The sequence below is a fragment of the Watersipora subatra genome, chromosome 9, assembly GCF_963576615.1.
Source record: "Watersipora subatra chromosome 9, tzWatSuba1.1, whole genome shotgun sequence".
In the NCBI taxonomy this organism is placed as follows: Eukaryota; Metazoa; Bryozoa; class Gymnolaemata; order Cheilostomatida; family Watersiporidae; genus Watersipora; species Watersipora subatra.
In genome coordinates this window covers 21,372,599-21,475,623 of record NC_088716.1, presented here as the reverse complement: position 1 = coordinate 21,475,623, position 103,025 = coordinate 21,372,599, and the positions used below count along the sequence as shown (strand labels likewise).

At 36.3% G+C, this 103,025-nt stretch overlaps 4 protein-coding genes across 5 annotated transcripts; 3 read left to right on the top strand and 1 right to left on the bottom strand.

The window, feature by feature from the left end:
• The first annotated feature begins 39,831 nt into the window (after nucleotides 1-39,831).
• LOC137404660 (uncharacterized) lies at nucleotides 39,832-50,477 on the top strand. Its single transcript, XM_068090884.1, has 8 exons — nucleotides 39,832-39,906; nucleotides 41,411-41,540; nucleotides 41,679-41,785; nucleotides 44,598-44,689; nucleotides 45,525-45,634; nucleotides 48,366-48,465; nucleotides 49,389-49,493; nucleotides 50,349-50,477. The coding sequence occupies exons 1-8, from the start codon at nucleotides 39,864-39,866 to the stop codon at nucleotides 50,379-50,381; spliced, it is 720 nt and encodes a 239-aa protein (XP_067946985.1). The 5' UTR covers nucleotides 39,832-39,863; the 3' UTR covers nucleotides 50,382-50,477.
• Nucleotides 50,478-54,410: 3,933 nt separating this feature from the next.
• On the top strand, nucleotides 54,411-62,609 carry LOC137404893 (fibroleukin-like). The gene is made up of 5 exons (XM_068091119.1): nucleotides 54,411-54,678; nucleotides 56,910-57,143; nucleotides 59,074-59,210; nucleotides 61,185-61,305; nucleotides 62,458-62,609. Exons 1-5 carry the CDS (start codon nucleotides 54,411-54,413, stop codon nucleotides 62,577-62,579), a joined length of 882 nt encoding a protein of 293 aa, XP_067947220.1. The 3' UTR covers nucleotides 62,580-62,609.
• Nucleotides 62,610-75,546: 12,937 nt separating this feature from the next.
• LOC137404892 (uncharacterized) lies at nucleotides 75,547-75,867 on the bottom strand. Its single transcript, XM_068091117.1, has one exon. The coding sequence runs from the start codon at nucleotides 75,865-75,867 to the stop codon at nucleotides 75,547-75,549; it is 321 nt and encodes a 106-aa protein (XP_067947218.1).
• Nucleotides 75,868-80,851: 4,984 nt separating this feature from the next.
• Nucleotides 80,852-102,072, top strand: LOC137404187 (uncharacterized). Of its 2 annotated transcripts, XM_068090348.1 has the most exons (11): nucleotides 80,852-80,920; nucleotides 81,020-81,166; nucleotides 81,277-82,485; nucleotides 82,883-83,065; nucleotides 83,932-84,144; nucleotides 91,518-91,748; nucleotides 93,004-93,154; nucleotides 95,258-95,397; nucleotides 97,430-97,622; nucleotides 97,750-97,771; nucleotides 101,451-101,519. In XM_068090348.1, exons 1-10 carry the CDS (start codon nucleotides 80,903-80,905, stop codon nucleotides 97,755-97,757), a joined length of 2,493 nt encoding a protein of 830 aa, XP_067946449.1. In that variant the 5' UTR covers nucleotides 80,852-80,902; the 3' UTR covers nucleotides 97,758-97,771; nucleotides 101,451-101,519. The 2 variants fall into 2 exon arrangements, with proteins under 2 accessions (XP_067946449.1, XP_067946448.1); XM_068090347.1 differs by lacking the exon at nucleotides 97,750-97,771 and having other exon boundaries at nucleotides 101,451-102,072.
• The last annotated feature ends 953 nt before the right edge of the window (nucleotides 102,073-103,025 follow it).

Here is a 103,025-nt window from a genome sequence, read left to right as displayed (position 1 = left end):
TGTTAAAATTTCAGCGGTATTATTTATATCAATACTAAGATCGTTTTTTGTCAAGCCATCTGGGCCCGGAGCTTTGCCATCTTTAAGACCTTTCAACATTACTATGACACCATCTTTAGAAACAACTATCTGACTTTTTGCTACCCCATCACTATAAAAAGTAGGCCTGTGGTCTGTTTTTGAAAATACGCTTTGGAAAAATGTGTTAAAAATCTCAGCTGTCTCTGAGCAAGACTTGTCCTTAAAAGCTGACGTACCGCTACCACCACTCCGGCCACACTTTCTTCGGTAAAAAGAATAAAAAGGCTTACTGTCCCCCTTGCTTAGCGGTTCAAAAAGAGTTCTAATATAATGCTCATGTTCCATTTTTCTGAAAACCTTTTTGTTTGTTCGTCTGAGTATCTTGTACTCTTCAAGGTCCTCTGGCAAGCCCAATCTTTTAGCTTTGTTATACATCTTTTTTTGTTGCGTAACAGCTGTTTTGGCCTCTTTATTAAACCACATAGGCTCATTTGGTTTCGAATTTTTGATCTGGTATTTGGGAACAAACCTTTCAATTGCCATCTGTAAATCACTCTGAAAACAGTTCCAAATCACATTTATATTTGCATTATCCCTAATTAGATCTTTAACTTTCACCAGTGTATTATCCAGATGTTTTATGACAGCTGGGGTATTAGCCTTTTTGTACAAATTTAAAAACTTTTTTGAGGTAGCAAGATGGCTTTGGACTGACTGGAGCTGTAACTCCACCATGAAATGGTCACTCAGGCCAGGCTCAACAATATTCAGATTGTCAACCAGCTTCTCATTATTAGTAAGAACAAGGTCCAAGATATTCCCTCTAACGTGAGTCGGCTGTGTCACCAATTGGTGGAGCCCATAAAATAAAACTAAGTTTAAAAAACATTTGTGTACCTCTCTTTGATTTGAACCGGGCCTAACGGCCATATGCTCCCAATCTACATCTGGAAAATTAAAATCTCCAACTATCATCACAAGGTCACCAGCAAACTTCTTGAATATAAAATCTAACAAATCACTCAAAGGAACGATCGAGTCTTTTACCATGATAGGTGGAATATATACGCAAAGTATAATTAATCTAGAATTATTATGTGAGTCCAGTTCTACTTGGACACAAACGGCTTCCACTGGGAAAATCTCGAAATCAATACTGAAATATTGGTGAGGCAATGAGGGCTCAACCGCAATCAAAACTCCACCCCCGTGTATACTTTTATCCTTTCTATAAATTGTTTTGTTTGATGAGAATATAATTTCATCATTTGTAAATGTACTATCAATGTGCGTCTCCGTGAGACAAAGTATATTAAATTGATAAGAAAGGATATGCAGTTCGTTTAACTTGCCCTTAATGGATCTAGCATTTGCCAGCACCAAATTTAGATGTTTGTTTGCACAATTTTCTTTTTTACTATCTTGTATGTGTTTTCGGGATTTTCTTCTCGAGTCTTCATCAATGTCTTGTATAATTGAAAATCCTCGGCCCTTTCCTCCTTGGTCATGTCAAGCTTAGCAAAAACACCCCCCTTTTTAAGACCATTGTAAATACTATGTTGAGAATACTCAGAATGCACAATGCATCATTTTTATTCCTAATTGACAGCGGTCTAATGTTAACTTTTAGTTGTGCATTGTTGACATAGAGTGGAGTTTTGTTGACATAGAGTGATGTATTGTTGACATAGAGTGATGTATTGCTGACCTAGAGTGGTGTACTGTTGACATAGAGTGGTGTATTGTTAACTTTTAGCGGTATATTGTCAAATAAAAAATTTTCTACCGTATACCGCGACCGCAGGACTTTTTTGACAGGAACTAGATTTTATCTAAGCAAACAGGGAGAAGTAAATCTATAGCAAAACCCTAACATAAGTCGCACTCTGTATTCATCTTTATGTTTTATGAAAGACAACTCCAAATTTCAAAGTGGATTATCTTATTTACGGAGTTTGATTTACCAACGATTTGCTAAATGTGCAAAAAGTAAAGTTTGATTAGGAAAAAAATATTTCACTATATCTCACTTGACACTTGATAATAGCGCATCTAGTACTGTTACTTCGTTCAAATAATGCTCGCGCAGGTAGCTCAAACTTGAGAGCGGTCGCTACCGAAATTTAAGACTGTTCTGCGTACTTTTTAAAAACTTCGAGTTAAACATAATAAATAACGGTACTATTTACGAGAGCTTAAAACGGAAATTACTATTGAGAATTGTCAACAAATACGAGTATACATTGAACTATTGACGCCCATTTAGGCTCTGCCTAGTTACAGTTACCAGTTGCAGTTGACTAGTGAAAATCGCTAAACGGCTTTGCAATTGCTAGTTTTTTATTAATATTCTAGTTGCCACAGTGTATTTTCGTGTCACCTTTTTACAGACGAAGCAGGACCATGAGATATAACGGTTCTTAGGTTTAACAGGTAGATTGGAGCGCTCCTTACATTTTTAAACACAGGTAGTGGTGAGGTTAATCAGCGATAACTAGCCATTTAAAAAGGTGAGTATAATTACAAAATCTTTTTACGCCATGTGTAATTAACCAAATCAGCCAATAAGCTTCAAAAAGAGTAACACATCCTAGTGTGACAGTTAAATAAGAATGCGATCATGTATATCTTTTTCACTACTGCTCAAATTCCTAGACACCGTTATCGCATAACGTTCTGCTATTCAAACGAACTAACAATAACCTACTAGAGAAAAAAAATAACACAAGTAACTTAACCATGAAAATAGTAAAAAACCAGAGTTTACAAATAATATAATGAATGTTATATAAGAAAGACATAAACCATAACCCAATCTAGCAAGCTTATAAGCTTTCCTAAGGGAAACAAACCGGTAATCGAATGTTTTGTGAGCTATTGGGCAGTGCCTACAAAGAGCCTGAGATATCTATTAGAAAATAGCTAAAGCCACCTTAACAACACAGACTGTTTGTCTACTGTAAATGCCATACTAAATTACTGAATAGCGAATGCTGGGTGACATTTACTTGTGAGTCAAAATATCAAAAAACTTCTCAAGCTGCCAGGACTGTCAAATCTGAAGAACCTAAGGTGAGAAACCAGCAAAACTCATCTACTACATCCTTTAATAAATAATCGAATGATTAATCAACCAAGAAGTAAATTCTTTAGCTTTGCAAACTTTCCATGCTCTTCACTTACTCACACTTCTGCAAAAACAAGGTGGTTTATTGTTGGTTGGTGTGTACAGTAATCTACTGGATTAAGGATGTAATTCTACTTAATTTCATATCATACGTAAAGATAATAAAATATACATTAAGCTACTGTCTACTTTCAATTAGGTGTTGTTGCTGTACCAATATAATTTATATATCTGCAACTACAAATGCCTTATTAACCTTGTTGCAGTCTCATAATCAAGCCAAGGTCCTTCCGCATTTTAGACAGATCTCACAACGCGCAGCTGTTAACCCAAATGTGTTTGGCGGAAAACCCTTTCCTAAGCACATATTTCAGAACTCTGTGTGAAATGCATCAACTAATGAGTTGTCTAAGCAGTGTTGAATGGACTACGGGCTACATATCCCTTAGATTAGTTGCACTGTTCAAACCTTTACAAAGTTTATATTAAGAGTGTAAAAGAGAAAACCACACATAAAGAACTATTTGTGACTCAGTAAATCTCTGTAATTAAAAAACTGAAAAGCAAACCAGCAGTTATTATGGAGTGAATGGCAGTTGAAGGATACACGCAAAACCGTTGGTCAAGCGGTTAGAATAGTTGTATGATATTCTAACCATTGTGTCTAGATGCAGCCATGGCTACACACTACATTTGCAACCTACCTGTGATCAATGATCGCAGCTGTCTGTATGAGATAGAAATTGAGCTCTTATGGTAACCCTTTATGTTTCTATCTTTCTTCCCCACTGATGTCTTTTATTTATAACAAACAACGGTCATGACATCTTGCTATTTGAAAATAATTTGAATCTACAACAAACTTATGGCTATTGCACGATATTTATTTTGCTCAAAGGTTTATTGCAACAAAGTTCACATTACAGTTATTTGGTATCAAAAGGTTCACCATGTCTTTCTCCGCTGTGTTATTGGTGCAAAATTTGTGGAAATGTGATTACAAGTTCTTAAAAGCTCAAAAATGAACAATTAATCGCAGCCATCACGAAAACGTCGTATTTTGGAATCTCTTTATTTCGATAACGTACTCAAACATTGTGGTTACTGTTTTGATGCGTAATGTTATCACGTGAAATAAAAGGCCAGTAAATGGCTCGATATACAATGTTTTGTAGCACTAGTTTATGACAAACACTTCGGGTTTCACCCGAAAGCCTTTATCTCATATAGATGCTCGGTACTTTACAGTTTCGTTTCAGCTTGGTCTAATCATTTAGTCTTAATCTGATCATGTGACCCATACTTCCTGCCAAATGGCGCGAACAATTTCTGCAGCATTTTTCGACTATCACAGGTGAACAACAAGCTCTTCATGTTTCTCAAAGGATGATTTGCACTTCTTCGAGCTAAGGTTAAAAAATTAATCAAATTTTTGTGGTAGGTTTTAAGATATCAGTGCTCAAAGTGACAGTATTACAATGATGATGAAACAGACGCGTAAGGACAATAGACATGGTTTTATTGAATGCGTGAAGTATAATTGCAAAAATATTTCGACGAATGAGATTGCATGAAATTATAAACAGAAGCCATTTTGTTCAACTACGTCGTATTTGAGCCGTTATGGAAAGGAATTCCAACGTATGGCGTTTTTGTGATGGCTACGATTAACTGTTCGTTTATGAGCTTTCAAGAGCTTGTAATCACATTTCCACATATTTTGCACCTACAACACAGCAGTGTAAGACATGGTGAATCTTTTGGTATCAAATAACTGTAATGTGAATTTTGTTGCAAGTCAACCTTTAGCGTAAAATAAACATTTAACATAGGTAAAGTAAGAAGGTGCAAAGATATAAAACGATCATCCGTTGGAATAAAATACCTTAAAATATATTATTCCAATGTTTTTGGGAGGATGATAAGAAATTAAAAAAAATCACTCTCAGAGTTGTATAGATCCAATAAGTGCAACACAGCAGTGTAAGACATGGTGAATCTTTTGGTACCAAATAACTGTAATGTGAATTTTATTACAAGTCAACCTTTAGCGTAAAATAAACATTTAACATAGGTAAAGTAAGAAGGTGCAAAGATATAAAACGATCATCCGTTGGAATAAAATACCTTAAAATATATTATTCCAATGTTTTTGGGAGGATGATAAGAAATTGAAAAAAATCACTCTCAGAGTTGTATAGATCCAATAAGTGGGAAACTTTATTGCTTTTTCTCTAAAAACCTTTTTTTTAAAATGAGTTGAATTAATGCTACATTCTCAGCCCAAAACCCAGCTGATGTAAACCTAAATTGCTTATGGCTGTTTTAACCATTTTACTCTAAATCTACACTGGGCATTGTTTTCAGCACCAAACTCATACATTTTTGGGTTTTAAATTGTACTGAAAACTGGCTGCTTAATTTCACTGGTAATCATTAAATTTTTTGAGATAAAATGATAGTCTTCTATAAAATACAGATTCATGCTATATAATCAAACAAATATCATTTTAAAAGTTTTTGATAGCCTCAAAACTAAAATTCTTTGATAGCCCTTTGGTTTAGCAAAAATTAGAGTGGCAAATGGTCATGAAATGAGAGGTAAAGTATTAGATCTGTCAAACAAAGAGTCCGAGAATAACTCATGTATGGAAATTAGAAATAAAATGAATGTTGAATGTCACATCACTAAACAAAATGTCTACAGTTGTAATCAACCTTCTAAAGATGATATATCAGTAAAAACAAGTCTTTGCACTGACGGTCACAAAACCAGAACAAAAATGTTAGACACATCAAATTTAAAGTCTGGTGATCATTCGTGTAAATTCTAAAATTCTAAAATATAAAAAATGTTAACTGAAGCTTCACGCTTTGAGAATATAATAAACCTGACTGACTCATTTTCATTTGAAAATCCCTGATTTTCATTCACTCGCGCCAGCTTGGCTCCATCCATTCCATCAAAACTTACTTTTTATCTTTTGTCCCATTATTAGACACTAAACAACACACATAACTGAATGCTGTCTTCTCAGCAGAATAAGCCAATTAGCTAGTAATAAAATCAGAAAAAACTACAAAACTTATTATACAAACTGCCATGGATCATCTCGAACTCCTCATATTTGTTAATTATGTGAGTATCTAATATCAAACTATAAAATGTGCCATAAGATTTTTCCTTGTACCAGGTAAAACATGAATTTCTCAAAAAGCTGACTTAGTTGATAAGGAAAGTGAGTCTTTTGTTTTACATCACCTTCTATAATTGTTTTCAAAGGTATGCAACAGAAATAATTGATATAGAACTTATTTGCCTTATTATCATGAGCACTCCTTATATCAAACTTACTCTTAAAATTGCACTTAGGTTCATACGAAGTCTCAGATGTAAAAGCATTAGTAGGCTTTTTGAGTGTCTTCCATAAGAACGCGAGAAACCTGTTTGTTTTTCAAATTTTGTCCTTTAAGTAATTGATGATCACAACATATTGTCAATTAGCAGTAAACCCGGCATTGCCCAAGATTTTTTTAGTTTTAATCAGCGAGCTCGTCGCAGGCATGGAGATTTTCAAAATGGCTTGCTATACCGCTTTTACGAAAACAATCCAATAACACGTTCATTGAGGGTAGTTGTTCTTAATGAATTTGAAGGGACATGCTTGAGCTTTTCATCAGGCAGGTTTTTAAAAGGATGACTTTCAGGAACCAGATAGATTTTTGTAATCAGTATGCATGTGAAGTTGGCATGAAATATACTAAAAATGTAGAAACGCATAGCAGGCTGTTCACACACACACAATGACAAAGTGGGATTAACTAGTGTAGGTAAAACTAAAGTAACTAAAGTAGTCCTAACGACTTGAACAGAAATATTCCAAAATGGTCTGTTGAAAATGGAATATTCTTCACATGAGTTGTTGATGTTTTGAAATGTTGCTAGGCACTGAGAACCCGACTGTGCAGCCTCAGGGTGTGGTGAAGTTACTATATTTTGGAACTTAGCTTTCAATCTGAATAAAGCTTTTTAACATTTTAGTTCTTTACCAGGATGTGTAATCACGGAAGGCTTTTGACCTCCACTACCGGAGGCTAAAGTTATATTGTCGAAGAAACTGTTCAAGGAGGCGTCCAAGTAGACATAATGGCATCAAAGTCTAAGGTAATATTTAATAGCTCATATTGCTGCAAAAAAACTTGCCATTTCACAGTCCAATTTTTTTTTATTTTGTCAATTAAAGAGAAATTTCAGCGTTTTTTGTTTTCAGGATGTGTATGTGAAGCAACTGAGTGCATCAACTACTGCAGCAGATCTAAAGGAGATATTCAGGAAAGCCGGGAAGGTTCAAAATGCTTTAAAACTTTCTCCTCGCACTGCACTTATATTCTTCTATGGAATCAAACAAGCTCAAAAGGTAGTTCATTTCAGTTCATTTTTTTTGGCATGAAATGTACCCTTTTTCTAATCATATGAGTAGTTGCCATGTGCTTGCTTTTAAGATGCTGCTTACCCTATCGTTACAGGCCATCGACCTCTTTCACGACTCTAGTATAGATGGTAGTAAGATCCATGTTGAGTACAAGTCCAGCAAGACGGAACATCGAACACAACCTCAAACTTGCTCAACCAGATCACGAAGCTCTAGCAGATCACGAAGCCCTAGCAGAAGCTCTTACTACTCCAGCTTTGGTGAGCCATCAGACCCGTCTGATTACATATCTGATGATGATTTAGCTGCTTCCACCAACCCGCCTCTGTCCAATTTTCAGAGTTCAACTAGAGGAAGAGGAAGAGGAGTAAGGGTATATCGAGGACGTGGTAGTCATCGAACTTTTGAGCACAGTAAATCGGAAGAAAATTTTACACAAGTTCATGGGGATGCTGCCCTTTTTGGAAGGGAGTTGGAAAGAAAAAGTGACCAGCTAAGTTGCTCTCGGATATCAGTTTCACACAGATACAGAGGAACTGCTCGATCGCGACGGAGGCAACAGTCATATCATGAAAAGAATAATTCTGAAACGGAAGCTGTACAAAATATCTCATTGCCTGCCAACAACCAGCTCACATCCACAGGTCGTCAACGCAGAAGAGGCTTTCGTGGTAGAGGTGGGCATCATGTGTGTCAGAACTACACAGATGATAATCATATGCCCAATTCCAAAAGTGCAGTTTCTGAGAATCTAGCAGAGAAGGCTAAAAGTGTAGATTGGCTAAAGAATTCCTCTTTCAGCCAATCATCAATCGAGTCTGAAAGTGCCGACGAAAGTAGTACCACTGAAATTCTGTCAATGGATATTGCTAAATTGAGATACATAGTTGCTCGTAAACTCACAACTCAATTAATGAAACAAGTTGATGCAACTATTCGCATTGACCTAAAAACGTCAGAAGTGGCCGTTGAAGGAAGCAAAGATAATATTCAGAATATACTTTTTAAAATCAATCAACTTTCAGGACAGCTAGCTAACATAATTTCACCAGTATCTGAAGCGTTTGCACAATCCTTCTGCACAATCGATGCTAGGGAAATCATTAATGAGTTTAAAAAAAACAAAGTTTACGCTGGCTGGGGTTTTTGCAATGGTAATCTTCATGTTTGCAGTGATAACAGACAAAATGCTAGCTTAGCTTTAGAGATGGTTTGTAAGTTAATCACCGAGTGGAATTATCCTCCAACCGGTCACTTGTCTGACGGCGAGATTCGGTGTGTTACACTTAACCCTGAGTGGACTGGTTTCCTTAAAACATTGAGAAAAGAATGTGGGTCGCATGGTCCATGGGTTCACTATTGTAAGTCGTTGAAACAGTTGGTTATTGCACAAAGAACAAGCAAAGACAAATCTAATGTGATGAAGGAGTTGGAGAGGTTTTTAGAACCATTTAAATGTATCCAGGAACGCTTTGAATTGAACGCAGAAATTAAATCTCTAATCTTGAAAAACAGAGAATATTACGCAAACTTAGTCAATCAAGATGGCGTTACATCGGAATGGGATTGTCTCTCATCAGAGGGTTACTGCATTCTTAAATCACATTCCGCAGAATCTATAATCACCTCCACGGAAAAACTGGCTGAATCAATTAAGAGTATATCTACTAAAACATGTCAATATCGAAAGCCTGGTGAAATAGCCTGGTTCAAATCACCCATTGGAAAAGCAAAGTTAGAAGACATTAGCACACTCTCACATACAGTTTTCTCTACCATTTCTCATCATCTTAGAAGGCGCGATGTGAAACGGCCATCTCCTCAAACACTGTACACTCGAACGGCATCACCTAGTCCACCTCGAACACCTGTATCGCTGAGTCCACGTCAAAGACCCGTATTGCAAAGCCGGTTTCATAGACCTGTAACACGGAGCCCACCTCGAAGAACTGTATCGCCGCATCCACGTCGAGGATTCGCATCGCGAAGCCGGTTTCATAGACCTGCATCACAGAGCCCACCTCGAAGAACTGTATCGCCAAGTCCCCGTCAAATACCTGTATTACCAAGCCCGCCTCAAACACCTGTATCACCAAGCCCACCTCAAACACTTATATCACCAAGCCCATCTCAAACACATTTACCACCAAGCTCATCTCAAACACATTTACCACCAAGCCCACCTCAACCAGCATCACCTCTTCCATCCTCTTCTAAGACCTCTTCAAACTCGGGCAAAAGTTTATCTGGATTTATATCTTTTGTTAAGGGAATATTTGCGTCACCATCAACTACAAGAGGAACTTCTTCTCAATCACCTACACAACCTAAACCAATATTGGCAACTACCCAACCTAAACCAACATTGGTGACTACACAACCTGGACCAACATTGGTGACTACCCAACCTCAACCAATATTGGTGACTACCCAACCTAAACCAATATTGGCAACTACCCAACCTAAACCAACATTGGTGACTACACAACCTGGACCAACATTGGTGACTACCCAACCTCAACCAATATTGGTGACTACCCAACCTCAACCAACATTGGCGACTACCCAACCTCAACCAATATTGGTGACTACCCAACCTCAACCAACATTGGCGACTACCCAACCTCAACCAATATTGGTGACTACCCAACCTAAACCAGTATTGGTGACTACCCAACCTAAATCAGTATTGGTGACTACCCAACCTCAACCAATATTGGTGACTACCCAACCTAAACCAATATTGGCGACTACCCAACCTCAACCGGTATTGGTGACTACCCGACCTAAGCCAGCATTGGTGCCTAAACAACCTAAGCCAGCATCTGATTTTACATTCACAGTTTCTTCACCGTCAGTCAATCAACAATTGCTCAACAGCTTAAATATTGTTACCGGCGATATATCTACAATAGAGGTGAGATATCTTTCCTAACCAGTATTCTAAATCATCATTTTATATGTGACGATTGCCAAATTCACATTATTAGCTATGACAGAACTCCATTTGTGTGAGTTTTTGTGACAAATTATTAATACTAGTGCGCTGTGAGAGATCACCATGTGGAATAAGTATGTGCATAATTATTCTTATATACGGCAAAGTGGTGTAAGGGTTAGTGTGTCGATCCATCAAGGTGAATATGTGAGTTCCATTCCTTTTTGAAGCTTTTCTTTCAAACGCTTTAAGTTTGGTTTCCGACAGGTGGACACGGCTCTTATTATAGTAAAGATTTCACACAATTGTTTAAACAGTTTAAAACTTTAAATTTAATTAAAGTTTGATTTTTAAACTCGGTTAAAAATTATCAAATGTGGCTTTAGTGTAGAGTAAACTAAACAAGCTAATCTAAATTCTTTTTAAAAAGTGCAGCATTTTTCAACCTTTGGATATCATATTTAAAATTTCACAGTCAAAAATGTCATTGAATCTACCTTCAGACATGTGTGTGGATTACTAAAAGCAACATAATACAGTTCATTGCACAGTTTGACCAATTGACACTTAAAACATGGTTATATTGTAAATTTATAGTATTTGAAATTTATCATTTCATTTGTTTGACATTAACACGGTGATTAAGGTAGCCAATTAAAGCTACGGATGAAAGATAACCGGTCATTACACTGGAAAATGTGTAAGGCAATTTTTCTCATCAATTTATGACTAACAGTAAACTCATTGATGCCCAAAATGCCTTTCATTTTTAATTTTTGGTTCTCAGGATCAGACAAAGTTTTGCAGCCAACTCTTTGAATAAGCACAGAGCATATGTGTGTCACGTTTGGACAAAATCAGCTAAAAACTTTGGAAACCAGTTTTTCCTTATGACCGTCCATTACTAAATACAGTTCTAAATAAGCCATGTCTTGTTTATGTTTAGGCAGACGGACTCGTAAGCAGCCAAGGAGTAATAGCAAGGAGTATTGGTCGCCAATCTCTTACAGGAGATAGTCTTCAACAGGGTCTGCAGCGAGTCCTAATGGCTCAACAGAGATGGGTATCAGTCTTTCATCTGCAAACACCTTCATGGAACAATACCGGTGCCAGACTCAAGGCAAGTTCATTAAATGATTTATTACTCTTGTTAATTTTATGGAGCAATCTTTTTCGGAGCAGTTTGCATGAAAGCTGGAAAGTTTTTCATATTTTAGCTACTGTTGTTAATGTATAGCAAGTGGAGATTACATCAAAGTTTGATTGTATCGGCCATCTTTCTTATGGGTTACTTAGTCAGCAAATCTTATTTTGTTTAAATACACTACAGGGTGATATTATTTGATAGATTCAAAAATGCGTGGGTAGACAATTCCGTGAATGGTTAAAATTTGTTAATTAGAGTTGTTGACTTTCGAAAAGGGAGAATAACTACTACTTAAAATTAAAAATCAGTTGCCAGCATATTCAGTAAACATAGCTGAGTTCCAACCTTTTTTGTAAACAGGGTTAGATATGCGGCCATTGCCAATGCATCACAATTTACAAAATTGTTCAGGGTTGTCACAATTTTTTCAGAATTCAGCATGACATCGTCAACTCAAAAGTCTCTCTTGCAGTTTTTCACTGTGAAATCACAAGCCTAAAATCATCTGAAGCCTGCAAGCGGGGCTTAGGACAGGCGCGCCGCAAGAGATCATCAGGTGTAATAACTTACTGCATGATTAATTGCCACTGTGTCAAGGCAGTTGGTTAGTGCAGGTAGTAGAGTGTCGGTTTACCAGGTCAAAAGTTGGGAGATCTAATCCTGTAACATGCGAGTGTTTTTTAACCTCTAATTCGGAATTTGGACAGCTTTTAACATAGCAATGATTAATCATTCTAATGCCTTGCTCATTATAATTGTTGTTACTAGGAGCCTAGAAAAGCTATTAGCTCTTTCTATCGCTCTCCATCTGTGGAAATTGCTAGAGGTGGTTGATTGGTGCAGTTGTATGAGTGTTGGTCTTGCAAGCTGAATGTCATTAATTCAAATCTATGACATTCAGCAATCACTCAGAAATTCTTTTATCTCTACATTTAACTGTGGTTTGGAACAAATGGATGAACCTGACTCTTCCTATAATAAACAATATTAATAATAATGTTTTCTTCATTATTAAAAGAAGAGTAACAACAAAACTAACAACTACAAAGCTGTTTGATTTGCAAAGATTATAGAAGTTAGTTTTAGCAGCTGATAATGAAGTAGAAAATCTCATTACATCGTAACATTTAACTACTAGCTAAATGTTCGGCATTGCACGGGTATTAGAAACAGCTTATAAACAGTGACAGGTAATGTGGTTGCTTGCCATTAGCCTGGCACATTGCCAATGACTAATTTGAGCAAAGTAGTATTCGTATTGCTAAACTTACTAATAAGAGCTGTGAGAGCAAGCTTCAATGCTAACATAGACTGTTACATGTATTTTAACCAACATAATGACTCGTATTGCCTAACAAGTCAATTGCATCTTGCGTAGCTTAATTGGTTGGATTATTGCATGGTGAAAGGGAGGTACGAGATCAAATCTAGCACAAAGTGGGTCTTTCGTAGCTAGGAAGGCCGAACGATGGACTTTGAGAATTATATATATAGACTACTGAATGCCCGGCATTGCCCAGGTTATAAAAAAACTGCACAAAAAATTTATTTTTATTTAACATATAACGACAGTCACCGTTCTAACTTTCAAACTTCATATCATGAGAAAAGTGTTCTGTGCAGTTCAAATAAATTAAGAGACAAAATAAAACAACTGTAAAGATTTTCAAATTTTTTTAAACACCTGAAACTTTTAAACTTCATATCATAAAAAGTATGTTTTTTGTGCAGTTGAAATGAATTGAGAGAAAAAATAAAACAACTGTTAAGGTAAGGTGTTTATGGATGTTTGTTGCGGAGATCAAAGAGAAAGTCTTAAAAGTCTATGATAGTTCCATGGACAAACTATCTCAGAAAGTTCGACCTGCACGTTTTGATGCCTAATCGTGAACTGTCTTATTCTTTGATCGTGCGAAATGTATTTTATTGAGCAACAAAGTAACAAGTCGTTTGAAATAGTCTTTCAATTTTTTAAGTTTAAATGAATAAAATATATGAATAAATACATTGTATGTATGGATGTATAAGGGGTGTATAAGTATCTCTTAACAATGGCATGCAGGTGTATCACCACGAGTCATGTAGCGTTATTTCTTTTTTAACCCATTCATGAGATCTCTTGGTTAAAAGGTAAGGTTTTTAGTTGTTGTACTACATGTAGTTTACTTGATTTCGATGTTGTCAATAATAATCTTTGATCTGATCGCAAAGGTTTTTGATCAAGTGCTTGCAACAAACAAATATATGAGTGCGTTTACTTGACTCTGTGAATTCTAACATCCCTGCAATTGATGCAGGATTACAAAACAAGCTGATTTACTTGCACTTTAAGTAGGATGACTTATATGACTTTATTTGGGAGGGTACTCTTTTTAAGAACACAGTATTTAGTTTCTTGTAGAATGGCTCATGTGTTCTTTAAAACTCAGGCCTGAGCTACCCTTTTAGTGTGCAACTTTTGTTTTTAATATGCGTTTTAGGTTCTGCAAGACAACTTAGCAAAAGCATTTAATGCGTTGGTTTCATGCCAAAGCATTGCTGTTCCAGTCATTGGTACGGGACGCCTTGGTTATCCTCCCGAGGAAGTGGCTAAAGTTATGATTGCCACTTTGCTAGAATGCATGAATCATACTGATGCCAAATATAAATCAGTCACAATTGTGATTCATCCCACAGCAACCACCGTTCAAGAGGTTAGTGTAAATATCACTACTACTAGGTCTCTATTCAGGTGGTTTGTATGAATATCACTACTACTAGGTCTCTATTTAGGTGTTTAGTATGAATATCACTGCTACTAGGTCTCTATTCAGGTGGTTAGTATGAATATCACTACTACTAGATCTCTATTCAGGTGATTAGTAGGAATATCACTACTACTAGGTCTCTATTCAGGTGGTTAGTATAAATATCACTACTGCTAGGTCTTTATTCAGGTGGTTAGTATGAATATCACTACTACTAGGTCTCTATTCAGGTGGTTAGTATGAATATCACTACTACTAGGTCTCTATTCAGGTGGTTAGTATGAATATCACTACTACTAGGTCTATGTTCAGGTGGTTAGTATGAATATCACTACTACTAGGTCTCTATTCAGGTGGTTAGTATGAATATCACTACTACTAGGTCTCTATTCAGGTGGTTAGTATGAATATCACTACTCCTAGGTTTCTATTCAAGTGGTTAGTATTAATATCACTACTACTAGGTCTCTATTCAAGGGGTTAGTATTAATATCACTACTACTAGGTCTCTATTCAGGTGGTTAGTATGAATATTACTACTACTAGGTCTCTATTCAAGTGTTTAGTATGAATATCATTAGTACTAGGTCTCTATTCAAGTGGTTAGTATGAATATCACTACTACTAGGTCTCTATTCAGGTGGTTAGTATGAATATCACTACTACTAGGTCTCTATTCAGGTGGTTAGTATGAATATCACTACTACTAGGTCTCTATTCAGGTAGTTAGTATGAATATCACTACTACTAGGTCTCTATTCAAGTGGTTAGTATTAATATCACTACTACTAGGTCTCTATTCAGGTGGTTAGTATGAATATTACTACTACTAGGTCTCTATTCAAGGGGTTAGTATGAATATCACTACTACTAGGTCTCTATTCAGGTGGTTAGTATGAATATCACTACTACTAGGTCTCTATTCAAGTGGTTAGTATTAATATCATTACTCCTAGGTCTCTATTCAAGTGGTTAGTATGAATATCACTACTACTAGGTCTCTATTCAGATGGTTAGTATGAATATCACTAGTACTAGGTCTCTATTCAGGTGGTTAGTATGAATATCACTACTACTAGGTCTCTATTCAGGTGGTTAGTATAAATATCACTACTACTAGGTCTTTATTCAGGTAGTTAGTATGAATATTACTAGTACTAGGTCTCTATTCAAGTGGTTAGTATTAATATCACTACTCCTAGGTCTCTATTCAAGTGGTTAGTATGAATATCACTACTACTAGGTCTCTATTCAAGTGGTTAGTATTAATATCATTACTCCTAGGTCTCTATTCAAGTGGTTAGTATGAATATCACTACTACTAGGTCTCTATTCAGATGGTTAGTATGAATATCACTAGTACTAGGTCTCTATTCAGGTGGTTAGTATGAATATCACTACTACTAGGTCTCTATTCAGGTGGTTAGTATAAATATCACTACTACTAGGTCTCTATTCAGGTAGTTAGTATGAATATTACTAGTACTAGGTCTCTATTCAAGTGGTTAGTATTAATATCACTACTCCTAGGTCTCTATTCAAGTGGTTAGTATGAATATCACTACTACTAGGTCTCTATTCAGATGGTTAGTATGAATATCACTAGTACTAGGTCTCTATTCAGGTGGTTAGTATGAATATCACTAGTACTAGGTCTCTATTCAGGAGGTTAGTATGAATATCACTACTACTAGGTCTCTATTCAGATGGTTAGTATGAATATCACTAGTACTAGGTCTCTATTCAGGTGGTTAGTATGAATATCAATAGTACTAGGTCTCTATTCAGGAGGTTAGTATGAATATCACTACTACTAGGTCTCTATTCAGGTGGTTAGTATGAATATCACTAGTACTAGGTCTCTATTCAGGTGGTTAGTATGAATATCACTACTACTAGGTCTCTGTTCAGGTGGTTAGTATGAATATCACTAGTACTAGGTCTCTATTCAGGAGGTTAGTATGAATATCACTACTACTAGGTCTCTATTCAGATGGTTAGTATGAATATCACTAGTACTAGGTCTCTATTCAGGTGGTTAGTATGAATATCAATAGTACTAGGTCTCTATTCAGGTGGTTAGTATGAATATCACTACTACTAGGTCAATATTCAGGAGGTTAATTTGAATATCATTGTTTGTAGTGGACTGGCGATACTATGCAAAGCATTTTAGCCTGAGTTCTGGTGCAAGGCCCTTCTCATTTTCTTATCAGGAGTTTTTTTGTCAGGCTTTCCAAAAGGAGTACTCTCGATACAAGCCTACATCAAGTGCCCCTCTTGTCATCGCCCCTGTATTCCAGCCAGCTGAATTCATAAAATTGACCTTCAAAGGTGTCAGTGCCGCTGATGTACAGAATGCTTTTCAGAGAGTTGAGACAGACCTTCAGCATAGCATAAGCTCTACAGATTGGCTGAATTACCCACAGAAAGGCGCTATAGAGAAGCTCACTCAAGAAGAGGTAAGTTTAGAGCTTTCATATCGACTGCTGTGTTAAATCTGGGGTGCTTGTCTGAGGGACAATACTTCAATTCAGTTTAGACCAACTCGGCGTGGCTCAGAGCAGCTTGGCTCGAGCCAGCTCGGCACAACTCAGTTTAGCCTGTGACAGCTCAGACCTACATAAAGAGGTGGGCCTTCTAGCCAAGATTTATATAAAAGACACAGGCAAGATAAAAAGGCTTAGAGCCCATTTGCGCTTGTTTATAAACTTGTTTTCAGGCTTTTATCTGTAATCATATGTCCAGCAATTACATGTATTAAACTTAAAGCCTACTGAGTTATTCATTTATGTGGAGCTTGTAAAAGTGGGCAACACAAATCCTTTACACTTGGACATCTTTATATAACTAAAGCAGTATCAACGTTTTCCTATTTTGATAGGCTCAAAAAAAATTAATCATTTTGTTTTCTCCTCCTGATGCTAGTACAATTCTAGTTTTTTGTATAAAATAACAAAATTTCAAATGTTTACATGTAGGTATCTAATTAGGAAAAAGTCTATATAATTAACCTGAAAAATTAAGAAACGTACAAAGCCAGGTTATTATTAACCGTGGTCTTATATCTTTTAACTATTTAGGTAGTTGCCTGAAATGTCTCTTTTTAAGAAATTTCATTCACACAATATTTTTTACAAATCTCATTAGTTTTTATAATCATTTAGCGTTTAAATACTCTACCGTGTGGCTGAATCTTACCGCATTTTTTGGAATTCAAATAATTCTGCATTGTTTTTACATACAGTGCACCCTCAGGGTGCAGTTTTAATCCATTCCAGGGTTGGCATTGTAAGGTGAAAAAGTCATATTGAGAGTATATAACCCATAGTAGTTATATAATGCAAAATCTCCTGGTAAAAATCATCAAAGTTTTATATAGTGTAAGTAATGTGCATGTTAAAAATTAGTAACAAAATAGTATGTTAACATTAGTAACCATAGTTACCCGCAGTAACTTGAGTATATATAGTGTATTTATTAGTTATGATCTGTATTAAAATGAAACATTACAATGTGCAGTATGTACCATAGAGACCTTCAAGACAGGCATATGTAAAACATAAACCTTGACTTCACTTTAAATAAGTTTAGATTAATAAACACAGACCTAAAGTTAAGTTTTAGTATTTTTAATTATTTTAATGAATTTCGACTTCAATATTATATAGTCATATGATACAGGGAGATGATATATACTCCAAGTTTGTTGGTTGTTGTGTCATATATTATATATATAATATATATATAATATATATATATATATTATATGTATTTCTCAAAGTGTGCCGTATGTTCGTGTATTCGTCGTTGTGTTTGTCCAGCTTTAGCTATTATTTTAGTATTGTGCCCACGCGTTACGATGCTCCTGTTTTTTGGACCTTCAAATATTTTTGGGAAAAAAATTATTTTTATACCCAAGTATATGCAACACGATTCTTCTTCATCTTTTTTCGCTAAAGCTAGTTTGTACCGCCCCATGATATCGACAAAGATTTATTTACGAACTTAAAATTTGGCGATTTGTGTACCGATTATATGTCTTAGTAAAAGATATACGTCGCTGAACTCGCCATGGCGAGTTATCCATATTCGTTATTCAGCATATTCTGTAACGTCATAATAAAAACGGTTCGTGAAATTTTTGTTGAAAGTTTGAAGTTCAGTAAAATACGTACTAAAACTTCCTTCAAGTAGGTGTTTAGTAAACTGAATTAATTTAAGTTAATTTTAGCGTTTATGTTACACGTCTGCCTCGAATGTAAGAACCCTCTTTGTAGTAAGGGTAACGGGGGCACAGTGAACATAGGGGCACAGTGAACACCCCCTCCTTTTTTCAGAGATACAATTAGTTGAGTGTTGTCACACCAGTTATAGTTCATAGGAAATGATGGCAGGGGTTTACTTTTATTATTTGGTAATAAATAGCTAAACGAGGAAAAGCTCAGGTGAATAAAATGTAATTTTTCATGGTAAAAGTAATGTATGATATGCAAGCTAAAAATGAACATTTCCATTACACTTTCATTTCTAAATGTGAATAAAGATAGGCATAAATGTTCTTTTCTTTTTTCAATATTCAACATAAACAATGGATGGAAGCTGTGAAAAATTCAGCTCAATTTTTTTCACATGACATGGTCGGGGCACAGTGAACACTTTGAAATGGGGCACAGTGAACATGGTCCACTATACCCCGCTTTATTATCAGTGTGCCCACACTAAAACCTGGGTAATAATAAGGCAATTTTAAGCTAAAATACAAATAGGCTAACTTTGTTTGTACCAATAATAATCTCTTCAACCCACTCAGTTTAGTTGCTCTGACTTACTTTCCTTCATATCTGAGACAGGTTTTAAAAGGCATTTGTTTATACATATTATTAAAAAAAAATATCAAGATTGAGACCGCTATTAAAAAAAGAGAGAGATGGTGCGTACATAAAAGGAAATGGCTGATGGCCATAAGAAAAATCGAACTCTGCTGCTGAAATTAGGACTGCCGTAAACATGGTGAGGAATGCCTAGCAGTGTGCAGAGTCACTGAGAACCTGAAGATCTTGAGAATTATTACTACTCATTACGTAAATAAGGCAAAAGACAAAGGAATAAATAATGTTGAGTCCTTTTCCAAAAAAAGCAAATAGAACAGTTTTTACTGTTCATCAAGAACTGTTACTGAAAGAATGCCTGCTCACAGCTTTAAGGCGTCATCACGGGCTGACAGAGAAACAACTAAGAAAGCTAGCACGGGACTATGCTAAACAAAACCATTGTAGCTATCCTCCCAGATGAGATGAGAATGAATGTGCACTGTACCCCAGCCATGGGGCACAGTGGTCAAAAATTTTCATCTCAAGTAACACGCAATATTTTTTACAAGGATTGGCATAGAGCCAGAAGGCTTTCAGATAATTATGTTAGAGAACATATTTCTTTTGCTTTCGTATTAATTTAAACTTAGTTAATCGACGATGAACCAAGGAATCTTGAATAAGGTCAAAAACAGCCCACTGTGCCCCCGTTACCCCTACATTGTAATGTTATCTTATCTTGGAGATCATAACTACGAAATGCACTGAAGTCATTGTAGGTGCCTATAGTTATTAAGATTAACATAGTATTTTGGTACTATTTTTAATGATGATGATTTTTACCACAAGGTGATTGCATTAGATAATCACTATGGGTTTTTACACCACTATATGTACACCTACAGCCTATATTTTCACATGTCAACACTGAAACGAACTAAAATCATCTAATTGTATACAAAATAATTTTTTATTGTGATAGAAGCAAAACAGACTATATTTAGCCATTACTTGCTAATGATTTCACATTTACATTTGAACGCCTTTACATTTTTATTTTTCCTTCTAATTTATTTCAACGAAACACTTCTTTCAAATTATGAAATTTTAAACTTACAGTTGTTTGAAATCCTTTACAGTTGTTTTATTTATTTTTAATTTTGTTGTCCTGCACAAAACCGTTTCTTCTTGATACAAAGTTTGAAAGTTACAGCTGTTTGACAAAGTGTGAAAACCTTTACAGTTGTTTCTATTTTCTCTCATAACTTATTTCAACTACACAAAACACTTCTCTTATGATATGCAGTTTCAAAGTTAGAATGGCAAACGTTGTTACATGTTACATACAAATCAATTTTCTGTCCAAAGACTTTTTTGTTAGCCAGGCAACGCTGGGTGGCACAGCTATTTCAACCATATGATACAGGAAGATGATATCTACTCAAAGATTGTTGGTTGTTCTGTCATATATTATATAACCATATGATACAGGTGGATGATATCTACTCAAAGGTTGTTGGTTGTTATGTCGTATATTATATAATCATATGGTACAGGTGGATGATATCTACTCAAAGATTGTTGGTTGTTCTGTCATATATTATATAACCATATGATACAGTTGGATGATATCTACTCAAAGGTTGTTGGTTGTTATGTCGTATATTATATAATCATATGGTACAGGTGGATGATATCTACTCAAAGGTTGTTGGTTGTTATGTCATATATTATATAACCATATGATACAGGTGGATGATATCTACTCAAAGATTGTTGGTTGTTCTGTCATATATTATATAACCATATGGTACAGGTGGATGATATCTACTCAAAGGTTGTTGGGTTGTTATGTCATATATTATATAACCATATGATACAGGTGGATGATATCTACTCAAAGGTTGTTGGGTTATTATGTCATATATTATATAACCATATGATACAAGTGGATGATATATACTCAAAGGTTGTTGGGTTATTATGTCATATATTATATAACCATATGATACAGGTGGATGATATCTACTCAAAGGTTGTTGGTTGTTATGTCATATATTATATAACCATATGATACAGGTGGATGACATCTACTCAAAGGTTGTTGGGTTGTTATGTCATATATTATATAACCATATGGTACAGGTGGATGATATCTACTCAAAGGTTGTTGGTTGTTATGTCATATATTATATAACCATATGATACAGGTGGATGATATCTACTCAAAGGTTGTTGGGTTATTATGTCATATATTATATAACCATATGATACAAGTGGATGATATATACTCAAAGGTTGTTGGGTTATTATGTCATATATTATATAACCATATGATACAGGTGGATGATATATACTCAAAGGTTGTTGGTTGTTATGTCATATATTATATAACCATATGATACAGGTGGATGATATCTACTCAAAGGTTGTTGGTTGTTATGTCATATATTATATAACCATATGATACAGGTGGATGATATATACTCAAAGGTTGTTGGTTGTTATGTCATATGTTATATAACCATATGGTACAGGTAGATGATATATACGAGAAGGCAGTCAACAAGAACTTAGAAATTGTGTTTCAACTTGACAAGACAAACATCTGGTTGGAAGGTTTAAAGGATGATGTGAACAGCATGAAAGAGGAGATAAACCTCATCCTTCACAAGAAATCCGTTTCTAGTAAGATCATCATATTGACCTCTCTTTTCATTTGCTGCAAGACCTTCCTAGTTTTATGAATTTCCTGTTTTTCTTGCTTTGTTGGTAGTTCAACTGCCTCCAGTAGCGGGTAAAATTTGCTGATATACGAAGAAGTAGAATGCACCATATTAGACGGTTTGCATTGTGTTAGTAAATGAGTTGAGGAAAGATAAATTAGCAGTGCCATAAATATAAGTGCAGTTGTTTTTCACATCTCTCATTCTCGGAGTTGTCGGCTCTTGTGAGTATTCAATTTTGTAAATTGTTACCAAGCAAAACTCTAGTTAGGATTACAGTTTAATTATATTTTCAACAAAAATTATTCCTTATTATAATTTAATCTGTATTTTTACGGTTACAGGTGAGCTTAGAAACAACAATGAAATGTTATATCACACTATTTCTGGACAACACGGGCAGACAATTTCAACTTATGAACATATCTTCAAATAAATCTTTCGATACTTGATGTAATATTTTACCAAATAATTCACTCTACATTTGACAAACTCTTTCCAAACATTACAGTTTCATAAATTAAATTGTAACCTAGTACAAGCTGTGAACAAAGTGTAAAAACAATTGAATATAATATAAACTGAGGTACTCTTAGTTAGAGTTATCTGCTCGTTGCTGAGTATAAACCTTGCATGGGTCTCTAGCAATATAAACTTCCTTTTGTTGATTAATACCTATCTATATTATTTTGTATAGTTTAGTTTGTTACATTGTATTATATAATATGTACATCTTAATGCTTTGTATATTCATCTAGTGTATCTATCGCTATCATCGCTTTTCTGCTGTCAAGTGACTTAAACAGGATGTAACCATATAAAGATATAAAAATATGTCCATAGGTGTGACTAATTTAGCATACATAAAAATGGTTTGAAAGGATTTTTTTCATATGACTATAGGGAACCATGGTTGTGCTGAACCATGGCTATGGTGAACTGTGGCTATATTGAACCAAGACTAGAGTGAACTATGGCTATATTGAACTATAATTATAGTTAACCATGGCTACAGGGAACCATGACTATAGTTATGGCTACAGGGAAACATGGCTATAGTTATCCATGGCTATTAGGTACTATGGCTACAGGGAACCATGGCTATAGTGAACAATGGCTATATTGAACTATAGTTATAGTGAACCATTTCTACAGATAACCATGGCTATAGTTACCCATGGTTTTATGGAATTATGGCTACAGGGAATCATGGCTATAGTTATCCATGGCTATAGAGAATTATGGTTATAGCAAACCATGGCATGGATTCACACATAGGCAGAACGAACATGCTGCACAAAGACCACTGAAAGGCATTGACAGGTATTGGTAGGTGTTCCACAAAACCTCTTGAAGAGTTCAAGGCTGAGGTCATTATATTCAGTGTTGTCTGTTCTTAGCTCTGCCTGTTTACTGGGACCAGACAGCGACAGCGAGAGACAGAGGACACGTTAATTTGAAGACAGGCTGTGAAGAGTATAGAAAGGTCATGAGAAAGTTTGAAGAGACGTCTGGTGGCACAGATATATCTGTTATGAAGGTATGACTTGTTGGCCTTTCAATTGCTTTTCTATGGAAAGACTGTGGGTCAATATGTACCAACTAGTTATCAACCATTGGTAATTGTTCTCTCTTGTGTATAATTGAGCACTGTAGGTGCTACTAGAAGGTTTTTTATGCATTGTATTTTTGAATGTTTACATATTTTTCAACCATTTTGCAATGGTGAGTTGTACCAAATCACTCAATCTTGTGATGTTATATATACATCATTAGATCAATGCCCTGCACTGCACAGGTAATAAAAAAGCAGTGTATAAACATTGGCAGGTAATGTAGTTTCTGTTGGCCAAGTTTCTGTACCCAATGAATTTTAATAACTTAAGCTAGTAACTTGAGCTAGTCTAAATATTTGCTATAATAAGAGCCATGCTTATAATTGTGTTTTTATTATGCCTCATGATCTCTCACTCAATCATAATCTTCAAGCATGCTAGTAGTAACCAATAGTATTTTTGCAAGCGCTTTAAGCATGCGTATTTCAACTTATGAAATGAATATGTGCACAAATATTCCATAGTTTGGCAAGTAGGCAATAGGGCGTAGTGAATAGCAGTCCTGTTTGCAGAACAGGAGTTCCAGGTTCAATTTCGAAAGGAAGTGGTTTTTTCATTCCTAAAATTCTAGCGCTACAACTAAACAAACAAACACTGAGATGTATATATACCTCTACATACGAGTGCTTCAACATACGAGAAACTTGAGATACGAGCTGACTCTAGAAAGTTTCTTCCTTGAGATATAAGTAATATTTGAGATACGAGTGTACGAGTTGGTTTTTGATGGCCACCAGACTAAATGACCAAGTATGCGAAAGACCTGTTTTAAGAACAACATCGCTCGGCCTATCTCCTTGATTCAGTTTGAAAAATCTTTCCCACAGGCTTGCTAAAACTTATAGTGAATGCGAAGCAAAAACGCATAACTGGAGACAGACACTAAAGGATATGACGACAGAATTAAATTAAGTTAAGTAAAAGATTAAAACTTAGCTTCGATTGTGTGTTTAGTAAGCTAAATTCATTAAAATTAAATTTTAGGTTTCTATTACGCAAGGTGACAACATTTTAGTGTAACAAATGTTTGGCTTTCAAACCTCTCTCAAGCCGCCGTTGTCAATGATGTCTATCTCGAAGGTGAAAGCTCCGTTCAATAGTGTACATGGTGATTTTACATTTTATTGCAGATCATAACAACTAAATAGGTATTTATTACTTTGTTAGAGTAAGTACTGAATTATAACAATTAAAAACAATTTTTCCACCAAAATATCGTTTTCCAGTGGTTTTTCATGATATGGTAACAGATTAATTTTTACTTAGTTATTTTATATTAGAAATAGCTCTTTGAGATACGCGTAAATTAGAACGCAGAACGCATTAAACTCGTATTAACACCTTAATACTTTCATGCCTAGTCTTGTATCTGTAGCCTCCTTGTATTTGTAGCTCCTTGTATCTGTAGCCTCCTTGTATCTGGAGCCCTTTGTATCTGTAGCCCCTTGTATCTGTAGCCTCCTTGTATTTGTAGCCCCTTGTGTCTGTAGCCCCTGTGTCTGTAGCCCCTTGTATCTGTAGCCCCCTGTATCTGTAGCCCCTTGTATCTGTAGCCCCTTGTATCTGTAGCCTCCTTGTATCAGTAGCCTCCTTGTGTGTGTAGCCTCTTGTATCTGTAGCCTCCTTGTATCTGTAGCCCCTTGTATCTGTACCCCCTTGTATCTGTAGCCTCCTTGTATCTGTAGCCCCTTGTATCTGTAGCCCCTTGTATCTGTAGCCTCCTTGTATCAGTAGCCTCCTTGTGTGTGTAGCCTCTTGTATCTGTAGCCTCCTTGTATCTGTAGCCCCCTGTGTCTGTAGCCCCTTGTATCTGTAGTTCCTTGTATCTGTAGCCTCCTTGTATCTGTAGCCCCCTGTGTCTGTAGCCCCTTGTATCTGTAGTTCCTTGTATCTGTACCCTCCTTGTATCTGTAGCCCCTTGTAGTTGTAACCCCTTGTATCTGTACCCTCCTTGTATCTGTAGCCCCTTGTATTTGTAGCTCCTTGTATCTGTAACCCCTTGTATCTGTAGCCCCTTGTATTTGTAACCCCTTGTATCTGTACCCTCCTTGTATCTGTAGCCCCTTGTATTTGTAGCCCCTTGTATCTGTAACCCCTTGTATCTGTAGCCTCTTGTATCTGTAGCCTCTTGTATCTGTAGCCTCCTTGTATCTGTAGCCCCTTGTATCTGTAGCCCCTTCTATCTGTAGCCTCCTTGTATCAGTAGCCTCCTTGTGTGTGTAGCCTCTTGTATCTGTAGCCTCCTTGTATCTGTAGCCCCCTGTGTCTGTAGCCCCTTGTATCTGTAGTTCCTTGTATCTGTAGCCTCCTTGTATCTGTAGCCCCCTGTGTCTGTAGCCCCTTGTATCTGTAGCCCCTTGTATCTGTAGCCCCTTGTATCTGTAGCCCCTTGTGTCTGTAGCTCCTTGTATCTGTAGCCCCTTGTGTCTTTAGCCCCTTGTATTTGTAGCCCCTGGTATCTGTAGCCCCTTGTGTCTGTAGCCCCTGGTATCTGTAGCCCCTTGTGTCTGTAGCCCCTTGTATCTGTAGCCCCTTGTATCGGTAGCCCCTTGTATCTGTAGCCCCTTGTGTCTGTAGCTCCTTGTATCTGTAGCCCCTTGTGTCTGTAGCCCCTTGTATTTGTAGCCCCTGGTATCTGTAGCCCCTTGTGTCTGTAGCCCCTGGTATCTGTAGCCCCTTGTGTCTGTAGCCCCTGGTATCTGTAGCCCCTTGTGTCTGTAGCCCCTTGTATCTGTAGCCCCTTGTGTCTGTAGCCCCTTGTGTCTGTAGCTCCTTGTATCTGTAGCCCCTTGTGTCTGTAGCCCCTGGTATCTGTAGCCCCTTGTGTCTGTAGCCCCTGGTATCTGTAGCCCCTTGTGTCTGTAGCCCCTTGTGTCTGTAGCCCCTTGTATCTGTAGCCCCTTGTGTCTGTAGCCCCTGGTATCTGTAGCCCCTTGTGTCTGTAGCCCCTTGTATCTGTAGCCCCTTGTGTCTGTAGTCCCTGGTATCTGTAGCCCCTTGTGTCTGTAGCCCCTTGTATCTGTAGCCCCTTGTGTCTGTAGCCCCTTGTATCTGTAGCCCCTTGTATCTGTAGCCCCTTGTGTCTGTAGCCCCTTGTGTCTGTAGCCCCTTGTATCTGTAGCCCCTTGTATCTGTAGCCCCTTGTGTCTGTAGCCCCTTGTGTCTGTAGCCCCTTGTATCTGTAGCCCCTTGTATCTGTAGCCCCTTGTGTCTGTAGCCCCTTGTGTCTGTAGCCCCTTGTATCTGTAGCCTCCTTGTATCTGTAGCCCCTTGTATCTGTACCCTCTTGTATCTGTAGCCCCTTGTGTCTGTAGCCCCTTGTATCTGTAGCCCCTTGTGTCTGTAGCCCCTGGTATCTGTAGCCCCTTGTGTCTGTAGCCCCTTGTATCTGTAGCCCCTTGTGTCTGTAGCCCCTGGTATCTGTAGCCCCTTGTGTCTGTAGCCCCTTGTATCTGTAGCCCCTTGTGTCTGTAGCCCCTTGTATCTGTAGCCCCTTGTATCTGTAGCCCCTTGTGTCTGTAGCCCCTTGTGTCTGTAGCCCCTTGTATCTGTAGCCCCTTGTATCTGTAGCCCCTTGTGTCTGTAGCCCCTTGTGTCTGTAGCCCCTTGTATCTGTAGCCTCCTTGTATCTGTAGCCCCTTGTATCTGTACCCTCTTGTATCTGTAGCCCCTTGTGTCTGTAGCCCCTTGTATCTGTAGCCCCTTGTATCTGTAGCCCCTTGTGTCTGTAGCCCCTTGTGTCTGTAGCCCCTTGTATCTGTAGCCTCCTTGTATCTGTAGCCCCTTGTATCTGTACCCTCTTGTATCTGTAGCCCCTTGTGTCTGTAGCCCCTTGTATCTGTAGCCTCTTGTATTTGTAGCTCCTTGTGTCTGTAGCCCCTTGTATCTGTAGCCCCTTGTGTCTGTAGCCCCTTGTATCTGTAGCCCCTTGTATCTGTAGCCCCTTGTGTCTGTAGCCCCTTGTGTCTGTAGCCCCTTGTATCTGTAGCCTCTTGTATTTGTAGCTCCTTGTGTCTGTAGCCCCTTGTATTTGTAGCTCCTTGTGTCTGTAGCCCCTTGTATCTGTAGCCCCTTGTGTCTGTAGCCCCTTGTATCTGTAGCCTCCTTGTATCTGTAGCCCCTTGTATCTGTACCCTCTTGTATCTGTACCCTCTTGTATCTGTAGCCCCTTGTGTCTGTAGCCCCTTGTATCTGTAGCCCCTTGTATCTGTAGCCCCTTGTGTCTGTAGCCCCTTGTGTCTGTAGCCCCTTGTATCTGTAGCCTCCTTGTATCTGTAGCCCCTTGTATCTGTACCCTCTTGTATCTGTAGCCCCTTGTGTCTGTAGCCCCTTGTATCTGTAGCCTCTTGTATTTGTAGCTCCTTGTGTCTGTAGCCCCTTGTATCTGTAGCCCCTTGTGTCTGTAGCCCCTTGTATCTGTAGCCCCTTGTATCTGTAGCCCCTTGTATCTGTAGCCCCTTGTATCTGTAGCCCCTTGTATCTGTACCCTCTTGTATCTGTAGCCCCTTGTGTCTGTAGCCCCTTGTATCTGTAGCCTCTTGTATTTGTAGCTCCTTGTGTCTGTAGCCCCTTGTATCTGTAGCCCCTTGTGTCTGTAGCCCCTTGTATCTGTAGCCCCTTGTATCTGTAGCCCCTTGCATCTGTAGCCCCTTGTATCTGTAGCCCCTTGTGTCTGTAGCCCCTTGTATCTGTAGCCCCTTGTATCTGTAGCCCCTTGTATCTGTAGCCCCTTGTATCTGTAGCCCCTTGTGTCTGTACCCCCTTGTACCTGATCCTAGACTATATTAACAACTTTCCATTGACTTTGAAAGCATCTAGGGGAGCACAACTCCGGTTGAACTGAATGCTTGTTGAAGCTTATAGAACTCAAAGAAAAAAACATCTTTTTTACATTTTCTGTGAAATTTAGGCATAGCATCGGTTGAAAAACAATTCCCCGAATTACCGTACGCCCAGGCTTCAATGTGGTAATTTTACTGCTCAAACTAGTGTTTACTCGGATGTTTTTGAAAATATATTTGCTAGAATAGTTTAGTTCCTGGCGTGAGATCTAAAACTAGACAGCAACAAACAACTCAAACAATACTCTGATATTACAAACCATTTTTTTCTTTATGATATTCTGTACATATCAATTAGGGCCTTTACCTCCATGGCATCGTCCAATCACTGATTTATATATAGTAGTACCCTGGCACTGCTGTGAGAGAGTGTCATGAGTAGCAAGTGTGTGCATAATTGTTTCATGATACAGCAAGATGGTTGAGTGACGCAGATTTTAGCATGCTTGGCTGAAAGCCAAATATCCGTGTTCAATTCCCGTACTGGGCAATCTTTTTTCTTAATGCTCTTAACATGGCTTTTACAAATGAACGAATGGACATGGTTATTATTTAGCAGAGGCTAATGTGAGAGCTCATCATTTAGAATAGATATCAGCACAATTATTCCAAAATGCAACAAGGTGGTTAAACCGAACATAGTGTCCCTGGCTGCTAAGCTGAATGTCCAAGTTCGAATTTCATGTGAAACAATCTTTTTTCGAATATTCAAACGTGGCTTCGGATTTTATGCTGTGAAAAGATGTTTTTTGTAGAATTCATCATTCATTCCCAGATTCTGTGAATTTTTCATGCTTGTTTGTCATGAAGGATGCTACACATGACCCGTGTTCAAATTTTAAAATTCTAGTCATTTTAATTTGTACCGATGTAGATGCTATACTTTTGACACCTTTTTACTTGCCAAACCGATTTAAGAAATTTTTAAAAAATTGTTAAAGTGAAAAAGATTAGGCATCACCTGGTCTTGAACCTGTAATGCCGAGATATCACTTTGAATAATAAGCTTTTTTAGTACCAGAAGATTCTGTTCTTGTAGATTCTGCGCATACAGAATGAGGAGTTGTATACCCAGTATGAAGCACAGAAAAACAAGGTGAAGAAGGAACTGAGAGATGATAACTCATACTCCATAGAGACTCAGCTCTGGCATGGAACGTCAGTGGAAAGTACAAAGCAGATATGTGCACACGGGTTCAATAGAAGCTTTGCTGGCAAGAATGGTAAGAGATTATTTTATGTGAATATTTGTGATAATCATTAATATAAAGAGAACAAGTTTTACAAAGGTCAGTATATAGAACATTTGTGTACAATTATTAGTCACCAAAAGAGTAGAAATATGAGCAGTTAACTTGACAAATCCTAAACATCATTCTACATTTAATTATTAAATAGTCGAAGTTGCTTCATCATTAAAAGTTAGAAATACATTTATAATATAATATTGTATGGAATAATATATTACACTATATTGTATTATAACATAACGCAAAATAATTCAACAGACTATATACTATTACCTTATTTTAGATTACATCATATATGATGTATTTATATATTATAAATGATACCATGATATATGATGTAATTATATATTTAATATGACAATATCAATATAATGCTGTAATTATTATATAATATGATTAATATAATATATTATATGATATTTATCATATAATATCATATAATATATGATATTATATGATTAATATAATATCATATGTTATATTATAGTTAAAACTTTTGACAACAAAACTATTTATTTATTTGTATGAGTACATTTATTTCCGTTAAACTTGGTGATATTGCGTGAACTTATACCCCAAATATTTCTGCACAATGATGTTAGTTAGTGCACTAGGTAGGCTAGTGTACTGTGATTGTTTACCAAGTTGGATGTCAGGAGTTAAAGTCCTTCACAAAGCCATGTTTTATCCTCTTTACCCTCACTTCGAACAGACAGATAGACGTGGCTCTTATTATAGTAAAGGCTAGCGGTAAGCTTGTTTTTAATCAGATAGCTCTTTGGTTTTTAAGAAGTGCTCAGGAATCAGACATATTTTTTAAACCAAGTATTTTAGCATTTTGGTTGGAGGCAAGAAACATACCTATGTTTCTTAACCTACCTAGACAAAGCATATGTTTCGAATATGTGAGACATAGTCACTTCTTGTAGTCTCATCTATATCATGTGCAGCGCCTAGTAACTATTCAGGTAGCTTACACTCTTGTCCCAGCATCAAATAGTCTAGTTTCCTCTGCTGCTGTAGGTGGGGTTGCTCTGAAGGCCCTCATGATCTGTGGTGGCATAAAGTCCCTATTGGCTTGAGCTTATGACAGCCAATGGAATTGCTGAAAGTTCTATTGCCACGCTTTACCGTGCTATTAGGTTGGGGATAATATGCCGTTGTGTGAGTTATGATGATTCTCTGCATAGTGCAGTGTTCTGTCAAAAGATCTTCAAATTGTGTTCCTCGGTCACTGTGTATCGCTTCTAGAAAGTCAATGTAACAGAGGCCAGTTTGTACACAAACTAGCTTGTACACAAACCAGCTTGTACACAAACCAGCTTGTACACAAACCAGCTGGTACACAAATCAGCCTGTACACAAACCAGCTCATACACAAACCAGTTCGTACACAAACCGGCTTGTATACAAACCAGCCTGTACACAAACCAGCTTGTACACAAACCAGCTGGTACACAAACCAGCTTGTACACAAACCAGCTGGTACACAAACCAGCCTGTACACAAACCAGTTTGTACACAAACCAGCTTGTACACAAACCAGCTTGTACACAAACCAGCTTGTACACAAACCAGCTTGTACACAAACCAGCTGGTACACAAATCAGCCTGTACACAAACCAACCTGTACACAAACCAGTTTGTACACAAAACAGCTTGTACACAAACCAGCTCATACACAAACCAGTTCGTACACAAACCGGCTTGTATACAAACCAGCCTGTACACAAACCAGCTTGTACACAAACCAGCTGGTACACAAACCAGCCTGTACACAAACCGACCTGTACACAAACCAGTTTGTACACAAACCAGCTTGTACACAAACCAGCTCATACACAGACCAGTTCGTACATAAACCGGCTTGTATACAAACCAGCTTGTACACAAACCAGCCTGCACACAAACTAGCTTGTACACAAACCAGCCTGTACACAAACCGACCTGTACACAAACCAGTTTGTACACAAACCAGCTTGTACACAAACCAGCTCATACACAGACCAGTTCGTACATAAACCAGCTTGTACACAAACATTCTAAAGAAGAATCTATAAACAGTTCTATTTCTCTGATCCAATGATTTGATTGTAAAGAGTTCACTGGTGATGCGAACCAACCAATCATCTCAACCGTTAGTGTTTGTTTGCTGTCAGTTGTGCATCATGTGAACAGGTTTGACTATTATAGCAGACACCATTATCTGTTCATATATTTTACTTCACTTACATGCTGCTATTTAAAGTGGAATGTGGATCAATTATAATAGCGTATAATAAACTTTGTAGCACCGTTTGATTATTCTCAAGTTTCATAGTAAAAATAATACTTTGATTGACCAATCAATGTTCACAATGGCATCATCATGCATTGTGATTGGTCCATTATACTTTCTTTTTAATACACCACATGAACCTTTGCCACATATTTAGTGATGATGGGTAACTAGGCTAATCATATACTAACTCCGCAAGCCAATGATTCAGCAATTTTAGGCCTGAGTTCTCTTGGTTTAAATACGGATAGATGCTCCCAATTATTCTTAACTTTACAATATTTCTTCATAGTTAATTTGTTTAAAATCACTGTTTTAGGCGTAGCATATGGACAGGGCACTTACTTCTCTACTCGATCCGAGTACTCCACTAGATATTGCTCAGGTCAAGGTGAGAGGTGCATCATCCTCGCTAAGGTCGTAACTGGTCGATACAAACTAGGCAACAGCTCCACCACTACAACAAATTTACCCACACAGTATCACTCCACTGTAAACAGTGAGCTAAATCCTTCTATATTTGTTGTCTATCATGATGCAGCAGCTTACCCTGAGTACGTCATCCATTTTTGAAAACATTGACATCAATGGAGTTATCTGCTCCTATACCTTGGACTACTTTTATCTCTATTTTTATTGATTTGTAAGTTTATTGGGTACCATGCTACAGTAGCCTATTTATAGTATGTCAACTTTTTCTGGTCATAGATGTAACAAAGATAATATAGACATTGATGGAGTTTTCTGATCTTGTACTATGGAATGCTGGTGACCCACTTTTTGATGTTTAATGTGACATACCAACAGACCTTATGAGTTCCTTGCATATTGTTGTTTGTAACTTGCTCAATGAATCATATTCACAATTGTATTTGCACTTTTACAGGGTTTATCAAAAATGAAGGATTTTGGTAGTGGCTTGTTTGCTAGTGACTACACAGAGCTACATGTAGCTCGTTGTTAGTAACTAGTTATACATTACTTATTAGTCTGTATGTGTTCTTATGTGTGGTTAACCTTTAACCTTTATATAACTGGATTGCTGTTCACAAGATAATCTTCTGTTCCATCTGTAAGCATATGAAAGCTATGTGTGCAATTCAAAAGTTTATTTTTAATAAATAATAAAATAGTAAATCAGTGACCAAATATTCAGAGTATTTTCTTTCAAAAGAAATAACAGATCGACATTTTTAACGCGTTTTCACACTGATATGTTGAAAATTTCATGGATTTTTATGCAAATGCATTCATAGCTACATTCAGTATAGAGGTTTAAATGCATATTTAGAAATTTTTCGTAAAAGCTTAGGCGAGACTTTGAAAGCTCTAAAAGTAAAAAAATGAGTTATTTCTTGCAAAAACGTATTTTAAACCATGAATTCTCTTTGAAACTGAAACTTTTAACTGGGTGTTTAGGCATATGATAATAGGAAGGGCATTCAAGCCTGAATTGCCCTCTATGCAAAATTTAGCCGGATTTTGAAACCACAAGGGTAGGTAAATCCTGAAGGAAGATTCAATGACTGTTTTCTGGAACTCTGACTATCTTTGATCATTCAGGTGCTCTTACCACGGGGCCCACGCATGTTTAGTGAAGATCACAGAGCTACTGCTTGTACAGCTATGCTTTTACAAATACGCAGCCTCTATGTGCAGCCACCACAGTAGATACCACACTCAACAGCTGAGAGGTTGCTAACCACATGATGTTAGTGAAAGGCATTATAGTTACTAAAGGCTCCTATAAGTTAGCAAAAGTTTCCTTCTGTATCATTTCCGTTGAAATTAGCTTTCAGATTAAATCTCAGCCAAAACAGTTTTTTGAAAAGTACAAGGTTGGGATTTTTTTGCAACTTTTTGATATTTTAGTCTGACGATGTAAAGATTTGTTATAATAGCGCTGTTACAGAGAGCAGGATGGATAACTTACACCCAAACAAGTTGCAACTTGTAACCTCTTACCTAGTTCAAATGAAAGTTTCAAGTCGCTTGTTCCTAGAACAGTTGCAAGTTTCTAGATGTACTGCAAGAGATCGTCATTAGTAATCGGTAAATAGAAAGTTATCCAGTGCAATGGTTGGGCGCTGGAGAGGTGTAGTGGTAGTGTGCTTGTCTTTGTATCTGAGGTCCTGAGTTCGATTCCAGTGCAATGCAATGTTTTTTGCTCTAACATTTAGCATGGTTTCAGACGAACAATGCTTCTATTATAGTGAAGAATATTCCTTTCAACTAGTATGTGTATTAGTCACCACCATCGAGAAGCCTTGGCAGTTACGGATAGGAAACATAGATGTACTTTATATTTTAGCTGGGCTTGTTTCACCTATCACTATTTTAGTTTAAGTTTGTCAGCTGGTTTCGTATTAGTAAAATTTACTTTTGTCACGTTGAGTGTTGGTGATCACCTTAAACTAACTCATCAGTAATGTAGGTCAGTAATGTAGGTCAGTAATGTAGGTCAGAAGAATTGCAACTTCACTAAACAAGTGTATTAACTGCTTCTGAATTGAAGAATTCCAACTAACTGCGACTCTTTGTCATGTTCCAGCATATCTGACTCCATTTAAGGGTATTTCCAGATCTGTGCTTTGTTACTTTGCCTATGCTAAATGTTCATTTTATGCTAATTATAAATTTAAAGATCTTCCATGGTTTGCGTCCACAGTTTTTATGCTACGAGTACAGGTTTTCAACTCGTTTCAGCTCCCGTGATGTGAACAAATTGAATAAAACTAATAATTATGTTGAAAATAACACTGCAATGCAATCCACTCAGCAATGCTCTACCTAAAATCTGTTTTTTAACATAGACAGGTGTTTTACATCAATATATCAAAATGTTTATTTAGTTTACTAACTGTTGCCTTTTTTATGACTTTTCTATTGTAAAACTTAAAAAAAAGTATTAAAAACTAATGCGTTAATCAACTTTATTTGTCTCTGTTTTAGTTACCTTTGGCATGAGGCTGATTTGTCATTGCGCTAAATCTGGTCTAAACAACAGTTTAGACCAGAAGAATTGACAGTAGCTACTCTAAAAATGGTGTATTAGTTAGTTACCTTCAAATTACACTATAGTTAGGCAAGTCCATTGGTAAGAAGATTTTATTCATTTGTGTAACAAGGTTATCAGTCACTCTAAACTAGTAAATGGGATAATGCATTGTAATTTATTTCAGAATTTGTGTTAGCTACCTTCAACTATAGGTATGTTAGTTACCTTCAACTATTGACATTTTAGTTACCTTCCACTATTAGTATGTTAGTTACCTTCAACTATAGGTATGTTAGTTACCTTCAACTATTGGTATGTTAGTTACCTTCAACTATTGATATGTTAGTTACCTTCCACTATTGATATGTTAGTTACCTTCAACTATTGGTATGTTAGTTACCTTCAACTATTGGTATGTTAGTTACCTTCAACTATTGATATGTTAGTTACCTTCCACTATTGATATGTTAGTTACCTTCAACTATTGGAATGTTAGTTACCTTCAACTATTGGTATGTTAGTTACCTTCAACTATTGATATGTTAGTTACCTTTAACTATTGATATGTTAGTTACCTTCAACTATTGGTATGTTAGTTTCTTTCAACTATTGATATGTTAGTTACCTTCAACTATTGGAATGTTAGTTACCTTCAACTATTGGTATGTTAGTTACCTTCAACTATTGATATGTTAGTTACCTTCAACTATTGATATGTTAGTTACCTTCAATTATTGATATGTTAGTTACCTTCAACTATTGGCATGTTAGTTACCTTCAACTATTGATATGTTAGTTACCTTCCACTATTAGTATGTTAGTCACCTTCAACTATTGGCATGTTAGTTACCTTCAACTATTGATATGTTAGTTACCTTCCACTATTAGTATGTTAGTCACTTTCAACTACTGGTATGTTAGTTACCTTCAACTATTGGTATGTTAGCCGCCTCCAACTATAAGGCTGTTACTTTACTTGCAAGCAGAATAGTTCATTTTAGTTGCCAATAAACATGTTAGTTACCAATAAACATGCTAGTCGAGAAGCTATTTTGGCTTGTGTTTAAAACCTGGAACTTTGTAATAGCAGTTTAGAAGTTTATAAGTTAGTTTAGCATTATGATGAAAACAATGCTACATGCTAAAGTATCTCTAATCATAGTTACGTTCTACCAGTCAAAGAGAGTGAGAGTGTAATACAGTGATAAGAATGATTATAAAAGCATGTTCATCACTTTTATTATAATTTGTTTGTTGATGTGTTAGTGGCTTCTGAGAACATAATCAAACTCCTACTCAAAAGACATGTGATGACAGGACGGGAATACAAGCTTAAAACCGCACAGACGGGTAAATCTTCTAGAAAAAATCAATAGATGTTCTCTGAAATTCTATCTCTGATTATCCAGGTTCTCTCACAGAGAAAACAAGTTTTTTAAAATCTCAACTGTCAAAGTGTCTTTGATCATAGCTATGCTTTACTTTCTAAAGAGTGAGAGTGTATTTCAGTGTTAAGAATAATTATAAAGGCATGTTAGTTACCTTTAAAATTAATCTTTCTTATTTGTATGAGTGTACTAGCGGCCTGGTGTGTCATGAGAGATTGTCATGTGTACTAATTATGTGCACAATTATTGTTAGAAGACAAAAGTAGTCGAGTGGGGCTGATGGTAATGTGCTTGATTGATCATCAGAATAACTGGGTTCAGTTCTTGCGCTGTACAATCCTTTTTCCTAATGCTCTTATCCTAGCTTTGAACTGATGGATAGACAGACATGGCTCTTATTATAGTAAATATTATAGGAAAGATTTGTGACTTCCTTAAACTGACAAGATATAACTGAGTTAAATACAGAGACTTTGACTCAAGATACAAATAATGTTGTTTGGCCTCTCAGCAATCACAGATTTCCCATCACAAATGACACGAAGACACATAGACAACTGAGTTTATAGAACTTAACACTGGTATGATTCTTTCATCAGCTACAGTTATAAGCAACTGGAGGTTATTTTCAAAAGCATAGATGCACTATAGATCATCCATGACTTCTATATGTTGTGGTTCCATTACTAAAAATGCTAGGTAATTGTTCACCGTCACCTCCCTTTCATGTCACACACTAGTATGAACTCGACACACAGTTAACACAAAGACATTAAAATATGTGTTAACATTATGTTAACACAGTTAAATGTGTTAACACTGTGTTAACATTATATTAACATAGTGTTAACACAGTTTAGATGGATGTATACCTTTGTGAACTATCACTTACTTACAGGTTTGTAGAAAGTTTTTTGCAGGTTTGTGTTAACACCGTGTTAACACACTGTTAAAGGCCTTAACACATTGTTAACTGTTTTAACACATTGTTTACTATCTTAAAACAGTTAACACAGTGTTAAGATTTTCAAAAATGAAGCATTTTTTATTTCAGTTTCATACTTTAAAATTACTTAACACACTTACACTCTTCAACAACAGAAAATTTGTGCATAAAACTACCTTGTCATTCTAGAGTACAAGATCAGATAACTCCATCAATATCCATATTATCTTTGTTACATCTATGACCAGAAATGGCTGACATAATATAAATAGGCTACTGTGATATGGTGATAATCTTAACACTGTGTTAAGACTTTTAACAATGAAACATTTTTCCTTTCAGTTTCTTATGTTAAAATTACTTAACACACATTACAGCTAAATGGACCATGAATGACTTTAAAATTTAATCACCACTTCAGAGAAGGCCAAGTAAATTTTTCACATAAATTTTATATGTTAAAATTATTTAACACACAGACTTTAACAACAAAAAGTTGTGTATAAAATTACCCTAACAGTATGCATTATATAACCCAAATATTGTTTAGAATGTGAGATAACACCTTTAGCATTGGCTCCTTTAAAGCCATCTATCGTTCTTTGTATAAAGTTTTTATTTGGTTTCCAAAAAGCAGTGCACTTGCTCTCTAGTTTGCTAGACATAAAGTAATATTCAAAAACATAATATATTCCGAATATATTCAAAATAACGCTTAAATTGTTAAAGCTTTGCTACAGCTTGAAGCTTTTTAACAGCCAAGCCTAGAGCTTTAATACCAGCTTATCTACAGGTTCTTGTCACAGTGGTATTTGTGTGCTAGATCTCAGCGGAGACGGATTCTTCGTTTAAAACTGTTTTTTGTTATCCTGTGGAAATCCGTAGGGTGGTGAGTAACTTATACATAGTCTGAGTAGAGACTAATTCTTGCAGAGATATTTATTATTTTGTTAGTATATTTGTTAGTTTTAACACTCTGTTTTTTTAGCTTTTTGTCCAACTTGTTCATAGATGAACTTACACAAAATGTTAGCAGATTTTATTAGAAAGTATTTTTCTATTACTTGCGATTGTTTTTGATGCTTGAGGTGATCTGCCTACCAGGAAGTTTCAATATTATAATCGTCTAATTTGATTATGGTTAAAATACCAAAAAATTTCACTAGTTGTGTGGCTGCCGGTCTCTCTCCTTATTGCTATCAGCTATTGTGTTCAAGTCGCAGCGTTATGTGTCTCTATTCTGTTGACCTCTTTGCCAAAGTTCAACGAAAGATTCTATAATCGCACTTTCACTTGAATATTAGCATTCCAAGCAGGGATTTCATTCAAACTATTATATTTATGGACTGGGCAGGTCTAAAAATACAAAAATCACCTCAAATTGAAGATTAATGTCTTAGCTTTATATCGATATTTTTATTTGTATCACTTCAATGGTGTGAGTTCACCTTTCACAGCAGATATTTGTGGAGACCACTTATCTTCTTAAAGGTAACTCATGCCTTTGTCCTTTGTACAAAAAGTTATCACCAGCCAGTTGTCTGTAAACAAACCATGGGGCAAATAACATGGCAGAGTCACTTATGAATCACACCAAATTTGGTTTGCTTTGCTTTGGTTGACTCGTAAGCATCTGCCCTAAGAAAGCAACCTATTTTTAAAAATTAACGATTGCTGTTCTGCTCACTGTTCATCTCAGGGACTTATAAAATAGAATATTATGCTAATAAAAGTTTTCGTTTCAAATGAAGCACTTCAGATTGAATTTCTTTCCAAAATGAAATTTTTTACCATCAAACCATCATTTGTTTAAGATAAAGCTAAATAGATGACATTTCATTTCTGTTTTTCAGAAATCGTTCAACTTGGAAATACATTCCTTGTCGGGAAAAACAAATTACATGAAACAACAGAATCATTTAGGTACAAAGTTTAAAAATTTAAAGTTGAATTTATAACATTTTATTTGTTTTTAGACAATTTTTGACTTGCAAAAATCTTCTTTGTTAGGAAAAGCAAATTAATTCAAACAACAGAATTACGGTATGTATGTTTAACTATTTGACTATTGGAGCTACTGTTATTTGTTGTTTTGATTTCCAGCTCTAGTTTACCCCTTTTTCCAATAAACATTCCTATTAGTTAACAAAATATTTGCCTTGACCACCCATTTAAGGGTGGTCAAGGCAAATACTTGGCCACCCTTATTAATAATGGGCTAAATAAACTTTAAAAATTTTATTTTTACAAATATTTTTGTTTTAAAAACTTGAATTTAGATGCATGTATTTTTTGTAGATATGGACAGCGCAGAAAGTGTTATTTATGCAACTTCTAGTATTACAGAGCTAAGCCAAATTCAAAAATTCAAGAATAAATTCTCGATATACCAACCTATAAAAAAAGCCGTTTCTAGCCACCCTCAAAGGTATCTCTTTGTAAACTTGAATTATAGGCTAAATTATAAGTCACAAGATTAAATGTTTGGTGGGTTCATAACTCACTTTTGTGTTATTCTGTTAACCAAAGGAACTGGATGGCTCCTCCATCACATTACCAACTACAAGATGTGTACGTCTATGGACCCCAGCATATGGCTATATACCAAACATCGGCTACATCTGGTCAGGTGATAGGTGAGGTGTCTCTCTCTTTCTCTATATATATCTCACATTCTTTGTTCATACATACTTACTGACGTACATACTTACTGACGTACATACTTACTGACGTACACGCTCGCTGACGTACACGCTCGCTGACGGGCACGCTCGCTGACGGGCACGCTCGCTGACGGGCACGCTCGCTGACGGGCACGCTCGCTGACGGGCACGCTTGCTGACGTACACGCTCGCTGACGTACATACTTGCTGTACGTCAGAAAGTACATCAGAAAGTACGTACTTTCTAACATACGTACTTTCTAACGTACATACTTTCTAACGTACGTACTTTCTAACGTACGTACTTTTTAATGTACGTACTTTTTAATATACGTACTTTTTAACGAACGTACTTTCTAACGCAAGTACTTTCTAACGTACGTACTTTCTAACGTACGTACTTATTATTAACATACGTACTTATTGACATATGTACGTTCTAACATACATACTCTTTTACCAGATGAGGCTGGTTGTTAAACCAACGTATTTTTTATCATCTGCAGTTTAGCAGGAATTACAAAATGTATCAGCATAATGATAATGCTCAGCTTTTCTACAACATTCTGCTCAATTTCACTGCAGAGATCAGATTACTATTAAGAGTTTGGAGCTTGAATGTAGTGATGTAATAGACGTAGTAACTGCTTAGAAGTCTGAGAAAATTTGAGCGCATCATTTCAAATTAAAAAAACACTATAAAAACCAGCCAAACCATGAGAAGGGCCTGCTTCTCATGCAATTCTAAAAGTTAACCGATTGGTGCTACTGAGTTATTTTGTATGACTAAAATAAATTATTTTAACATTGTCATAATTATTGACCAATAATTTCTTGAATAACATTTCAAGTCCTTTTGGAACAAATAAAAAAGTAACGCATTCTGGCGGCGCCATTCGTCATTCCTTTTGCTAACCTTTAGAAGTTACATACACTTATTTAGCTGTCCATTTATTTTTATATAAATATGTATTTGTTTACTTATTCCGTATTTATATAATTATTATCTAGACAGCCTACCAGTTCATAACCATCATCGGTAAGCGTGAAGCGGCATGGGGGCAAACCCTCTCCATGTTGTTAGAAAACTTGCACAGGTGTAATTCTGCTTCTATATATATGTAGCTTTGCTCTAGCTTGAAGCTTTCTAATGGCTTCCTTCCTAAGCTACCTTTAAGCTTTCACACTAGCTGAGAAAGCTAGTCTTTTCAACATGAATTTTTAAAGAAAAATGTTTTTAAAAACATTCATTGAAGAAAAATAGTATGAACAACTATTAAGAGATCGATGTAATTTGGTCATCTATATACAGATTTGACAAGAAAAGTAATATTATCTTAAATAATCAAAGCAGATAAAAATATTGGTTTTCAATATACTGTAATTACACCACAACTTTTAAGCATTTTTGTTGCCTCAAAATACAATTTAAAAAATTAAAATAAGAAACAGCATTGGCTCTCTGCTTTTCCTATAGATATAGACAGCATAGAAGATGTTATTGATGCAACTCCTCATATTAGAGAGCTAAGCCAAACTGAAGGATTCAAGAATGAGTTTGTGATATACCAGCCTACAGAGGAAGCCGCCTCCAGTCACCCTCAAAGGTATCTCTTTTTAGACTTGAATTATAGGCTAATTTATAAGTCACAAGATAAAATGTTCAGGTTTACAGCATCTTATGAAAGGTTTGAAATACTTTGGAGGGCTCATGACTGACTTTTGTGCTATTCTGTTAACCAAAGGAACTGGACGGCTCCTCCATCAAATTACCAACCGCAAGATGCGTACCTCTATAGACCCCAGCATACGAATATAAACCAAATACTGGCCACATCTGGTCAAATGACAGGTGAGGTGTCTCTCTCTGTATATATCTTATATTCCTTACTCTCATACTTATGACATACAGACTAGACATACATATACTTCTACCAGATAAAGCTGGTTATACAACACCCATGGAGTTTTTTACCTGAGGTGCATCAGCAATTATCAAGGTCAACATAATAACGATAACAATCAGGATTTCTAGAATATTCTCAGTTTTACTTCTAATGAGAAAAATGAAAAAAAGAGTAAAATGAGAGGTTCTTCTCATGAGAATTGAGAATTTTCATATGACATGTGGGTAGACAACTCCTCAAGTTCTACAGTATCGTAAAAGATATGGAATAGAAACACAAGTTAAAGATGCTACTCATCCTTTTTCATAAATTTTTTTTAGAAGTTCTTTTTTATGTACACTTATTTTTGCTCGATATTATGTGTATTCCCACGACCAAACGAGCGGAGCGAAGTGTGGGAGTTTTTATGATAAATGCATGTGCACACAACTTACGAAAATTATTCATCAACAATGAGACGAACCCTCGTCAAGAAATTTCATCAACAAATTTAAGTATCGTTATGTAAAGTCGTTAAAGTATAATAACGGTACAAAACACATTTAAACCTATTTAAATATGTTACCAAGTCTTTTTAAACCGTTGGTATTATCTTAAAACTTACCCATCTGATCGGATTATACACAAATAGACAGATTAATTTTAACAAAAATCGCCACAAAACACTTGAAAAGCTTGGTTTAATAAAAGTTACGACCGAAAATTGAAACGCCGAGGGACAGATAATAGAACGATGAAGTCTTGCGCATTTCACGAAAAAATAACGTGCACTTTTCACCAGTCTATAGCATTGTCGAATTGCCGAAGGTTTTGGCAATTAACACAGGAGTACAGAAATCGCTTCATTTTTGCCGATTTCAATTTTTTCATTTTCATTTGCCGACACATTTGAATACTTTGCCATTCTAACTGATGTCCAACGCATTATAAGTAAAGCAAATGACGATGATATTTTTTAACGTTTCTTATGAGATTATTACAATAATTAATTATAAGTTTGGATGACTACAGAACAATGACTACGTAGTACAGACTTTCTAAAAATCTAACACAGTGTAAGTAAAGGCATGACGATAATATTTTTTCTAACGGTTCTAATGAGATTATTGCAATAATTAATTTTAAGGTTGGATGACTACAGGACGATGACTACGTAATACAGATTTTCTAAAAATCTATATAAATATCACAACTTCGTGATATTGTTAGCTATGCCGTTTTGAAATGTAAACAAAATTATGCATTGGTTATTTATTATTACTATATAAATAATATTGGTTATTCTAATAATATCAGTGCATTTTACTTCTAATATTGGCCAATATTGCATTTCTTTTTTTGCAGGAGGAGAGATATAAACATATAATCTTTTCCTTTCATTATTGCTATTTGTTGTATATAATAACACCCAGTACATTACAGCTACCATTGCAGTTATCCTATTTGACTGCTAATATTGCATTTCTCAACCACTAATACCCTTTCTTTTTTCCAATATCACTTTGGTCGTGGGCTGTATGACAGTGGAATTTCTAGTGTATATATTTATTTTTATCTATATCTATTTTGTTTATTTATTGTTTAGTGTTTATTTATTGTTTATGTTATATTTATTTTAAATTTAATAATATCATATTTGTTTACTAACGTATATATGATTGTCCTCCAGCCAGCTAACTATTAGGTACGTATCATGAGTGAAGTGAGGGGCACAGAAGAAACCTTAATCTATAATGTAAAAACACTCGTACCAAAGCTTATAAATTATAGTCTGTACATACTGTACAGCTATGCATATTTGTTAATATACAGTACGTATATTTAGATAAACAAAAGAATAATCAAATCTAAATGTCAACTCAACTGTTGTGGTATTTTTAACCTTGTGTAAGTAACTGGCAAAAGTAAAAACAAAGTTGTGTGAAATTTTATATTTGATTATTTATAATGCTCAATTTATTTTAGTCAGTGATATTTTATTTATAAAAAATCACTCCAACATAAAACATTAATTTTTCTAGCTTATAAAGAATGCTAAAGCATGAAATAACATGTGTCACATCATAGCATGTAGTGTGACATCATAACATTTGGTGTGACCTCACAGCATATGTATCTATATACTGTAGATGCGAGTGTTTGATTGTCTGTTGTCTGTCATTCATGTGTCCAGCTACAGTGATTAAAATCTCAGAACAGAAAGCCTACTTTGCACTCGAACTGAACTCAGAAACACCCACTCTTGGGACAAGCATACTATTCACTACGCAATGTTGTTCTTACCATGCTATTGAATAATTGTGTTCATACTTATTCTACCGGTTGAAATATGAATGCTTGCAGAAATTACTATCGGTTCTTACTAGCATGCTTAAAGATCATGATTGAGTTAAATATCATGAAGTGTAACGATTACAAGCAGGCTTTTAAACACAAGCTGGCTTCAGGTGGCGGTTTTCTGAAGTTGTTGCTTAATGAGGACAGACCTATGTCTGCTTGAAACAGGTTTTTAGTTATTAGTTAACAGCATAACAGTATAACAGTATAACAGTATAACAGTATAACAGCATAACAGCATAACAGCATAACAGCATACCAGCATACCAGTATAACAGTATAACAGCATACCAGTATAACAGTTAATATCTAAGTACTCTTACGTTATACATTAGACTATATGTATACAGATGCATGTTTATGCATTTCTAATAATTAAAAAAATGACATACTCATAAGATCTGTCTATTCATGTTTTAGACATGTCTAGAGGTTATGATTTATTTTATGAATCTAACAAACTCCCTCCAAAAAGATTCAAGAAGCCGCCTTTCTTGCAGGTAACAGCTGAGGTAAGCCTTCTAGATTAAGGGACTGCTCTTACTGTGACTGTTATTCCTAATGTTAGTAGCCAATAGTAGTAGCCAATAGTAGTAGCCAATAGTAGTAGCCAATAGTAGTAGCCAATAGTGGTAGCCAATAGTGGTGGCCAGTAGTGGTGGCTAATAGTGGTGGCTAATAGTGGTGGCTAATAGTGGTGGCTAATAGTCGTGGTCAATAGTGGTGGCCAATAGTGGTGGCCAATAGTGGTGGCCAATAGTGGTGGCCAATAGTGATGGCCAATAGTGATGGCCAATAGTGATGGCCAATAATAGTGGTCAATAGAAGTCGCCAATAGTAGTGACCGATAGTAGTGACCGATAGTAGTGACCGATAGTAGTGACCGATAGTAGTGACCGATAGTAGTGACCGATAGTAGTGACCGATAGTAGTGACCGATAGTAGTGACCGATAGTAGTGACCGATAGTAGTGACCGATAGTAGTAGCCAATAGTAGTGATCAATAGTAGTTGCCAATAGTACTAGCCAACAGTAGTAGCCAACAGTAGTAGCCAATATAAAGTTTTTAGACTTGGACACAGAGTTTTAGCTTAGGAACAGTTAAAACGAGACTAATTTAGAGTGTTCCACAAGTTATAGCACAAATTACATGAAAACAATAAAGAATAATAAAAATAACGTGGTATTCTGTGTATCATTGCATTAAAATTATCAAGTTATGATATATGTGACACACGCAATCAGGCCATTGTTTCTCAGTTGTACTTGAGGGGAACAGAAGAGAACTTGATTTCCATAAATATGATTATAACTTTTTTGTACTGAATTTGCATGAAACTTTTTTAGGGGTTACTTGAGGGTCACCCACATGGTATGCTGGTGAAAGAAATATGCGAAGCTATTAAGAAGCGATACTCATGGTTTTCCTTCAGTCACAAAAGCAAAGATAGAAGCTGGTGAGCAGCTGATTCAGCCTGATATCCAAGGCAGTAATCAAAATGAAGCGGTATTGGATTAACATAAACTAACATGGACCTGCAGTAAAGGCAAACAGAAATTGGTAGAAAAAGTTCTAGATTGTTTGAAACTAGTAACGTCGCATTTGAATTTGCCAGTTCAACGATGGTTTGTATCCCCTGATGTGCCTTTCCATACATGATGATTAGAAGTTTGCGCTAACACTGAAGAACAAACTTCATATAAACTGGGTTCTAAGCATAATTTAAGTACAGATAAACTGGAAAGTCTTTGTATGTCTAGTTTTTATAATATTTAGGTAAAAGAAAATTGGAGCAGTTATAACCCTTAGCCTCAATTATTTAAGAATGTATAGTAAAATCTATTGTAGAATTTTCCCTTTTTTAATTGAAAATTTGCAATACAGCTGACTGGCTGTATGATCCTGCATATCACAGCTGCATGCTGTTTAGGAGCCTTCTCCGCGGCCGGTTGTCTGTAGCTCCTCGACGCTCAGGTTTAATTAGCAAGAACTCCGTTCTGGGGTGTACAGCCTCTGTCAGAGTAGCCATGGGCATAACTAAGAGGTGTCTTCCCAGGCCTGCATGGTTGACCAAAGTGCAGAACAGTTCTCAAGGCATGTCGACCCTGTAAGCGCCTGGTGAAGGCCCTTGAAGGAGGCCTTTGAAGGTGACGGGCCTCTTGAAGGGAGGTTGCTGCGGCCGCTTCAGGTTGCTCAGCTTGTTGCAAGCCTGCCTTGGGTAAAAGGCCGAGCGGGTTCGACTTGTATACAGTCCTCGGCCTCTTCCTTCAGGGTCTTCCAGAGATGTAGCAGGCTTGCCTCCCTTGTCCATGCATAAGCTCCAGCTACTTCTTGGAAACCACAGATGAAATACTAAAAATCCCCTGATACCAAGTATTGAGGGGCCTTGAACTGATGGGCTGATGCCCGAGTCTGGGGGCCAACACTAGCTGCTCAAAGACCTTGGCCAACCAGTTGCCTCTTGGTTTGTGCTCCTCGAGTGTCAGAAATCCATGGTTCATTGGAATAAGCTTGCCAAGCTCAAGGGCTGCTTGTGTAATATGACTTAGCAAGCTCAGGGAAATCTCTTTCCCACTAGAAACAGCTCACCAAGCTCCGAGGCAGTGTTGCTCATGCAGCATCAGTGACCTTGCATAGCGCAGAGTTCTATGCGTATCTTAAACAAGATGATGACGCATATCGCCTAATGAATCCATTGCATCTCACGCAGCTTAATTGGTTAGATTATTGCCTGGTGAATGGGAGGTTCCGAGATCAAATCCAACACAAAACGGATCTATAATTTCTAGATTTTCATAGCTATAGCTGGAAAGACCAAATGATGACTAAGATTTATATATAGACTAGTTGTACTACTCGGCGTTTCCCGTGTAATAAAAAAGTCTATGAACAGAAGATTGATTTGTATTTAACATGTAACAACACTTGCCATTTTAACTTTAAAACTACATATCATGAGAGAAGTGTGTCGTGTAGTTGAAATAAATTATGAGAGAAATAAAAACAACTGTAAAACAACATACCATGAGAAAAGTGTTTGGCACAGTGTAAATAAATTGAGAAAAAAAATAAAACAACTGTAAAGGTTTTAAAACTTTGTCAAACAACTTTTAAACTTTATATCATGAGGAAAATGTTTGGTGCAGGTCAAATAAATCAAAAAATAAAGAACGATTATAAAAAGGTTTAAATGTAAATGTGAAATAGTAAGCAAGTAATAGCTAAATTAAGTCGGTTTTGATACAATTAATACGAACTGAGAAAACAAATTAAAAATCCTGAATATGTAAAATTAATAAAATCAATTCTTGTATAGAAATGCGCGTGTATAAAAAAAGGTTACTGTTCCACCAGAAGCTATCCATCAAAACTTTGAATACAACGATACTGGTACCTCTCGATACCAGTAAAAATAGAAACAATGAGATATTGTACTGTCTTTGTCTGACCGAACGGAGAGATAATGTTGAGGCTCTTCCCACGTAGACGATATAATTGTCCGTGTGAGAAGATTTGGCCTTGACCCCAGATATAGTAATTGAACTTTACAAAAAATATTTTTAAAAAAGGGGCGTCATTATGCGTGGGGACATTGGTAAAATAATCAGCGTGAGCTATAGCTATAGCCGGAGCGACACACACATAGTTTGAGAAGTATGCATTTAGATTGGACATAACTTAACGAGTGGCGATATCATGAAAATTATTTTTGAAAAAGAAAGGTGAGTGTCCTTGGACACAATCGCTAATTGCAAAACCCTCTGCTATATACCCTAAGTTAAATCAAAATCACTATGTGAAATGTTCAGTACAGTGTCTCGCAATGAACTGTTTGTAAAGGTGTCAAAGTGTCACAGACATGGGAAATAGATAAATAGCTTTGCATAACCATCTTGTCTGCCTATCATTTATATCATTTAAAAAGAGCTTCTACAATAATTATGTTGCTGACAGAGGTTGTATTACATAATTCATTTAAAATTAAATTACCTATTTGTCTTTTGAAATATGGACAGATTGAAACAAAAAGTAACTTGTAACAAATAGGCTATGTAGGTGGGGTCACCTGTTGCCAATAAGTAGCAAATGCTAAGCTCTTGATGATAACTACTTACTAGTTATGGTACTCAAAGTCTAAATGGCTACTGCAGTCGATAGGCACAGAATTATAACACTTCTAATTTTAGCATCAGAAACAAGCTCTCTACACTGGTATGCTTTGAGAAATGTGGGAACAGTACCAACAGTGAACGAGACCATCAATGGAGAATTGCTCCCCAATTTGTGGTAAGGTCATTCATTCTCTGTCCACTTCCAGCAACCACTCACAATTGTCAGTGCTTGTATCTAGGTTATACTGGAGTCTAGGTCAGACTGGAATCTAGGTCAGACTGGAATGTAGGTCAGACTGGAATGTAGGTCAGACTGGAATGCAGGTCAGACTGGAATGTAGGTCAGACTGAAATGTAGGTCAGACCGAAATGTAGGTCAGACTGGAATCTTGGTTCAGGTTGGATTTTTGGTTCAGGTTGAATTTTTGGTTCAGGTTGGATTTCTGGTTCATGTTGGATTTCTGGTTCAGGTTGGATTTCTGGTTCATGTTGGATTTCTGGTTCAGGTTGGATTTCTGGTTCATGTTGGATTTCTGGTTCAGGTTGAATTTATGGTTCAGGTTGCTTTTCTGGTTCAGGTTGCATTTCTGGTTCAGGTTAGATTTCTGGTTCAGGTTGGATTTCTGGTTCGGGTTAGATTTCTGGTTCAGGTTGGATTTCTGGTTCAGGTTGAATTTCTGGTTCAGGTTGAATTTCTGGTTCAGGTTGGATTTCTGGTTCAGGTTGGATCTCTGGTTCAGGTTGGATTTCTGGTTTAGGTTGGATTTCTGGTTTAGGTTGGATTTCTGGTTTAGGTTGGAATTCTAGTTAGGCTCGGATTTCGGGTCCGCTTCGAATTTTGGGTCAGGTTCGGATTTTGGGTATATTGATGAAGTGATAATCACTAAAAAGAGGTCTACATTCTTACATTACCTTGAAAGTTCACAAATTAAAGTGTACATCTATGCATAGAGTGCATATTTTTGGCAGTAAAGTGAATGATGGAACTGCATGATATAATTTAATCTAACCTACATCAAATAAAGTTTTGACTAGCTCTCTTAACTTGTCTCTGACAATATTGTAAAATAACTCTTAAACTGTTGACTAATTTTGAAGGATCAGTTTCTGGCAGGCGATTTCACTTCAAATGGCTGCAACTTGAAAAAAAAGAATAGAAAAGTGAACAGAGGAATAACTCAGTTTAGAGAGTTTACTGCTGAGGTAAGTTACTGGTCCTTTCTCTGCCACAAACCCTGGAAATATTGACTCATGTTGGAGATGAGCACAATGTTGCCACAACAAAACATTCTTTCATTTCTTATTTTCATCTTGCAAATGTTATACCAACTATAATACTACTTAAAATGACATTTTATTAGCCTTCATTAACTAAATTGTTAATTTCATATGAACATGGACTAGACTTATACATGCAAGCCTGCATCTTGACCTTAACAACTTCAAGTTGACGATAGGCAAAATCGGTAGGTTGACATTTTGTTTGTAATTCGTATAAAGTCATTAGTGTTGCGAATATGATGCAAGGCTCAGTGGTATGCTAATAATTTTTTCCTGCGAGCATCACGACAACACAGTTATCAATTAAAAAATAGAATTTAGACCTATACTTGTCTTGGACTGAAAGTTTATCATGCAAGATTGGTTAGAATGGCGATTCTTGATTTTCCTCTTAATTGCACACTATCTTTTCTCCTCCTTCAATATTATCCAACACCAGTAATATGATACGGTATAACTTGTTTAGAAACATTTTAAAGTTCTAAATACAACACAGACTACAGTATTTTATGTGAACATTAAGTTCACTTTAAGCTTGTCTATGGGCAGCTTGATTTTTTAATACAATTTGACCAAACATTCATTGATTACATAATATATATTACGCATTAATTTAATGCATAATATATATTATGTATTACGTAATATATATTATGCAAGTTTTAGTTACGTAATGGAGAAATTCATTTCCATCATGTTGTTCATTCAAATCAGTCAAAAGATCTAAAAGTTTAGTATAGTTACCAGTTGACTTACTCGCATTGGTCATTGTTTTAGATTCAACCTCAATCGAACCTCGTAATTGGCTGACCAAATATGATCTACCTTTCAGTGGAAATTTGAAATCTGGGATTTCAGTATGAAATTATATTTTTTCGAAGAGCTATAGTTAGAATTTATTTACAGAAAATATTTGTTTTGTTCATATAATTAAGTTATATTTTAAAATCATCTGTTTTTAGATAATGTTATAGAATTTGACACCCTGCTTGAAGGTGCTTCTATATTTGTAATGAGAAATTGTTGTACACGTAAATCATCATGTGAGATATTTATATTACTTCATTTAGTCCGGACTACCTGATTGCCTCCTTGTCTACAAGTCAACAAATAAATTGTTTTATAATATATATACTCTCTTATATCTAACTTGAGCTCTTACGTGCAAAGAAAGGAATGATCGGAAACAATTTAGATGATTACAAAGTTTTTCTCTTATTCTAATCTTCGAGTGTAAAGATTTACCAAAAAAGAACGCATAAAATAAAATTGTTAAGATAAGCATTTGCAAAAAGATGAAATAATTACTACACTCATTGATGGCTGAGGAGATGACGCTGACTTTGAGTAGATTCACACAGTAAATTCTTTGCAATACCTCGTTTGAATTTACAAAATTTAACAAAATTTTGACAAAAATTTTGGTTTTTAACAAAATTTCTCGATTCAAAATATTTAAATGATATCGTTTTACTTAAAAATAGAATAATTGGTAGGTTATAATTTTTTAAACAACAAAAATTGTAATTTATATATATAGATGAGAATTCCTGGTTTAGAATAAAACTGATGCTAAAGTAAAATATTACTTACCGTAAAACCTTTAATTTAACGCCGTCTCTATTTGAACACTACTTCTGTGTAATATTAGTATGGTTCGTTTCACTTGTTCACAAATATATATTAGTAACATTTGATAGATCATTACTACATAACTTATATATTTGCAGATTTATAGCATATTCTTGATGGTATCGATGTGGTAATGTAATCTTGCAATGACTCGACTCTCATAACTCCTCTTTCATTACGCATAAAAAGCTAGTTTTGGCTGCAAACATATCAATGAGTGCAATGAGTTTCATGTGACAATTTTAAATATAAATATAAACTAAAAGACTGTTTTTAAATACAAAATGAATTGAAAATTGAATGCTCCAACAAATTGCAAAGCTGGACACAGGCCATAATATCCTTGCAGGTTAATTGCAAGCAATATATATCAACTGGTAGCGATATTTCTTGGTTTCTCAATGCATATTTATTGAAAGATCTTTAATAAGTTGGAGATAAGTTAGTAGATTTATTGTATCCAAAAGGTTGAATATCACTGCACCGGAAAAAAGAGAGCAAAATATAAATGACTTTCGGTTCACCTGTAATCGGGCTAAATTTATCTTCCCGAAATTCTGACAAGTCATTTGAAAAATAAAATGCCAGCCTCTATTTGAACGCCACCTCTAATTGACTACCACTACAAAGGAAAGGTTGAAAAGTAGACCGCCATAGCGTACAATTAGAGGTTTTACAGTAATGGCTTTTCGTAGACTTACAGTAGCTATATAAACAAGGTAAGTAGCTAAAACAGACCAGCTTTAAGCAAGGCTTGGTAGAAATGCTGCCATATTCAGCAGCTGTGTTATATAGTCAAACCCCATAAATGATATAGGGGGACCAATGAGAGAAGTATATTGTATAATTTAGAGTCATTTGAAAGTCTTTGAACACATAAACCTTGGCAGTATGGCATTCAGCCTAAATAAATTTGTGTATCATCTCATGTTTCCAGTGATGTCATTGCTTAGTTTTCAAGTTAAAATATTATTTATTGCTATTTTATACTATTTACACATACTGGTATATGTTCAAAAGGCTTAAGTACTACTATTATTAATACTAGCGTATTGACAGACCTGCGCTGCGAAAGACTGTCATGTGTAATAATTATGTACACAATTATTCCCATTGCCAACTAAATGATTGAGTAGCGTAATGGTAGTCCGAATCTCTCTGCGATTCCTGGTTCGAATCTGCCTCGGTGTAATATTTTTTCTCGCAAAGTAGTTACTGTGGCTTCAGACAGACAGTCAGACAGACCGCCACGGCTCCTATTATAGTAAGGGTTCCGTGATATAGTATTTAGTCGTTTAGCTAGTTTCATAGTAAACCTGGGTTCTATCTAAGGATCAAAGAGTAGTCACATTATTATAACTAGTATGGTGGCTGTGTCATGCCCCATGAGAGATCATCATGTGTAATCAGTATGTCCACAATTATAAGATCGTGTTTCAAGGTAGCCTGGTGGTGCAGTTGGTAGATTGCCTGGCTACCAAACATGTGCATGTATCAGAGTTTGATTTTTGAGTGAGGCAATTCTTTTTCCTTAATGGTTTTTGCCTGACTTTGGATAGATGAACAAACCCAACTCTTACCATAGTAAAAATTACTATTATTAATATGCCGAACAAGGCCTCTTTTGTTTACTTTCTAGACGTAGCATTAGATTTTTTGAAATTTTCTCAAGTGATATGAGTTCTACTTTGATAACTCCATGTTATTAAGGACTTCTAGTGCATTTAGTGCTCCGTGAAAGATTGTCAGGCCAGCAAAGAACAGTAAATAAATAGATGCACCATAATTCTAACTGAAGCCGAAGATTGAGAGTTCAAATCCTGTGCGATGCCGTCTTTTTTCTCAAACTTCGCCCGTGGCGTGGGACGGACAGACATGCAAGGCTCTTACTATAAAAAATATTAAAATGAACCAAATGAAAACTCTCATAGGTGAGATCATGCTTATGGGAAACCTAATGGCTAGCAAACAGGAAGATCAGAGATACTTTCAAGTGAGACACTGAGTAATTCACAGGTTTGATAGAAATATTGACCAACTTCTATAGAATCAATTTGTCTTAAATGATTATGTAAATATTTTAACAATATGATAAGTAATTAGTACAGTTTGTTATACAAGAAGTTTGTGCATAGTTTTTATACTATGACAGAATGTACCACAGAAAAATGTAAAGCAGTATTATTAAAAACAGCAGAAACAAGATGTAAGGGTGTGTTTGTATTTTCCATGTGTAAGGTGTATGCGTATAGAGCAGGCGTATAGCTTTTAGGTGTATTACTGTGGGTTTTAAAAGAAATTTCAGTGCACCATGTTGGTAGAGGACTAGTGGTATGTGTGTGAAAGTGTATCACAACGCACCAGCAAAAATGTTTTTTAAAATGTTTGTTTTACGGCTGCAACAACAGGCTGCTAATGATATAATAGAAATGTTTGACAAAAGCTAAATATATTTTTTCTAGTACCCTGTTACTAGAAAAAAATAATTTTTCTAGTATGCCGTGAGATTTTGTCAGGTGTGCCAATAAAACATAAACTATAACTAACCATACTATAACTTTAAACTATGACAGAGTAGTAGATTAGTACAGGCATTAGTGTGCTAGGCTACTACACCCGAGTGTTGTGAGTTCAAGTCCTGTATTGTGCAATTTTTTATTATGTTAATAAAAGGCTTTAATAGACACGACTCGTTTTATAGTACAGACTAGTACCCTGGCAACTATGGGTGCTGTAAGACATCATCAGAGATGCTGATAAAACACAGAGAATAGGTTATATGCAAAATTATTGAGACGTAGATAAAGGTGAGCGGTTAGTGCGAGTGGCAGTGCGCCGGGCTGAAAAACTAAATACCGCGAGTTCGAATCCTCCATGATACTATTTTTTTCAGCATTTCGAGATTGGAATTGATTCATTAGTTACTCTGCCATTCGCATAATGTTGAACTGAGCATGTTTAAGATAACACCAAGTTTCAGGAGCTGTACAGGCTCAAAGGTTGCTCGTACTATAGGCCTACACAACATCAGATGTGTTTTTGCACACACTTTAAATGAAGCCTAGCGCCGGTCTATTTGAATTAAAGAAAGCATTATCCAGGTTATCACCTACACACCTGTTCAGTAACACACTCCTTATCACTGTTATATACAGGTAATAGTCTTCTCTCACTCAATTGCGCTGCTTCTAGGACTTCAGCTAAATCATGCATCTGCTGACTGTGCTGGCAGCACTTCTCTCGGTAGTGTTTGCATCTGGGTCACTCCTAGACAATGTGAGTTTGGAGCAACAACTCTTCGTCCTTGATCAGAAAATCAATATTTTGTACAACTCAATCAAATCGCAATGCCCGACTTATGTTGATAAGCGATCCTACGTCTCCAAACCGAGTAAACCAGTAGACATCACTGTCGCCAATGAGGTCTACAAGAAGCTGAATCAAAAGTTAATCGACTGCAAACGCTGGATTGAAGGTAAGATGTACTAAAGGCTGATTCCCACCTTATCGCCGTATGTCGACGTTGCCCTTTTGGCAATCATTGGTCAATTTTGTGCCTCGTAAACTAATGACGTCGCCGAGGCAACGCCGATTTGTTGAAAAAAATTGTAGCTATCAAAACTTTCCGATAGTTCGCCGAGCATTCATGACAGCTTGTGCTATGTGCCCCACTTCGGCATTGACGATTGGCCGTCGCAGATTGCTCGGTCTATATTCTCTTGTATGACAGTTGCTGGGGGACTAGCAATTCACCTTTTCTGAAACTGCTTTGTATAATATGAACGCTATACTATGGGTTATTTGTGAATGTAAACACAGATGGGTTGGTGATAGTGTGAACACTGTTATCACAGATGAGTACCAAAGTATTATGTGATTAACACCGACATACGGAGACATAGTGTGAATCAGCCTTTAAATACCATTGTTAAAGGTTGACTTGCAACAAAATTTACATTACAGTTATTTGGTATCAAAAGGTTCAATATGTCTTACTCTGCTGTGCTGCAAGTGCCAAATATGCGGAAATGTGATTACAAGCTCTTAAAAGGTCAAAAACGAAAAGCCGCCGTAGATTGGAATCTCTTTATTTCTCTGACGTAGTCATTACAGTTTGGTTATTGTCTTGTCACATGATGTTCTCACGTGAATTGAAAGGCCAATAACAAGCTCAATATAAAACTAATCGTAGCACTAGTTTATGGCAAACACTTTGGGTTTTACTGAAGACCCCGTATCAAATAAAGATGCTTGCTACTTTACAGTTTTGTTTCAGCTTGATCCAATCGTCAAGTCATAATCTGATCATGTGACCAAATACTTCGCAAAAAATTTTTGCAGCACTTTTCGATGATCACAGTTGACCAACAGGCTCGTCTTGATTACTAAACAATGATATGTACTCCTTCGAGGTAAGGTTAAACAATTAAATGAATTTTTACGGTAAGTTATAAGATATCAGTGCTAAAAGTGACAGCATTACAATGACGATAAAACAGACGGGTAAGAACAATAAACATAGTTTTATTGAATGCGTGAAGCATATTTGTGAAAAAATTTCGACGAATAAGGTTGCATGAAAGTGTAAACAGAAACCATCTCCCACACCTACGTCACATTTGAGCCGTTTTGGAAAGAGAATCCAAACTATGGTGGTTTCGTGTGACTGTGATTAACTGTTGGTTTTTTTAGCTTTTAAGAGCTTGTAATCACAATCCCACATATTTTGCACCTACAACACAACAGAGTAAGACATGGTGAATCTTTTGATATCAAGTAACTGTAATGTGAATTTTGTTGCAAGTCAACCTTTAATGATATTAGGAAGGTCAAAGACATTTGAAGTGGGAAGACGGTGAGGTGTAAGACCAAAAGTGATATCAGTAATCATTGGAGCCTTAGAGACCATAAGCCACAGACTGACTTCATACCTCGCTGAGATAGGGGATGACCTGTCTTTAAAAACTATACGAAAATGAGTACTTCTAGGGACATCACAAATTCTCTGAAAAGGGCTGCAGTAGAATTCAATTATGTACCAACCCTTTGGTTCTTAGATAGGACCCGAGCTTTCTATGAAACATATGAGGTGTTTTCTAAAAATGTGCAACATTGATTTGCAAAAGCCTTTTTATGTTCATTTATTTTAGTGTTACTTAATTTTCACAAAAAAATATTATGAAAATTTGTTACAACCACCTGAAGTATGTTTTTGCTTTTTAATAAGGCTATGTTTTATTAGCAGTCAAGGTCAAGGACAGCATTAGAGTTAAATATATCCTTGACCTTTACGTGTTACATGCCAACCCATTCCTTTTCACCAATGGTACTTTTACTAATTTATATATTAATGTATATAAGTGTTATATATTTATATTAACATAAATATATAAACATAATATTAACATAATATTAATGTTATTAAAATGTTTATATATTAATGCATTACTCAGGAAAGTGGGAGTTGTTCATCAAATACCTGCGACGTGTCAAATTAACAAGGGGAAAAGTTATGTTATATTTTGAATTTGAAAAAGTTAGTAGCTATGTTGATGACCTTGACATAACAAAAATATTTCCAGTGTCGTACCCCGTCATACAAACACTCTGAGTAGAAACAACTACAGAATGATGAGCCATGTTGATGAGGGTATATTATAGATTGTTTAATCCATTCCATGTACAGACTAAATGTTTCTTCTGTAGGTAAGCAAGTGAAAGACTGCCAGGAATACTATGACAAGGGAGAGAGAAATTCGGGGGTGTATAAGATACGTCCCAGTAACACCACAATTCATGAGTTCAGCATATGGTGTGACTTCTTTGATGGACATGGATGGACAGTGTTTCAAAGGAGAGAAAATGGGTCAGTGTCTTTTGACATGCCTTGGTATGCTTACAAGAAAGGCTTTGGAAACCTTGATGGAGAATACTGGTTGGGTAAGCATTCAGTCAGCATCTTCATGCTAAACACACGCATCTCTTTTGTACGTGGATACAAGAGTTGTGCTCTCACTTCATATTCTCTCTAGTTCTTTCATTTTTACCTCTTTTTGGTTTCTATTTTGTTATGTGCTAGTCTATTGGTTCTATGTTGTTGTGCTAGCCTATTGACTACTTCTCTTTTGTTATGCACTATCTTATTGGTTACTTTTATAGTTTTATGTGCTAGCTTATTGGGTACCTTTATTTTGTTATGGTACTAGCCTATTGGTTACTTACAGTACCTTATGTGCTGCCCTATAGGCTACTTTTATTTGGTTGTGCTAACTTATTGGTTACTTCTGTTTTGTTATGTGCTAGCCTATTAATTGTGTTTTTATATGTATCTGGTTTATATTCTGTCTCGCATCCCTTTGCAGTCTCAATCATTTCACGTTGTTGCTATTGTTACATCCTTTCAACTTTTGTTTTTTATGTTACACCCACTTCCTTCCTGGCAGCATTGACTTGTAGTAACCTTAGCTTAAAATTTTTGTGAGCGCCTTTGTTTTTGCTCCATGCCTCACTGTGCATATAATTGCATGATCCCATTTTTTTCTTTTATGAACCACCAATAATTTTTATTTTTTGTGAAAGCTGCAATAGTGTCAAAGCCTCCATCTTGTGACTCAGTGTGACTGCAAAAATACTTGCAAACTGCTTGTTATAATAGACTTTTATTGGCTTACCAAGCATTTGAGCTACATACTGAGCAGAATAATAATTCAAACATTTAAAGCATTACGAGTTGTCTGCTCTTCTTTGGTAATAAAATGCAAGATGAGACAAGTTGCAATTTTATGCTTCATAACTAGTAAACTGAAATTAGATTTTAATACATGTATACTTGTGTTCGTTAGAAAAAAATATGTGACAATTCAGTGAATAAGCTATGAGTATACCTTAAATAATTAAACTTTAATATAGTATCTATTTTTAATAATAACTGAAATTACGCTAATCTTTATATTGAAAAATTAGGAGTTGATTTCTTTTTCATTTTGATCAGGGATAAAATGACCAAAAGAACTTTTGATCTAACAGTCATATTTGGTTGCATAGACTTAATAGCTATACATTATATTATATATATTATATAACTATTAGTATAGTTAATAGGTCTATGTTTGGTTGATAGATGTTTCAGCCACTAATTTATCAATCGATTAATCTTATATATGTACAAAGTACAACTGACCAGCATAAAACTGAGAGCCGTCTTTTCTTTCATCTTGCCTACAATAGCAAAATGTAATTTTTTTTAATATAACTTATGCTTGTCTAAATTATTATTCTGATAGCCATTTGACTAAAGCTTACAGAGGGCAGCTCAAAGATGGTTCTGATTTCAAACTGATGATGGCAGTGACCTTAATACAATTAGAGCTGCGTGATATGGCGGTGTAATTGTTTGGGAGCGATTTTGAAGGTAGACTATTTGAAAACCGCCACTATTTAAAGAAATGTTGCCAATAGTAGAAACGATACACCTACCGTAATCTGTAATGGCAATTTATATCACACCTGACGATTTTCAGAGTGAGCAAACTGGAACTAAAATGAACGGGCTTCCCAGTTTTATAATAAACTGATTCCATGGTCTCCCACACACACGGGCATTCATGAAATAAATGTTTCTAACTATTGTGAACATGAATAACTTTCTTTTTAAATTGAAATATACAAATAAACATTTATAAAAATTTACAAGTATTTTACATAATATTATCGAAATATTTTGCCATTCGTCTAGAAATAGATGATTAGCGATATATCGTGATTCGATGCTGCAAATGTGCAATATCGAATTGTTTGGTGATTTGTGGAAATTGTGAAGCTTGAAGTATAATCATTGGGAAATTTTATAAATGCTAGTTTCTCATGACAGGAAATGACAAACTCCACCTTCTCACTCAGACAAACCCGATCTTGAATATTTACCTGGAAGTACCAGAAAAAGCACCAGCGTATGGCACATGGCAGGAGTTCTATGTTGGGGATGAGCTAGACAAATACAAACTTTCTGTAAGTAATTTAACCTACTAGCAGTTGGTAGTCTCGGTAGAGCATCTAAAGACTGGTTCACTTCTACATCGGAGTATGTCAGCTTTAATCCAATTTCAATGCATCTGTGATCATCTCTAATAATATTGTTTACACTTTCTCAAACCCATCCTCATTTCTATCAGAGAGTAGTCTGCGACATAGTACTCTCACTATGTATTGTGATTGGTGAAACATTGAAATGCTAGTCCCGCAGTAACTGTCATGGAGGGAAATACAGATCAAGCAGAGCGTGACAGCGAATCATCATTGCTAAAGTTGTGCGTATAGCACAGACTGTAGAGCAATTGCGCAGCTGGGATGTCTCCCGACATATCTATGCTGCATCGGCGATGGCATCAACTCACTGGTCAATGAATAACCCCCCGAGAAGACAACCCTAATATACAGAGATACATCATGAACCATTCTTTAGAAATTAGTACAATCATGACAATTAGATTCATAAACACCAATAAAAAGCACTCATACAAAGAGACATTTTTTGGTCGCCTGACAAACATCAGCCTCAGTCTTGTGACTGAAAAGCTCTTTATGTAAACTGACCGTTAACAGCTCAGTGAAGCAGCGGAGTTTCATCATTTGCTAAGTAAGAGAGCTGCTACTAGGGAATATTTCTGATATTTTGCTCACACGAAAAATTTAATGTTTAAAAAGCTTTCCAATTTATATTTTGTTTTTAAATTTTAAAAATATATAAATTTATAATAAGTTTTACAATGTATATTTACAATTTATTCATTGGTCCATTTTCAGTAAAAGACACGCTGATGCTTATCGTTGTCAAGCTTCACAAAACATCCAACTTTTCATGTTACTCACAATGCCTGTATAGGAACCAATCAGGTTACTTCTTCATTTAACCCACCGTATATCCTTGCATACATGCCTTATATGCGGGAATATACGGTATTTTGTTCTATTTTAATTAGCCGATGAAACAACTCCTGGTAATGTTTAAATCATAATTTCGGGCAACTTTCCATAACATTAACAAAATTGATTGTGTGTTAACCCATGAGAAGCAAGCATTGTCAGAGTTTTTCAAGCAAACCACTAACTCTCTGTACTCATATGTAGTTCTTTCCTCATAAGCATGAGTTGAACACTTGATTGTATCTCACTCTATGTCATTCTACCTCACTCTGTCACCTTATGTAGCCATTTCCTGAATTAGGCTGCTGCAAAGAATTTATATATACAAATAGGAATTGTGAGTACAACAACGATATTTGCATTAATTGCAAGCAAACCATCTGTGCAGCTTTTAAACTGCTGCCCAATATAGCAGATTATTTTAGCTCTTCAATCTTTAGACATTTCGTCTTTGTTAGTTTTGATCAATTTACTATGTGCACTGACATGTGGGTAGACTCAATGAACTTCACAATATAGTGGTAAAAAGATAAAGCATTGTCAAGAATAATGCATCTACATGTATATGAATAAATTGCAGTGTTTGTTGTTTGTAAGACCAGTTATAGCGAAAAACTTATAGGATTGAAAAATCCACTTCATACTGGATTTGAACTAGGAACCTCCAGTTCTGCAGACAGGCGTGCTAACCGTTGCATTCAGCTGTCCTTGTGATGCTAAAGAATAATTGTGCAGAAATTAATGCAGAGTTGTGAAAATACTATCGGTTAGTATTTTTGTACAAGCCTGCTTACTACTAGCATGCATGTTACTAGTGTAATGTAACGAATGAATGTGCAGCGTATACTTGTGCAATGATGGGAATTCATCTAGTTAACGATGCTTGGTACAGTCCCAAAATTAATAAAGCGCATTTGTAAGTTGTAAAATAAATTTATCATACTTTTTTGATCCCAATTTCTTATATTATATTAAAATGATAGATCTTAGCTATTGTTTTTGTTATTAAAAGTTTTTACTTAAAAAGCATCTTTACAAAATTATGAATGGTATTTTTAGGTAAATGGTGCAGAGTACAATGGTACTTTACCCGAGGATTTATCTCACCATGATGGTGCATACTTCAGCACTTTTGACAGATTCAATGGTGGTTGGGGAGACTGTGCTGGCTTCTATGGAGGTACAGTAATGGCTTCAAAAAGAGCTCATACGTGAACAGATATTAGGCGTGAATCTCCAGGAAATTTTATGTAAATATTTATTAATAACAAAGAGCTATTCTTATAGTGAAAGTTTTTTGGGATTTGTTTTTTATTGTAACAACTTGGCATCATAGTTTTTAGACTACCAAAATGTGATACTTCAACAATAGTTGTAAAAATAACTGTCTTATAAACCAGCGAGAAATGGCCCTTAATGCTTTCTTTGCCCATTGGAATCTGCACCATCTGGCTGAGGTGGCTTAGGAACATTCAAGAAAAAATTTTTTCCATAGCACAGTCAACAATAATTTGGATCAGTGTGGAGTCACCCATAATAAAAACAATAGAAGAATAAATGAAGATGTGCTTGGTAGTCTGTTCTTAGCTTCATACATTCATTGCATAAGTCTCTTGGTTTTCCCTTCTATATTTGCTGATACTCAGTTCAATATTTCATAAAATACTCGCGATGGATTCATAAAGCATTAGTAGGTTCTTAGGCTACGTTTAATGTGCCGCTAAAAATTTTTTTCGTTAGGTGTATTTAATCCGGTTCGAACTATGTAAGGTCATAAGGTCATACTGCAATTCAATTAACTATTTGGTAAACTTTTCCTACGGTCAAGCTTTACTTAAGTGAGTTGTCTTTTTAACTCCACTAAATTGTATAGACATGTATGTGCCACGAGAGGGCAACTCATTTTTAGCAATTGTTTTACTACACTTGTAGCATTGCTTATTTTATTTGTTTTTGTTTAATTTAGTTTAAATTTTAGTTTAGTGAATCTAGTTTAAAATGTCAGTATCTTTTCTGTTGGCTTTTCACAGAATAACAACCTTGGAATGTTTCTTTCAAATCTCATGACTACTTTCAGCACCACTTTTAACATTTTCACTAATCGACTGTCTCCAAAGAGATAATTATCATTGCGGAATTAAAAACAGACTGCTTACGAACCGTTTATTGTTAGCCTAGTTTCTCACAGGTTAGCCTAGGTTCCTCACAGGAGAACTCTGCTCACTGCACATTTTTGTCTACCTCATGACAAAATGACTTTTCAGCAAAAATAAAACATGATTGTTATTCTTCACAGCAATATGTGTGTAACGAACATGAGATACAATTTTAGGAGGATGGTGGTACATAGATGCTAACTATTGTGGATATGTTCACAACAGCTACTCCGGTATGCTCTGGACTGGCTATGCACCTCGAACCACCGCTTCAATCATGAGAGTGACAAGAGACTGAGAGACAAACAGACAAACAGGATGAATTGAACACCGATTTTCATTTTTCTGTGCCACAGATCTATGAAATGTTTTACAAAATTACAATGTTAAATAATTTTTAACGGTCAAATAAATACACGAAATAATTTAACAACTTTTGATGATTCCTGGAAGCAGGTGGGGGGGTGAAAGCCGCAGATTTTTTGTGCGCAGGAAAATGTAAAAAAATTTGTTGAAATAAAGTTGGATGACCTATTACTATACTATACGTATAATTAATAAATCTGTTGTTTATAAACTGATTTTTTATACCTGTGCAACGCCAGGCATTCCGTTAGTATACATATATGCATTGTTCCACATACAGATATGTATACTATCGTAATGCCTGGCGTTGCACGGGTTTTAAAAATCAGCTTATAAACCACAGACCTATTAACTATACGTATAGTATAGTTAATAGGTATAGTTAATTAAGTATAGTTAATAGGTCTAGTTTATAAACCATGAGAGGTAATGTAGTTGCCTGCCACTTGCCTTTAGCCTGGCACATTGCCAATGACTAATTTGAGAAAACTAGCATCCGTGTTGCTAAACTTACTAACAGGAGCCGTGAGAGCAAACATAAAATGACATTGCGCTGAAACACACAGCGGTATGCGTATTTTCACCCAGACAGCAAAATATATTGCCCAATGAGTCCATCAATTTTGTGTAACTCAATGGTTTAGCATACCGTCTGGAGAATAGGATGTTCCGAGATCAAGTCTTCTGCGATACGGATTCTTCATTCTAAGATTTAAATAGCTGTAGCTGGACATACCCAAACACACACAGAAACAGACACACAAACTTGGAGAAATACATATACATGTATAGATAAATATATACTACTGAATGCCCAGCATTGCACGAGTCATAAAAAAGCTTTTGTACAAAAGATTCACCTTTAATCAAAATAAAACCTCCACCATTCTCACTTTTAAATGAAGGTGCTTGTTTATTTCTGTGTACCATATTTGTTTCTGTTTACTGTGCTGATTTCTGTGTAATTCATACTGTACCGGTGGCCGTGCCTACTACAGATCTATGCTGACTGCAAGTGTCTTGTTGGCTATATGTTGGCATTTTTCTTCACGTATTGGCATGCATTTTTAGTCTATATTGCTTCACCAGTTTTATTCTAGTACAACTTTATGCATAACAAAAGCTGCATTGTTCAACGTGAAGCCATGAAATAATGGCATGTGTTCCAAATATGTGCACAATTTATTCCATGATATAACCAGTTGGACATTAGTGTATTGTATAAATTGATGTTTGTAAAACTGGAGGTTGTGAGTTCAAATCCAGTTTGCAGCGGATTTCTTGATCTTAAAACATTATCTATGCGCTCCTGTCTACACCTCCACCCATCTGCTCCCTCCTTCTACCCACCCATCTGCCCACCCATTTGCCCCTCCTTCTACCTACCCATCTGCCCACCCGCAGAAGGGTGGGCAGACGAGATAGCCAATGGCAACTACATTACCTACCACTGTTTAGAAGCTATTTTAGATGTGTGGCGTGAGCAAAAATCTTTTTTAACAACCTGCTTTAGGTGTGCCTTGAGCTTTCGAATATTTGAATTATGCATTCGCCGGACACACAGAAATAAACAAGCACCTTCATTTGAAAGTTAGAATGTTAGATGTTGTATATGTTAAATACAAATAAATTTTCTATGCAAAAATTTTTTTATTACTGGTGCAACACCGTACATTCAGCTCCTCTTCTTATCAAACAAACCTGTAGATGCAATGTTTTCTACGTTCAGTTAAGTAGTATATGGCCAATAAGTTTAAGTTCTTCTAAATGTAGATGTATAAACTTCTAAACTCCGATGACAAGACTTACATGTAAGTAGCCTGAAAGTCTTGTCTCGGCAGATTGCTGGGCGTGGCAATAAAGCACAGACAATAAATATATGCACAATAACCCTATAGTCCTGGAAGGTAAATGATTGGGGCAGAAGGTAGATTGCCAGTTAGTGCTGGTAATGTTGTAGGTTCGAATCCTGTATGATGCCATCCTTTTTTCAACCTTCAATTGTGACTTTGGACGGATACAGCTTTTATTAATGAATGATAGTAAAGATTCTGGCCCAGCCAGTCCGATTAGCATTTTAATAGAAATACCTATTATAGTGAAAGTATAGAAAAAATAAAAACAGTTATTGCCGATGTTGGACATAGACTTTTTGCGACTAGACGGTGCAGCATATTGCACTATTTACATCCATACCTATTATGTACTAAAACAGTAGATAGAAGGCGTGAAGCATAGAAACACTTTTGCTTCTTCATTTAGTATGCTTCTACCCGAGAATTGAAATGCATAAAAGAACCAAGTGCCAAAGAAGTTTTATTAAAATTTTTAAGAGTTGGTACGTAAAAAAGTAGTTTGCTGGCAAGTATTAGAAAAGCAGCTCATCCTATAGACCTATAAGAATATTTTGACAGATATGTCAGCTGGTATTTGTGAGTGGAAGATATTACATTGGCAGAACTATGGCACAGCTGAATTTTTGACACAACGTCATTGTATTGCAGCTGAATATTTGAGTGCAGACTTAAAGGTTTACTTGCAACAAATTTCACATTACAGTTATTTGGTATCAAAAGATTAATCACGTTTTACTTCGCTGTGTTGTAGGGGCAAAATATGTAGAAATGTGCCTACAAGCTCTTAAAAGCTAAAAAGTGAACAGTCAATCCCAACCATCAGGAAAACGTCGTAGATTGGAATCAACTTCTAAAACAGCTCAAATGGGCCGTAGTTGAACAAGAAGGCTTCTGTTTACACTTTCATGCAACCTCATTCGTCGAAATATTTTCACAAATGTACTGCACGCATTCAATGAAACCATGTATATTGTCCTTACGCGTCTGTTTCATCATCATTGTAAGGCTGTCACTTTGAGCACTGATATCTCAAAGTCTACTGTAAAAATTTTTTTAATATTTTAAACTTAGCTCAAAGGAGTGTATATCATCTTTTAATAAACATGACGAGCCTTTTGGTCACATGTGATGGTCAAAAAATGTTGCAGAAATTGTTCGCGTTATTTGACAACATGTACGGGCCACTTGATCAGATTACAACTAGATGATTAGACCAAGCTGAAGCAAAACTGTAACATAGCGAGCATTTATATCTGATACGGGTTTTCGGTAGAACCCGAAGTGTTTGCCATAAACCAGAGCCATTGAGTGTAATGGCTCTCAATGACTCTCAATTACCCTCAATGGCTCTGCCATAAACTAGTGCTACGAGACGTTTTATATTGAGCTTTTTATTAGCCTTTCAATTCACGTGATAACCACGTGTCGAAACAATAACCAAGTTGGCTTGAGTAGGTCAGCAAAATAAAAATATTCTAGCCTGCGACGCTTTCGTAATGGCTGCGAGTAATCATTTGTTTTTGAGCTTTTAAGAGCTTGTAATCAACTTTGTAAATATTTGGCACCTACGACACAACAGAGTAAGACATGGTGGATCTTTTGATACCAAATAACTGTAATGTGAATTTTGTTGCAAGTAAACCTTTAACCTTTCAAAGTTTATGTGCAGGTTTCTGTACTTTATAGAGGAATGTTCTCCTGCTGAACTCTTTCTGATCCTTAAATATAAAAGTCATGGCGAGTAAGCGGAGTCAGTAGAGCAAAAAGCGCCAAAAACAGACGAGTTGAACTATTGATTTGGAATAGCTTTCTGTTGTATCTTATTAGGATCTGAATCAGCTTTATGGTTTACACATGTTTATTGTTCCCTTCATGGACGAACACTCATCACACCAAATCTCGTGATTAATGAGAACCAAACATTGAACAGATAGGGAAGATAACTCTAATATACAACAACTCTTCCCCATCTCAATAAAAATCTAGATACATGCAGCTGATTACTTGATTGTCGAATTCGCACAGAAAAAATAATACTCTATAATAATTAATATCGGGGTAATAGTAATATTAAACTTCTTCAATCAGTCTCTTAGGTGGCTGCCGCTCTCGGTTAGATTGTCGGATAGCTGTAGGCGTAGGTAGGGATATGCGAGGAGTGGCAGGAGAAATCGCGGACGCCGCGCCACCAACACCAGGCAGCGCCCCTCCAGGCGGGCCGGGCGCAGCCGGACATCCCACAGACTCGCCTCGATCCGACACACTTTCCGGATCTACAACAAGCGGCGGATTTGGGTCAATCACATTCAAAGGTGCCTGGAACTCTTCAAACTGAGTATCAACCAGCCTTGGTTTAAGCTGGTCAAAGTGTCTTTTCCATATTTTATTATTGACCTCTATACTATATAGTAATTGCCCTTCTCTTGACCTAACCCTGCCTTCTAGCCACTTTGTACTACCTACATAGCTACGTGCCCAGACTAATTCCCCTGTTTGAAATCTGATAGGTTTTCTACCTCCACCCCTTGTAACGTAATGATCTTCCAAGGTTGGTCTAATCATATTTAACTTGGTAGTGAGCTCCCTTCCCATGAATCGTAGAGCGGGCGACTCCCCGGTGCCTATGTGCAGACAATTTCTATAAGCTAGTAAGAATCTATCTAAACACAATTGTATACTATCAGTTGGATTCTCTTCCATACACAACTGTAAGCCATGTTTGATTGTTTTGACGAAACGCTCTGCCTGCCCATTCGTAGCTGGATGATAAGGAGCAGATCTAGTATGCTTGACCCCATTCGATTGTAAAAACTGTTGAAACTCATAAGACACCAACTGCGGCCCATTATCGGATACCAACTCTTGGATCAAACCGTATCTCGACATATAGTTAGCAAGCATTCCGATCGTACTAGTAGACGTAGTGCTAGTGGTTAAATATACTTCTGGCCATTTAGAGTACGCGTCTACTATTATCAGCAGCATTGTTCCTTTGATTGGTCCCGCATAGTCAATGTGAACTCTTTGCATAGCTTTTTTAGCTGGTAACCACGGGTGAACTTCAACTTTTGGCGGATCTCCCCCCAGTGACTGACAAAGTGGGCATGCTTTGCAACATAACTCTATGTCTCGATCAAAACCAGGCCACCATATAAACGAGCGTCCTAAAGCCTTCATTTTACTCATGCCTAAATGACCCTGATGGAGCTCCTCTAATAGTTTAGCCCTGAGCTTCTCTGGAACTATTACTCGTAACCCCCACATTAACACTCCTCCTACTAGAGACATTTCGCTTTTCTTAGCTATGAAAGGTTTCATTGATTCAGATGATGCTTTTCCTAAACCACCCTCCCGTAACCTACCTACTACTTCTGACAATACCACATCTGTACGAGTGGCTACTGCAACTTGTTCAGAATTAACCGGTAAACTTGCTGCTCGGAATACATAAGCTACTTCCTCCTTTTCAGACTGATCATTATCACCTTTCTCAGCTGGATATCTAGACAGAAAATCTGCTGGATTTTGTTCACTTCGACAACACTCAATCTGATAGTTAAACCCAGATAATTTTAAGGCCCATCGTTGTAATCTCTCTGCTGCCATGACTGGTATGCCAGCTTTGGATCCAAATATTATGCTTAATGGCTGGTTGTCAGTGACTAGTGTAAATGTACGCCCAAAGATAAAATAATAAAAGCGCTCAACTCCAAAAAACTATGGCCAAAGCTTCCCTTTCTAGCTGAGGGTAGTTTCGCTCAGCTTTCGACAAAACTCTACTAGCAAACTGAATCGGCTGACACTGACCATCAGCTGACCTATGGGACAAAACCGCGGCTACTCCATCTCTAGAGGCATCACAAGTAAGTACAACCGGTTTGTTTGGATCAAAATGAATCAGAAACTCACTAGTAATCAACAACTTCTTAGACGTCTCAAACGCTTTCTGCGCTTCTAAACCCCAGACTGGCGAATCAACAGCGACCTTCAATAACTCTGTTAGCGGCTTCACCACTTCTGAAAATCTCGAAATGAATTTTCTATAGAAACCCAGCATGCCTAGATACGACCTCAACTTTTTGTCATCCTTAGGTACACTGGTATCGACGATACTTTCTACCTTACTAGGGACAGGCTTTACACCTTTCTCATCAATTATATGACCTAGGTATTGCACCGAAAGCTGCATGAACTTACACTTACGCTTGTTCAGTCTCAACCCAAACTGTTCTAGTCTATCCATTACGGCATCAAGGTTTATATTATGCTCAGGCTTAGAAGTACCGGAAACTAAAATGTCATCATAGTAGACTTGAACCCCTGGTAATCCATTTAAAACTTGCTCCATCGCATGTTGCCAGATAGCAGGAGCCGTCTTGATACCGAAGGCCAAACGTTTAAATCTAAACAAACCTTTGCATGTAGCTATAGTTAACAAGTCCCTGTACTGCTCATCTACTACCATCTGGTTGTAGGCAGCTGATAAATCTAGTGTTGTAAACAGCTTACTACCCGACAGTTTGGACAGAATGTCATCCATGTGTATCTGGGGAGGGGACAACTCTTGTAAACATGAGTTAATAGTGGGTTTAAAATTACCGCATAGCCTAAGACTACCATTTTCTTTCACTACTGGTACTACCCCTGACGCCCACTCACTAAATTCTACAGGCTCGACTATTCCTTCTTTTACTAGCCGGTCTAACTCGACTTCAACCGATTCTTTTAGTGCAAGTGGTATTCTATATGCTTTCTCCCTAACTGGCTTACTACCCTCTTTCAAATACAACTTAGCTGTTATGTTTTTCAGGGTCCCTAAACCAGGCTGGAATAACTCAGTGTGACGAGCCAACACCTCATCCAATGACAGACCGTCTCCACCACTTACCTTGCCAATCCCTCCAGCGTGTAAAACCGATGACCAGTCTATAGGAAGCCGTCGCATCCAGTCCCGCCCCAGAAGAACACATCTAGCACCAGTGACCACATACAACCACAGATTCCCCGACCATCCGGCATAGCGCACCTCTGCCCACAGCCTTCCTTTGCAGGCTACCGATTCACCTGTAAAACTATAAAAGTTCTTATTAGATGGTTGTAAAACTAAATGTTTAAATTTAGTGTCATACACATAATCAGGGATTAGAGTGGTAGAGCATCCGGTATCAACTTCCATGTTTAGCTCTACTTGATTTATTTCACAGGTAACCGTTATTGGATGGCCATGTTTAGGTAAACTTTCAGTTGCGTGTACTACCTCCGAAGTAAGATATACAGGATTCTCTCCATCTTCATCATCTCCGGATTCTCCGCTTCGATGGTTGGACGGGCCAGTACTGTCTACGGTTTTTACACTGCTGCCGTTCTCCTGGTTAGGTTTCTTCTTCTGGTCATTCTGGCGGCACACGGGTTTTATATGACCTTTCTTATGGCATTGATGACATTCCGCGTCCTTAAAAGGGCAGTTATTGGCCAGATGGGTCCTTCGGCCACATCGGTAGCAGGACTTGTTACCTTGTGGTGAAAAGTTTCGTTGGACTACCTTCGCAACGACCTCTTTATTGGCACCCAGTTCGCGATGCTTTTCATTAGACCGAGTTTGGCTGGCCTGATTGAATATCATCATTTGTTCACGTGCCGCTTCGTGAGCTCTAGCATCAGCTTAGGCTTGATCAAATGTCAGCACTGCATTTCGAAACAATTTCTCTCGCAACCGTTCATCATAACATCCATAGACCAGCTGATCTCTAAGATGTTCATTGCGTGTATTGTCAGCAAAACCGCAATCTTGAATTAGTCCAGTGATTCGTACTAGATATGCATCAACCGACTCTTCCATTTCCTGTTTGGCTGATCGAAATTTGAAACGTTCTATAAGCACATTTGCTCGTGGTTGAAAGTGATTATCAAATCTCACTAAGATTTGATTAAGTGTTTCTCCGTGGTCCTCCGCCAAATCAAATGTATTATATATGCGAAGCAATTCAGGACCTCCCAGTGTCAGAAGGATTGCTTGCTTTCTAGCTTCAGCATCATCAGGAATACCTGATGCAATGAGGTACAGCTTCAGTTGCTGTTTAAAAGTTCTCCAGTTTTCCAGAGTGGGAGGTTTTCCCATTACACACAGTAGTGTAGGAGCTTTAATTCCCATTTCTGCCATTGTGCTATTACTGCTAATCCCATCCAATCGTCGCCAATTTGTTGTATCTTATTAGGATCTGAATCAGCTTTATGGTTTACACATGTTTATTGTTCCCTTCATGGACGAACACTCATCACACCAAATCTCGTGATTAATGAGAACCAAACATTGAACAGATAGGGAAGATAACTCTAATATACAACACTTTCTCTCTGAAGAATTTTGATATGCCTATTTTAATAGAGGTATAGGAGAGAAATTGCTGGTGTCTTGTGTATTCATAAAATACAGCATCTCCATGTAGCAGAATCTGTATCATTGTTAAGCTCACACACTGCATCAAAATATAGAACATTTACCAAAACAGATACATTAGTGTATCAAACAAAGAGTAATTGGTGGTGGGTGTACGATGCAGAATACCTATAATTGCAAATATACAAATCTTTCATACAACATGATAGCGATAATGTTTGGCAATTGCTCAAATGGCATGCCCAAATCACATAAGTTTATATTTCAAGCTGATGGGAGAGACTTCTGCACGTGAACTTAAAATTGAGACAGAAACCAGGTTCCATCGTCAGATTATATTGTACCGAAATTACATTTGCTGTTCTGTAAAATTGATAAGTTTTTCCTAATGGAGTTGTCATTTCAATATCGCTGCACGGTATCATGGGCCATATAAATAAACTTAGACTGAGCAACTTGCAAGCTCCCCATAGTTAAGTTCGCTTCGGCAGAGTTTCTATATACCGATAAATAAAGCGGAGCAATCAAACCGGATAAGAGTTTTACAGTTTGCAACATTTTTTTTGCGGACCTGATATCCTTGGCTACTAATGTTCTGAACAACGCCTACTTCGGTATCGTCAACATTTATTTTGTATTACAGTACCGATGATCTTGTCCGAAGCTTTTTTAAAAACTTTCTGCAAGTTGATCAAAACAAACTTGCTGCATTAGTGTTCGACTAAATTTTATTATTAGTTTGGGAAATTACCTAATAATTTTTGCGCTTGCCTCTCGCTAATACAGCAACTTACGGCACTTGCAATCACTACTAAGTGGGTTCTGGTTACAAGTTGTCTTATACTTAATGTGTATTAGCTCTCATGCACAACTATAATTGTTGCAAGCAAGATGACTGGTGAATGAGTATGGCTCTTTATTACGCAAGCTAAAGCTGCACAGAGATGAGTTAATGTTCAAATAATCCACAAATGTCTATATATAGTTTCGTCGCTTGTAGACAGTATCTCGTGCTCTTTGTTTTTCTGTCTCACTAGTGTATTTTCCTTCATTACTTATTCTTACCCATCCTGTTCTACGCTGGCTTACATATCCTTATATACAGTGTTCTATTGGCTTTCCATGACAGCTGGCTTGCATATTACTACGCTAATCATAGGATAGCTTGATGCATGTGGCTTATTAGAAATAGCTGAGTTTAGCGAATCCATAACAATATATTGCAGCTGCTTAAATTTGACATTTATTTAACCCATGAACTACATCTTAAATCAATTCTCAAATAAGATTTGTTCAAAAGACAGATACATTTCATATATTAAATAAATCACATCACAAACATGAAGTTTACGCACAAAATTTGCTTACGAACCAGGAGAGATGGGCACTAGAGTTTAAATTATACTTGCTCGAGTGAGCTTTGTGGCTTAACTCACAAGTACATTAAGTCAAGAATCTGTGTGAATATGGGTAGTAAAGGCGATGCGTCTAGATCAATGACTAATAATAGTAAATCGTTCAGCCATCTTTATTTCAGATCTCAACCGGCACCCTATTTTATCTAGAAACAATATTCCTTGACTTGATAGAATAACCAAGTTATACAACATCCCCTTTCTAAGCTGGTAACCATCTGAACTAAATGAATCGCACAATGACTTTTTGGGAAAACTGAATACAGTGGCTAAAGTAAGCGTACGACTTGAAAGCTTATAAAGTAAGTATACAACCTGAACAGACAGCAGTACAGTAAACAGTAAAATGAGAGTATTAGTTAATGTTGTGTTATTGCTATCATCGAGTATTAAGAGTCAGCTATCTTTGAAGGAGGTTAAGTGGTAGGTAGTTTATAGCATTGATTGTCTTTAGAATACATGTCCATACTAATAAAGCTGGTAATCCTCTAATCTTTTGGGTATTCTTTGCTCTCTAGCTAGAGCACAATCCCTACCTGATCTAGGATAACTGGCGGAGTGAGTTGGATGCGAATTCATGCTCTCTGCGCTATCCAGATTAGGTGCCTGCAGTCCTGAAGAGTCGGTCTCAATGTTAATCATAGAACCTGGCACCTCTGTACACTCAGGATCCGGTGGCAAAGCTTTCGGTGATGGCACTTCGGGGCTCTCTTCTCGGACAAACACCAGAGCACTCCTATTTTTTCTGATTGTTCCCTGAGCAGTCTGCACCTTGTAAGAACGTGGAGCAATGTTACTTAACACTATGCCCTCCCGTTTCCTGTCCCTAACATAAACTGGTAAGCCAAGCTTGAGCTTCGCTAACTGGTGTACTCTGTGTCTTTTGTTGTAGTTCATCATGGTCCTTTCTCTTATTTCCTTCTCTTTGTCAACTACTGATTCAGTGCCCCTCTGCAGAAAAAATTGGGCAGGAAGGATCGGCAGAGTACTTCTGAGAAGTCGGCCCATCAAAAGCTCCAATGGAGTAAAGCCATTCTTTAAGGGTGTAGCTTTGTAGATCATTAAGCTCAGATAGGGATCTGCTGATTTCATCCACGTCCTCTTCACGGTGCCAACAGCTCTTTCCGCTTCTCCGTTTGATTTGGGATAGCGAGGAGAGCTAGTAATATGTTGAAAGCCGTAAAAACGAGAGAACTCATAAAATTCCTTGAAGCTAAACTAGGGACCGCTATCAGATATCGTGACTTGTGGGATACCATGTGTAATGGATTGCGGGCAACTGCCTTTAAAGTTGTACCCGGTCCGTTACTACCTGTTGTTATTGACTATGTTGGCCACTGAGTGTTGTGTTGCGTAGTCTGGACAATGGCCCTGTTAACATATTGTAGTTCGGCTTTTGTGTCCTTAAAACAAATACAGGGTCGTATCCAATTATCCCCGGATAATAATCCGGTTTAATAAATAAGACTTGTTGAGGGTAAAATACTTGTATTTTATCGTATCATATCCAAACACCAACTGCCCGCTATAAAGTTTGAGCCTCTTTTATATATTACCAATTGTGGGCAAAACCCCGGGTAAACTTGCCCAGACACGGAAAAACCAACTAAAGGCCGTGTCGGCCATAGTCTGTGTTCCGGGTAGACAATAATAATATCATTAGTTCAATATCAAAATATATACAGTAATTAACATAATTTCATGAGTACAATTTATAATATAATTTACATACTATTATTAATCCATTAACAAAAAATAAATGAAACAATAAGAATGAAAGTGTTATCGTGTTCTTTTAGGTGTGGTATTTATTTGTAGATCGGCGGCTATTGGGTTACACAGTTCATTACATACCATAGTGGGATACCATATATATTATATACATAGTATATATTATATAAAAAAAAAAAAAAAATGAAAGTTAAAGTTAAGTTTAAAACAACTTTATTACTAATAGTTTCATATTGCCATGCAATAATCATCATATTTCATCACCATTTCATATTTTTTACATCGCTCTATTTTAATATTGAGCACTTTCATGCAAGAGACTGTTCATACTGCATCTACTGTATATAGTATATATTATATATATATTGTATATATATTATATACATAGTGGGATACCATGCACTGAAAAGATAGCCTTAAGTTTGTCTATGACAGTTAGAGTCTCCATTGAGTCCAATCGTCTGACCTCTATATAGCAACTATAATAGTCCACAACCAGTAGATATTGTTGTTTCTTAAACTCCAATATGTCTGCTCCAAATCTTGACCAAGCACTGTCAGGAAATGTTGAATGATTGAGAGGCTCAACAGAAGTGGGTGAGTTGATCTTGCGTTGGCGGCAGCTTTGCAATATCTCTTTTATCTGAGCTGACATTCCTGACCACCAAACAGATCTCCTGGCTCTTCCTAAACATTTTGTAATGCCCTGGTGAGCCTGGTGAATCTGATCCAAAACCTCTAGCCGCATCTCATTGGGAATAACAATTCGTTGATTATATAACAGTAAGCCATCAACTTCCGTGAAATGCCCCTTCTCGTCCCAGTATGAGTGTAATGCAGTGTTGGCGTCTGTCTTGTAAGTTGACTAACCTAGTCTCATTGACTTTAGAATCTCCTGACAGATAGTGTCAATACGTTGTGCTTCTTTGATCTTGCTAATCTGTGGATTGCTATAGGTGTAGTACAGATATTCAGTTCTGAGACAAAGGCAAGATCTACGACAGAAGGTTTCTCAACAGGTGCCCTAGATAGAGCGTCAGAGAGATGATTCTGACTGCCTCGAACATACTCAACTTTAGGAGCATATCGCATCAATCTAAGACGCATTCTCAAAACTCTGGCTGGCACCTGGTTCAGGTCTTTCACATTCATAAGCTGAACGAGCGACTTGTGGTCAGTTTCCATAGTAAAAACTAGACCTCTCAAGAACTGATCTAAATTGTCACAAGCCCAAGCCATCACGAGGGCCTCCTTCTCAATCACTGCATAGTTCCTTTCAATGTCAGTCAGCAATCTAAATGCATAACAAACTGGCCTCCTTGTTCTATCCTTTTGAATATGGAACATGGTGGCCCCCATTTCATATTGGTTAGTATCAGTAGTTACCATGGTTTGTTGTGAACAGTCATAATGAGACATGACTGCTGTTGAAGTGAGGACTTTTTTAATTTTTTGGAAAGCCTCTTCTTGAGGGAGTCGCCATACTCATGTCTTGCTCTCTTACAACAATTCCCTTATTGGTGCATTCATTGATGAAAGATGAGGTTTAAAGCGAGCTAGCTGATTGAGCATTCCATTTAATCTTCTTAGCTCAGTCTTGTTAGTCGGCGCTGGATACTCTTGCATAGCCTTTATCTTAGCAGGATCTGTGCTCACTCCTCCAGCGTCAATTATGTGACCAAGAAACTTTACAGAAGTCTTGCTGATGTCACATTTTGCCTCATTGAGGATTAGACCTGCATGTTCCCATCTAGCTAACACCAAGTGTAGAGTTCTGTCATGACTCTCGGCATCAACACCATGAACTGAGATGTCATCCATGTATCAGGCCCCCTCCTCGTTCTGATTTTTATAAATGATATGCCAACAGCTATAAAGACCTCTAAACTCAGACATTTTGCTGACAATGCTTTTCTCTATTCACAGATTGAGTCGACTAATGACTGTGCAAACCTCCAATCAGACCTTGATTCTCTCATAGACTGAGCTGATAGATGGCAAATGGAATTTAACATCACTAAATGTGAGACAACTTCTTTTGTAAGGTCCCAGAATAGCCCCTTTTCTCACAAATACTTAATCAAAGGCCAACAGGTAACATTTTTTGCTCACTTTAAATACCTTGGAGTTATCATTGACAACAAACTCAACTTTAACCTCCACGTAGAAAATATCATAACTAAGTATTTATCTACCCTATACATGCCGATGAGGTACCTAAGAAGTTGCTCAACCAAAACAAAAACCCTTTCTTTTAGAACCATCTGCCGCCCAGTCCTTGAGTATGCTTCAACTGTCTGGTCCCCATTTTTTATCAAATCACATTAACTCTCTCGAATCAGTAAATAGAAAAGCTTTTAGGTGGGCGTTTAACCTTAACAAGAACAACATGATTTCCGACCCCGTGTTTAAGTTATCATGGGCCACTCTTGCAGAGCGTCGCAGATCTTGTGACCATAACTTAAAACATAAAATCATTACTGAAGGAATTGCATTCTCTGTAGATTTTTACTCTAATGCCCGCCTACACTATACACGCCACAAAAGTACCAAAAGTACCATTAACACAAACATAAATATACATTTCTTTTTTGTGAGGACCTTTAACAATTAACTCAAATTTTCCCTACTCTCTCATTCAATCCCTTCCAAACACTTTTTACTTGCAACTTGTGGTTAACTTCAAAAGCGCAATATATAATATAAACTAAGAGTTATCTTCTCATGTTTTAAATAAAGATATCGCTCTAATGCCCCATTTGGGGGCGATCGCGATTAATTAAATTAACTTGACTTGCCAGATCCCGTCTTACGAAGCCGTCTCAGTTTTATCAGCCAGTAATTTTTGGTTAGTCAATTCACTAGTGTAGTTTCTCTCAGTTTGGAGGTTTGTTGGCGAGGCTTTTTTGCTTGATAAGTAGTCTGATGCTTCAAGTAATTTATTTAATATTGATTTATTAACTAACAACAACATCCATTTTTTATTATTATGGAGATGAACACTATTCACTACAGGAATTTAATTGTTAATTTTTTGATTAGAACTTGCCTGAATTGTGTCATTTTTAGGTCTTAAAGCATTTTGGTGAAACAGTACTGAAATAATCGAAATTCACTCAAGTGATTAAGCCTGATTTTTATAGTGTAAGTTAGGCTAATCCATACCTCAATCTCTACTGCAGTTTACTTAGTAAACCCTACTAGGCAAGGTTAGACAACTCCCAACTCGAAGATCAGCCTTCAACAGACTCGAGAGTGAACTGATAGACAGGTTCGAGGGCGAGCTGATAAATAGACTCAATGATGAGCCGATCAACACACTCAAGGCCGAGCCGATAAACAGTTTCGAGGGAGAGTTGATAAACAGACTCGATAGCGGGCTAATAAACAAATTTGTGAGTGCTTTCTCTCAACTTTTACATCCTGGTAAGCCACTCGCAATAAATTTTGATGTTTGGTCAATAGCACTTATAGTGAATGCAGCTATCATTCGCTGACTGCTATCACAATGCCAAAATCAGAAATTGACAAGAATTATTTCCCTATACTCCGCTAATATCAAAGCACGCAATAAGAATTCTTCATGTTCGGCCAATAGCACCGATAGTGAATGCAGCTATGATACTCTAGCTTATATCACAATGCTGAAGTCAGAAGCAATGACAAGAATTACTCTACTTTCCCTTCGGCAATCAAGCAGAACTATGGTTAAAGAACTCAGTATCTTTATTGGGGCTATAACTCACAGCCCAAAGAAGTAACACACCCAGCATTGGCAAAACGGAAAGGCTATATCGCAAACAAAAGTAGAGTATACAGCTGATTGGTTGCACAATAAGTAGGTGGTCTGTTGCCACAATAAAATATTTTGAACACAAAACCGATAATATGTGTCACTAACTAATCTCGTAGTGCAATTATTAACAATTTTCTTAGTATTTACATTGTATATAGTAACATGCAAGTCTTAAAACAGTATAGTAATAAATGGTTAACATAAAAGTTCACTATTATGAAACATACATATATACCACACCGGACATGCGTTAAGCGAGCTCATTGTAGATAACTATTCAAATTTGAATAAACCGTGATATATCTTATCACATACAACATAATATAGGCGCGTAGTCAGCAATTTGGAGCAGCTGAATTATAGACTTATTCACAGAATGCATCACTAACTTTATTACGCACGCTGACAGCCTATAAATATGAGTACTAACTGACAGTCACTTCATTAATTCTTCTCTTCCTTCTCGGTCCTCCTCAGGGCCACCATTTCCATCTCAAGAGCTCTGATCTACGATGACAAGTGGGGGCTGCGTGTCGTAATTATTACCACCTTTTTTATTACATTACATACGACCAATATTTTCTTTGGCCCTCTACTATAGTTTCATCAGCCTGTTTTTTACTTTAAAGCAAAGTGACAGTTATTGGCTATTACTTCTTATTTAGTTTCCTACACATAATTTAAATTTTTTGTCTAAGTTTTTTGAATAATTTTTGTAATTTGCTTTTATGCTATGCTTTATGAAAATAAATTTTATTAGATATATTATGAGCACTTACTTTGACATACAATAGTTTTGACATGCAAAAAAATCTCGAACCAGTTTACTTCGATGTCCCAGTTTGACTGTACAGAAGACGCTCCTACCATGTAAATAATTCATTCCAGGAGCGTATACATTATAGGGACTTTACAGTATACGAACAGTAAAGTACATGTCAATTGCGTCATCCTTTCCAAAACCTTTCTAAACTCATTCCCTTGGCCATTGCAAAAGGTAAAAAACTTGATTCAAGTTGTTAATCTGTTGGCTGTACCATAGTAGTTTTATTGGTTTGTATCAACCAATAAAACTACTATGGTAAACCCATTGTTTCTCCTTTTTTATCATTTTCACTCGATTAATGGCCCATGAGTTACAATAGGTTGAGAGGAGCACTTACCTGCAACATAAATTTACAACAATCTGTTCAATTTTATTTTGACATCAAGCTCTATTCTACAAAAAAAAAATAATAAAAGATATTTTATGTCTACAATAAAGCAAAACTAAAATATATTTTTGCTGTAATAAGAAAGTCTATCTGTCTGTCTTACACAAAATTCTAGTAGATTTTATTAGAAAGTCTCGGTATTTTTTCATTATCTGTGATTATTTTTCATGTTTGAGATGATCTGACTGCTAGGATGTTTCAAGATTAAAATCAACAAAATTTAAGTGCTCAGATTCAAGCGAAAATGCAACTATGAGTGCTCATAGTTGATTTAGCTCATTTACTCAGTTCTGTTTAGTTCTATGTACTCTTAAGACACCCTCTCGCCTTTAGTTTAGAAGGCTTCATTTTTATGAATTTTCTCAATCTAGATGACAATGCTGGTTGTCTCTGATGACGAACTTTGAATGAATCTGCTTTTTTTCCGATAGCTCCACCAAGGACCCTTTATTTTACCATCCTTTTCAAGGTCTCTTCCAGCCCATCTACAGGTCCTTTTTTATGACCAGTGTCAAAGAAATTCCACTCTAACTTAAATTCATTTCCTCTTTCAAACCAGCTTGTTTGAAAAGGGGTAGTGGTTTTTGAACGACGGCGTGTGCTCCCATCCAAAAAATCGTTTACTTTTTCTGCACATACGTAACTCATAGGTTTTCTATGAGTTTGAAAATGTCATACTATCTTGAATAGTATAATGTCAATGGTTGAACTATTCGTTGAACTATCTTGTCACGTCAAACACATGTATTACGTGATAAGATTTAAACATTCCTTTATTGAAATTTAATGAGGTCAACAAAGAAACCCTTTGGTATATAGATTAATGTTGTTATCTAAAGAGAATCATCATTATCTAATAAGAGAATATGTAAAAGTTCACGTTTGAAGCTAAATTTGCTCATCTTGCATCAACTTTTATATACTTTTCATGTATGACAAGACAAACATATTTCTTTTATATAGAACAATTTAACCAGAGACAAGTTTTAAATGCAGTTATGCTTTTCTGTCCTGATTTTACCTCCATATTGCCTGAACAAAGATTTAATGAATAGGTTAGACCTTCTTGAAAGCTTTTACGGAATCACAAAACTTTGACAGAAAACCGGCTTTGCTAGAAGAAAATGCTTAGTTTGAAAACCATTGATCAAATTGTTGTGAACTTATAAACACGCATGCTTGAATATGTGTATAATAACTAGTGCTGGGCATGGGTAATAAAACTCGTTAAACTCGCGGGTTTGTCTTCTCTCGAGTCTTGGGTAATAAAAATTTTGAGCATTTTGATCTTTCCGGTTTGGGTTTTGATTTGTGAGTTCGGGTTTTGGTAAACGAATCTGTTGTGTAGAGTGGACAAAAATCCGGTCTATTGCGCCCTAAGCACTAATTAACAACCCGTCTGTTAACGCTCCGAGCACGAATATTGGTCGATAAAAAATAGTAACAAATAATAAATAAATAGAATTATAATTGCATTGTAAATTTTAAGATATGTCTGATATTTAGAAATTTTAGACATAAATCCGTCTCAACAAACACGATACCTGAAAACCCGTTGGCCAAGAAGTACTCCTGCCAATCACTAATAATATGCATGCCAACAATTTCTACTCAACACATGTGTTTGCTAAACGACTTCTCATCCTCATATTCTATCGATAGGGCCATATATTAGAATACTTGGCAATATTAATTTATATGTATACATACATTAACATGTCTCTAAACACCAAACATTGGAGTTATCATTTTTCAGTGAACTATCGGCGTGTTTGAGGAGATCCTCATGAACCCTATACACTATTAGGTTGGCTGCTATACTACAGTACAAGTCTGAGTGAGCAGTATGGCCTCATCAAATACGGTAATGCTTATATCGGTACTCTTATTAGTACAATGTTTATCTTTGGCTTAATTAGACTTTTCAATCTAAATTGGCACTTTAATAAATTTTTACTTTCAGGGACTTTATTTAAAACACCTAAGTCCATCGACAACTGCAAATGATTTAAAACAGATATTTGGAAGAGCAGGAAATGTTAAGACAGCTCGAAAAGTCTCTCCTCAAACTGCACTTATTTTTTTCTTCAACACTGATGATGCGCAAAAGGTGCGTTCCTTTACTCCATTTTAGTTTGAGTATAAAAAGTGTCATTTAAACCATTGACATCTGTTAATAGTCTGCTGGCTTGATGAGCTCTTCCTGCACTAATGTTGCAGGCCATTGATCTCTTTCATGAAAGCAGCGTTGATGGTCGAACTATTCATGTCGAGTATAAAAGAAGCAAAAAGGAAAAACCCACAAACGCTGAGGTAACTTCAACATTGGATGACTGTAGTGGTGATCATGAACCTGTGTTTACAGAACGTCTCCCAGTGGATAGGGAAAAGTTTATTTATATGAAAGCGCGTAAACTTCCACAACAATTAGAGGCAGAGTTTCATATAAACATTAGTGTTGACAACAAAGCATCTGAAGTGGTTTGCAGAGGAAATCAAGTTGACATCCAAAGATTAACTTCAAAAATCCACCAATTGTCAAGCCAGTTCCATCTCATAGAATCAGCGGTCACCGAAGGGTTTGCACATTCATTTACTACCGTCGTATATAACGAGGTTATTGCAGAATTTAAAAAAAGCAAAGTGTTTGCAGGTTGGGACCTTCGCAATGGCACCCTACACATTTGCAGTGGCAACATACAGAGTGCTAACCGAGCACTTGAACTGATTCAGAAGTTTGTCACTGAGCGGAAATATCCTCTAGCCAATCAGTTATCAGATGGTGAAATTTACTGTGTCAAGCAGAACCCTGAATGGACGAATTTTCTCAAGAGCTTAGATGAAAATTTTCAGTCATGTGGTTTGCACATTCATTATGACGAACTGTCGAAGCAGCTACACATTGCTTTAAAAGCTAGCGTAGACATATCCACTATATTGAAGGAGTTGGAGAGATTCTTTGAACAGTTTAAAAATGTTGAAGAACCCTTTTTCTTTGATGAGAAAATAAAACCGCTAGTTTTGAAGAACAAAGATTACTATTTAAGACTTTCTAGTCGGTACGGTGTGACCTTGGACTTTGATCACTTTTCGTCGTCAGGATATTGCATTCTCAAAGCGCAATCAGAAGGCTCAATTGCGGTCTTCAAAAAAAGATTGACTGCCCTACAAGGCGGAATAGCTGAAAAGACTCGTGAATATCAGAAACCCGGTGAGGTTGCATGGTTCAAGTCATCAGTCGGAAAAATGAAGTTGGAAGATATTAGTACACTCTCCCAAACAATTGTTTTAGGTCCTAAGATAAGAACACCAGTTTCTCAAGCAATGGCATTAGATTCACCTCAGAAGGTGTCTGCACCTTCTGCATCAGTGACATCAAGTTTGTTAGTGAAGCTGAAGATTGTTAAGGGGGACATCTCAACGATAGAGGTATTATATATCTAGGATGTTCATATATATATGTATATACATATATACACTAAATATATATTAGTTTATTGTCAGCATGCTGCCATTTGAATTTATAGATTTATTTTTTGCTAGCTCGTTCGCAAAGGCCACTTGTGAGCTGGAAAAAGTATCACCCTATTTTTTAAGGCATACAATTTGTATAGCAATCACTATTTACCCTGCAATATAAATGGCGGAATTATGAAGATTCATAATCTTTGCAGATCATACAAAGTAGATGGACCAAAATATTCTTTGCATCTCTCAATGGGACAACAACTTTTAAATTACATATCGACGAGCTCTTGAATTTGTACAATGATATGTTTTGGTGGAAAATTCTACCGATCTAACCAGATATTCAATTCTGTTGCAGGCTGATGGACTTGTCAGCAGCCAAGGAATTATCGAAAAATGCATAAGGCGTCGATCTCAAACGAGAACAAGTCTCCAACAAGGTCTTCAGTCTGTTCCTATGCATCGTGATGGTAGATTTAAATACGTATCAGTCTTTCATCTGCAAACTGCTCACTGGAATAACACAAAGTCTATAATTGAGGTGAGCACAACTTTCGCGCATATATCCTTGTTGCTTACTACTTTCATGTTTAGGACTTTACAGTTCAATATAGTTATTGCATCAATTGAATTATCAGAATAAATCATATTTCAATCACTATTGATCAAATCTTTGGATGGCATTTTGTTATTTTGATGAAAATAGAGTTTTATTGAAACATGTTGAATGACACACACAGAAATCTTGTTCAATCTAGAAAGGTAGGCTGAGAATTATTACATTTTTGATAAGCAAACTTCATTACCTGGTTTTATATAACAATTTCCGTAATTCCACTATATATAAAATAGCTATTTTATCCGATTCCATTTATATTAATACGGCATGTGAAACTATGTATATAAATCTCAGTGTCCGTTCAGTTATAGCAATTATAATGTAACAATGAAAAATCTGCTTCGTCGAGGATTCAATCTCGGAACCTCCAGTTCTGGAGGCGTCAAGTTCATATATTAGACTATATTAGACGTTCAACTCAGCATAGCAAACAATAACGGTGAAGCTATTCATTACATGGGTTAATATACCCATAACAACATTGCGTCACATGTAACAATTAGCAGCTAACCTGACTAGATGAAGGCCTGGCGTTGCACTGGTAATAAAACCAGCTTATAAACAGTTGCAGATAATGTAGTGTAAAGGTAATACTGTAAGTAAGGTGAGGTCATGTTTATAAGCTGGTTTTATTACCCATGCACTGTAGAGCATACAGCTAAAGTATTTATATAATAATGATCATGGCTTCATTGGCTTCAAGAAATGTTGTGAATTGTCAGATAAAAGTGTGAGATGAATTTTGTGAGACGACCTCATTTGACTCACAGGTTTTACACATGTTTCAGGACCTGCGAAGAAACATTAGACGAGCATTAGAGGCTTTGCAAGGCAGCAGAAACATTGCTGTTCCAGTCATTGGCACTGGGGCACTTGGCTACCCTCCTGAGAAGGTTGCAGATGCTATGGTTGGTACTATACTAGATCACCTAACGAGTGCTGACACAGGAAACCAAACAGTGACTATTGTGATTCACCCTGATGCTGACATTGTTTGGGAGGTGAGTATGAGTGTCACTACAACTAGGTCTCTATTCAAGTGGTTAGTATGAACATCACTACTACTAGGTCTCTATTCAGGTGGTTAGTATGAATATCACTACTACTAGGTCTCTATTCAGGTGGTTAGTATGAATCTCACTACTACTAGGTCTCTATTCAGGTGGTTAGTACGAGTATCACTACTACTAGGTCACTATTCAGGTGGTTGGTGTGAATATCACTACTACCCTAGGACACTTATAGTTCGGTAGTATTTAGTTTCGTGAGTAGCATACAGAGTGAAATTTCGCTGCAACTTAATTTCGCAGCTCTGATGAGTGCGAAAATATAGTGATGTGAAAGTAAATGCAGTGGAACAAACATCATTAGATTCCTCAGGTCCAGTTCACTGGTACAAAATATTTTTCAATTTGGGACTACCGTACTTTTCGGACTATAAACTGCACCTCTATATAAGCTGCATCTGCTTTATTTTCCAAAAAACAATAATAAAACAATACATAAGCCGCACCTTGGTATAGGCCGCAGAACTAAGGACTGTGCTTTTTAACGTGGCAGCAACTTTGCCATTTAAAACGGAACAGTGCAGAACGGCACAGTTTCGTATTATCCGACGCTTTTTAACTTAGTGCCTAACGGGACAGTACCATGAGGCATTGTTTCGTATTTTCTTTCACCGCTAGAAGCGCACTAATTGGAGATTCCCGCTAGTGCGCGGTGAAAGAAAAAGCCACAGATTAGCCGCACCCTTATATAAGCCGCATGGCTCAAATCATCAGAAAAAGGTAGCGGCTAATAGTCCGAAAAGTTCGGTAGTTTGTATTTGTGAACCGAAGATAGAAATGTGTAGGCGAGATCAATAATGCAATTTGATCGCTTGCTGCCATTTGTCTCCTGGACTATCAATGACGTCAAGGTCCCTGCCGCAGTGACTATGTGGTACCAATATTAGAATTCAAGTATTTATAGCACGCGGTGACCAAGGCTCCGGGTTGTTATTGCTTTTGGTTGGTAATAAAATTCATCACCACAATAATTATTATTCAATTTTATGACTTTCCCTACCAGACTGTCATCCTCATCAGTTACAAATTCAATAACTAAACTAATATCATCATCTTCCTTATTTGTCTAGGCTTTTCCAAAAAAAACTTATTATCTTAATTTGTTTTGCCATGCTGCTCAGTCGGTGTAATAGCTATGAGTTTAGCAAAAATTGCCCAATGAGCCGAACCACACACGAAAATTGCCTGTATTTCTAATATGACGATTTTATTGTGAATGCCAATGAACAAAGCCATTTAATTTTGCGTTTTCACTCGTTCGTTATGATAGTTTAGTTTCGCTCATGAAATTTTCGCGAGAGGATGTTGCCGCGAAAATGCGAAAATTAGATGCCGCGAATACATAAGTGTCTTAGGATACTAGGTCTCCATTCAGGTGGTCAGTATGAATCTCACTATTACTAGGTCTCTATTCAAGCGGTTAGCATGAATATCACTACTACTAGGTCTCTATTCAGGTGGTTAGTATGAATATCACTACTACTAGGTCTCTATTCAAGTGGTTAGTACGAGTATCACTACTACTAGGTCTCTATTCAGGTGGTTAGTATGAATATCACTACTACTAGGTCTCTATTCAGGTAGTTAGTATGAATATCACTGCTACTAGGTCTCTATTCAGGTGGTTAGTATGAATATCACTACTACTAGGTCTCTGTTCAGGTGGTTAGTATGAATATCCCTACTACTAGGTCTCTATTCAGGTGGTTAGTATGAATATCACTATTACTAGGTCTCTATTCAAGTGGTTAGTAGTGGTATCACTACTACTAGGTCTATATTCAGGTGGTTAGTGTGAATATCACTACTACTAGGTCTCTGTTTAGGTCATCAAGGAGTAGCTTTTGGTTTACCACATCAGACATGTTGAGCGTAATAGGTTTTCTAACCACTTGGTCACATTATCATTTGCTTACTGATGTTTTTATGTGTAAATATAACATTCCATTGCTTGAGTAGTCAACCCCTTTGTTGTAACTTTTTGACAATGCATTGTAATGGCCTGCCATTTTATGCCAGCTGACATTTAGGCTTCTGCAGATGAGCACCAGCGTGTGAAACATGTGGTAGATTTATACATCTTTGGTCAGCTGTTTCGGCTGTTCTGTGTATTAGTTCTGTTACTTACAAACTGCCCCTACCCGCATATGATGAGCACTCATTTCTTTCAGTCATTTGGTCATTCGGCCTGTTGGTATATCCTAGTTTTTATGAGGAATTTTTTAAGGTGACATATTCTTTAAAGGGTTTCAGCTCATTGGCCTCGTATAGTCATCAAACTTACAAACTCTTACCTCTATCTTAGATATTCAATTAACTCTATTTTTCTCTACAGCCACTGACTTAGATATTCAATTAGCTCTATTTCTCTCTACAACAACTGACTTATATATTCAATTAGCTCTATTTCTCATCTACAACCACTGACTTATATATTCAATTAGCTCTATTTCTCTCTATAACCACTGACTTAGATATTCACTTAGCTCTATTTCTCTCTATAACCACTGACTTAGATATTCAATTAGCTCTATTTCTCTCTACAACCACTGACTTAGATATTCAATTAGCTCTATTTCTCTCTATAACCACTGACTTAGATATTCAATTAGCTCTATTTCTCTCTATAACCACTGACTTAGATATTCAATTAGCTCTATTTCTCTCTATAACCACTGACTTAGATATTCAATTAGCTCTATTTCTCTCTACAACCACTGACTTAGATACTCAATTAACTCTATTTCTCTCTACAACCACTGACTTAGATATTCAATTAGCTCTATTTCTCTATATAACCACTGACTTATATATTCAATTAGCTCTATTTCTCTCTACAACCACTGACTTAGATATTCAATTAGCTCTATTTCTCTCTACAACCACTGACTTAGATATTCAATTAGCTCTATTTCTCTCTACAACCGCTGAATTAGATATTCAATTAACTCTATTTCTCTCTACAACCACTGACTTAGATATTCAATTAGCTCTATTTCTCTCTACAACCACTGAATTAGATATTCAATTAGCTCTATTTCTCTCTACAACAACTGACTTAGATATTCAATTAGCTCTATTTCTCTCTACAACCACTGACTTAGATATTCACTTAGCTCTATTTCTCTCTATAACCACTGACTTAGATATTCAATTAGCTCTATTTCTCTCTACAACCACTGACTTAGATATTCAATTAGCTCTATTTCTCTCTATAACCACTGACTTAGATATTCAATTAGCTCTATTTCTCTCTACAGCCACTGACTTAGATATTCAATTAGCTCTATTTCTCTCTATAACCACTGACTTAGATATTCAATTAGCTCTATTTCTCTCTACAACCACTGACTTAGATATTCAATTAGCTCTATTTCTCTCTACAACCACTGACTTAGATATTCAATTAGTTCTATTTCTCTCTACAACCACTGACTTAGATATTCAATTAGTTCTATTTCTCTCTACAACCACTGACTTAGATATTCAATTAGCTCTATTTTTCTCTACAACCGCTGAATTAGATATTCAATTAGCTCTATTTCTCTCTACAACCACTGACTTAGATATTCAATTAACTCTATTTCTCTCTACAACAACTGACTTAGATATTCAATTAGCTCTATTTCTCTCTATAACCACTGACTTAGATATTCACTTAGCTCTATTTCTCTCTACAACCACTGACTTAGATATTCACTTAGCTCTATTTCTCTCTACAACCACTGACTTCGATATTCAATTAGCTCTATTTCTCTCTACAACCACTGAATTAGATATTCACTTAGCTCTATTTCTCTCTATAACCACTGACTTAGATATTCACTTAGCTCTATTTCTCTCTACAACCACTGACTTCGATATTCAATTAGCTCTATTTCTCTCTACAACCACTGAATTAGATATTCAATTAGCTCTATTTCTCTCTACAACCACTGACTTAGATATTCAATTAGCTCTATTTCTCTCTATAACCACTGACTTAGATATTCAATTAGTTCTATTTCTCTCTATAACCACTGACTTAGATATTCAATTAGCTCTATTTCTCTCTATAACCACTGACTTAGATATTCGATTAGCTCTATTTCTCTCTACAACCACTGACTTAGATATTCAATTAGTTCTATTTCTCTCTACAACCACTGACTTAGATATTCAATTAGCTTTATTTCTCTCTACAACCACTGACTTAGATATTCAATTAGCTCTATTTCTCTCTACAACCACTGACTTAGATATTCAATTAGCTCTATTTCTCTCTACAACCACTGACTTAGATATTCAATTAGCTCTATTTCTCTCTACAACCACTGACTTAGATATTCAATTAGCTCTATTTCTCTCTACAACCACTGACTTAGATATTCAATTAGCTCTATTTCTCTCTACAACCACTGACTTAGATATTCAATTAGCTCTATTTCTCTCTACAACCACTGACTTAGATATTCAATTAGCTCTATTTCTCTCTACAACCACTGACTTAAATATTCAATTAGCTCTATTTCTCTCTACAACCACTAACTTAGATATTCACTTAGCTCTATTTCTCTCTACAACCACTGACTTCGATATTCAATTAGCTCTATTTCTCTCTACAACCACTGAATTAGATATTCACTTAGCTCTATTTCTCTCTATAACCACTGACTTAGATATTCACTTAGCTCTATTTCTCTCTACAACCACTAACTTAGATATTCAATTAGCTCTATTTCTCTCTACAACCACTGACTTAGATATTCAATTAGCTCTATTTCTCTCTACAACCACTGACTTAGATATTCAATTAGTTCTATTTCTCTCTACAACCACTGACTTAGATATTCAATTAGTTCTATTTCTCTCTACAACCACTGACTTAGATATTCAATTAGTTCTATTTCTCTCTACAACCACTGACTTAGATATTCAATTAGTTCTATTTCTCTCTATAACCACTGACTTAGATATTCAATTAGCTCTATTTCTCTCTATAACCACTGACTTAGATATTCAATTAGTTCTATTTCTCTCTACAACCACTGACTTAGATATTCAATTAGTTCTATTTCTCTCTACAACCACTGACTTAGATATTCAATTAGCTTTATTTCTCTCTACAACCACTGACTTAGATGTTCAATTAGTTCTATTTCTCTCTACAACCACTGACTTAGATATTCAATTAGCTCTATTTTTCTCTACAACCACTGACTTAGATATTCAATTAGCTCTATTTCTCTCTACAACCACTGACTTAGATGTTCAATTAGCTCTATTTCTCTCTACAACCACTGACTTAGATATTCAATTAGCTTTATTTCTCTCTACAACCACTGACTTAGATGTTCAATTAGTTCTATTTCTCTCTACAGCCACTGACTTAGATATTCAATTAGCTCTATTTCTCTCTACAACCACTGAATTAGATATTCAATTAGCTCTATTTCTCTCTACAACCACTGACTTATATATTCAATTAGCTCTATTTCTCTCTACAACCACTGACTTAGATATTCAATTAGCTCTATTTCTCTCTACAACCACTGACTTATATATTCAATTAGCTCTATTTCTCTCTACAACCACTGAATTAGATATTCAATTAGCTCTATTTCTCTCTATAACCACTGACTTAGATATTCAATTAGCTCTATTTCTCTCTACAACCACTGACTTAGATGTTCAATTAGCTCTATTTCTCTCTACAACCACTGACTTAGATATTCAATTAGCTCTATTTCTCTCTACAACCACTGAATTAGATATTCAATTAGCTCTATTTCTCTCTATAACCACTGACTTAGATATTCACTTAGCTCTATTTCTCTCTACAACCACTGACTTAGATATTCAATTAGCTCTATTTCTCTCTACAACCACTGACTTAGATATTCAATTAGCTCTATTTCTCTCTACAACCACTGACTTAGATATTCAATTAGCTCTATTTCTCTCTACAACCACTGACTTAGATATTCAATTAGCTCTATTTCTCTCTACAACCACTGACTTAGATATTCAATTAGCTCTATTTCTCTCTACAACCACTGACTTAGATATTCAATTAGCTCTATTTCTCTCTACAACCACTGAATTAGATATTCAATTAGCTCTATTTCTCTCTATAACCACTGACTTAGATATTCAATTAGCTCTATTTCTCTCTACAACCACTGACTTAGATATTCAATTAGCTCTATTTCTCTCTATAACCACTGACTTAGATATTCAATTAGTTCTATTTCTCTCTACAACCACTGACTTAGATATTCAATTAGTTCTATTTCTCTCTACAACCACTGACTTAGATATTCAATTAGCTTTATTTCTCTCTACAACCACTGACTTAGATGTTCAATTAGTTCTATTTCTCTCTACAACCACTGACTTAGATATTCAATTAGCTCTATTTCTCTCTACAACCACTGACTTAGATATTCAATTAGCTTTATTTCTCTCTACAACCACTGACTTAGATATTCAATTAGCTTTATTTCTCTCTACAACCACTGACTTAGATGTTCAATTAGTTCTATTTCTCTCTACAGCCACTGACTTAGATATTCAATTAGCTCTATTTCTCTCTACAACCACTGAATTAGATATTCAATTAGCTCTATTTCTCTCTACAACCACTGACTTATATATTCAATTAGCTCTATTTCTCTCTACAACCACTGACTTAGATATTCAATTAGCTCTATTTCTCTCTACAACCACTGACTTATATATTCAATTAGCTCTATTTCTCTCTATAACCACTGACTTAGATATTCAATTAGCTCTATTTCTCTCTATAACCGCTGAATTAGATATTCAATTAGCTCTATTTCTCTCTACAACCACTGACTTAGATATTCAATTAGCTCTATTTCTCTCTACAACCACTGACTTAGATATTCAATTAGCTCTATTTCTCTCTACAACCACTGAATTAGATATTCAATTAGCTCTATTTCTCTCTATAACCACTGACTTAGATATTCAATTAGCTCTATTTCTCTCTACAACCACTGACTTAGATGTTCAATTAGCTCTATTTCTCTCTATAACCACTGACTTAGATATTCAATTAGCTCTATTTCTCTCTACAACCACTGACTTAGATATTCACTTAGCTCTATTTCTCTCTACAACCACTGACTTAGATATTCAATTATATGATGAAAACTTTAGCAGAATCTAGAAATATGACTGTTGAACAATGTTTTTCATTTCCAGATTTGCTCTGAAGTTGAATCTTAGCCTCTCTTCTGGTAAATATTTCAATAAAAATGTAAGTAATATGATATAAATAGTTCATAATGATCTTTTGGCAGGCTTTTCAAATAGAGTACAAGCGTTACAAGGGTGCAGTGAGTATCCCAACACCCGTCATGCCTGTGAAACAACCATCTGAAACAGTTAGCATTACCTTTCAAGGTGTGGAAATTGCCAATGTTAAAAAGGCTTTTGAGAAATTGGATATCGACTTGAAGCAAAGCATAAGCTCCGCAGATTGGTTAACTTCTCCAGAGAAAAATGCTATAAGGAAACTTACGCAACAAGAGGTAGGTCTAGGTCACCATGTTTGGGCTACTTTAGACGGAGAATCTTGAAACTAGACTATGTGCTCTCCCAATACAAACAACATGAAGATATTCAGCATTTATTGGGCCATATATTTTCACTGTAAGCTATTTTAGTATTGCACATTCTAGCACCAACTAGGCAGGCATAGTTAAAACTGAAGCATTGAAAGTTGTCATTCGTAATCTTATGATGCGGGTCGATGATATCTAATTGACTCTTGTTTTTGTTGTCATATATTATATAACCATATGATACAGGTGGATGATATCTACTCAAAGGTTGTTGGTTGGTATGTCATATATTATATAACCATATGGTACAGGTGGATGATATCTACTCAAAGGTTGTTGGTTGTTATGTCATATATTATATAACCATATGGTACAGGTGGATGATATCTACTCAAAGGTTGTTGGTTGTTATGTCATATATTATATAATCATATGATACAGGTGGATGATATCTACTCAAAGGTTGTTGGTTGTTATGTCATATATTATATAACCATATGATACAGGTGGATGATATCTACTCAAAGGTTGTTGGTTGTTATGTCATATATTATATAACCATATGGTACAGGTGGATGATATCTACTCAAAGGTTGTTGGTTGTTATGTCATATATTATATAATCATATGATACAGGTGGATGATATCTACTCAAAGGTTGTTGGTTGTTATGTCATATATTATATAACCATATGATACAGGTGGATGATATCTACTCAAAGGTTGTTGGTTGTTATGTCATATATTATATAACCATATGATACAGGTGGATGATATCTACTCAAAGGTTGTTGGGTTGTTATGTCATATATTATATAATCATATGATACAGGTGGATGATATCTACTCAAAGGTTGTTGGTTGTTATGTCATATATTATATAACCATATGGTACAGGTAGATGATATCTACTCAAAGGTTGTTGGGTTGTTGTATTATATTATATAACCATGAGATACAGGTAGATGATATCTACTCAAAGACTGTTGGTTATTATGTCATATATTATATAACCATATGATACGGGTGGATGATATCTACTCAAAGGTTGTTGGTTGTTATGTCATATATTATATAACCATGAGATACAGGTGAATGATATCTACTCAAAGGTTGTTGGTTGGTATGTCATATATTATATAACCATATGATACGGGTGGATGATATATACTCAAAGGTTGTTGGGTTGTTATGTCATATATTATATAACCATATGATACAGGTGAATAATATCTCCAGGAAGGCTTTCCACAGAAACCTAGAAATTGTGTTTCAACCTGATAAGCCAAACATCCGGCTGGAAGGTTTACACGACGATGTACACAGGATGAAGGAGGAGATAAACCTCATTCTTCACAAGAAAACTGATTCTAGTAAGACCATATTGACATATGTATTATCTTGCTTATGTTAGATATTTTATGGGAACCCTTCCAGCTGTTACTGATACATGTGCTATTGACAGATTATGAGTTGTGTGTCAAAGAGATATCATGTTACAGCGGGACTTAACATACTCTCCAGTCTCCCAGTAAAGATAAAAAAGTGTTATCTCGTTAAATGTTTTATGTCATTAAATTTTGTGCCTGTTAGTGCTATAGATATGTCTTCTTCTAGTGTGAATCTCTTGGAATCTGACTGTTTGGTAGTTTTTTAGCAGTTAGTACAGTCGACCCTCATTTGTTCTGACTGATACAGACTGGGCCATGTTCGGACATTGAAATATCCAGACATTAAAAAGTCCAGACATGTCCGATCAAGTAAAAAGCCCGGAAAGCCTGATCAAGTAAAAAGTCCGGAAAGTCTGATCAAGTAGAAAGTTTGGAAAGTCCGATTAAATAGAAAGTCTGGACATGTCGGATCAAGTAAAAAGTCCGGAAAGTCCGATCAAGTAGAAAGTTTGGAAAGTCCGATCAAGTAGAAAGTCTGGAAAGTCCGATCAAGTAGAATGTTCGGAAAGTCCGATCAAGTAGAAAATTCGGAAAGTCCGATCAAGTAAAAAGTCTGGAAAGTCCGATCAAGTAGAAAGTTCGGAAAGTCCGATCAAGTAGAAAATTCGGAAAGTCCGATCAAGTAAAAATCCCGGAAAGCCTGATCAAGTAAAAAGTCTGGAAAGTCTGATCAAGTAAAAAGTTAGGAAAGTCCGATTAAGTAGAAAGTCTGGACATGTCCGATCAAGTAAAAAGTCCGGAAAGTCCGATACGTAGAAAGTTTGGAAAGTCTGATCAAGTAAAAAGTCTGGAAAGTCCGATCAAGTATAAAGTTCGGAAAGTCCGATCAAGTAGAAAATTCGGAAAGTCCCATCAAGTTGAAAGCAATTATGTTGCACCTGCTAGTGGGTGTTTAAGGAACCTAAGTTTGATAAGTCCGATCAAGTAAAAAGTCCGGAAAGTCCGATCAAGTAAAAAGTTCGGAAAGTCCGATCAAGTAGAAAGTTCGGAAAGTCTGATCAAGTAAAAAGTTCGGAAAGTCCGATCAAGTAGAAATCAATTATGTTGCACCTGCTAGTGAGTGTTTAAGGAACCTGTATAGACCAGTTTATTAGCTGAAGATTTTTTTACTCAACGGATGTCCTTCTGACTAATTGAAATAGTATAGAGAATATTTGTAGAATGATGTATCAATAGAGAAGCGCTGATATCGGTGATGTGCCGAGGTGAAGCATGAAAGAGAAGTTCTAGCGGGGAACTACGCGATGTTGCAAAATTTGCATTTCAAAATGATTTTGGGAACAGCTACAAGTGTATTCCTCAAACTCTCAACAGGATTTAGAGCATTAAACTATCCTTTAAAATACTGACCAAATAGCTGAATAGTCATTTAGAACTAGCAATGTATCATTGGTAATCCTTGCTCCTAACATTGCTCCTTGTTCTAGGTTGTGATTTGAAATATCAAACGCATCTTGATCTATTGCGCAGTCGATCAAGATTTCAATCTTTGTATAAGAATAGTGGAATGCCCGGCATTGAACGGGTATTTAAAAACAGCTTATAAACAGTGGAAGGTAGTGTAGTTGCCTGCTACTTACTATTAGCCTGGCACATTGCCAATGGCTAATTTTAGTAGGCTAGTATCCGTATTGCTAAACTTACTGATAAGAACTGTGAGAGCAAGCTTTAGTGACGTTGTGTGTAACAGAATCACTATGTGTGTTTTAACCCAGATGATAACTCGTATCACTCAATGAGTTCATTGCTTCTCATGTAGATTAATGGGTTAGCTTGTCGGACGGGAGGTTCCGAGACCTTCTGCGACAGTGATTTTTCATTGCTAGATTGTAATCGCTATAGCTAGACAGGCACCGGATGACTACGACAAATTTTGAGATTTATGTATATAGATTAGAGTATTGATAGTTTTGAATCTTGAAAACTTGTTCTCTAATACAAGAGAGAACTGGTTTTCTTTTGCATTAGAGGGCGAGTTTTTATACTTTAGGCTGAAAGTATGCAATAATTAGTTGTTTGTTCTAGCTTTGCCTCCTCACTGGGACCACACGGGCGATGCAAGCAAGACACTGTATGTCACGTTGGAGAGACGCAGTCTGGAGTATCATAAGGTCATTGAAAAATTGCGTGAGACGTCTGGTGAGGCATCCATTAGGATTTGTCGGGTAGGAGTCGTATACTTACATGTCCATATATATCTTACTTATACTTACTCATATGTATTTTAGCTTTTTCTTGAGGTAATTCTGTGCTGTTGGTGGGTATGCAAATGGTCTCCTTTTCTGTTCGATGAAATGCAAGGTAACTTGTAAGTGGTTTCAGTATGATTTGTTTTGTAATGAAAAACAAGCATGTTTTTAAAATATTGACCTTTTTATATGAGTCAGGAAGAGTTGTATGCTATGCTTAAATCTCTTCGGTTAATTGTGAGTTGTGCTTCCCAATTAGTTGAGTTTGTGAACAAGTTGGCAATGTTAAATTCATATTCGAAGTAAAAATGTTGAGTTCATACTGTTCCATTTAAAATTGGGACTGAGATAGAATAATGTGGCCTTATGACCACAGACAGTGAGAAAACACTAGATTTGTGAGTTTCTGAAATTCGTCACTACGTCATGTTCTTGAACTGCTGGGCTGTCATTGGACAGTTTCAACCGTCCTTGATGGGCTTAACTTTGGGCTAGAAGATTAATATGTTTGTTTGGAAGAGCTTGAACTTGGTAAAGGCATAATATTGTGGCTATAATAAGTTCTTCACTGGCTTCACACTCGGTCAGTTTTCAGCTTTTCACGAAAACTCAAGTAAACTCAAGGCTTCTCACGAACATCTAAGTAGGTGGCTTTTGCGTGTCATCAGGTGTTAGAGTGTCGATCTGCCAATCTGGTGGATTAAATCCTTGTGAAAATATTGTATCGTAACCTCCAACTTTGGCTTCTGAAAAATGGACAGACAGACACCACTCTTACAATACTAAATATATATTTTTGTTTTACTTTATTTTAGAAAGTACAATATTTTTTATGTTTCTTGACAGCATAGACATTGCAGTCTAGAGAAAAAGTGAAACAATCAATTTACCATAAAACCTTACTTTGAATGCCATTGCGCTCTATTTTTCAACCCTTCTAGTGGCGCTTTATTAGAGGTGACGTTCAAATCAAGGGTGGCGTTGTATTTTTCAAACACCTTGTCAGGATGTTGAGAAGATAACTTTAACTCATTCACGGGCATTTAATTTCCTTCAGTGGTGCGACATGAACCCATTATGCAGCCAAGAACTTTGCTTACCTCCAACTTGTCATAGATTTTTCAAATAAATACTCAAGCTGATACATGTCTCTATCAGTTGATATTTATGGCTTGCAATTAACCAACAATGATAAAATTGCTCATTGACCAGTCATGCCACTCATACATAGTAGCGCCTTTTAGTATTTGAATTGAATAAAAGATTAGATTTCAATTATTGTTTGAGATTTCAAATTACAGTGATGGCCAAATTACTGAAATTAGTTGAGACCCTTAATTCCAAATTCTAATTTAGACTGATTGTCATATTTTTATTTTATAACATTAGTTGCTTATCTCAACGTAGTAAACTAATATATCAATAGAATCCTCAGACTCTGAGGAAGCTGTCGGCTCGTTATTTCCAGCAAAGGAGGCATGACAAAATATTAAAATTGTGCACTAAAACCCCAATGGCCCTTTTCAGGGCCACCAAATTATACAAAGAAGTGTTCAAAATTATTTTAGTATGATATCTAGCAGACACTGTGTCATAGATCAATCATAATCAAAATCTTGCTAGATATTGTAGTTGAAGATGTTGCCCAGTAAAAAAATTCAGCTAGTTATAATATTAATATAATTGGTTTCAACATAGGCCTACTCCTGACAGTATGAGAAATTAAAAAGCACATTTTTAGTCATCTAGCTGCTCTAACAGCCAGGTTATTTCAATATGAGCATGAATTTCAATAAACGTCTTATTTATTTTGGCCATCACTGTAACTTGTTGCACCAGTCGAGATTACTAACTGGGAATAAAGTAGATGCAAACATACAGTCTCAGCGGACCTTCATGTAGCCTAGATCAGACTGCAATTTACAAAAATTCTGCCTATCTTGAAAAAATAAGGCTACTTCGAAAGTTTCCATCTTGATTGCATAACGGATAGACTGTGTTCCTGTAGATTGAGCGCGTACAAAACAAGGAGCTTTACACACAGTATGAGGCACAAAAAAGTAAGGTGAAGAGAGAACTCCGCGAACTCCTTGATGGCGATTCCTACACTCTGGAGCATCAGCTCTGGCATGGGACGACAGTAGAGAGTATGAGGCAGATCTGTGCTCATGGCTTTAACCGCGGCTTCGCTGGCAAGAATGGTGAGAGACTATCCACTGCTACACGCATGAATTTAAAAATTGTTTAACATATGCTCTGCAGGTAAATATCATATGTTCCGCAGGTAATTAATTTATATTTAGCAGTTAATGAATATGTGTTTTGCAGGTAACTAATATATGTTCCGCAGGTAACTAATATATGTTTAGCAGGTAATTAATATATGTTTAGCAAGTAACTAATATATGTTCCGCAGGAAACTAATATATGTTTAGCAGGTAATTAATATATGTTTTGCAGGTAACTAATATATGTTTTGCAGGTAACTAATATACGTTTAGCAGGTAATTAATATATGTTTTGCAGGTAACTAATATATGTTTTGCAGGTAACTAATATATGTTTAGCAGGTAATTGATGTATGTTTAGCAGGTAATTAATATGTTCTGCAGGTAACTAATACATGTCTAGTGGGTAGTTAACATATGCTTAGCTGGCGGGCAATTGACATATGCTTGAAAAATACTTTTTATATGAAAGTGTCTCCCAGTATGAACACGCTCTGAATTATTTCCAACGTCGTAGAAATTCTTCCATTTTTAGCAATTATTAGTTTTGACTCAGTCGGTTTGCGGACGAAGTTATCTAAGTTACTGGATCTACCAAAGCTTTTTAGTCATGAAACCCTCCTAGTCGCCTACCCATATTTCACAACTGAACCCATTTCTGTAGGGAAAGTAGCAGTTACATCAATATAGCCTACGTTTGAATTTTAAATAAGGTTTGTAAGAATTTCAGCTTGATTATAAAGTAACCACTCTTTGAAATCATTTTATGCAAATTCCTTGCATTTTTAGTAAATTTCGTAATATGAATGTTAAAAGCGGTCAACTCCTCTCCACCATTGTGCAATTTTAAAATGTGGGTTGAGACATTTATTTTTTTAGTAAGAAAATCATAATATTTTACAATGACGAATGAAATTATTTGCTTCTTACGCTACAGATGTGACTCGCCTGAAGCGTTCCATCTGTAATGCAATGTAATGCGATATAATGCAATCCACCTGAAATTAAACACTCCCCTGCTCTGATAGTTTAAAATGAATTTCGGCAGATCTATTTACAGAGACACCTACACCTTTAGTGTAAATTACGTTTGCTTACTCAAAATACATCTAATATTAGAATATATAATCTAATAGAATCTAATATAAGAATAGTACGTCTTCATGTAATAAATATAAAAAGTGCATAGCTACTTACTACTTAGCGGCTACTGTATTTAATAGTTAATAGGTCTACGCTGTAGAATTGTATTGACTCGAAGCATCCTACCGGAAGAATTGAATCTTTACTGTCACCATAGAGGAATTATAGTTTGTCTGCGCGCTGACAACAAGCTTATTTATAAGCTTTATAGCTGCTCATGAATATTGTTCATTCTACCGAAAAGCCTTTATACCTAAAGAAAACTAAATGACCATGTATCGCAGTGTTATCAGATCCACCCAAAACTTAGCCACAATAAATTTAGGAAGTTAGGTTATCATTGTGCCTACAACGAACGAGTTGCATAGTTTATCTTATACTCCCAAAACAAGCACAAAATTTTGGTTTCAATTTATTTTATTTCTGGTTTAGGATGGATAAAAAAATATTGTAAACAGCGACCTAAACGTATTTCTGCTAGTGAAATCCTTCAACACTGAGTCGATGCTATTTTGACTGCTACATTTTTAAAATAGATGAAGTTTGTCTGCTTTTTGGTCAAACTGCAAAAACGATACTGATTTTCTTTTGCAGTCAGTTTTACTAAGCTACAAAAATATTTTTTGTTGATTCTAAAAAACTTTTAATTTTAAGTTATATGACAGAAACTCTGCTTTTACAGCAAACATACGGAGTGTATGCTAGCAAAAAATAGTAGTCATGACTTAATTCCTCCTAAAAAAGGAATAAAATCCATAGTGAAATAGTTTCTATTTGCTATACATACAGTCTATAGACTTAGTTAATGCGTGTAGCTAAATTAGCGATTTTATTATTAAATTTTTAAGAATTGATTTTGTTTATTTGGGAGAATTGAATTGAACCGAGTCATTGGAGTTAGGATAGCTAAAAAATTGAGAATTGAATTTAAGGTGTTTTGCAATGAATTGTGAATTGAATTGATTCTCACACGACATACGATGCAAAAAAACTGGGAATCGAATTATTAATTTTTTGATGAGAATTGAATCATTCTTTTTGAGAATTGAATCATTTTTTTTGAGAATTGAATTGAGTCATTTTTAAAGCCTTAAAAACGTTTCTGTTTCCTACCACATGCATATTGCATCACATATAGGTATGCTCATCTTAGACATAAGCTTTCACCTCGGATAACAAATATTTTGTCACTCAAAAGGTTCCAGTCAAGCACACAACCGTTTTGGTCTTACCCATGCTGTGAGAGTTTCAGGAATGAGTAGTCACTTGCTGATAGGAAGCTTTTTATTAGAAAGGGTCAACTCCACAGCGATGAACACTTGTATTTAGTACACCTATATCAACAGAGGCTTGCAAGGAAAAACAGCTGAATTCAGAATTGAATTGATGTCATTTTAGCCGTTTACTGTCTTATAACGATTCCATTTGTTGCATTCTGAATTATGATTAAGACAGCTGTAAAGATGAACTTACAGAAAATTTTAGTAGCTTTCCTCAGAAAGTATCACTTTTCTCTATCATTTGTGATGTTTGAGGTGCTGACTGCCAGGGTGTTTCAAGATTAAATTTGACAAAACTTGATCGCTGTTAAAATGCTCTGAATTAAATGTGTGTGAAATGTCGTCACTAGTTGCTATCGGTACTATAGTAAATATAGCAACTACGATATTGACCATGTTTTGACTGCGATCAAGTTATGTCGATTTTAATCTTGAACCATCCTGGCAGTCAGCACCTCAAACATAAAAAACAATCACAAATGATAGAAAAATACTTATACTTTTTAATGACATCTACAACAATGTAAGCTCATCTGTAATGAAGAAATAAAGTGATTATTGATTTTGCTAAGAGGGATGTGTCTAATCAAACGTCAGTTTTGGTCAAATCAGCCGAACCAAAGGTTTAGTTTTGTTGGGTTTACTCACAGGAGCTGGTTCAGTTGACCTTCAGACTCTAATGCAGTTACTCAGCTTCCTTGAGTGTCAGTTGGTGTTTGCTTTCCTTGAGTGTCAGTTGGTGCTTGCTGCCCTTGAGTGTCAGTTAGTACTTGCTGTCCTTGAGTGTCAGTTGGTGTTTGCTGTCCTTGAGTGTCAGTTAGTACTTGCTGTCCTGCAGTGTTAGTTGGTATTTGCTGTCCTTGAGTGTCAGTTGGTACTTGCTGTACTTCAGTGTCAGTTGGTGCTTGCTGTCCTTGAGTGTCAGTTGGTGCTTGCTGTCCTTGAGTGTCAGTTGGTGCTTACTGTCCTTGAATGTCAGTCGGTGCTTGCTGTCCTTGATTGTCAGTTGGTGCTTGCTTTCCTTGAGTGTCAGTTTGTACTTGCTGTCCTTGAGTGTCAGTTGGTACTTGCTGTCCTTGAGTGGCAGTTGGTGCTTGCTGTTTTTGAGTGTCAGTTGGTGCTTGCTGTCCTTGAGTATCAGTTGGTGCTTGCTGTCCTTGAGTTTCAGTCGGTGCTTGCTGTCCTTGAGTGTCATTTGGTGCTTGCTTTCCTTGAATGTCAGTTGGTGCTTGCTGTCCTTGAGTGTCAGTTGGTGCTTGCTGCCCTTAAGTGTCAGTTGGTACTTGCTGTCCTTGAGTGTCAGTTGGTACATGCTGTCCTTGAGTGTCAGTTGGAACTTGCTTTCCTTAGTGTCAGTTAATACTTGCTGTTTTTGCAGCTGTTGCTTATGGACATGGCACTTACTTCTCTACTGAGTCTGGCTACTCAACCAAGTTCTGCAAAGATCAAAGTGAGAGGTGCATCATCCTCGCCAAGGTCGTAACCGGTCGATACAAGCTAGGCAACAGCTCTACCACTACAAAGAATCTGCCAACACAGTATCACTCAACTGTAGACAGTGAGCGGAATCCTTCCAAATTTGTGGTCTATCATGATGCAGCAGCTTATCCTGAGTATGTTGTACATTTCCTGCCTTTATCAGAATTAGATTTGTGGTAGCGACATCAATCAAGTTTTCTGCTTTCACATCTTGGAATAGTTTTTAACCTGATTTTATGAATGTGTGGTCTTGTTCTCTACCATAATGCAGCTGTATATTTTTAGTATGTTATTTTTATTCATGGACTGATCTATAGTGGAAAGGAGCATAGTTAAACTACGCAATGATGGAATTATGAAATTATTTATTTTATTTTGTGTACTCTTTCATGGTTTCAAGCCATTTCATTCATCATATATGGACTGTTACAAGCAGATGTCTGCCCAAAGTCACAGCATTGCCATTTTACTTACTGTTCTGTGTATTGGTTGGAGTGTGCAATTTTATACCTGTGGTATGCGTAACCTAATCGAATAATAAATATGAACATAAGCACTAAACATTGTTATTTAAAAACTAATATGTAAGTTTCATGTACACTTACTTTTGTTTGCAAAACAAGTTTACACTATGTCCTCGCATATAAGCCCTGAAATCAAGGAATTCGCAAGAATTCACATATAAGCTGACACGTAACAGGCCTTTCATAAATATCAAGGCAGAAGGTTGCAGAAGTTGAGCGGAAAAAGTACAGAACGTTTCTAATTGATGAGTGCAGTGTAATGTAAGAGCTGTTTGCCCAAATAATTCTTTATATTCTGTGTAGCTTAATGGTTTAGCATACCGTCTGTAGAAATGGTGGTCGTAAGATCGAATCCAGTGCCATGTGGATTTTTCATGTCTATGTATTTCAACTACTATAACTGGACAAAGGGTTTATTAAAAAGAAAAACACTGAGATTTATATAAAGTCGACCCTCACCATTTGATTTTTATTCGTCTCAGTGTTAGCATTGTAAGGCGAAAATGTTGTATAGAGGTGTATAGAAACCCATAGTAATTATATAAACACCCGATGGTATGGTAAAATACATCAAAATTTTATATACATATTAAAAAGTATGTTAACCTTAGTAACTATAATTACCTACGGTAAGTTTAGTGTGTTCAGTGGTTATGATCTGCAATAAATTGTAACATTACAATGTATTACGTGCAGGAAATACCAAAGGAGTTCTTACATTCAAGACAAGCGTATAACATAAATATTGAATCTAACTTAAATAAATTTAGCTTACTAAACACATACTTGAAGAAAGTTTTAGTATGTATTTTACTAAACATCAACTTTTTCATCGGCTAAAATTTTATCATGTATCTGTTTCCGGTTTCGTTTTTGCTATAACTTATTACTAACAACACTAAGCTGAGAGAGAGAGGGAGAGAGTCGAGAAAGAGAGAGGGAGGTAGTAA

Bases quoted from the DNA above. Each gene is read 5' to 3' on its own strand.
- LOC137404660 (XM_068090884.1), top strand. From the start codon at position 39,864: ATGGCTATATACCAAACATCGGCTACATCTGGTCAGGTGATAG. The intron at 44,690-45,524 runs GTAAGCCTTCTA...AAACTTTTTTAG, and splicing joins TCTTGCAGGTAACAGCTGAG to GGGTTACTTGAGGGTCACCC. The intron at 49,494-50,348 runs GTAAGTTACTGG...TCATTGTTTTAG, and splicing joins TTAGAGAGTTTACTGCTGAG to ATTCAACCTCAATCGAACCT.
- LOC137404892 (XM_068091117.1), bottom strand. From the start codon at position 75,867: ATGGATGACATCTCAGTTCATGGTGTTGATGCCGAGAGTCATGACAGA.
- LOC137404187 (XM_068090347.1), top strand. The intron at 91,749-93,003 runs GTAGGTCTAGGT...CATATGATACAG, and splicing joins GGAAACTTACGCAACAAGAG to GTGAATAATATCTCCAGGAA. The intron at 95,398-97,429 runs GTAGGAGTCGTA...GTGTTCCTGTAG, and splicing joins CATCCATTAGGATTTGTCGG to ATTGAGCGCGTACAAAACAA.
- LOC137404893 (XM_068091119.1), top strand. From the start codon at position 54,411: ATGCATCTGCTGACTGTGCTGGCAGCACTTCTCTCGGTAGTGTTTGCA. The intron at 54,679-56,909 runs GTAAGATGTACT...TTTCTTCTGTAG, and splicing joins CTGCAAACGCTGGATTGAAG to GTAAGCAAGTGAAAGACTGC. The intron at 57,144-59,073 runs GTAAGCATTCAG...TTCTCATGACAG, and splicing joins TGATGGAGAATACTGGTTGG to GAAATGACAAACTCCACCTT.